The 128,032-nt window shown below is 37.9% G+C and overlaps 3 protein-coding genes across 8 annotated transcripts in view; 2 read left to right on the top strand and 1 right to left on the bottom strand.

The window, feature by feature from the left end:
* ago1 (argonaute RISC component 1) overlaps window positions 1–37,036 on the top strand; it is a 47,130-nt gene extending 10,094 nt beyond the window's left edge. The window contains exons 2-19 of the mRNA XM_067447822.1: window positions 7,509–7,695; window positions 12,905–13,025; window positions 14,046–14,227; window positions 16,519–16,655; window positions 16,750–16,884; window positions 20,393–20,480; window positions 22,788–22,935; window positions 23,013–23,132; window positions 24,864–24,986; window positions 25,900–26,033; window positions 26,117–26,301; window positions 26,379–26,538; window positions 26,851–26,941; window positions 30,677–30,871; window positions 31,310–31,444; window positions 32,589–32,690; window positions 32,771–32,970; window positions 35,737–37,036. Coding sequence (XP_067303923.1) covers window positions 7,509–7,695; window positions 12,905–13,025; window positions 14,046–14,227; window positions 16,519–16,655; window positions 16,750–16,884; window positions 20,393–20,480; window positions 22,788–22,935; window positions 23,013–23,132; window positions 24,864–24,986; window positions 25,900–26,033; window positions 26,117–26,301; window positions 26,379–26,538; window positions 26,851–26,941; window positions 30,677–30,871; window positions 31,310–31,444; window positions 32,589–32,690; window positions 32,771–32,970; window positions 35,737–35,845 — 2,552 coding nt within the window. The 3' untranslated portion in view covers window positions 35,846–37,036. The remainder of the gene's footprint in view (window positions 1–7,508; window positions 7,696–12,904; window positions 13,026–14,045; window positions 14,228–16,518; window positions 16,656–16,749; window positions 16,885–20,392; window positions 20,481–22,787; window positions 22,936–23,012; window positions 23,133–24,863; window positions 24,987–25,899; window positions 26,034–26,116; window positions 26,302–26,378; window positions 26,539–26,850; window positions 26,942–30,676; window positions 30,872–31,309; window positions 31,445–32,588; window positions 32,691–32,770; window positions 32,971–35,736) is intronic.
* A 6,419-nt stretch (window positions 37,037–43,455) lies between these two features.
* Window positions 43,456–99,374, top strand: ago3a (argonaute RISC catalytic component 3a). 5 transcript variants are annotated; one of them, XM_067447817.1, is made up of 19 exons: window positions 43,456–44,303; window positions 65,909–66,080; window positions 66,154–66,274; window positions 67,017–67,225; window positions 68,890–69,026; window positions 70,205–70,339; window positions 71,457–71,544; window positions 72,299–72,446; window positions 72,524–72,643; window positions 78,482–78,604; window positions 84,693–84,850; window positions 86,801–86,985; window positions 87,063–87,222; window positions 88,331–88,421; window positions 88,517–88,711; window positions 88,783–88,917; window positions 90,026–90,127; window positions 92,149–92,348; window positions 93,763–99,374. In XM_067447817.1, the coding sequence occupies exons 1-19, from the start codon at window positions 44,285–44,287 to the stop codon at window positions 93,869–93,871; spliced, it is 2,607 nt and encodes an 868-aa protein (XP_067303918.1). In that variant the 5' UTR covers window positions 43,456–44,284; the 3' UTR covers window positions 93,872–99,374. The 5 variants fall into 5 exon arrangements, with proteins under 5 accessions (XP_067303918.1, XP_067303917.1, XP_067303916.1 ...); XM_067447816.1 differs by having other exon boundaries at window positions 84,690–84,850; XM_067447815.1 differs by having other exon boundaries at window positions 78,482–78,625; window positions 84,690–84,850.
* Window positions 99,375–103,546: 4,172 nt separating this feature from the next.
* si:dkeyp-97a10.2 (leucine-rich repeats and immunoglobulin-like domains protein 1) lies at window positions 103,547–124,251 on the bottom strand. 2 transcript variants are annotated; one of them, XM_067449500.1, is made up of 12 exons: window positions 123,573–123,616; window positions 119,857–119,964; window positions 119,716–119,763; window positions 118,908–119,231; window positions 118,484–118,723; window positions 118,076–118,151; window positions 112,347–113,166; window positions 112,209–112,265; window positions 110,517–110,858; window positions 108,249–108,485; window positions 107,901–108,000; window positions 103,547–104,027 (listed from the first exon to the last, which is right to left on the bottom strand). In XM_067449500.1, exons 7-12 carry the CDS (start codon window positions 112,369–112,371, stop codon window positions 103,964–103,966), a joined length of 825 nt encoding a protein of 274 aa, XP_067305601.1. In that variant the 5' UTR covers window positions 112,372–113,166; window positions 118,076–118,151; window positions 118,484–118,723; window positions 118,908–119,231; window positions 119,716–119,763; window positions 119,857–119,964; window positions 123,573–123,616; the 3' UTR covers window positions 103,547–103,963. The 2 variants fall into 2 exon arrangements, with proteins under 2 accessions (XP_067305601.1, XP_067305602.1); XM_067449501.1 differs by lacking the exons at window positions 103,547–104,027; window positions 107,901–108,000; window positions 108,249–108,485; ... (1 more) ...; window positions 112,209–112,265; window positions 123,573–123,616 and adding an exon at window positions 124,240–124,251 and having other exon boundaries at window positions 112,387–113,166.
* Between the last annotated feature and the right edge of the window lie 3,781 nt (window positions 124,252–128,032).

The following is a 128,032-nucleotide window of genomic DNA, read 5'->3' as shown; positions in this document are numbered from 1 at the left end:
CTGAGTGACTGTCTGAGTGACTGTCTGAGTGACTGACTGATGGAGTGAGTGACTGATGGAGTGAGTGACTGACTGAGTGAGTGACTGACTGAGTGACTGACTGACTGTCTGAGTGACTGACTGACTGACTGTCTGAGTGACTGATTGACTGACTGATTGACTGACTGATTGACTGATTGACTGACTGAGTGACTGTCTGAGTGACTGTCTGAGTGACTGTCTGAGTGACTGTCTGAGTGACTGTCTGAGTGACTGACTGAGTGACTGATTGACTGAATTACTGATTGACTGAGTGACTGATTGACTGAGTGACTGAGAGACTGTTACTGTCTGAGTGACTGTCTGAGTGACTGACTGACTGACTGAGTGACTGACTGACTGAGTGAGAGAGAGAAAGAGAGACGGAGGGAGGAATATGCGTGCGTCTTTTAAATAGTATTAAAAAAATTAATGACAAAGCAATATGTGGCTGCCTGTGTTGACTGCTACTATATCGTTATCTGACTGACTGACTGACTGACTGACTGACTGACTGACTGACTGAGTGAGTGACTGATTGACTGACTGACTGACTGACTGACTGAGAGACTGTTAATGTCTGAGGGACTGTCTGAGGGACTGTCTGAGTGACTGACTGAGTGGCTGTCTGACTGACTGACTGACTGACTGACTGACTGACTGACTGACTGACTGTCTGAGTGACTGTCTGAGTGACTGACTTAGTGACTGACGGAGTGAGTGACTGACGGAGTGAGTGACTGACGGAGTGACTGACTTACAGAGTGACTGACTTACAGAGTGACTGACTTACAGAGAGACTGTCTGAGTGACTGTCTGAGTGACTGCCTGAGTGACTGCCTGAGTGACTGCCTGAGTGACTGAGTGACTGACTGAGTGACTGACTGAGTGACTGTCTGAGTGACTGCCTGAGTGACTGCCTGAGTGACTGCCTGAGTGACTGAGTGACTGACTGAGTGACTGACTGAGTGACTGACTGAGTGACTGACTGAGTGACTGACTGAGTGACTGACTGAGTGACTGTCTGAGTGACTGACTGATGGAGTGAGTGACTGACTGAGTGACTGACTGACTGTCTGAGTGACTGACTGACTGACTGACTGACTGACTGTCTGAGTGACTGATTGACTGACTGATTGACTGTCTGAGTGACTGTCTGAGTGACTGATTGACTGAGTGACTGACTGACTGAGAGACTGTCTGAGGGACTGTCTGAGGGACTGTCTGAGTGACTGACTGAGTGACTGACTGAGTGACTGACTGACTGAGTGAGAGAGAGAAAGAGACACGGAGGGAGGAATATGCGTGCGTCTTTTAAATAGTATTAAAAAAAAATAATGACAAGGCAATATGTGGCTGCCTGTGTTGACTGCTACTATATCGTTATCTGACTGACTGACTGACTGACTGACTGACTGACTGACTGACTGAGAGACTGTTAATGTCTGAGGGACTGTCTGAGGGACTGTCTGAGTGACTGACTTAGTGACTGACTGACTGACTGACTGACTTACTGTCTGAGTGACTGACTTAGTGACTGAGTGAGTGACTGACGGAGTGAGTGACTGACGGAGTGACTGACTGACAGAGTGACTGTCTGAGTGACTGTCTGAGTGACTGTCTGAGTGACTGACTGAGTGACTGACTGAGTGACTGACTGAGTGACTGTCTGAGTGACTGACTGAGTGACTGACTGAGTGACTGACTGAGTGACTGACTGAGTGACTGTCTGAGTGACTGTCTGAGTAACTGACTGACTGTCTGAGTGACTGATTGACTGACTGATTGACTGTCTGAGTGACTGACTGATGGAGTGAGTGACTGTCTGAGTGACTGACTGATGGAGTGAGTGACTGACTGAGTGACTGACTGACTGTCTGAGTGACTGACTGACTGACTGACTGACTGTCTGAGTGACTGTCTGAGTGACTGTCTGAGTGACTGATTGACTGAGTGACTGATTGACTGAGTGACTGACTGACTGAGAGACTGTCTGAGGGACTGACTGACTGAGTGACTGACTGACTGACTGACTGAGTGAGAGAGAGAAAGAGAGACGGAGGGAGGAATATGCGTGCATCTTTTAAATAGTATTAAAAAAATTAATGACAAAGCAATATGTGGCTGCCTGTGTTGATTCTGTGGCGGACCGGCACAAAATGTGTGGGAAACACTGTATTGGTTATCTGCCAATATATTGGTTATCTGCTACTATATCGTTATCTGCCAACATTTTGATTATATGCCACTATATTGGTTATATGCTACTAATTTGGTTATCTGCCACTATATCGGTTATCGACCACTATATCGGTTATCTGCCAATTAATCGGTTATCTGCCACTATATCGGTTATCTGCCATTATTACACGGCTCTGTGAAATACTTGATTCTGATTGGTCAATCGCGCATTCCAGCGGTATGTTATTTCCAGATAATACCCGTTTATACGGGTACTACGAGTTATCTTGACCGGTACTACTTCTATGCTTAACGCTGGCGCCATCTTGTGGCTTAAACAGCCGTGGGTTACAATGGAAGACTTCAAGGCAGGTTTCCTTTATAACGTTTTTAATATATTTAATACACAAACGCATCGATTCGAATCAGAAGGCTCTATTAACCCATAGGAGTCGTGTGGAGTACGTTATTTGACGGACAGCTGCTTTTTTTATGGACTTCAAAGACAACTACAACTAGCCTACTGCTTGGATTAACGTTAGCCTGGACTTTTAAAATATAACTCCGATTGTATTTGTCTGAAAGAAGAATGTCATATGATATACACCTATAAACATGAGGGTGAGTAAATCATAGGCTTGGTTTCATTTTTGGGTGAACTAACCCTTTCAGCATTCATTTTCAACATTTAGCAAGGGCATATGGCAAATCTTCAGCAATAGATTAAGGCTTAAAGCACTGTTTTTCTTCGCGGAAGCTTTGCGTAAGAGCTAATAAAAATTTAATCTCAAGACAATATTTTATGTCTAATAATTATTTATTTGAGACTACAAATAAACATATTGATTATATGCCACTATATTGGTTATCTGCCACTATATTGGTTATATACCACTATATCGGTTATCTGCCAATATATCGGTTATCTACCACTATGGTTATCTGCCAATATATCGGTTATCTGCCACTATATCAGTTATCTACCAATATATTGGTTATCTGCCATTATATTGGTTATCTACCACTATATCGGTTATCTGCCAATATATCGGTTATCTATCACTATGGTTATCTGCCACTATATCGGTTATCTGCCAATATATCGGTTATCTATCACTATGGTTATCTGCCACTATATCGGTTATCTGCCACTATATCGGTTATCTGCCAATATATCGGTTATCTATCACTATGGTTATCTGCCACTATATCGGTTATCTGCCACTATATCGGTTATCTGCCACTATATCGGTTATCTGCCACTATATCGGTTATCTGCCACTATATCGGTTATCTGCCACTATATCGGTTATCTGCCACTATATCGGTTATCTGCCAATATATCGGTTATCTATCACTATGGTTATCTGCCACTATATCGGTTATCTGCCACTATATCAGTTATCTACCAATATATTGGTTATCGGCTTTCAAATATAAAGAATTATCGATGTTTTCCAAAGTCTCAATTTTATCTCAATTTATATCAATTTATCAAAATGGGATAGATTAATGTATCTTAACGTGGAAATAAATCTCTCTCGTCAATTTGAAAATGAAACATTGAAATGCACTTAAGTTATGATGACTGCACAGACCCAACCCAGTGTTGTTACAAAGCTATTAAAAACCCTTTTTGTTTATTGAAATAAAGCTATAGATATTAAATTAAAAACTAAACTTAGAAAATGTTTAAATGGCAATTAATTGACTTTAAATACATTTAAGTTGAATTACTAAAAAAAAGATAAATAGAAAAAATCACAAAACAAAAAAATTAAAATATAAAAGTTAAAGCTATTTCAAAGTATTAATAAATACTGCAATATTATATAAAAGGTAACATTTTGGTTTAGGGTCTAATTCTCACTATTAATTATGCATGCATATTACTAGGATATTGGCTGTTTATTAGTCCTTATAAAGCGCATATTAATGCCTTATTCTGCATGATCATATTCTACATCCCATAATCCTAAATTTAACAACTACTTTACTAACCATTAATAATATCAAGATTATTAATGATATTGGCTGTTTATAAGTTACTCATAAATCCCATATTAATGCATGATCATATTCTACATTCCTTAATCCTATCCAATAACTAAACTTAACAACCTTACTAACTATTAATAAGCAGTAATTGGGAGTTTATTGAGGCAAAAGTGGTCATTAATCATGAGAATTGGACCCTAAACTAAAGTGTGACTATATAAATAATACTAGAATAACACCAGACCCAATAATATTCAAATTATTAAACTGTGTTTATTCTCATTGTAAATGTATTTTCTTTGATCTTTTGTTGATGCTTATGGTTTTTGAGGGTGAGGGCGGGTCAACTGTTGACTGTCCAATTTGACTAGCAAAGTGACAAATACATTTCCCAGCAAAACAAAGTATAGTTTGATTGGACACACAACCTTTGACAACAAATGCTTTCCTTCTCCATTTTAAATGTTGATAAGTATTTCTGGTTGAATGTGTATTACTCTTTTTCTAGGTGTCTTAAAGCACACAGCATCACTGCAGGAGTCACTGTAGTTTATCATTTCACAGGCCCGACTGACGAAACACTGATAGATACACAACTGTTCCAGTGAAGCAGGTTTGCTTTGGGCTTTATTAAACACAAAGCAACTGGAGATTGGAACAGGCTCTTTTTATTAGTGGGTGACTTCACAGAGCTGGGTCCAAAAGTCTGTTTCTGCTTTGCATCGTTTTCTAATGAACAAACACACACTTCGCTACACTGTTTAGCTTACATTGTGCTATATATTTGTGTACCCTACCATTCACCATTGGTACCATTTGTGGTCTGTATGATTTTTGTATAATTTTCTAAAAAGTTTCTAATGTTCACCAATGCTGCATTTATTTAATCCAAAAATACAGTAAAATTCTGAAATATTATAACAATTTAATGTATCCTTCAGAAATCATTCTAATATGAGAATTAGCTGCACATTAATCATTTCTTGTTGTTATTAATATTGAAAATATTTTTATAGAAACTGATAAATGAACAGCCAATAGCCTAGTAATATGGACGATTATAAACGAGTAGTTTATAACAAGTTTAATCTAAAGTGTTACGCATTTTGTGTTTTAATTAAACATTAAAACACTGTTGTGCAGCACAAAATTAATAATTTGAATACATTTTAAAAGGTTAAAGTGTTACCGCTGTTTTTAGGGTTGTAACGATACACTGGTGTCACGATTCGATATGTATCTCGATACTGAATTCACGATTCGATATGTATCTCGATACTGAACTCACGATACGATATGAATCTCGATACTGAACTCACGATACGATATGTATCTCTAGATACTGAACTCACGATACGATATGTATCTCGATACTGAACTCACGATACGATATGTATCTCGATACTGAACTCACGATACGATATGTATCTCTAGATACTGAACTCACGATACGATATGTATCTCGATACTGAACTCACGATTCGATATGTATCTCGATACTGAACTCACGATACGATATGTATCTCGATACTGAACTCACGAAACGATATGTATCTCGATACTGAACTCACGATACGATATGTATCTCGATACTGAACTCACGATTCGATATGTATCTCGATACTGAACTCACGATACGATATGTATCTCGATACTGAACTCACGATACGATATGTATCTCGATACTGAACTCACGATACGATATGTATCTCGATACTGAACTCACGATACGATATGTATCTCGATACTGAACTCACGAAACGATATGTATCTCGATACTGAACTCACGATACGATATGTATCTCGATATTTAAGCCAAAATAAACGTTTTTTCATCACATGAAGCCATTGTGTCTCTTCAGAAGCCTAAAGAATGTTTGGATTAGATACTCGATTAGTTATTTTTACTTGCCTTTATAACATTCTTTGCATCTTTTAAGTTTGAGAGGAATGGACTTTAAAAATGGAGGGACATAAATCCCTCAGGTTTCATAAAGAATATCTTCATTTGTGTTTGGAAGTTAAATGAAAAACGACACAATGGTGAGTACGTGATGACAGTTTACATTTGTGGTAGCCTACATTTGTTAATCCTAACCCTATCGTCATATTTTTATATCACGATATATTGTTACACCCCTAGCTGTTTTTGATAGTAAATTTGTATAAAACATAATTCATTAAAGATTTAAAAAAATAAAAGCATACAATTTTGTGGGGGGGGGGGGGGGGGATATAAAACAGGCCTTAATGTCATGCAACTCAAGTCTATTAAATATGAACAGATACGTAAATGCCGAAAAGAACAAACTATTTTTCATAACATTTTAGTATGGGGAACTTTTGCCTCAATAAACTCCCAATTACTGCTTATTAATAGTTAGTAAGGTAGTTAAGTTTAGGTATTGGGTGGATCATGGGATGTAGAATATGATCATGCAATAATATGTGCTTTACGAGTACTAATAAACAGTCAATATCCTAGTAATATGCATGATAATACACAACTAATTAATAGTGAGAATTGAACCGTAAAATAAAGTGTTACCGATAATGATTTTCAGGAATCTTTGATGAAAAGAAAGTACAAAACATAATTTATAAAATAAAAAAAAGGAACTTTTGATCAATTAAATGCATTCTAATTATAAAAGTGTAATTAAAAAAAAATTTTTTTTGACTGGTTGTATATTTGTGTAAATAAGTGAAACAGAAATAATTTTATTAACCTAAACCATTAGTTTGAATGTTTTGATGTTTCGTAATGTCTTAATATATAAACAATCAGATCTGTTGGTTGCAAATCACATTTGTATTGAAATATAAACCATTTTTGAGTCCGTTTCCAGCAATAAATATATTGTAAATTATATTTATATCCAGATAAATATATTGTGGTATACACTGCTAATGTGATTGATCTTAGAATATATATATATATATATATATAATATGTAACACTGGGCAAGATGTGAAAGTGCGGAAAGGCTTTCTCTTATTATCGAACGAGTAATGATTGTCAAAATTGATGTAGATTGCAGTTCACTCTTAAGTCCTTTTAGCCCCATCCTCCCTACTTTCTTTTATTCGTTTTTTCCTCCTTTTGCCTTTCCACCCCCTTCCCATTTTAGTCACCATCCTCTTTGTTCCTTTTCCTTGCTTTTGTCCCGTTTCCATACACACTCCTGTCACCATATCTCTAGTCCCATAATCCCCCAAACTCCCCCTGAACTCTTCCTTTCAGTGTGTCCCGCTCTTATAACCTTCTATCTGCTTAATGACCTCTGTGTGTGTGTGTCTGTGGTCCGCAGTGCCCGTCGGGCCGTACCCCCCACCCCTGCAGCAGGTGTTCCAGGCGCCCCGCAGGCCGGGCATGGGCACCGTCGGCAAACCCATCAAGCTGCTCGCCAACTACTTTGAGGTGGAGATCCCAAAAATGGATGTGTACCACTATGAAGTGGACATCAAACCTGATAAGTGTCCTCGGCGGGTCAACAGGTAAACATCCCGTCACCTTCAAAGGGCCACTGTCACTCCTAAGGGATTTTCAACATCATTGAATTTTGACTTAATATCAAATGTCATATAAATATAAAATAATTAGTGCTGTCAAATCGATTAATCGTGATGAACCTCATCTAACATAAAAGTTTGAAAATATGTAATATGTGTGTGTACATATACAGTAACGGTCAAATGTTTGGAAACATTACTATTTTTAATGTTTTTGAAATAAGTATTTAATGCTCATAAAGCCTGCTTTAATTTGATCAAAAATACAGAAAAAAAATTATATTCTGATTACAATTTTAAATAATGGTTTTCTATTTTGATATATTTTAAAATGTAATTTATTCCTGTGATCAAAGCTGAATGTTCATTCGAAGCATCATTACTCCAGTCTTCAGTGTCACATGATCCTTCGCAAATCATTCTGATATGAGGATTTATTATCAATGTTGGAAACTGTTGCTTAATATTTTTTATAACCTGATGGTTTTTCAGGATTCATTAATGAATAAAATGTGAAAAAAGAACAGCATTTAAATGGACAGCATTTATATAGCGCTTTTATCCAAAGCGCTTTACATTTTGGCCTCACATTCACCCATTCATACACCGACGGCGATGTCAGCCATGTAAGGCGCCATCCAGCTCGTCGGGAGCAGGTTAGGTGTCTTGCTCATGGACACCTCGACACTTGGTCAGGTGGAACCGGGGATCGAACCACCAACCTTGATGTTTGTAGACAATCTACATGAACCCCTGAGCCACTGCCACCCCCTATAGAAATATTCAAATAGAAATATTTTGTAACAATATACATTACCATTCAAAAGTTCAATTTAATAGATCCTTGCTAAATAAAAGTATAAATTTTTTCTCAAAATCACTGACCCCCGAACATTGATTGATGAACAGAAGAGACTTATTTTAAAAGCATTAGAAAGAGTAGTTTACACACACACACACACACACACACACACACACACACACACACACACACACACACACACACACACACACACACACACACACACACACACACACACACACACACACACACACACACACACACACACACACACACACATGTTGGTCTATGCGGTTTACAGGGACTCTCCATAGGCGTAATGGTTTTTATACCGTACAAACCGTATTTTCTATCCCCTTACACTGCCCCTGCCCCTAAACCTACCCATCACACACACACACACACACACACACACACACACACACACACACACACACACACACACACACACACACACACACACACACGATGCCATTAATTATGATTAATTATTTGACAGCATAAAAAATAATATAATAATATAAATGAATATATAAATATGAAAATAAAAATATAAAATAAAACTTACAAATTAAAATGGAAATTGAAAATATGAAAATAAAAGCTAATTAATAATTGTCCACATTTTCCTTTCCTCAATATGAATTGAGGTAAAGGTTCCCCTATTAAAATGAAATATTATAAGCCATTTCTCTGAAAGCCTTTGGATCAGGAGACTCAAGCCCGCAGATGTGCACGGCTCGGTGTGGCGAGGGCCAAAATATTTCAGTTTCCTCCCTTATGTAAAGCGTGACCTAGAAATAAACCTTCTCACGCTGTTCTCCCCTGGAAAGGTTTTAAGATGAAATGTCCTGGTCGATGTGCAGAGACAACGGCAGACTCCTGTTTATCCTGTAACTGTATTTCAGTTCGGCTTAGCCTTCTGCCTGCTGAGTTAAATACAACTTAAGCCTGGGTTATTCTTGACACGTCTGCACAAGTGTGAGGATGAGTGTGAGAAGTGACGTCTTCATGCCATCACCACTGCATGAGTGTGCATGAGCCAAGATAGTGCCCTTCAATGCTTTTGGACCCTTGAAAATCACATTTTTGAGGCAGAAAAGGATGCAAATAGATCTACGCTTACACAGTGAAATGGCCTGTTAAAGCTCATCAGTTGGTTTTTCTTTAGATTTATAGATGAAGTATTTTCCCACAACTTTTTAACACATTTTTTGTTAACCTAAATGCAATTAGATTTAATTAAAATACTGTAAATGTAAAGTTCATCATCTGGGGGTTTAAAATGTAGGTTTAATAAATCCATTTATAAAGTGTCACTGTCCTGTTGGCGGGATGCTCGGCTCTCTTTTGATCGCCTTTTTTCGTATCATATATTTTAGTAGTCATCATAAATTAGGTATCATTCGAAAGCTTACGAACTCAAAATGAAATGAAATCTGACGTTGCATTACCATGGAAACAGTACTCTACATTTTTCTAGCAGGCTCATCCGCTAGAGGGCGGTGTCATGTTTCATATTACAGAAATTATTTTAACTACTTTAAAATTAAATATTTTCTAATCTTGACAAAACACATATTATTGGAAAGGTCTGGGTTCAAGGTTCCATATTTAGTGAATATTTTGTGATAGTAGTGATATTTAGACAGAAATATTGTATTTGTTACAGGAAAATGCATCACAAAAACATTCAATGAAATGTGGATGACCCCCGGTGGGTATTTCTGGTACAGCGCCTAAACAAAATCCCAAATCCCAACAAAATGGGAACTTTAATTTTTGTGATATCAACTTCAAATTTGGAACATAACTTGTTAAGACATATAGCTTTGATTTTATAGTAATTTTATAGTATTTTTTTGTAAAATCTATATTTTATATAAAAGAAAATATTTAGTACAGTATTTTTTATTTACAGTAAATTCAAACTTCCATAACTTTTTCATACTTTCATCTTTTAAATGGCTTTCACTTCAACAATAATCTGCTGAGTCTCTTCTTTAAAACAAGATCAACTTAGGTTTAATATTACATTAAAAATAATTCTTGAATTACAGCCGTTTAAGTTTGCATAGTCCATTTTCATGTCTGTCCTCAAAAAGGGGGTTACAGTTAACCACTTCAGCTCTGCACCCCCTCTTGGACCCACCGGTGGGTCCAAAATTGCATCATCATAATCTTTTTTAAAAATCTATAACTGACGCACCACAAAACTAGACATATATGGTATCATTTGAAAGATTAGAACCTCAACTTTCTTAATAACCCAACAACTTCTGCATTTATATTACATAGAAGAAAATAATACGGTCTGAATTCGACCCCCCCCCCCCCCCCCCCCCCCCGCAAGGACCACCCCTTGAGAAAATCATGCAAATAATATAAAATTTCATATTTTTATCACACAAACACACCTAAAATACACAAGCCATATATCAAATGAAAGCTATCGGCCTCAGGAATATCGCTGAGTAGTTAATTTCACCAATTCAATAATTTACAGTAAGTTTATTATCAAAAGAATCACAAAGATGGAAATGACTCCTTTGAACAAGCAAACACATGAGTCATATTCCTGTTCGGATCACAAACTCGTTGTAAAGCTACTAGCCTCAACCCTATATCAGCTTGTTCCTTAGGTTGTTTGCTTCAAAATGAGACTATTTGTACATGTCTGTGAGCAAGTATGGCCAAATGACACTGTAAAATGTCACCGATGTCCAGATCAAAACATGTGATGCAGACAAATACTCTTTTTATTGCTAGTTTTGATTGTCGGTGTTAGCCACGATTTTTGATGATGTCATCACATATTGCATCATGCTACAGAAAAGCTGAGAATCTCAGCTCTTTATAAACATGTGGATCATGATTCTAGACCAATCAGAGCCCAAGATCTCCCTTTACAAAGTTGAAGAGGCGGAGCCTTCTTTTCGATTTCCTAGTGGCCAGTTGATGTCAATGGAGATGAGTAGGAGTTGTTAGACACTTTGGTCAGATAAATCTCAATAACTTTTATTTGCAAGGAGATATCAAGAAAATAATTTTTTCCCCTGTTTAGTGCTAAATTATAGAATCAACAGAAACTTCCAAAAAGCTTGGATCCCAAAATGATAAAAAAAAATAAAGATTTTTAAATAACAAATTAATTAAAAATAAATCAAAATATTTATTTTTTTATCTATGTTTATCATAAGATTGTGAATAGATACAATATAATATATGCAATATTCCACCACTGTGTTAAAATTTAGAGTTTTTTCTGTAAAATGAGACCATTTTTTATCAATTTACTCCAATGTATGTGGGTAGGGTGCTCTTTTAAATTCAGATATTCCTAATTCTCAAAAAAATGCAAAATGTGCTGCAGAGCTGAAGTGGTTAAGGGAGAAAATATATTAAAATGTTTTTTTTAATATCTTAATTAAAACACTACAGTTCAAATGTTTGGGGTAAAACCATTTTTAATACTCTTATTCAGCAAGGTCACATTCAATTGATCAAAAGTGACAGTAAAGAGTCAGACATTTATAATATTATAAAATGTATATTTCAAGTAAATGCTGTTCTGTTGAGGAATATACTATGTATATATATATATATATATCAAAAAACAATGTTTCAGTTTCCATAAAAATATGAAGCAGCACAACTGTTTTCAAAACTGATAATAATCATAAATGTTTCTTGAGCATCAAATCCTCATATGAGAATGATTAGTGAAGGATCATGTGACACTGAAGACTGGAGTAATGATGATACATTTATTTCATATAATATTTTCATATTTTATTTATAAATTTAAATTTATTAGGGCTTCTCAAGCCATAGACTCTTTTAAGAAAGAACTAAAAACCTTTCTTTTTAAACAAGCATTTTTTACTTTTTGCTAACTTTTTTTAAAGTGTTCTTTCCGGTTTTTAATTTTGTTTTATTTGTTTTATGTGTAGCACTTTGGGATTGTTTTTAACTATGAAAAGTTGGCTTTAATAAAAAATTTTAATAAAAATTTTTTTTTTAATAAAAATATATTATTATTATTATTATTATTATTATTATTAAATTCAGCTTTGATCACAGGAATAAATTACACTTTACTATATATTCACATAGAAAACACTTATTTTAATTTGTAATAATATTTCACAATATTGCTGTTTTTACTGTATTTTTGAACAAATTAATTCAGCCTTGGTGAGCAGAATATATTAAAAAAATATATTTTTTAAATTGTCCAAAATGTCCATGTATGTATTTATATATTTGCCTGTGGTTGTGTATTGAGTGGGATATTATGTTATACAGCCAGTCTGTCGTCATCACAGAATAATGTTTTGGTCAGGTTTTATAAAGCATGAATAATCACAGTTAAATTGTGACCCTTTACAGGGAGGTTGTGGAATACATGGTCCAACATTTCAAACCGCAGCTCTTTGGTGACCGGAAGCCAGTGTACGATGGGAAGAAGAATATCTACACCGTTTTAGCGTTACCTATAGGCAGCGAAAAGGTATGTAAAGGATTTAATTGAGAAGATGGTGAGGATGTGATTCACAATATATTTATGATGACTGCTGGTGTAATAAATTATGGAAACTTTGCGACTATTTTATGTGATTTTATTTGACTATTAAAGGTACACTGTAACAAATTTAAATAATGAGTCAATATGTCATCAATTCTTAAAGCTGCAGTCCGTAACTTTTTGGGGTTAAAAATGATCCCAAATTGATTTTTGAGCAAGTACATAACCAGCCCGTGTTCAAAACTATCCTTACCAGAGCCCGATTCAGAACAGTAAGATTGTAATAATGTGTTATCATTTGAGTGGTACTGGTGGAGCATGTCTTTGTGTCATTACTTCGTGTCTGTAAACATAAAGGAGTACGGCTAGTAGTCGTATCGCATGTGAGGATGCTGCAGGTGGCGGATCATTTATAACCTTTTCTCACAGCAGCTGGAAAAATTAAACTAGTCATTTTGATTGTGGATAATCCAGAAATGTCCAAATGACAATCATCAGTGACAACTGGAGATTCACCTGTATTCAAAAGCAGAGTACACTGTACAAAAACTGAAATCTACAGGTAACGCTAATACACACTAAATACACAGTCCCGCAAAGCTAATGTTGCTGACATTAACAATTTGACCACAAAGTATAACAATAATAATAATTTGCACGGTTTGATGTGAATTAAAATTCGTGTTTTGCTCATACTTCCAATATGTAGAATCTGTGATTCTGAAGTACAGTCTCCACACTGGTGCGGTGAATGATTAACAGCCACACACACACCTCAAAACATTAGATTCATCCGCGCTGAGGAGCCGTGCCGATGCACAGCCCACGTAAAGATGCAAATTCCACAAATAACTGCAATTGCAGGTTTCAAACAGAGATGGCAATAAAGGTGGAAAACTTATGGACTGCAGCTTTAAATTTCCTATACATTCCTGTCATGTTTTGAATTATAATTCGTGTAATTTCATGCTCATCTCATTCTGGACCTCTTATTTCATGTTGTAGGTTGACTTTGAGGTGACCATCCCTGGAGAGGGGAAAGATCGCATCTTTAAAGTGTCCATTCGTTGGCTGGCCAAGGTGTCGTGGAGGCTGCTGCAGGAGACGCTGGTCAGTGGGCGTCTTCAGGTCCCGCTGGACTCTGTCCAAGCCCTGGATGTGGCCATGAGACATCTGGCCTCCATGAGGTACGCTGGTCATGGCCTTACAGGGCACAGGCATCCTCTGGCCCTATGATTTCCGCGATGCACAAAATGCAGACAGAATCGCGAAATCCAGTCTAGAAAATGCAATTTATTATATAACAAGGAATGTCATGGAATTTGGCAAATTTTGGAGAGTCGAATCGCAATATGGATGTGTCCAGGAATATTGAAGTGCAAAAGATTTGTGTTTAGGCAATTTTGTCTACTATACATACTCAAACCTGCCCATTATTATGAAACTGAAACCCTATTGTAACCATCATTATCATTATTAATAGTAATACCAAATTAAAAATTGTTTTAAGGAATAGCATACATTTTGTCTTCCATTTCAATTACATTTTAAAAGATTAATTAAATAGTATGTTTTTTAATGTCTAGAATACAACTGTGATCCGCACTCAAAATTATAAAATTCAAGTTCGAAAACAAAAATGTCGCTTTATTTAATATTTTTTCGCGTTATTCAAATGGGGGAATGATCAAACAGAGGAAGGCCTGTGAGCCGAAACACAGCCTGTGAGTGTATTACTCCCCTGTGAATGTGGAGAAATATTAAATAAAGTGACTAAAACAATTGTGAATTTTGAGTGCAAATCGCAGCTGTATTCTTAAAGGGTTATTAGTTCACCCAAAAATGAAATTTATGTCATTAATGACTTTGTCTAATGACCCTAATGTCGCTCCTCACCCGTAAGACCTCCGTTCATCTTCACACACAGTTTAAGATATTTTATATTTAGTCCGACAGTGTATGCAAGTGTATGCACACTATACTGTCCATGTCCAGAAAGGGAATAAAAACATCATCAAAGTAGTCCATATGAGACATCAGTGGGTTAATTAGAGTCTCTTGAAGCATCGAAAACGTTTATTTGAGGTTTGAAAACAAACGCAGAAGAGAAGATAATGCTGAATAAAGTCGTAGTTTTTGTTATTTTTGGACCCAAATGTATTTTGGATGCTTCAAGAGATTCTAATTAACCCACTGATGTCTCATATGGACTACTGTGATGATGTTTTTATTCCCTTTCTGGACATGGACAGTATAGTGTGCATACACTTAGATACGCTGTCGGTCTAAATATAAAATATCTTAAACTGTGTGTGAAGATGAACAGAGGTCTTACGAGTGTGGAATGACATTAGGGTGAGGAGTTAATTAAAGTAAAATTAAAGTAATTAAATAGATTTACACATCAGAACAGGATAAGGAGGTATGAGATGAGAGAGCGTGGTGCAGACGTCATTTTTTATTAATACATTTGTGTTAAATCATAAATTCAGAAAAATGTAAACAAAAAAATAAAATCTGGAAAAGTAAAACATTTCATAAGGCCCTATTATTGTCAAACATTTTTTAAAATATCCATATTATGCTATTTTAAAGAGTCCTAATTTTGTTTTGGAGTCTCCTTCAACAAGTATACATGCATCAAAGGTCAAAAAAACGTAAATTTTCTCATTATATATTGCAGAATCAGCTCTTTTCTCACTGTGTCTGAAATGGTTCGATAAAGGATCTGGTCTCTCTAAACTCCTCCTTTCCATGAGCTACTCTGCTCTGATTGGTCGGATGGCCCAGTCTGTCGTTATTGGTCTACTCTGCTCTGATTGGTCGGATGGCCCAGTCTGCCGTGATTGGTCTACTCTGCTCTGATTGGTCGGATGGTCCAGTCTGTTGTGATTAGTCTACTCTACTCTGATTGGTCAGAAGGCCCAGTTTATCATTGGTCGACCGCTTACAGCGCATGACAGCAAACACACATTACCATATCTGAATTTCAGCTGCTGAGGCTTCCTAGGCACTTGGTACACAGTGATATAAACATTAATGAAGGCGTTGGTTTTACCATATCAATTCAAGCCCAAGTTTCATTCTTCAGAAGTGCATCAAAGTAGATTTTCATTGCAGAAAACAGCATTTTTGCAACATGAACAACACAAACCAACTCTTTCAGTCTCAGCTTCAATGACAGTGTTTGAGGGCGGGGCAAAGCAGACGTTGTTCGTGGGCAGCCAATGAGGACCATAGTCTGACGTTATGCAAATTTGCTACAAACCTACGTGGGTGCATACAAGATGAAAGACTGGAATTACTAACGGCTCATTTTTTTAGGCAGAATCTCTTCTTTCTTTTTGGAGAATATAACATTATTTGTTGTGTACTTTGATCTTTAAAATATTGCAGACCTTTTACATTCACAAACAGCTTTATTACACACTTAAGTAAGATTTGGAGCTATTGAACCATCCTTCTTTCTCATTTGCAGGTACACTCCAGTGGGCCGCTCCTTCTTTTCCCCTCCTGAAGGATACTACCATCCTCTGGGTGGAGGCAGGGAGGTGTGGTTCGGCTTCCACCAGTCTGTTCGGCCAGCCATGTGGAAGATGATGCTCAACATTGACGGTACGACGCCACAGCTTTTTTTACTCTTGATTGCTCACTGATTTAATGTCAGTCAATGTTTTATACTTAAATGTACAACATTTTTTGTCTTCAGTATCTGCAACAGCCTTTTATAAAGCTCAGCCTGTCATTGAGTTCATGTGTGAAGTTCTGGACATCCGCAACATCGATGAGCAGCCGAAGACACTTACTGACTCGCAAAGGGTCCGTTTCACAAAGGAGATCAAAGGTGGGTTTATCCTTCATTTTGAAATCCTTAGCAACTGTCTAGCAACAATTTAATAATCATAAAACAGCCTGGCAAACAATCAGAAAATGTAAAGTGTTTTTGTTTTTGGTGTAACGATACACAACAATTATGGTTTGGTATGTACTCCAGTATTGAAGTCACAGTTCGGTATGTTTTTGATAAGGCAAGGGGAAAAACATTTAAAGTGCTTTACTTATGGTTGCAAAATACACTATGTTGCCAAAAGTTTTGGGACACCCCTCCAAATCACTGAATTCAGGTGTTTCAATCACTTCATGACCACAGGTGTATAAATCAAGACGCTTCTACACACATTAGTGAAAGAATGGGTCGCTCTCAGGAGCTCAGTGAACTCAAGCATGGGACCGTGATAGGTCGCCACCTGTGCAATAAGTCCATTCCTGATATTTCCTCAATACTAAATATTCTACACTCAACTGTTAGTGGGATTATAACAAAGTGGAAGCAACTCAGTCATGAAGTGATAGGGCACGTAAAATCAAGTTCAAGAGTTTTATTTGTCACATACACAGTTATACAGAATACAACCGGCAGTTAAATGTAAACCTCGAGAAACAAAAGAGTGTAGAATAATAAATAAAAGCAAAGTCTCAGAGGAGCGACCTGAACGGCGACCGAACACGGCGGCGCCATCTTCCAAAAAAAATAAAATAAAATAAAATAAAATCACAGAGCAGGGTCAGCACATGCTGAGGGTCACAGTGCACAGAAGTCACCAACTTTCTGCAGAGTTAATAGCTACAGAACTTCAAACTTTTGTGTCCTTCAGATGAGCTCAAGAACAGTGTGTAGAGAGCTTCATGGAATGGGTTTTTCCATGGCTGAGCAGTTCATCCAAACCTTACATCACCAGTGGAGTAAAGCAGCCGCCACTGGACTCTAGAGCAGTGAGACGTGTTCTCTGAGCGACCAATCACGCTTCTCTGTCAGACAGTCCAATGGACGAGCCTGGGTTTGGTATTTGCCAGGAGAACGGGACTTCCCTGACTGCATTGTGACTAGTGTAAATTTTGGTGGAGGGAGGGTTATGGTGTGGGGTTGTTTTTCAGGTGTTGGGCTTGGCCCCTTAGTTCCAGTGAAATGAACTCTTAATGCTTCAGTATACAAAGACATGTTGGACAATTACATGCACCTAACTTTGTGGGAACAGTTTGGGGATGGCCCCTTCCTGTCCCAACATGACTGCGCTCCAGTGCACAAAGCATCGGTCCATAAAGACATGGATGAGTGAGTTTGGTGTGGAGGAACTGGCCTGGCCTGCACAGAGTCCTGAGCTCAACCCGATAGAACAGCTTTGGGATGAATTAGAGCGGAGACTGAGAGCCAGGCCTTCTCGTCCAACATCAGTGCCTGACCTCACAAACGCGCTTCTAGAAGAATGGTCAAAAATCCCCATAAACACACTCCTAAACCTTGAGGAAAGCCTTCCCAGAAGAGCTGAAGCTGTTAGAGCTACAAAGGTTGGGCCAACTCCAGATTAAACCCTACAGATTAAGAAAGGAATGTCATTAAGGTTTATGTGCATGGAAAGGCAGGCGTCCCAAAACATTTGCCAATATATTGTATGTTGGCAAAATTTATATTTTAGTCAAAATTATTGTGCTCTGTCTGCTTGACGTGCACTGGTGCTCATTCACTGAAGTTTAACAGAGACTCGCTTGCTGTTAGCCTTAATGCAAAATGGAGATACTCATGTACATTTCTAACACTTACAGATAAAGGATACAACAAAGTTACTCACTGAGGAAAACAAGTGTGTCACCATAAAAATAAAAACAGAAAATTATTCTTTATCTTAAATGGGATTGTGCAGTATTAGTTATAAATAATTTATGCACATCATTATTTTTTTTTATTCATATGCTTCGTAATCTTGAATCAGAATAACTGCCCCTCCCTCTCTCAGCGACATCTCTTTTCAGATAATGAGGGCGGGGCAACCTGTCAATCAAATGAGATCCACCAAAAGCAAACCACAACCATGCAATCAATTCCCCACAGATGCCCCGCCCTACATTTGTTCTTATTCCAGAAGCCGTTTCACTCAGATATACGTCACAAATAAAGAGGAAAAGATTATCACAGCTTCTGTTTCATGCTGACTTAAGCATTAAACAGCGCACACATATGACATGACTCATGAGGGCAAGCCGCTTTAAACTGTATGCTCTTAAGTGAGTTTGAAGCACTTAATATAAAGCACATATCATGTTTAGGATAACTCAGATCATGCACTTCTCACACAGCAGTTCACTCGGTGTCTTTTATTGTTTTGCAGATGCATTCACATCAAAGTTTATCAATATAAACAATATTATCCCATCCAAGGGGGAAACTTGAGAGTATCAAATTTGACTCCGCTCACAAATGCATGCCGAACCAAAAGCCCCGTACCTGAACATTTTCTGTGTGAATTTGTACTTTTGTGAATTTGTACATTTTGAGATAAAGTATCAGGTGAGGTCATTGGATGATCTCAGCATCCTGCCATGGATTTGCCTTAATTTACTTGTTAAATTGAATTAGATGAGTCATTTTGATATTGTGCTTTAATGCAGAAATCAATTTAAAGGGCTCCTATTATGCTTTTTCACGTGTTCTGCTTTCTTCCAAAGCACAAAGTCCTTCCAGCGGGAGTTCTTCTCTATATCAGTGTCAATGTTTCTGAACTTCCTGAAATCCCTCCTTTATAGTCTTGAGTTTTCTTCCAGGAAAATTCCCTGAATTAAATAATTCATATGCAGAATAAAGGGGCAGGTTGAGTTAATTAGTAGTGTGTTGAACTGGCGGTTATGGTAAGGGGCGGGATATTTCCCAAACACGCTGGAAGCGCTTGACCAGTCACAAAACACTGCTCCAGCCGACCAATCAGAGCACATTGTGCTTTTCAGAAGGAGGGGCTTGATAGTGACAGGAACTAAACCGAACGTTACTGACAGATAAGGAAGAGAGGAGCTGCATCAAATTATGAAAAAATTATGAAAAAAACATGTTTAACCATGAAAATCTATTCTAGTAGAGCCCCAAAACAATATCAAGACTTTGAAAAAGGGCATGATAGGTCTTTTATAAATCAGTGATGTAATCCAAAATTCTGACTTGTTTTCATGGATTCCAAAGGGAATTATTGTGGATCAGCTCTTCTTTTTGGTCTTTTACTGAATCCTGTAATTGCTACCCTGCTGTGGCTGTGAGTGCTGCCCAGTTTCTGTACTTCACACTAGTGAAATGGTGCTGGTTCTGGTGCAGGGAACTGCAAAATAAATTGGCTAGAGGAGCAACATGACAAAAACAGAAACGTAGTGTCTGTCAATTAAACCTAATGCTTGAAGAGTAGTCCGATTTGTTGATTTGTAATGCATGCAGTCTAGTTTTGCAGTTTGAGTTGCTAATGTTTTGAAAACTTTAAATAATAATAGCCATAACAACCTATATTTGTGTGTTTTGTTCTGGTGGACATTTCCAGGTCTGAAGGTGGAGGTCACGCACTGTGGTCAAATGAAAAGGAAGTACCGTGTCTGCAACGTCACTCGTCGCCCTGCTAGTCACCAAACGTGAGTATAGTTCTGGGAACGGAACAATACTTTAATTTTCATCCTATAGGAGTTCAAACTAGGCGTTGCACAGACTTTAAAGGGGTACTTCAGCGCTGGGAAGATGAATCTGTATTTAAACTGGGTCATCAATGTAGTAGAAATGTGAAATTATTTTTGAATTTGGTGCCTTCTAGACTGAGAAAAGACAGAAAATGTATTTTTGTCTCATGGGGATGAAAGACTACAAATCCCAGAATGCTTCGCTGCCCTGTGAGGCCATTCCCAAAGCCACCAACTGGATAACTGTGACTGAGTTGGAGAAGACACTACAATTAAAAACTGAACGTGTCTGTTTAATATAATGAGTGAGTCGCCGCGCGAGTATCACAGCACTGAGCACTAACTGTAGGAGTCAGATAAACGAGCTGATGAGCTCTCGTGATGAGAGCTGAGGTTATCGCGACTACACTCGCGGCATACATTCACAACACGAGCTCAGTCTGGCGCGTTTCAGTTCATGCCTTTGCAAGCTTAACTTTTTTACAGAAATTAATTTGAGAAGTTAAAAGACTTACATTGCTCACCATAGCTCCGTTTAAATGAGTGCCTGTAGCTGCCAGCTGAGCTCTGAGTGTGATCTCCATCCCTCAGCGCGGGTTCAAAACATGCGGAAATGGCTCCCTCTGCTGGCTGTAGTCTTTAGCCTTTGGCCAAACATTCCTCCTATGATGCAAATATCGTCAATTTGCATCATAGGAGGAATTTTTCCAGAAATAAAATGCATAAATCTCTTGTCTCGGGGGATATAAGGGGGGAAACCACAATCATTTGAATATACTCCAGGGTTTCTACTGATACAAAGCCATATGCTAATCGCTAAAGTAACCCTTTAATGCTCTGTTATGACACTTTAAGCTTGATGTAAACTAGTTGCTGATCATGGCCTATAAAGGGCGCAACAGGATAAGAAATCTATGAAGTTCACTTTTACACTCCGTTTTCAAACAGTTAAAATGAAAAATAAATGCAATATATATGTTTGATTTTACCATCTGGATGCTCAAAATTGATAATGTGAATGCATGTTTTAAACAGCTTATTGTACGTTAATCGCCGCTCTAAACTAATGCGGCATTGCGTTGTAACACACACACATACAGACAGTAGCTTGCACAGCACATGCAGATGATCAAGTGTGAACAGAAACATTCAGTAGCACAGACAATTACTGTCAACACTGTTCTGTGATTTATCAGTAAAATAAATTAGAAACTGAAAAATTCTAGCATATGTTTCTTAATAATTGAAACCCACAGCTTCACTATTAGTAGAGAGACACTGGCAGGTAGAATTAATTCACACTCTCTCACTAATGCATTCATGTAAATGTAATCTTTACTGGGCTACTTTATCTGTATCTGGTTCAGAACAAGCAGAAATCTGTGAGAACTATAACGACCCAAAGACAAAAGAGCTGATAAAAATAAGCTGTTATGTAGGAAAAATATGTCTCATGCCATAGCATGTCCCTTAAAGACATCTTCAGCGACTAGTCAACTCAACTTTAATCACATAAATGTCGACTTTAAACAATATCGTCGTTCAACCCATAATTCACAATTTTTCATAATGTCCATTCTTTGAGTTAGTTTTGATATTTGACATAGTGATGCCCTGAAATTCCAGCAACTGAAAATATTTGTCAGAAAATAAATTTATGGCTGTGGTCAAAACAGTTTTGGAGGAACTGAAATGGTGTCGTTTAATTAGCTCTTCTCAGATGGTGCATTTTTAACTGCTTTTTATCGGTTTTAACTAACTTTTCTTAACTGTTATCAGTGTTTCTATATATAACTCTAGAGAGGAGCATTATGCTAAACATATGCAGTGTAATTATTATATTTTTACTTTGTCATCTTCATTTATTTAACATTTCTTTTGAATAAATCTGTCATGAAAACTAATTTTTATTATAGCCACTCTTTAATTGTTTCAAAAATGAATTGCAGTAAAAATCGAATTATATAATTTAAAAGTTGATATAAAAATGTACTTTCATGCAATTTAAATGTTTAGTGCAACAGTTTTATGAGCATTGACAAATGAATAGTTTATTTATTTTTTGGTTCTTGGCTAAATTAAATCTTTCATTTAGGTTTCAGTATTTTGGTGCATCACTAATTTCACATTATGCATGGGTAAACCTTAACATCGATGTGTAACTGATATGTGTGTGAAGCACGTCTTTGTTTCCTGCAGTCAAAAAGTTTATAAAACAACTGCCAACTTGGATGTAAATCTTGATCCTGTCAATCGTGTCCCCAGGTTTCCCCTGCAGCTTGAAAGCGGACAGACGGTAGAATGTACCGTAGCTCAATACTTCAAGCAGAAGTACAACCTGCAGCTGAAATACCCCCACCTGCCCTGTCTACAGGTGGGGCAGGAGCAGAAGCACACCTACCTGCCCCTGGAGGTGAGTCCTGTCATCCGCACGACTGTTACGCCGATTGAACACGTTCTCGGTTCTTATACGGTTTGCTGTTCTCGTAGGTGTGCAACATTGTAGCAGGGCAGCGGTGCATCAAGAAACTGACAGATAATCAAACATCCACCATGATCAAAGCCACAGCACGATCAGCACCAGACAGACAGGAGGAGATCAGCAGACTGGTGAGTGAGTGCTGACCTCTAGTGTGCATGAAGGAAACCATGGCCAGGTTTACATATAATGAGCACAAGTGCATTGTTGCCATGGCTACATACCAGAGTATTTTTACCCATAGGATAATATGGGGCTGACATTTTTTTATTTTCAGCCTAATTTTACAGTGGTGGATGTAAGGAGGGGATATTAAAAGGTGATGCAAGGAACAGATATTTGGTTTTAATGACCCTACAAGTTTGATTAAACCATCACAATTTGAGGCAAAAATCTAATATATATTTTTAATATTTTATATGAAGGAAGAACTAAACTTAGTTAAGGTATTCATCTGACAAAATCAATTTAAGCAAAAAAACAAAAACAAAACATAGCTGTAGGTTTTATTTTACCAAGCCAAAAAAAATGCACAGAAAAACATAAAGCATAAATGGACTACAACATAATCTTATTTTTGCAGCCTGGCCAAAAATGATATCGGCACAACATGTTTCATTGCATCATTATCACAAATACAAAAACAAGTTTTCAAGTTATCCAATTGTTTTTTTGGTTTGATTATACAGAGAGTCAAGAAGATAATATATCTTCTCTGATGACTTGCATTTAATCCAGAATCATCCTAATACAAAGGTTTGCTGCTCTCAGATTTGAGTCGTTTGTTTCGGCCGTACGGAGTCAGCTGGGGATCAAGGCTAGGGTTGGGAAGTGAAAATCGATTCCTATTCTGGAATCGGATACTTGTTATTATAAAATTAAAATTATGATTCCTCTTATTGATTCCTTTGTCTGCATTTTAACATGACTTTAAACCAATCAAGCGCAAGAAGATCCGCATGCTATTTTCCGTGCTGCACACACATCCAATGCACGCTCACAGAAAATGTGATTTTAATGAGATTTGAAACCATTTAAGCGCAATAAGACCCGCGCACTGTTTTCTGTGGAGGCGGAGCTTGCATTTTTTCAAGATTGCTTCGTTTAGATTTTTTTTGTTGTAATAAAATAATTTAGTTCAGTTAGAGAACAGACACTACAATTATAAACTGAACATTTCTGTTCAATACAGTGCGAGTCGAACGATAGTCGCAGCACAAACACAGCAGGAGTCAGATTTCATTCATTCATAAATAAATATATATTTATTTATTTATTTATTTATTTATTTATATATATATATATATATATATATATATATATATATATATATATATATATATATATATGAAGATCGCACATGTAATATAAGTTCTGTTGGTATAGCAAAACCAACTATCAGAGACAAAGCTGTAATAACAGATCAACAATATATATATATATATAATATATAAACAGAAAAACTAAATATTGTGATGTTAGTTTTTTCCATTATTCTGCATTAATGTAGACTTTTTCAGAAAAGGTTTACTTTCCCATTTATTTTCTTACTGCATTTTCTTGGTCTGAATTATTTACCGTTTCAGTAATTCCAAATAAAACAGTTTTGTTATCTTTTGTGACAATGTAATAACTTGTCTCGCCTCTGAAATTACATTTCTTTTCTAATATAATATTGTTACACCCAATTTACAAATAATTTCCCGATGGATAAAATTATTAAATTATTTAACTTATTCTCAACTATCCTGTTTCATTCAATAATGCATCACATTACAGAGTAACGTGCTGTGATGCAGGTTCATACTGCCTGTATGAGACATTTTCATTATCTTTTTTTCTTTTCTTTTTTTTTTGCTCAGATGAAAAACGCAAACTTTAATCTGGATCCCTACATTCAAGAGTTTGGAATCAAAGTGAAGGACGACATGGCCGAGGTGACCGGGAGAGTCCTTCCTGCTCCGATCCTGCAGTACGGTGGTCGGGTAAGAGCTCAAGCTGCTTCTGTTCCAGATCTTAAACTGGAGTTCATGGCGCTTGCAACGCCAATGTTATGGGTTCGATTCCCAGTGAATGCATGAATGTACAAAATACACTACCGGTCAAAAGTTTGGAATAACTGTAAGTATGAAAGAAGTGTCTTCTGCTCACCAAGGCTGCATTTATTTGATAAAAAAATTACAGCAAAAACAGTCATTTGGCGGAGGCTTTTTTCCCCCAAAATAACTCACATTGCATTGAATGTTTTATTACATTTATGATTAATATTGCTTTTTGACATTTTTGTGGAAACTTTGATAAGCTACCATTCAAAAGTAATTCAATTAGTACTTTAATTCAGCCAGGATGCACTGAATTTATCAAAACTGATATTTTCTTGTTCATTTTACATCTATAGCAATATTTCTTATTTTGTTTTTATTTAGTATCTTTTATATTTTTTAAATAAATCCTGTTCTTTTGATCTCTCTGTTCATCAAAGGATCCTGAAAAATATGCATCACAGATTCCACAACTGTGTCATTTCACATTTGATAGTAATCAGAAATGTTTCTTGATTTCTGAAGGATCATGTGACACTGAAGACTGGTGTAATGATGCTAAAAATTCAGCTTTGATCACAGGAATAAATTGCATTGTAAAATATATTCAAATAGAAAATGTTTTTTTTTAAACTGTACAAATATTTCACAATAAATTACATTTTACAATATAAAATACAATACATATTAGATTTCAATAATATTTCACATTATTCATTATTTTACTTATTATAATCAAAAACTTTCAATGCAATGTAAGTCACTTTGGTTAAAAGCATCTGTTGACACTTCCAGTGTAGAGAGCTTTGAGTGATGCTGTGAGGTTTCTAAATTCTCTTTATCTTACGGTGAACAGAATCGTGCCATCGCGACTCCCAACCAGGGTGTGTGGGATATGAGAGGAAAGCAGTTCTACAACGGCATTGAGATCAAAGTTTGGGCCATCGCTTGCTTCGCGCCGCAGAAACAGTGTCGGGAAGAAGTGCTCAAGTAAGGACGGCCACATACAGTAAAGAATAATACAGCCACGAGTACTTCAGTGGTAACGTTTGCGACCACGATCTCTTCCTCAGGAACTTCACAGACCAGCTGCGTAAGATCTCAAAGGATGCTGGGATGCCCATCCAGGGTCAGCCGTGTTTCTGTAAGTACGCTCAGGGAGCCGACAGCGTGGAGCCCATGTTCAGACACCTGAAGAACACCTACTCTGGACTGCAGCTCATCATCGTCATCCTGCCGGGAAAAACACCCGTCTACGGTAAGACCGTCACACACAGAGCTGCCCTCCTGCCGAACGCCTTCAGACTAACAAACACACGCGTTTGATTTGTGCAGCGGAAGTGAAGCGTGTTGGAGACACTCTTCTAGGAATGGCCACTCAGTGTGTGCAGGTGAAGAACGTGGTGAAAACCTCGCCTCAGACGCTCTCCAACCTCTGCCTCAAAATCAACGTCAAACTCGGCGGCATCAACAACATCCTGGTCCCGCATCAACGGTTAGTGTGTTACTGAAGTGTTTCTGCCTGGATGTGTTTAGATTTAATATGCAGTCCGTAAGCATGGACACTAGGGCTGAAATATATATGAAATATGGCTGCATTTATCAAATCGCAAAGGATGCGTTTTAATTAAATAAATACAGCATTATGCGCTGTGTGTTTCCGAGTCAAGCGTGGCAATGTAGTTTTTTTGTCAAAATAAAAGTTTTATGTTTTAACGCTTGAAAATGAAGAAATCAAAATTCCCCAAAAAATCCCCTCAAAAAGTCATACAGTGTGAAAAAAATTCTTTCTTTATGCTTTGCACAGGTCTGCAGTGTTCCAGCAGCCAGTGATCTTCCTCGGAGCAGATGTTACTCACCCGCCGGCTGGTGACGGGAAGAAGCCCTCTATTACTGCTGTGAGCATGTCACACACACACACACACACACACACACATACACACTGCGCTTCAACACTGTTCTTCTCAATTCTCGTCAGCAGAGATTTTTAACCCAAGTATTGCTGAGAAGATAATAAACATTTAAACATCACACTCTTTAGAAAGTGCAACCATAATCATGTAGACAAAACAGTTTGTGCTGTTTTTAAGAGCTGCTTAGATGCAGGTTTATCTGAAATAAATCATGCAACAATAATAGTCTGATAAATAAATAGTAATTCAGCAAATGGCAAATAAATGCACATCTCGTCTTTGTGAGTGCAAATAACAAAATATATTTAAAAATCCATAAATCGGCAAAAAATAAAAGCGGTAAGTTCCCCGGCGCTTTCTCTTGAAGACAATACGAAAGTGACTTAAACTGCAATTCTTCGACTGGCCACTAGGGGCAGGCTCCAGAAGGAGCAGAATCTCATTGAGCTCATGTTAAAATGTCCAACTTTACAGCAGAAAAAAACTGGTACAAATTGTAGTTTTGATGATGACTGTGAGGGGGGGGGGTGAATTTTTTTAAAATAACTTATTCGATTACACTATATAAAGTCTTAAAGTTCTGCATAATTAAGGGCTTGGTTACTTTGATTGACAGGTGGATAGCCATTTATCCGCCGTCTATAGTCATTGCGTCACCTAAGCTCCGCCCACATACCGCCTATTTGCCCATTTTCTGTTATCCGGGAGCGACACGCGATGACTTGCTCGCAAGATGGCAACCCCCAGTGCGCCCCTACTTAAAGCTTCAGAACGGGTTTTAGGAATCCTATGGGTGACGTCACGGACACTACGTCCATATTTTTTCACAGTCTATGGTTGAAACTAGCAGTTGTGGTAACTGCGCGGGACATTTCCCAAACACTAACGCTTGACCAATCACAACACACTGCTCGAGCCGACCAATCAGAGCCCAGTGTGCTTTTCAGAAGGAGGGGCTTCATAGAGACAGGAACTAAACAGCATTACTGACAGACATTGCAACAATGGAGAATATCGGGAAAATAATCAACATTCAAGCATGAAAACCTGTTCTAGTAGAGCCAAAACACAAATTCAAGACTTTGATAAAGGTCATAATAAGTCATCATTCAACCAGATTATTTTGTTTTAATTAAGATAAACAAAGCCTGAATTGACCTTACAGGTCATATGACCGGGACATAATGAAGTTATATAAATGTAATGCAACTCTCAGACCCAACCTGAGTTGTAAAGGCACTTCATTTTAGTCTTATATGGAAGGCTATAATTATCCTAAAAAATGAGCCGCCCAGTTTGCTGTGCTTAACGGCACTGACAGCCCTGGATGTGGCTCAGAACACAGGCGGGAGTGAAAGGGAGGATGTACCGGAGGAGGGCAGGACAGGATGGGAGCTTTGAAAAGGAAAAATGGCTCGTCGGTGACTCACAGATGCGGAGGAAATGATGTCAGCTCCCGCCCTGCGCATGCAACCACTTGTAAGCGCGTATTCTTTTGCCCGTTGCCAAGCGATGGTGACAAAGGGCTGAGTCATGCAGTCGGACTCAGGGAACGTTTACAGAGGCTGGATGATGTGGAGGGAGTGTAAGGAGCATGAGGTAAACTGCTGACGACAACCAATTTTGGTTTTCTGCAACTAGGGGCGGCAGATTTCTGTAACCTCTCCGCAGGCCGTCTGCAGACACTCACTCACGTCTGTTTTGCATTATTTGCAGTTTTTTCAGTGTTGCTGACATACACTGCTCTGGTGTATGCAGTTTATATTTTTCACTTTTGGGATTTTTTTTCTATACTTTTTTTGCACTTTTTGTTAGGCGGTTGCTTACTGTACAGAAACATTTGCACTGTCAACCTTTGCCTTTTTTTGTCACAAGTGTACACATGTTAAAATGTTTGTGCAGCTATTGAAATGTAGATTTTTATCTAAGACATGCACTACCATTCAAACGTTTAGGGTCAGTAAGATTTTTTTTTAAAGAAATTAATACCTTTATAACAGCAAAGATACATTAAATTGATTAGAAGGAACCATAAAGACTTTTAAAATGTTACAAAATATTTTGACTTTTAAACTTTCTATTCATCAAAGAATCCTGGGGAAAAAGTATCATGGTTTCCACAAAAATATTACACAATATTTAACATTGATGATAATAATCATAAATGTTTCTTGAACATCCAATCATCATATGAGAATGATTTGTGAAGGATCATGTGACACTGAAGACTGGAGTAATGATCATAAATTCAGCTTTGATCACAAGAATAAATTACACTTTACTATATATTCACATAAAAATAATATTTCAGAATTTGTATTTTTTTTAATCAAATAAATGCAGTTTTTGTGAGCAGAAGAGACTTCTTTAAAAGTCTTTTGACCCTAAAATTCTGAGTGGAAGTGCACCGGGTCACCTGATCAACATCTAAACCAGGGGTTGCAATCTACGGCACGAAAGCTTACTGTTTGTTCTGCTGTATTTTTCTGCTTGGATTTGAGAAAAAAAGTTGAGCTATGCTTTTTGGAAATATTCAACTAAATATATAGAGTCCTGTCAGACACATTGATTGTTATTCAAATCTGTTATTCAAAATCTAAGTACAAAAAAAAAAAAACAGATCTGACAATCGTTTCCGAAATATTTAATGGGCTAGTTCACGCTAAACTGTAAATTCTGTCTTTAATTCATGTCCCTCTTGATGTTCCAAACCCGCAAGACCTTCGCTCATCTTCAAAACACAAATGAAGATATTTTTTATGAAATTCAAAAGATTTCTGAACCACCCATCAGCAGCAACGCCATTGCAAGGCCAAGAAAGGAAGTAAAGATATCTTTAAAATAGTCCATGTGACTCCAGTGGTTTAACCTTAATGTTATGAAAGGGCGAGTCATTTTGGCACAGACGAGAAGAAATTGTTGAATAAAGTCGTTATTTTCACACTCATCGCTTCATTACATTAAGTTTGAACCACTGGAGTCACGTGGACTATTTTAACCATGTCTTTACTTCCTTTCTGGACCTTGAAAGTGTTCGTTAAACTGCTTTCTATGGAGGGTCAGAGAGCTCTCGGGTTTCATCAGAAATATCTTCATTTGTGTTTTGAAGATGAACGGGTCTTATGGGTTTGGAACGACAGGAGGGCGAGGAATTAATGACAGAAATTACATTTTTGGGTGAACTATCCCTTTAAGGTCTTGCACTATTTCTATGTCACTAATCAAACAAGCAAGTTTGTGATTTATCAAGTAATGTTTAATCATCAAAGCTTTTTAAAAATCATCGGGGTTATGGCACAGGGATTAACTAGGAAATCTAATGGTGTGTCACACTTGCCAGGTTTGGTTGGATTCAAACGACCCCTGGTGTGATTGCTCTTAGTGCGGTTTATTTGATAAAAGTGTGAACGCTGCCATCTGAACCCGTGGACACCAAACTAGTGGATTGAGACCAAATACATGTTTTTTCTCATCATAGTTGCCCATCATAGTTCGGTACAGGCGTCAGAACCGCATCTCCTCGCAGCAGATCTTGGTTTGTGTGTGTGACGGAGGGATCCCTTCGTCCGTCACACGTTTTATAAGCTCTTCACAAGTTCTCAGCTGGTACCACCGTGTAGCTACACACAGCGAGCACATTTAGCCCAGAACACAGCATTGTTTGGGATGTCCAGTAAGTTCCTCTAACATATTATATTTTGCCGTAACTGATCTGGGCAGGTGGTTGGCAGTATGGACGCTCATCCCAGCAGGTACTGCGCTACAGTACGAGTACAGCGACCCAGGCAGGAGATTATTGAAGACCTCTCCTACATGGTGCGAGAGCTGCTCATCCAGTTCTACAAGTCAACCCGCTTCAAACCCACCAGAATCATCTTCTACAGGGACGGCGTCCCAGAAGGACAGTTACCACAAGTAAGGCCCTTTTTCTAATGTTTTTGATGTTTACCAATGCATTTATTTGATCAGAAATGAAGTAAAAACAGGAACATTGTGAAATATTATTACAGTTTAAATTTCTACGTGACTATATAGTAAAGGGTAGTTTATTCCTGTGATCAAAGCTGAATTTTCAGCATCATTACTCCAGTCTTCAGTGTCACATGATCCTTCACAAATCATTCGGATGTGAGGATTTGATGCTCAAGAAAAAAATATGATTATTATCAGTGTTGAAAACCTTTAATATTTTGGTGGAAAGCCCGATACATTTGTTCAGGATTCTCTGATGAATAGTAGGTTCAAAAGAACAGTGTTTATTTAAAATATATATATTTTTGTGGCATTTTAAATGCACTTTTGGTCAGTTGAATGCAGTCTCATGATGATTTGTCACGTGTTTTCTCCGTGTAGATCCTGCACTATGAGCTGTTGGCCATCAGAGATGCCTGCATCAAGCTGGAAAAGGACTACCAGCCGGGAATCACATACATAGTAGTGCAAAAACGCCACCACACGCGGCTCTTCTGCGCTGATAAATCAGAACGAGTGAGTTTCTCAAAAACAGCATTTTACAGTCGACATTCCAGAGGCAGTTTTTTATTTGAGTATCATTGCTGTACTATAGTATATCACAGTTTTTGTACATATTTTGAATTTTAATATTATATAAATACTTTAGGGGTGTGTATTGTCACGTCTCACAATTCAACTCGATTACGATTTTCATGTCAACGGTTTAAAGCGATATCACCATGCGTTGAATCTTCAATTTTCAATCTTACTGCACATGACTCCCTTTTTATTTTATCTGCTATTTTATTTGCAATGTAGCAAACATCAAACACAACTTCAATCTGAACACACAGACGACAGGAGCATTTAGAGCTAACAAACACTAAATACTAAAAGTACATGAAAAGTAGTGGAGTTAAGTTACACAAACATTTTAATCATTTTAAGCACGTGCAACACATTTGCAAACACACGCATGCAGCCTCACTCGCACATGCATGCATGCAGTCTCGCACACATACACACTAACACTCAAGAAGCCTTTCACACACTCACTCGCACATGCATTCAGCCTCGCACACACACACACACTCGCACGCACACGCATGCAGCCTTACACAACCGCATGAAGTCTTCTGCACGCATACACACACACAAACTCACACTCATGAAGCCTTGTATGCACACATACATGCTTGCAAGCACACACACACAAATGCACGCACATGCTCACACGCTGCAAAAGTTCAAATAGTGGTTACATTTTTTTAATCACTCACTTTTGTGTTTTGCCTCCCTCCGCCATTTTAAACTAGTGTGAGAAACGCGTACGTGACGAATGATGCCAGATAAACGTCAGTAGGCTATAATCGATTATGGTCTATCACTGCATCGATGCAGAATCGGTAACGTCCGCATCGGCAAGCAACGATTGATGGAGTAGGTCTAGCCTTCCTTTAAAGTGACGGCTATTTAAAACCATGACAGAGAAAGCAGATTTCTGTTAAACTGGTTGAAAAGGCTATTTTAGTCTAAGACTAGGCTCTGTCCGGAAAACATATTCAATTGTACTATTAAAAACTGTTTATTTTAAGTAATGAAAATGTTTTTTATGTTTTTAGTTTGAGTTAATGCTAATAATTCATTAGTTAATTCTAATTCCTGTGATTTTGCTCAGATTGGGAAGAGTGGGAACATTCCAGCAGGAACTACGGTTGACACCAGCATCACGCATCCATTCGAGTTTGATTTCTACCTGTGCAGTCACGCAGGTATTCAGGTAAGCACACAGACTCGGTGCAGACGTTCATGGCTGTGTACTTGTGAATGTGGTTTGATCTTCTGTTGTCCTGGTCTCAGGGCACCAGCCGGCCCTCACACTACTACGTCCTGTGGGACGACAATCGCTTTACGGCTGATGAGCTGCAGATTCTCACCTACCAGCTGTGCCACACCTATGTGCGCTGCACCCGCTCCGTGTCCATCCCAGCGCCTGCGTACTACGCCCGGCTGGTGGCTTTCCGAGCCCGCTACCATCTGGTGGATAAGGAACATGACAGGTGAGATAGAGCATCTGTAGCTTTGATGCCATGAAACTGCATTAGCAATGCGTTTTATTTGGGTGGACCCTCAAAAGTGACGCATGCAGTGATGCATGTCCTCATCATTTCTTTGTATGACAGACGGGCCAAAAATGCAGGCAAATAATCAACTCCAAGCACAACTACACAATATGCAGAAACACTTTATTTTACACTGTCCTTGTTACATATGTTACATGTACTTACCATATAATAACAGTTAATTATGCATATTACTGTACATGCAACTAACCCTCAACCTTAATCCTACCCTAGCCCTATAGTAAGTACATGTAGTTAATTAATATTACTCTGTACTTAAATATATAATTACACTGCAACAATGACACTGTAAAATAAAGTGTAACCCAATATGCTTACAAAATCTTTAATAATATTCTAATAAAGGGTGAAGATATCAATTTTCCACCTTTTTTCACTTTTGGCCACTACTGTACAAATATTGGGAAAAAATGTGTCTATTTTTATTTAGAACTTAAATAGAACAAACTTTCAGTATTGAATGAATAAATGTTTATAATCAACACAAGCAGTTATGCATTTATTTGATTTATTGAGCTTCTTAATAATATTTTTTTTTTTTGCTTGCAGTTTTTCCGAATTTATTTTGTAGTAAGTAACGAAAATGCTTTGGGGAAATGTATCGGAGTAAAAGTAAAAGTTGACAGAAATATAAAAGATTCTCAGATTGTAATGATCATGTTGATAAATAACTGTGTTAGCCTAGAAATCTAGACGCACCCTAGTGGCAGCAAATCTAATCTGCCCGCAAGTGTCGTCTAGCAACTCTCAATACCCTTCTGAGCTGTAAACGCCAAACTCTGGTCAGGCCAATCACATCTTGTATAGAGTCGGTGGGCGCGGCCATAATGACGACGGTCGAGTTGTGTTTGCGTGCTTCTAGTAAACACAGAAACTGTCGAACGGTGGCGGTCTTTCGAATCAGCTTTGACCGCGACTCTGGAAGACTTGGAGTTAAGCTTTTCTCTTAACTCCAAAAGAACAAAGAACGGCACTGAAGTCATTCTTAAGAAGTGAAGATGTGTTCTGAGTTTAGCCGACCGGATACGGTGAATGTTTAATCTGTCAACGAGCTCCGGTTCCCCTTTGTTGCTCTGGTTGGTTGTAGCGCTATCCTATCGCGTGCAGAGGGAGTTTGAAAGACAACCGTTTATCCGCCCCTCGGATTGAGCTGTCAATGGTGAGTTTCCAGACCAAACATCTTGATGTGGGTCTGGCTTGTCAGGCTATAACTGTGTATCCTTAAATATTTTTCTCTTTTTACCACACCGGCAAAGATTGTGTATTCCAGCGCGCATGCAGACAGGGTTGCCAAGTTTTTACCCCAAAACCTGCCAACTACTAACGTAAGGCGTCGTTTTGTTGCTCTGATTGGTTGTAGGTCTATCCAATTGATGTCTTTCCTGGTTCGGTTGAAACACGCCCCATAATCACAGCCCAATGGAGCATCAGACTCATATTCTGACTAGAATTGAGTATGACCACGTCAGGCTAGGTCAGAAGTCATATTAGATAATAATAATAATAATAAGTTTTATTTATATAGCGCCTTTCCAGAGCTCAAGGACACTTTACAATAAACAAACAACAATAAAGCCAATCTACAAACAGAGTAGACAGAACAACAGTAGGCAATTGAGAGTGCAAGTACAATAATAAAGAAATCGGGGTGAAGAAAAAAAAAAAAATAGATCAATAGATATTTGTAAGGTTATTCGAAAGATTGGAGTCGGATGTCGTGTCGATGCGGCATCTACAGGGGGAGTTTAATTGACACACTCTCTGCAGACATTTCAGGGATGTGTGGGTCATGTCCAGACGGATACGCCCAGATCCGGCTGACTGCAGTAAACCTCGGGATAAACAGAGAGACTAACATTAGCGTGCCATTGTTGTTATGATGTAGAGTACATCAGATGTTATAGGAAGTGTTCCTGGTTCCCGCTGACCTAGTTAATGCTAGCCTACTGTAACAGTTTTATTACTTTGTTACATTACACCACTGAGTAACAAAGTATGTATTGGATCGGAGGTGCGCTATAATGTTCCAGTCATTCATCAACTGAAAACAGGATAGACTAATTGATTCTTGGTTTCATAAAAATGAGAATCGATTAAATCTTAAAGGGATACTCCACCGTTTTTTTTCATATAAAATATGAATATAAATTATGTAATAATAATTTTGTTATACTCGGCACACTAAAAAGTCACGTCTGAAAGGATTTTTCAGGTGTGACTTTTTACTGCGCCGAGTCAAAGTACTCTCAGAAGTGCTATTACGCCATACAAAATAGTTCTCCTTTTTTAACCCGCTTCGAAAAGCACCACATTTTATTTTGTGTCACCATACTTGGTTGTTCAACTATTGATGTAACTGTATTTAAATAGGGAAAACGTGGAGGTGTTTGGTCGCTTCTAACTTGATCTCTGTTCGGTACCATAGTGAATGAACTGGGCTTAGTGTGCTAAGCTAAATGCTATTAGATCGTCACCGCGCGTCAGAGCGATTAAGTGCATGCTCTCAGACGAGAGAGGTATGGATCAACTCGTCTTAGTTAAGGGAATAACAGTTTAATATGAAAAAAACGGTGGAGTATCCCTTTAATATTTTTACCCAGCCCTAGTAACAAGGTTTTTGTCACATTCCCAGAAACAATACCAGTTCTTTAATCTTCCTCTGTCTTGTCTCTCCGTCTATAGCGGGGAGGGCAGCCACGTCTCCGGGCAGAGCAACGGCCGGGATCCCCAAGCATTGGCCAAAGCGGTGCAGATTCACCACGACACCCTGAGGACCATGTACTTTGCCTGAGCAAAGCTTCTCTGCCACACCTCATCGGGCCGGAGAGCTTTGGACCGCCACACACCCCTCGAGCCAGTTCACCTGGTGCTACCAGTCCTGTGAAGCCCACAGAACTGAACATGGAGTCTCACTCTTTGCGTTTTGTCGAGTCTGGCTGAACTATGCTCTTTTTTATTTAATTGTGTATTATTGTATACTACCTTCGCACTCCCACATGTACGTATGTATGCAATACGGAGGGAAGGAACGCAGACGAATCTGTCGTTTTGTATGTCACCACAAAGCTGCCTCTTAACCTGTCCGTCTGGGCGATGCCAGAGTTCAGACGCCCCAAGTGGAGGAATTGTTGTTACTTCCTTTGGCATTATTTTTATTGTTGTGTGAAAGTTTCTTTTAAAATGTTTATTTTTGTGAATGACATGGTACATTAGCACTTAGTTTTAGATGAAGAGCACCGCGAGCCGCGTTTCCGTGTTGTCTGTGAAGCGTAGGAAGCGCAGGCAGTGATCAACTGTAGCAGATGCAGGTGTCTCTCCGGCGGATATCACGTTTAGACTCGCCTCGTTAGTTAAAGAGTGGCCGAATTAGCGTAACGATAGATGGACCACTGAGTGCATTCCCTGCACATGCGCTGTCACATCAGCATAACACCGAAACCTGCATTACGCACCAGCCAAACATGATGCCAACTGTTCAAAGAGCCCTCGTCTGCAAGATGTGCGTTTTTATGCACTTGATTTCCTCTATGCTCTTCTGGAAGGGTCCCCCCCCCCCCCCCCCCCCCCTCCAGTGCACATAAATCTTCTTAAACTCACAGGAATAGTTCACCCAACAATGACAATTTCTTTGATCATTTGCTCACCCTCGTGTCATTGCAAACCCTTCATTATTTGCTTTCTTCCATCAAACACAATATGTGCTCTGTTCAATACAACACTAGTAGAAGGTGACGCTCTAAAAAGCATTATGTGTAAGAAAAAGACCCAGATTTGTAACTTTGGTTCATACGTTTCATATGCAAATTTTTAACGGTTGCTTCAAGTGAGATTTAAGAGCTGCAATGAAGATGTTAATCAGTTAGTGAATTAATTTTGTTCTGTTCCTCACATAAATCTATCATGTGAATTCAGAAGACTTGGAATACAGCATGCAAATACAAATGTGTGTGTGTGTATATGCATATATATGTATATATATATATATATATATATATATATATATATATATATATATATATATATATATACATACATACATACGTATTGATGCATGCATGCACGCACACATACACACACACAAATACATACATGCTTGAACACACACATACACACATATACAGCTCTGAAAAAATAATTTCTTCCAGAGCTGTATATACATATACACAGAGATATATAAATATGTGTTATGATGTAAATAATGAGGGTTTGGTATGATATGTTAATGTACATTTTTATTGTTGGGTGAACTTATCTTTTAAAAACATTTCTTCCACTGACCTCTGTAAACGAAGCAATACAAGGTCACTGAGAGCGGTCAGAAAGAAAAACACACGGCACGTTCACAATGCTAGAAGAGTGAGATCCGTTTGTCTCATTTAAGAAACCCAACAATGCAGGAATACCTGTTTGTATATAGCGACCCACTGCTCTCCTGAAGGCTGTTGGGTCACATGACCACCCACTCCCACCCGCCATAGTCGGTAACACTGCCACATTCCCTACCTAACACACACACACACGCACACACATTTGCCAGTATCATTGCACCTTTTACACTCCTCGCCTGTCAACCGTTGGTGCAGTGAGCATGCAGGAGAACGCGGGTTAGGGGAACATTATGCCATGAAATCATGTCATATGGTGGATGTATGAAATGCATGTTTAAACTGAGTTTTTGTTGTAACTGGAGCCTCTTAGTAATCATGTTAAGATTGTGCCCGTACTAACATTTGCCATACTTTCTCATCTGTTGTGAAAGAAATAGTTCAGGCAAAAATGAAAATTCAGTCATTACTCACACTTCCAAATCTGGGTCCACACAATAACAGATCATAGGATGAATAAATAATGACAGAATTTTCTTTTTTGCTGAACTGTCTCTTTAAGGAAACCTAAAAAGTGGCGTCAAATCTCCACAAGGTGGCATTGTTGGAAGACGCCACAGCTCGCCTCAAAGGGTCTGATGAAATTCAAAGGGATTTTTAGATGTAACGCTTGACCATGCTTTATTTTTAACTCATGTTTATGAAATGTATACAAAGACATGCCTTTATATATTAGGTTTTACCAACCCAACGAGGTGATTTTTATTGATCCCCACTGTATAATATTAATCTGGTCTGTCCTAGACTAAATATTCTGATGCAGTACTTGACTCTCAAAAGCCACAGGCACCTCGCGGATGAAGAACAAGATGGAGGTGCCCAACGGGGTAATTGGAGAGTGAACTTCACCCGACCTCAATGTCTAAGCAATATTAAGCCACTGATAAAGAACAGTCCGTATCATAGCACTTCCCAGTAGATTCAGTGAATGGTGACATAAGCAAGTCATTTTGGCTCTGTATGTAATAGTGAGAGGACTTTGTTCGGGATGATTATTTTTTAAAGAAATTAAAAGTTGTTTTTTATTAAACTGTGTTGAGCTTTTCAATATTTACTGCTTTTTACAGTCTTTTGCCCATCACTGGCTGAATCTTGAGCTCTGCATTCTGTAATTCATAGGTTTATCTATTGGAGTAAATGCATTTGCTGGGGGCTTTACTTCCAAAAATGTGACATTTTCAAGAAAAACAAGATATTCAGTGTGAAAAATTATAACAACTGTTTCTTAGGAATAACATGGACTGATGAATCACGCTCATAAAGACCAGGAACGTGAATGTGGTCAAATTTGATTTCATGTTGACTTTATTAGGCCTACTTGCTGTTTTCATGCAACCTTTTCCACCGAGAACTAAGTAAAATCACTCACATCCTCTAATGTGGTTATTATTATTAATTCATGTTATCAGTATTCAAGATCATTTAAAGGGATAGTTTACCCAAAAAGTTTAATTAGCCCATGGTTTACTCACCCTCGAGTCATTCTAGGTGTATGACTTTCTTCTTTCAGACGAATACAATCAGAGTTATATGAACAATGTCCTGGCTAATCCAAGCTTTATAATGGCAGTGAATGCTTCTGTTTTGAAGTTCATAAAGGTGCATCTATCCATCATATACAGTATTGTTCAAAATAATAGCAGTACAATGTGACTAACCAGAATAATAAAGGTTTTTCGTATATTTTTTTATTGCTGCGTGGCAAACAAGTTACCAGTAGGTTCAGTAGATTCTCAGAAAACAAATGAGACCCAGCATTCATGATATGCACGCTCTTAAGGCTGTGCAATTGGGCAATTAGTTGAATTAGTTGAAAGGGGTGTGTTCAAAAAAATAGCAGTGTGGCATTCAATCACTGAGGTCATCAATTTTGTGAAGAAACAGGTGTGAATCAGGTGGCCCCTATTTAAGGATGAAGCCAACACTTGTTGAACATGCATTTGAAAGCTGAGGAAAGCTGTTCAGCTAAAATGATCTCCAATGCCTTAAAATGGAGAGCAAAACCAGAGAGACGTGGAAGAAAATGGAAGACAACCATCAAAATGGATAGAAGAATAACCAGAATGGCAAAGGCTCAGCCAATGATCACCTCCAGGATGATCAAAGACAGTCTGGAGTTACCTGTAAGTACTGTGACAGTTAGAAGACGTCTGTGTGAAGCTAATCTATTTTCAAGAATCCCCCGCAAAGTCCCTCTGTTAAAAAAAAGGCATGTGCAGAAGAGGTTACAATTTGCCAAAGAACACATCAACTGGCCTAAAGAGAAATGGAGGAACATTTTGTGGACTGATGAGAGTAAAATTGTTCTTTTTGGGTCCAAGGGCCACAGGCAGTTTGTGAGACGACCCCCAAACTCTGAATTCAAGCCACAGTACACAGTGAAGACAGTGAAGCATGGAGGTGCAAGCATCATGATATGGGCATGTTTCTCCTACTATGGTGTTGGGCCTATTTATCGCATACCAGGGATCATGGATCAGTTTGCATATGTTAAAATACTTGAAGAGGCCATGTTGCCCTATGCTGAAGAGGACATGCCCTTGAAACGGTTGTTTCAACAAGACAATGACCCAAAACACACTAGTAAACGGGCAAAGTCTTGGTTTCAAACCAACAAAATTAATGTTATGGAGTGGCCAGCCCAATCTCCAGACCTTAATCCAATTGAGAACTTGTGGGGTGATATCAAAAATGCTGTTTCTGAAGCAAAACCAAGAAATGTGAATGAATTGTGGAATGTTGTTAAAGAATCATGGAGTGGAATAACAGCTGAGAGGTGCCACAAGTTGGTTGACTCCATGCCACACAGAAGTCAAGCAGTTTTAAAAACCTGTGGTCATACAACTAAATATTAGTTTAGTGATTCACAGGATTGCTAAATCCCAGGAAAAAAAAAATGTTTGTACAAAATAGTTTTGAGTTTGTACAGTCAAAGGTAGACACTGCTATTTTTTTGAACACACCCCTTTCAACTAATTGCCCAATTGCACAGCCTTAAGAGCGTGCATATCATGAATGCTGGGTCTCATTTGTTTTCTGACAATCTACTGAACCTACTGGTAACTTGTTTGCCACGTAGCAATAAAAAATATACTAAAAACCTTGATTATTCTGGTTAGTCACATTGTACTGCTATTATTTTGAACAATACTGCTCCACATGGCTCTGGGGGTTTAATAAAGGACTTCTTAGCACTTTTTTAACAGTCACAAAGTAAGTTGAAATTCGAATGTAGTACCAACTCGCATTCACAATTTCTGACTCAGCATAGCGTTACCAAAGTCCCTTTGACAAGTCATTTTATTCGGCGGCCATTTTTAAAACGCCTCTCCGGAGCTTCTAACAGCAACTGCAATGACGCGATGACTTACACCTGTGAATCTGGACGGCCCAATCACATCGAGTAGGCTATAGAGTCGGCGGGCGGGGCCATAATGACGACGGCCGAGTTGCGTTTGCGTGCTACTAGTAACACAGTCTTCTAGTAAACACAGAAACTGGCGAACGGCGGCGGTCTTTCGAATCAGCTCTGCCCGCGCCTCCGGAAGACTTGGAGTTAAGCTTTTCTCTGAGAAAAGAACAAAGAGCGGCACTGAAGTCATTCTTAAAAAGGGAAGATGTGTTCGGAGTTTATCCGACCGGATACGGCGAATGTTTAATCAGTCAGCGAGCTCCCCTTCACCGTCGTTGCTCCGGTTGGTGTACCGCTATCCTATCGCGTGCAGAGGGAGTTTGAAAGACAACCGTTTATCCGCCCCTCGGATTGAGCTGTCAATGGTGAGTTTCCAGACCAAACATCTTGATGTGGGTCTGGCTTGTCAGGCTAGGAATAACCAGGATATTTTTAACATAACTCTGACTGTATTCGTCTGAAAGAAGAATGTCATATTCACCTAGGATGACTTGAGGGTGAGTAAATCATGGGCTAATTTTCATTTTTGGGTGAACTATCCTTTTAATTCAATGAGTTTACATTGTAATTCATGTTATCAATGTTTTCATTTAAGAAAATTCATAGTAAAATAAGTGGACAGATGGATAGATTTTAACAAGATGAACTACATGAGTAAAGATCATTGGGGCAAACTAACAAAGCCGTATGAATGTTTGATGAAAGTTTTATAAGCTTTAAATTTAATGAAGTGGAAAGAGAAAGAAAGACATTGCTAGCATTAATTAACATGTTTTAACACCTGGCTAGTATGAATTAGCATGTTGGTAACATACTTTAACATTTTGCTAACACTTAATTATCATATTGCTAGCATCTTTACATTGTTAGCATGGATTTATTATTGTAGCATTCTGTTAGCATGAATTAGCATTTTGCTAGAATAATTAACATTTTGCTTGCATGTTTTCAAGTAAGCATTTTTAACACATTTCTAACATCCATGTTGCTAGTGTGTGAGCATGTTATTAGAATTAATTAACATGTCATTAACATTATTTAGCATGTTGTTAGCATGAATTAACATTTTGCTAGCATGTTTTAACGTGAATTAACATGTTGCTATCTTGTTTTAACTTTAGCGTGAATTCGAACATACTGTGTGGCGTACCGTTTTTTTCTCATATATAGTAGGGAAGTATTCGATTTCAGACGCAGCCTTATTGTTCAAAAGTTTTGACCCCCGGATTGAAAGTCTGACACTGGGTCCGAAATTGAATACTTCAAAAACAGTAGACCAACAGAGTAGTGTGTCCGAATTCATAATATTCAGAAACCAGTAGGCGAAAAGTCCCCATACTTCCGGCGAGATTCTGAAGTGTGCATTCGATAGACACTTTACTATCCTATGAGGCCACGGGAGAGGATTTATGAATGGGATGAAGCGATGCAACTAACTCTGGTAGGTCATATGACAATGATAACATGGCAGCTGTAACACACATTCACATAGCCTAGAAATCTAGACGCACCCTAGCGGCAGAAAATTTAATCTGCCCGCAAGTGTCGTCTAGGAACTCTCAATACCCTTCTGAGCTGTATTCCCCTAACTCTTGCCGGACCAATCACATCGTGTATAGAGTCGGTGGGCGGGGCCATAATGACAACGGCCGAGTTGCGTTTGCGTGCTTCTAGTAAACACAGAAACTGGCGAATGGCGGCGTTCTTTCGAACCAGCTTTGACCGCAATTCTGGAAGACTAGGAGTTAAGCTTTTCTCTGAGAAAAGAACAAAGAGCGGCACTGAAGCCTTTTTAAAAAAAGGGAAGATGTGTTCGGGGTTTTGCTGACCGGATACGGCGAATGTTTAATCTATCAACGAGCTCCGCTTCACCTTCGTTGCTCTGGTTGGTGTAGCGCTATCCTATCGCGTGCAGAGGGAGTTTGAAAGACAACCGTTTATCCCGCCCCTCGGATTGAGCCCTGTCTATGGTGAGTTTCCAGAACAAACATCTTGATGTGGGTCTGGCTTGTCAAGCTAACATTTACACTATATAGAACACACTTTTTTAACGGTCGCAAAGTAAGTTCAAATTCCAATTTAGTCTAGTACCTACAAATAGTACATGATTTCTGAATTAGCTTAGTGTTGTTAAAGTCCCTCTGACAAGTCATTTCACTCGGCGGCCATCTTTCAAACGCCTCCCTGGAACTTGCAACAGCAGCTGCAGTGACGGGATGACTTAATTAATCAACGATTGACTTTTTCATTTAGAAGGCGGAGCTTATTCGCCATATTGGGTGTGGCACTTTCTCCCATTCACAATTAGGCTAATCAGTCTATATAAACTATATAAAACCTACTTTTTAACATTGCGAAGTAAAAATTCAAATGTATTACGTGCTCAGGCAGACGCACCGTGAGACTTTTAGAAGTTTTGACGACAATTGTCAGATAGAAAATACAGCACACCGAGTCAGAACAGTCTGAAGGTCTGACCAAATTTTGGTGGTTTTAGCTTTAAAACTCTAGGAAGAGATACTTCTTAACATTTTGCCAAAGAAAAATAAGCTTAAATACCGTAGTGTTTCTCAAATAAACATAATGAGGCCTAATTAGTTGTTCGCACAAGCTAATGATAATGATGGTTATGATGATGACGGTCACTCGTGGACTCGCGCTTCCCCTCGCAGCCAATCAGCGCGTGGCTCTCGCGCCAGGTCCGTGCGTCGCGCTCGCGGAGGATCAGACGCTCCATATTTAGCTGTAGCGAGTCTCGCAGAGGCTCCGACTGTCAGAGAAACCCTGAGAGAGAGTTCAACTCTCAACTTATTTCCTGTCGCCACTGGCTTAAAACGAAGGGACTAAGCGCTATTGAAAAGCCACTGGCTTCGAGTGTGGAATTCAGTGATGATCGGGGACTTTAAGTGCAGAGAAGACTGCGTTTGACGGGATTTTTGCCCCCTCTCAGATGGGAATGTAGCTTAGCTGGTTACGTTAGCCCGGCCACTAGCAGTAGCAGGCTAGCGCTGTCGAAGAGAGGAGGCGACATAAGTGGACTTTCACTCGCTATAACGTCATAACACCTCAACAAACCGCCTCACTCTTTCCAAAGACGCGTTTGTGAAGGCGTCGCCGTCACAGAAACAGCGTTTCGGGACTGTATTGGGGCAGGCTGAGGGGAACTTTTCCGTTTAGCTGTCTTAGCTAGCTGGCCGTCACGTCAATCTGTCAGCCGAACCTGAAATCCCGACCAGATAGTTCGAGCCAGATACCGGGGCACCGAGCCTCCCACCGTTGATATACGAGCTTCTGGGACGGTGGATTAGGAGCCCGCAACACGGGAGGAGACGCTTGCTTTGGGTTAACGGGTTAGCGGCCGTCGGGATCCGAGTTGAGTTTCTGAAGTTCGTCTACTGCGAGCCGGGGACGGAACCGGACAGAGACCTCATGAATGGAAATCGGAACTACAGGTGTGTATGATGCTGGGCTTTCTGCGCACATCTGGATGTTTTGCTATGACGAGGGATTGAAGGTTATATATAAACCATATGTATGTATGTATGTATGTATGTATGTATGTATGTGTATATATATATATATATATATATATATATATATATATATATATATATATATATATATATGTATATATGTATGTATATATATATATATATATATGTATATGTGTGTGTGTTTATGTATACTGAGCATCGTTATGGTTGAGGAGGTGCTGTTTTGAAAGTCTTAGTGATAGTATAAACCTGCACTGTTAAACCAAGTGACGTCTACAAGAAATTATAACATTTTAATAGGATGTGACGTTCATGACAATAACTTTGAATATGTTTCACTGATGATTGACAGTAAGCAGTAGGCCTATGTTTATTTAAAAGTTTTCTTCTTGACACGTTTTGCTTGAAATATTGTGTCATCATGGAAAATCTGGAGATATCATATCAGGGAATTTTTAAACGTGTGTTCTACTTATGAAACCCTCAATAGGCCGCAGTTTAATTAACACTTTTAAGGTCCAGAAAGGTACTAAAGACATCAATAAAATAGTCCATGTGACTCCAGTGGTTTAACCTTAATTTATTGAAGAGATAAGAATACAAATAAAAATGATTCAGCAATTTCGTTCTGGCCTGTGTCCTTCTCCTACACAGTTTACATTGTAAATACAGTGCAGCTCCTGCATCACCACCACACATGCGGTGCTCACTTGAGCAGGGCATGGAAACTGCTTTAAAGAGAATGACAATGAGATCATTTTCATTTTTGGGTGATCTAATATTGCTCTTTTGTAGATGGCAAGCCATAGTGAGTTCCTTTTTGAGATGTTATTTGATTCGAGGGTTTGGTCAAAAGCTCAAAACGATTGATAAATTGGCCTGGATGGTTCATTAGTAATTTTCTGTGACTTTTGACACAGATAAAGTTATGAAAATTCATTGTTTAAAATATTTAGAGACTCTTTAACCAAGGCTAAGACTGATAATTGGTTTGCTTAACATGACTTAACACAAGAAACAAATTTAATGTTCTTCACCGTTTATTAAATCTCTATCCTTTCTCAAATGATAAATAATTGCTGTAGCTTAAGGCCAATTACTTTGTGGCCAATTAGATTGGAAAGTAACTTTGCATGATTATAATATCATAACAACAATTCTGCTACTAATTCTAGTAATTATCTTATGAATTTTTCTTTTTTTTAAACGTTTTTTTGTACTCCTTATTTAATTATATTGGCAAGATATTTTTTTGTTAAGCTATTATTGTGTTAAAAAGCTATAATCAAATAATTTTAAATTGGTAATGTTTTTGACCGCACTCCTATTGTTCATAAAAAGTCAGTATTCTCGTTTAAGTGTTATAAAAAGATTTTTCCACTTATTGAGTTCTCGTTAGGACTCACGATTGTTCCCTTGGAACACTTTTCTAATATTACTGAGTACTCTTGTTGTAGTGTGGTTGAGATCAGAGCAATTATCTCATTGTGCCTCATCGTGGGCATTTTAAAGGCTGACTGTGAGTCATTTTGTGATGTGAGCAAGCACTGGTCAGACATGATGCAACAAGCTGTAAGTAGAGTCAGGGCAGGTGAGTGACCTCCCATCACCTCATTGACCACAAGGCCAGAAGTTCATTACTGGCAATATTTTGATTTCCCATTTTTAAGTTGTGCATTCCTTTTTGCTTGTGGCTGTTTTCTTGAATGAAACGTGTTCTTGTGTCGATCTGTTAGAAGTCTGGAGGTCCCGTTATCTTGTCACCTGTGGAATACCCCCATTTGAAGGGGCTTGTTGAGCTTGAGTATTGGATTTTCCCTCAAAACACATTCATTTGGTTCCACTAATGGTGAAAAATCATGGTGTGCTTTTGCAACGTAATCGGTAGCCTAAAGAAATGCATGATTGCGAGTCTGGGCATCTGTGCTGATGTGGCCAGTGACCGTGAAGAGACCTAACCTGTGCGGTTTTATTAGGTTTTATGCTAAATATGGCATGGCTGGAGGTGTTTAATTAAACCAGATGTTTCCTGTTGCCAATGTGAAGAGGGCCAAAAGGGAACCCCCGTTGCGTCTCATTTCGAGGTATTGCTACAGGTGGATGGGTACAAAAATGACAAAAGGACGAAATGAATGTCGTTTTCCCACACAGAAAAATGATTTTCAAACCTTTTGAGAACATGAAGTCACGGTTGCTTCAGCACTTAATGATCAAAGTGTCCAGCTTTTGCTTGTCGTTTGCAGTTTGTGCTGCGTTGATGCCGTTTGTTTGATGGCAGTGCCAAAGGAGGGGAAGAGTTACGTCCTTTGCTCTTCATCTAATTCTGAGGGTTTTCAACAATAGCCCCTTTCTCTCCTCCCTTCGCCCATAAGCGGATGACATACTATGGGTGGTTTCTATGGTGAGTGCAGTTTGACTTGCCCTGGTGTTGTGGATGAGGGTGTCACAGACTGCCAGTGTTGAGATGTTTTTTTTTTTTTTTTGTGGGGCCCAGTGTGATGGTAAAATAGTCTGGGTGCTGCCACTGTCACGGGTGATTTTTGAACCATCATTTCAACCTAAAATCTAAGATTTGATTCGATTTAAAGCAATATTGTGCTGTAAATTTCACAACATGTACTCCAATAGTTTTTACGTTTTATTTACTACTTCGAACTGTCAGTGTACTAATTGCATTATGGATAATGTATAACGGTAAGAAGTCAAGTTAACATTAATCAAAGCATGTTTTAAATGTTTTTAATTTAATTACCATTTAGTTATAATTTCTTCAAAGTAATGTAATATGAAAACAGGCTTCTTGTGTTGCTAATTTGATTATGGATAATGTAAAACAGTAAAAAGTGTCTTAAATGTTTTTTTTTTCTTTTTTTCCTGCAAATGAACATTTTAATTCTTTTAAAGTAAAGTAGTATTATAATGGACTTCTTGCATTTATTATTTTACTTTTGCTATCATTCAATGCAGTATCACAAGCTCTTCATCTTCAGATGTTATTGATGAATGATTTTATTGCAATTGTGTGAAGAAGCATAAATAAAAGGTTCGTACAGTATTATTAAAGTGCTTGAATTTGACTTTTTGAAATGAAGTATATATATATATTGGGGAAAATATATAATTGCGATTATTCTGGGTAAAATTTTGATTGCGATTATTGTTATTATTATTTTTTACAAATGAAAAGTGTGTGTGTGTGTGTATATAACATTTTGTTTTTATATTCTCGCAAGACTCGCAGCGGGGAGGGGGCGGGGGCTTTGCATCACGATGGTGTTTCTCCATCGTGATGTCGCACAGCCATCACGATGGACGATGGTATTGTCCATCGGCACAACCCCAGTGCTGATTGACATAGACTGCTATAAAATAACGCATCGTTTGCCTCACTCTGATGAGAAGCCACATCACAGCTGATATTGGCTCACACACACTCGACTGACGATATGAAGTGAGGTAAACATGTTATTAAACGTTGTCTTTTGTTGAACAGGTTTATGAACGCTTCACTAGTTTGTGAAGATGTTTGACTCGTGTTGCTTTTTCAAACGCACGTTATAAACGACTCAAACTCGCAGTCTTTCAGACGGAGCAGCGTTTATCACAGAGCCGCTCTTCGCTAACACACTGGGCATTTATTTATTTAATTTAAATCGCAGCCTTTGAGCTTTCATAATCGCACACAAGCCAAATCGCGATTGCGGTTCCATTTCGATTAATCGTGCAGCCCTAATATGTATGTGTGTGTTAATTATTGAAAGACAATATTATGTAAAATTAGTATTTATTTGTATTGATAAAACGCAATTTTATGTACAGTTAATGCTGCAGCCTGTCTGTTACAGATAAAGAGCTGATTCCCATGGCTATCAGTGATATTTCTCATAAATATCCAAGAATATGATTGAAAAAATTCAGTTTGAATAATATTTGTCATAATATCCTTTTAAGGTACCACTGTCATTGCATGTGCTACACTTTATTGTACTGTTTTATTTGTTTATTTACCTTTTTTAAAATTAGAATAACACTAAATATATTGTTTGATAGGGAAGATCTGTGACTGTTGTCCACAAAAACCAAAAAAGCAGTGACATTTTTTTTTTTTTACAGTATCTATACGAACCCTGTAGAACAACGACAACTGAATAACCAACATTTATTTATTGTTCTCTGTTTATGCTTTTTGCATATTGGTTATTTGGCCATTTAAAAGATCAGTACATCTCTCGTTTTTAGAATGCAATAGCCAAGTAAAAAGCACTTTAAATCATTGAATATTGCTGGGCGTGGGCGATATCCCGGTAGACACAAATTTTGTTGTCCAGTAGAGATTTTGGACTATCATCTCTATCAGGGTTACACTTACGTGATGTTGCCATGCTGCACCCTCACAAAAGCTTATCTTTTGCACGTTTTTAAGCATCACAGTATAAAAACAAGTGATTTTTAAACCGCTGAAGTGCAACTAGCAGCAAACTAATTTTGCTAATATTGTTTCTGACCGTTGTCTGAGAGATGAAGCCGCTTCTCATACTGAACAGTTATTTTTGCTGTCTTATTAGGGTTGAACAGTCAAATACACACACCTATGTGTCAAAATGCTAGTCATTTATATCTTAAGTCTACGGAAGCAGTTGGAAAGGAAAGCACATGCGTATCAGTATATTAGATCAGTGCGTTCACTCTTAAAGTGACAGCTGCCTAATAAATCTGCTCTCTATATTAATCAAACAAAAGACACTCACTGCACCTGAATGAATCATTTTATTACTTTTAATAAGAATACATTTATATTAAATGTACACAGTGAAGAGTACAGTGTTTTTGTACATTTAATTACTATACAATTGATGAAGTATTTATTATTTAGTTTTACAGGTAGGTCTGTCATTTATTTTTCATTTTGTTGAGTAGTTTTGTCCTGTTGCTTGTAATTTTTTTCTTTATTTCATCATGGTTTACTTGTCTTCATTAAGCTTTTTCTTTTACCTAGTTAGGCTAGTATTAGATTTTTGTAATAAAATGGTAACACAATTTTTAATGATATAACAATTTATAGCAAAAGTATATTATCGCAAAATAAAATGACTTGTATCTTGATTTTGGTCATATCGCCTACCACTAGATAGATACTGCATTATTTTATATTGGCCAGCCCTGTTCGCCATGTGCACTGTACAGTCACTATGACCCATCACAGCTCAAGAATGTTATCCCTTTCTTTTTTAGAGACACAGCAACGCATTGTGTTCTGCATCACGGGTGAAATATGCTGCTTTAAAGTGTGTAAATGTAAACCATAAGAAAGGTGGATGAGGAAGAGGTTTTAGGACCCTCTGGAGTGGGTTGTCGGCCTGGGGAATGTTTTCATGGTAGTTACGGATGGGGCTTAGCAATCTCTCTGTGTACATGGGGCCCTCTTTGGCTTTTTGGCCCTTTTTTTCTTTGAAGGTTAGTTGGGGGAAGGCAAAGGGGATCTGTAGAAGGGAATTTAAACTATGAGAGGTAGACATGGGGGAAAGAGGGTCAGAGCTTGACCTAGGTTAGGTCTTCGAGTCCCAGTCTAAACTGACTTTTCAGATGTCTTCTGTCTAATTTTTCTCACTATGCTTGTAACAAATCAGCCTACACAGAGCGCTTTTCACCTAGCTGTGGTGGAGTCTCAACCCAGAATGGATCTTATTCATCGACCCACTCTTGGTGTGGTCAGGGTTCAGGCAGTACTTTGGCAAATGCCGGCCAACCTGTGTCCCTGCAGAACCCGGACCCCCTGTTTTGCCAACCTCCATATACCCTGAGAGGTAAATGTAGATGTTGACTCGTATGAGTCAGTTTTTTGTGTGTGAACCAAATCCATTGTAAAGCACTTGGAGAGGTTACACAGTTAATTTGACTAGTTTGCTGAACTGCAGGTTATTGCTTTTATTCATGTTTGATTTAAAATAGCTGTTACTGTGTTCTCTTAAGGCTTGTGGGATTTCAATCAGTGTAGTAAGTCTCTATTTTTTCCTGTAAGTTTTTCTCAGTTATGTATTATTGGTTTAATAAATGTTATTAATCAAAAAGTATGCCTAATCAGTTGTATTAATAAGACTTAAGTTATTCAATTATCATAAATTATTGAAATAAATAAATAATTATTAGGGCTGTAACGATACACCAAACCCACAATTCGGTTCGTATCACGATTTTTGACCCACGATACGATACAAACCTCGATATGGGGGGGACAAAAGTTTTATTCTGTACAGTATTCTGTAGCCTATTTTGCCGTCAATACCATATATCTGTATGGTCAACAGGCTACTGCCGACGTTTTCTTTGTGGTACCAATAGGCAATATACATTTAACATGAAGTATAGGGCCTCCTGTACATCAATACCAACAGAAGCGCCGCGTCAGACATGCTTCTGGTGTGCAAAGAAAGAGAAAACACCACGCAGCCGCCCCGCGGATGACACGCAACAGAAACGCCACGCTGACACCACGTTGCCAGCCGGTTGGGGAAGCTTCTTGAAACACTTACGGCAAATTGTGTGGGTCTTGTCAACTACACGATTGCCATCCTTGTTCTCCACCGGGTAGCTGAAATGTTGCCATAATGCTGACTTAAAAGTTGGACCTGGACAGGAAGGATAATTCTGGGAGTTGGAAGGGGTGTGTCGCGATTCTGCCTTCTCACATCGCGATACAGGTTCGTGGACCTGCGTATTGCGATTTCGATTTCATATCGCATATCGTTACAGCCCTAATAATTATATTAATGTGTTGTCTGTGTTAATGCGTTTATCGTTAAATGGGGGTAGTCAAATTAATTAATTACTTTACCAATTCAATCAAACACTGCATACTTTTGATTAGAGATGCACCGATGTATTGGCCAATAATCTGTATCATCTGATTAAAAGCTATTCTTTTCACTTTTAAAAAATAAAAACAGCCGATGATTAGGGTAGACGGTATCCTGTCAATCAAAAGGGTGCAGAAAAACGTGTCCGACTGCAACTTATACTCTGTGTGTAAAGAAAATCTTGAATTTAGGGAAAGTTAACGCAACAATAGTGCATTAGCAGTTAAAAAAATAGTTATATAAAAGCGGCTCTATATGACCCTATGAATCACCCGTAGTTCAAGCCAGGGTTGTCAGATCTGCTAGCCTGACGTGGTCATACACAATTCTAGTCAGAATATGAGTCTGATGCTCCATTGGGCTGTGATTATGGGGCGTTTCAACCGAACCAGGAAAGACCTTAATTAGATAGACCTACAACCAATCAGAGCAACAAAGCGATGCATTGTCAAATGTCAACAGAGCTCAACTGCACTCTGTTGCTAAGACTGCGTTTTTTTCCCGCGGGTTTTTTTCTATGTCCGTGATTCATTGGTCATTGGCGATTTCAATTAGATAATTACTCTTCTATGGATCGAAACAGACCGAACTGTCCAACCTACACATTTTTTGGGCGGGGCTAAGTTGGGCTGGCATCCAGGCTACAAATCTGCAGTTTTCACCTACACCTTTCGTCCAATAATGGCAAATAGCACCATGCTTTATGTCTAAAAAGAAACAAAGTGTCATATTTTTTGAAATTCTGTCCATTTTATCATGAAATTTACTATAACTATAAATGGCTTTAAACTATAAATGGTGTTTTGAATATGACGAAAGATCACTGTAGTTCCTCAGTTCAAGCACAGGTAAGTGTTCTCATCCTTCAACAAGTTATATCTCGAAAAACATGCATGAGTATCAAAAGGTATGTTGAAAGGTGCAATACAACTTACCAAAATCCTTATCATAACTCATTTAATCACTTTATCAGGGTTTTATCCACGGAAAACCGTCAGTAAAACAGCTTGTAAACAACATGTTACTTATGATCGTATTTAACGGTACCTCAGGAAAATCATCCGATGTTCACAGTTAGTTAATTAGCAATAAAGAAACACCAGAGAGGAGCTTACTTACTGGTAATTATATGTGTATGCTTGAATAAATCTGTCATGAAGACAAGTGCTTATGAATAATACCTTATATCTGCAGTTGAGTTGTATACAGACATGTCAGTGTTTTATTTGGGTGAAATTAGCCTATTGTATCTTATATCTAATATTATTGTTTACCAAAGAAGTGGGTTGTCTGTATAGTTTGCAGCATTATTTGGGAGAGGTTTCTTTTCTATAAGAAAATCTAATTATCAGTATCGGCTGAGAAATTTAGCATCGGTGCATCTTTACTTTTCATTTATCAATCCAAAATTTGCCAAATTTTGTGACTTTCTACAGCTGTGCAGTTCAGACAGACTGCAGAAAAAGGCTAAATGTTTTGACCATGTCCTTATCTCTGGACTACTGTATCTTTCAAAGGTTACATCTTTACCCTAGCAAGTGTTGAGAGCTGTACCAAGTTACCGTCGACCGGATTGCCAACTGGACACACGCAAAGACATACACACGCTTCCCATCGCCGTTCTGTCACTCAGTGCGTCTGAACCCGGTGCCGTGACTGACGCCATTGTGTCCTGCCGCTGAGCACTCGGCCTGTTCCCACAACCCCAGCCTCTGTGGATTAGGGCCACAACAGCTGTATTGTGTGTGTGTGTGTGTGTGTGTGTGTGTGTGTGTGTGTGTGTTTGCTGTAGTTTGCTAGAGAGGTAGAGAGCTCAGAATACAGTAGTGCATTTATCGCTGGATATCTGGAAACTGACCAGATTGGCTAGTCAGCAGTTAGTGTAGATAGTTGTGAATTTCTCATGGCACTTTTGCTTGGCCTTTTTCACAGTTCACATTTCTCTTTAGTTATTTTAGTGTCATTTATATTCTATTCTTAATTAGTTTGTATTATTTTAAAATAGTTTTAATTTAATATAACTATTTATTTATTTATTTTTTTAAATGTATACATAACTTTTATTTCCGTTTTAATTTTCGTATTTAAACTTTTTTTTTTTTTTCGGTTTAATGCCAGCTTTATTCCAGTTCCACAAAATATTTTTAAATATATTTTGTTTTCATTTTGTTGTTAATTTTGCATGAACGGCTAATATCAATCCGATTGCTGTTACATCTCTTTTAAAGTGCCCCTATTATGGTTTTTCGATTATTCCCTTTCATGCAGTGTGTAAAACAGCTGTTTGTGAATGGAGACGTTCTGCAAAGTTGTAAAGTTGAAAATGCACCATAAAAGTCTCCGAAAAGAAAGAATCGACTTTGAAACACCTAAACGAGTCATTTTTAATTTAAAAGTTATGTTACAGTTCTACATTACTAGAGAAAAAATTGCATAATGCCTGCTTATGTTATTCTTTTCCCACGAACAACTTGACCCGACCACAAACGCGTGATTTTACTGACTACTACTGCTCAAATTTCGGTGTTAAACTCGCTGCTTGCTCTTGATTGGTCAGTTCTCAGTTTATTTAGACCAGCTGCTCCTCACAATCACATGAATAATTATTCATATATATATATTTTCTGCCGGGTGTATTGTGTATGTGTCTGGCTAACTCACATTATTACTGTATTACTGAAATACTTCTGCTAATCATCTGTGGGCCACTATTACCTACTGAGTCTTGTGCAAATTGTCTGTTGTTCTTACTGCTTTGAGTAAAGATGAAGGATGGAGAAAGATTTGTTTCGTTAATGTTCCATCAGTCATTCACGTTAGTGCTCGGCTAACGTACGCGCTGTGATTTAATACAGTTCCCGCATGTGCACTGCTATAAATTAGAAATACACCATGGGTTTGTTGATGGACACACACACTTGTTAATGCTGATAGGGAATTACAGTAGCAACATCTCATAATGAACATCAAAGTGAGTAGTGTATCACTGAGAAATCCTTGCAATGGTTTGTGTTGAATAACTTCTTCTTCCAATGTTTCATCATTGGACTCGTGCTCAGATTGGTATAGTAAAATCAATGCCATCATCGTTACGGTGTGTACAATCGCTAATAATGGGCGGTTTGTTTTATGTGCGCTGTAAGTGGTAGACCAATCACAACTGACTGGGTCATCCGACCAATCAGAATAAAGTAGGCTCGTGGAAAGAGGGATTTAGAGAGACTGATTCATCCAATGAGTCATTTGAGAATAATTGAAAAATGTGGTGATGTCCACATTGACCTTTAAATGCATGTAAACCTGTTGTAGGAGATGCCAAAATAAAAAAATTAGGGCTGAACGATATGGACAATTTCATATCTCGCTTTTCATGCCAGATATCGATACAATACGATATGACTGTGTTCGGTGAAAACCAAGCATTTCTCAGAAAAATAAAAAGATTTAAGCCTACATTTAAAACATGTATTGTGTCAGAAAATGTATTGTTTTTAAGCCTTTCGCACGTACGATCACACAGGTGTAATCAGTCTGTTGAACGTCAATGTTGAATTTAGCCAGAGACGGGCACTTAGAGCTAGCCTGACAAGCCAGACCCACATCAAGATGTTTGGTCTGGAAACTCACCATTGACAGCTCAATCCGAGGGGCGGATAAACGGTTGTCTTTCAAACTCCCTCTGCACGCGATAGGATAGCGCTACACCAACCAGAGCAACGAAGGTGAAGCAGAGCTTGCTGACAGATTAAACATTCGCCGTATCCAGTCGGCTAAACTCCGAACACATCTTCCCTTCTTAAGAATGACTTCAGTGCCGTTCTTTGTTCTTTTCTCAGAGAAAAGCTTAACTCCAAGTCTTCCAGAGTCGCGGTCAAAGCTGGTTCGAAAGACCGCCGCCGTTCGCCAGTTTCTGTGTTTACTAGAAGCACGCAAACGCAACTCGGCAGTCGTCATTATGGCCCCGCCCGCCGACTCTATACACGACTTGATTGGCCCATCCAGATTGTGAGGAATACAGCTCAGAAGGGTATTGAGAGTTCCTAGACGACACTTGCGGGCAGATTAAATTTGCTGCCGCTGGGGTGCGTCTAGATTTCTAGGCTGGCTTAGAGCTGTCATAGATCACAACTTTTCAGTGTTTTCAACCACATACTGTTTATTTTAGGTTTCAAACATATAAATTCACATAAGTACTAAAAAAAACAATACATTTAGAGTTTTAAAATGCACACTGATGTCTATGGAAGAGGTAATAATAATCCATTCCATTATAATTCGACACGTTTTATTCATATCAGATACACACATTGTGTAAGTAACTTCAAAGTTTACTCTATTCTATTCCCAGTTCAACAGCCACTTACTTTTAATTGTTTGGGAGAAATGGATGAATTCACATGTTGTTAAAGCTACACTGTGTGTATATGACCATCCAGTGAATATTAGTTTCTGTTCCTTTCAATTCTAATTTCGTTTTAACTCCTACGGTGGCCGATTTAGTCCAAGAATAACATGGCAATCCCCCTCTTCACATTCGAATGGAAATTAGCTGTAGCTAAATCTGGTGTGAAGCATCTTTTCTCTTGAAAGATTAATGTACTTGCACATGGTCCCTGTCAAATAAATAATAAACAAACAAACAAAAGACACGCTGCCATCGAGTGTTAAAACGTGAAAAGCTTGAATTTACGGATATGTCCCTCTTTGGCTAATGTACTTTCAAGATGGAGGGGCAACATGGCGACCGGCATTCGAACCCCTCACCCGTATGTATTTTCAATGGCATATTCTAAACTTACCAGAATACTTTATTACTTGAAAGAAGTAAATATACATTAATGAGCACATATATTTTTGAAAGAACTAAGTGTTTTTAGCTAAGAATAAACTAAAAAAGTTACACAGTGTAGCTTTAACATGGAGGTTGTAAATCCAACAGATCTGATTCTCTGAACAGTGTCTGCGGCACAAACTAACACGGCGGCGACCATCGCGCATACGGCTCAACTAACACGATCGTTATAAAGGTCTTTAAACAACAATATACTTCCACTTGCATGTATCTGACAATCGGAATAGCTAACACATTTGTGAATATTCTGAATAAAAAAGGAAAAATTACATAAGCAGATCATCATTCATTCAGCGCTGTTTCTGCTGCGGTGTGTCACGTTGGAAATGCCGCCCCCCCCCCCCTCTCCTACGTCCCTGGTAGTGTGTGCGCTGGCTTTAGCGGTGTATTCAAGGGCACTCGTAAAACTGATGTTTGTTGTGACTGCCAGAGTTGTATGCAGGGCGAGCGCGGAGAGAGGAAATCTATATCGTCGATTATTGTTGCTTTTTTCAATAGTAATATCTTGAAAGTTCATATCGAGACATAGATACGATTACGATATATCGTTCAGCCCTACTTTAAAAGAGAATAATAGAGAAACTTTAATGAGCGTTTACTAAAAAGCAAAGATTCACTAATGATATCATTGAATAGTTATGCAGGAAAGTGGTCAGGTTATTATAGAACATTGTCCGCATTGATAGAAGATTGCTTTGTGTTTGAGAACAGTTAACATAACCCATAATGGGATTTTACTTCCAGCTATTTTTTGTAGTTGCTTCGACTTAGTCCTGAAAATTAAGCCTTGAGCTCACCGCTGATTAATCTGGTTATTGGATATTGAGATGACATGTTTCCAAAGCTGATGCACAGGCTGAATCTGAAATTGTCCCCTAAACCCTCAATATTCCCTACGCTATTTCACTAAAACAGTTCACTTGAAGGAGTGAATGAAAACGAGTGAGCGAATTCGTTGAGCGTGCATCGGATGTACCGTCAGCCACAGTGTTCATTTGCAAGCAGCCAGTCGCTGTCGCCATTGCCGCTCACAGTTTTCACCACAGTGTGAAAGAGCTCTTGCATTAATGATTCAGAGGACCGCCTGCACCAGAGCAGCTCGGCTGAATGATGAATTGCTCTTAATTACTCTTATGCTCTCCTTTTTGGGGTATTAATATTTTTCTGTCATTGCTTGTTTGATCGTTGTCCTCTTTAAATTACAGGCTATACCTGATGCTGTACTCGCTGTAAATGTCTGTCTCCATGGTCACCACCTGGTCACTTCTTTTCCGCTTTAGTCCCTATTTATGGGTCACCTGAGGACAGTGAATGTTTTGCCAGCAGTAAGAAGCCGAGATTGGAGTAATCTAATGGCTCTGTGGCCCACCTCTCCCAGGCAGCTATCTCCTCTCTTATTAGGATGTTCTCTTCTGTATTGTTACATCGAGTGTTTTTTGTACATGCAAACAAGGGTCATCAAGGTTTTTGGATTTGTAACATGCCAAACGCAGTCTGTCTCTGGACAAATTTTACAGCCATTTTGATGACAGGATGTAGAAATTTCATTGAAATTACAAGCATAATGATCTGAACAGCAAATGATAACCCTGATGTTATTGTGATAGGCAAATATGTAGGTTAAACTTGTTAGTGGAGATGTAAAAACAATAGCAAATGTTCAAGTAAACATTCAGAAATCAAATTAAATATACAAATGTAATAAAGCTGCATGATTAATCACTAAAATGTTGCAATCTCTATGCAAACACCCATGTGATCTCATTCCTAAATGATAAGGATTCGCCTGTGTCTATTAATCTGCCACTAAGCCAGAGAGAGCAGTATAGGTATCAAACTGCCTCACAAACAGTCTTTTTAACACCACAGTATCCTTATTTCTGTTACAAATTATCACAGAAAAAAAAGGTTGAACACACTAATAAACACAACCCAATCTGATTTGTTTTCAACCCAATGGCTGGGTAAATAAAGGCCTGAACATTGTTGGGTTCATTTTACTCAGCAAATTGGGCTGTTTATTTACCCCAGCATAATGACAGCGGGGAACTTCTATCTTCAGACCACCGCCCTGCGTTTCACTCTTGGCTGAAATATGTTGTGACTGGCTTCATAAGCTGTCCATAAACAATCAGTGTTCATTTCTGATAACATATTTTACTTTTTGAATAAAATCGTACATTTTATGCTAGGCATCAAGCTTTTCCATCATTAAAAAAAATAGACGTGACATTCGTGTAGGTGACTCGCATTGCGACCCTGTATGTTGCTGTGCATAAAAGTAAACGCTATACTGTCTCTATACTGTGCTATACTCTGTATTGCTCTATAATGTGCTATACTCTGTAAAGCACAATAATGAGATTATAGATAAAATAAAATGTTCACAAACCTGACATGCACCAATTTGATGGAGCGGCACTGCTCTCTCTTGAAGAGGGCACAAAAAGCCTACGATAAATACTTCAACCCCTGGGTTATGTTCGACCCAGGATCTGAATAACACAACAACTACCCAAACACTGGGTTGTCACGTCTGATGCAGGATCAGGGTAACAGAAAAACTACCCAAACACTGGATTGTTACGCCTGACCCAGGATCTGGTTTACACTAAAACTACCCAAACGCTGGGCTGTTACACCTGACCCAGGATCTGGGTTACACAAAAACTACTTGAACACTGGGTTGTTACGTCTGACCCAGGATCTGAGTAACACAAAAACTACCCAAATGCTGAAAAAATAACCTGTCCAAAAAATGACCCAAAAGGCTCAATCCAGGAGTTGGGTTGAAGAAAATGACCCTAGATTTTTTTTCTGTGTAGTCTGAATATAAACGATGTCTACTGAAACGGTCAAAAGAGAGTAAATCACCATTAGAAAGTAAGATGCCACTTCAAATAGTGATTGTATCGATTACATCTTTACACCAGTAGGTGGTGACAAGCAACTATAAAAAAAGTATTTATCATTGATTGAATCATTCATTCAAGAGATTCATTCAAAATGGGGATGGCGAAAACTAAACATTTTCTTGACCGACCACCGAGCCTCATTAGCCGGTTGAAACCGGTTAACCGATTAGTTTAAAATATGCTGCGCTATTTGAAATAACAGCCACGAGCCGCGTCTGCAATTTCGCAACTGTCGCATCTCTATGATCTCTCTCCCTCTTGCTCTGACGCGCGCACACACACACACACCCACACACTGTCCCGGCACCGCCGCCTCCCTTCCACTCACGTCACTTTTTTTTAAATCCTCTACAGCGCGAAACAAACGCGGCGCCGAGGAGCTTGTTTGTGATCGGAGGACAAATGGCTCCTTAGTTTCGAAATGGTTTGGATACAAGGTGATCGCGTTGAAAATAAAGGCATTTGTCTAGCGTTATGAGCTCATTTGAAACATTGCTGCAGCTCGTTTAAGAAAATGACAGCTCCGAAGAGACGCCGCTTTAGTTCAAGGTAGTGCTAACAATAATAAAGAAAGATGATGATCAACACCTTACGTGTTACCACTGAAATGTAGATGTAATATATTTCCAAATGTAAGCCCATCTTATGCGAAATGACGCTTCATCCTGTCGTCTGCCCTGACTCTAACCTCCAATGTTTACTTTTTGCAAACCTTGTGAGCGTGCAAACCCAAACACTGCGACCTCGCGGCAAATGTTTTTATTGGTTTATTAAGTACAAACAGGCGAGTTATGAAAAATTGAGTGTTAGGGATTTGTTCACTTAGATTCACACAAAGATTTTGGAATGAGATGGCTAACTGTAGTAGCGTCCACTCTCTATAATAGCCTAATAAAGAGATCACTTTTTTTAATTAATTTTTTTACCGACAACTTTGATTGGTTAACGTTGATACGGTCATCGGTTAACATCGCTAATTCAAAAACGCTGATTCATCCAGTAATGAAACAAGAAGGGATTCTACCATCTAAGCATTCATTCAAATTTTTAAAAGCGCTGCAATTCATTCATTCATTTATTTTAAATAGACTGCAGCAATTAACATTTTGTCAGAACCTTCAGTAAATCACGTTATAATGTTTAGCTGTCTGTTTTGAATCATTGGAGAATTGTGATCTCTGCTTAAAAAAAAATCTCAATTTATCCAGAATCGTGCAGCTCTAAAATGTAACAACAGCTTCAAAATTTAAACAGACCAAAAAACTAAACAAAAAGTCTCAACATCATCTAGTGTATGGGCTTGTTACATCCATCGTGCTCAAAAGCTTATTTGAGTGACGATTTCTAACGGCAGGCCTATTCTGATCTCTACACGTTTCAGTCTTGCTTTCTCTCCCTCCTTTATCTGAGCGGCCTTGGCGCTTGACTATGTTTCCCTCTGAACGGAGATGACGCCGTAGCCCTGTGAGCACGCTCGTGAGTGGGTGGCGGTGGGAAAATAAGCTCTGCCCCAAAACCAGAGTCAAGGAAGTGTGGCTTAATGACTCACTCGTAGAGTACAGTGTGTGGTTGCATGTGCGGAGGATGAAAAGCATCGTCCTTTGGTCTCGCTGCCTCCACTTCCACCCACTCCGAACGTGGCTCAGACATTTCCCAAGATCCCCGTCACTCCCTCGTGCCTCGGTCTGAATCCAAATGTCCGGTAGAGCCTGGCTTCTGCGTAAAATCAAATGGTTATCAGTCTACTGGAGGCAGAGGGTGATTTCCATGACAAAGACACAATGGTCTGGCGTTTCAGACCGCCCTGTTCGTCTGGCTGCGTGTGAAAGGCTGGGGTCCCTCGGAGTGGCCTGTGTCTGCTGTAAGAGGCCCACCAGGTGAAAAAGGGGAACCCGCTTCCTGACAGAGCTCCGTGGAACAGTGAGCGCCGCCTTTTTCAGCTGCCAAGTATTTTTTCCTATTTATGTGCAGTATAACCTATCCAATTAAATCCAAGATGAATCGCAACATTTGATTCAAAGCTTGAAAGTATTTTCTAACAAATACTTTTTTATGAATCAATATTAATTATGTAATTTAACAAAAACAATTGTTCAATATAGACCTATGCATTTAATTTTACAATGTATTAGCGGTGTTAAACGATACACTTTTCACTATGCGATACTGAACTCACTATACAATATTTATTGGGATATTTTAAGCCACAATAAAGAAGAGCGTTTTTTTTTTTGTATTTTTTTTATTTTTATTAACATAATAATATTATTATTATTATCAGGACCCACAAATATTTCCCCATTGCATTATTATACATTTATATTCAATGTGTCATGTAGTAATGTCACTAAAAATATATATTATATATTTTATATGATTAAAGGATCTATTAAATAGTTTTCTGTATTCATTTTATTACCAGAAAATGCAATTTTTAGGGGAAATATTTCATAGAAATTCAGTTTGTATTTATTTAATTAATTAGACATGCTTTTTGATTATTAATGGAATCCAGAAAACTGAAAACAGAATTTGCTAAAAATGAATTATTGAAAGAAAATATTTCATAGGGCCCTAAACATGGAATTTTGTTAAACTTTTAAGAAATTATATAGTAAAGTGTAATTTATTCCTGTGATCAAAGCTGAAGTTTCAGCATCATAATTCAGAAATCATTCTAATATGATGATTTGATGCTCAAGAAACATTTATCAGTGTTGAAAACAGTTATTACAGCTTTGTAATATTTTTGTGGAAACTCTGATATTTAGTATTCTTTAATGAAAAGAACAGCATTTATTTTAAATCTAACATTCTAAAATAATCAATTTAATGCATCCTTGCTGAATAAAAGTATTAATTTCTTTAAAAAACAACAACTATATGACCTCAGTCGTTTAGAGTACATGCATGTTTAGAACATTTAAAGGGGGGGTGAAACACTCAGTTTCAGTCAGTGTCATGTCAATCTTGAGTACCTATAGAGTAGCATTTCATCCTGCATATCTCCGAAAAGTCTTTATTTTTTTAATAATTATATAAGAAAGATGCGCTGTTCCGAGTCTTTCCGAAAAAAGCCGAGCGGGTGGGGGCGTGTCGTGTGAGCGGAGCTAAATAATGACGTGTGCAGCAGCGCGCTGTGTGTTGAGTCGAGCTGCGTCGTAAAGCTGTCTCATCCCTAACAGCGGGAAAAAAACTTTATTCAAAATAAAAATATGGCTTTTAATCAGATACAGCCATACATCTATGATCCGGAATCAGACCCAGAGGCTGCAGTTGAACAGGAGCAGCAGCAAAAACGACTAGAGCAGGACGTCTGTATGTGGTAAGTTACAAGTTATAACGTTACACTAACTATATAATATGCTTAGCGGCTTGTGTTATTTACATATTTATACTTGAATTATATCGTCGTATTTTTGTCTTTGAAGGTGTACATGTGGGAAGTGCAGTTGTGCACGTGTGTTTGTGTGTTTACGCGTGGTTTGTGTAGACAGTAAGCGGACTAAAAAAAACACAGACATTTGAAGCAGTCTCACTCACCCTTCTAACGTTGGGACTGCTCCATCCTTCAGCATTAGGCGATTGGGAAAATTCGGCGTCGAGCTGGGCCTTGTTTATGAAACAGTCGGCACCGAAATGCAGCGAACAGATATAAACATTCGCGCAACTCAGTTGCTGATCCGGAAAAGCAAATTACATCCACTGTTGCCTCAACGCGGGGTTTTTGGCGAATCTGTGCAGGACTGTCTTGGTCTGGCAACCAAAAACCCACTTTTTTGGTGACATTGTTATGTGCTATGTGTAATTGTCACCTGTCCAGCATCCTACAAGCCAGCGTTTTGATGGGCGTAGGCTGTTGCTTTCGCTCTCTCTCACGCGCTTCCGGTAGAATTGTCCGTAAGGCCCATACAAGGAAATTCCGCCCCCACTAACGTCAATGGGGACGCATGATCTCAAAAAACTTGCCGAAACTTATGACTAACCGGAAGTAGTATTTTTGACAAAGAAATACTCCCATCAAACGTCCACCTTAACTTTTGAAACTTTGTCTATGTTTAGTATGGGATTCCAAGTCTTTAACAGTGTAAAAAGATCAGTATGCATGAAACAGCATTTCACCCCCCCTTTAAGGAATATCAAACGGACAGAGCCACATCATAAAGCGAGATGATTAGTGATTATTTTGTAGCAAACCTCTTCATGTTAGGTTTTAAACGTTATCGTTAGAAATACATTTCTCTGTTAGGTTTTTGTCCCAGAAGTCACGGTTGCGCTCTTACACACACCAGCTAATGATTCAGTCTGACCCTTCGCCAGCTTCAGTGAGTGATTCTTGTTTTTCTCGTGTTTTTTTTTTTTTTTAAACATGACTCTGCTCTCTTCAGCTTTGAAGACTGGCCTCTCGAGCAGCGGTTATGAGTCAAACCGGGATGAATCACTCTCAGCCTGACATTCGTTTAGCACAGGCGGATCTCGGAGGCCATTTGATGGGTAATGCCGGACTGAACCTATGGTACACTTCTGCTGTCTCGTTACCAGAATCTTGTTAGACAGTGCTGCAGATGCCAGCCAACTTGTGTTTTGACACATTGGGTTGTCATGTTAAAGGCAGAGTGTGATATTTCTGCGAGTGGTGGTTTCCATTCAGGTTTACCAGAACAAATGACTCCAAATTTACACCATTTGTTGAACCAGAACATGTCGATGCAGTGTTTAATTTTTTATATATATAGGTTTTTATAATCCATTTTATTTTCAATTTACTCTTTATTTTTGTTTTGTTTTTATTGTTGTTCTTTTTTTCTTTGTTCTTATTTTTTGAGCACACTTACAGTACATAAATTACTGTTGTATATGATGTATAAATAAAAATGTCTTGCTTTTTAATTGAGCTTCCATTACTTTTCACTGCTTGACTGTTAGTTTCTATTGCTTTTCAGTGTTAATTTGAAGTTCACACTATGGCTGGGTGTTGACAACTTTTTCTCAGTTTGATTTCGATTCACAAGCTTGCAGATTCGATTTTGATTTAATATCACCAATTCCAAAAGTAGCTCATCCACATTGAAACTTCTGAAAATGCTTTAATCACCTTCCTGTGCATGCGTAAACCTACTAAAAGTTCACAAGATGATACTAAGACAGCAGACATCATAAAGGCATCTGCCTAAACATGACAGAGTACATGCATGTATCAAAATGGATTGGTAAAATGGTCCCGTTACGTGATATGCATATTCAATAGTCTGTTTTGATTTAGTATCTCATCAAACTCGATTTATTGGTATGGCACTTACCTGTCTTTGCACATTGAAGCTGGCAAAGGGAGTAATAAGGTGCACGCATCACCTTTAACTCTCTAAATGAATGAAATCTATCCACTGCCCATGTTTCTGAATCAGACGTATGTGTGGGCCATGAGGATCAGTTTAATACAGCTTGATATTAGAGCACAAAAGTGACTTATGGGTCAGACATCCCATTTCTGAGATGGGCAACATTTGATTCATTGAGCATTGCCATCACTTCTGTATACTGTGTGGGTTTTTTTTCTCCCCTTCCTCTTCCACAAAGTTGCTGAGCTCTGTTTTTCTTCTCACAAGGCCCACGAATAAAAGTTATCTGCCCGATGAATCTGCCCAGGGTGTCTCAGTCAGGCAACCATTAACTGCAGTCACTGTCAAACTCAGTCATGAAACTGGTAGTACATTTTCAGCGTCTCTCTGTAGGCATCAGCCGTTTGTTGAGGGCGATGCCTTGGTCTTTGCCACTTGCACACAGCCTTCAGATCTCGTCTCATTCCCAATTTGTACTGAAATTGTGCCGGTGCTCAGCCAGGGGATCTGTGAAACTCAGAACCATCCTATGTTTCCATTGACTTTAGAGCTGGACGATGATGACTGGCTATAGTCTGGCACATTAATAAACATCATTTATCACTTGTTCATTGTTTTGAGAAGTTATTTTAATATAGAATGTGGTTTAATGCAGCATCTTTTTGCCAATACAAGCTAGCTTTAAAAATGTTGTTTTTATTGTAATAATAATAATAATAATTAATAAAATATTTGAATTATTATTGTTTTTTACTACTAGTACTATTGTTGTTATTATTATTATTATTACTTATTTATATTTATAATAATTGTTTTTAGTTTAGTATTAGTTATTGTAACATTTTGTATTGTAAAAGTTATTGTTAAATGTATTTATTAAATGATTATTAAACCTGTTGTATAATAATAATAATAGTAATAATGATTATTTTGTATTATTATTATTATTATTATTATTATTATTATTATTATTATTATTATTGGTATTAAAATAGTTTAATTGGTATCTTTTTTTACAACTATTACTATTATAGTTTTTAATAATTATCATTGTTTTTAAATTTAAAATAACTAATATTAGTATTATTGTTAAATGTAATTATTGTACAATAACAAATTATGTTTAATAATTATTTTATAATTTTCTATTATTACTATTGTCATTTTTAAATCATAATAATATTATTAATTATATAAAATGTATAATTATTTGTATTATTGTTAAATGTATTTATTATTAAATTATTATTACACTTATTTAAATATAAACAAATACAATTATTTAATTATTTTAATTTAATATGAAAAACAGTCAGTTCATACACATGCTATTTATATTATATTTACATTATTATATTTAATATTTATTTATAATAATTTCTAATGATTTTATTAAAGATAGGCTGAAGTAGCAATGCAAATAGAAACGTTTAAGAAGTGTCCATCAGCTGAATGTGCCCTTGAACTGTTGTTATTTATTTATTATTTAATAGGAGTGAATTCATCTAGATTTATTTTGTGTGGTTGTTTTGAAAGCTGCACTTGACTGAGGATATATCCACCTCGCCCGGCCCCTTGTCTTATTTTGTCCTTCTCACTTCAGGAGCCGTTGGGGCCCAGTCCCTGTTCTCCGTGCCACGGAGGCCCGGCTATGGCACCATGGGGAAACCCATCAAGCTGCTGGCCAACTGCTTCCAGGTGGAGATCCCCAAGATGGATGTCTACCTGTATGAGGTCGACATCAAGCCCGAAAAGTGTCCACGCCGAGTGAACAGGTAGGATGTTTGGAGAAATGCTCAAGGTTTATGACTCCTGTAGACGCCCTCCTGATGAGTGATGTCTCTGCAGGGAGGTTGTGGACTCAATGGTGCAGCACTTTAAAGTCACCATCTTTGGGGATCGAAGGCCAGTTTATGATGGGAAGAAAAGTCTCTACACCGCCAACCCACTGCCTGTGGCGCCCGCTGGGGTAAAGAAACACCCGCTCTATTCAAAAACATAGTGAGCCGCCCACTTAGGCATCATGGGTGCATTCTGATTGGATGGACAGATTATCCAATGACAGCCTGTTGAAAATTTGCACATTAAAATCATCATGATCTAAAATAAGACGATAAATTGTATTCTGTTTTTTATATTTTTAATTTTTTAATTATCTTTACAACTGTTTTAACTATGCTGTTTTAAATTTTTTATTCGTACACATGGTATTCTTTTTTCTCATGCATTTGTTATCACTGTTTTAATTAATTTCTATGTAAAGCACTTTGAATTAGCATTGGGTATAAAATGTGCTATACAAATAAACTTGCCTTGCCTTGATATTCTAGGGCTGCACAATCAAAATAAAACAAAGAAAAAAATGTAATGGTTTAATGTTTGAAAATGAAGAAATTGCCATAAACTCTGATAAATAATTAAGCAATAAATAATAGTATTGTGTATTAGTAATTTTTTTTTATTTTACAGTGAAATTTTACTGTAATTTGGCTTTATTTATACTACTACTGCTGCTAATAATAATTGTTATTTTATGATCATATTGATGTAGAATCACAAAAATATTGGCCAAATTATGCAGTCCTACTAAAAAAATAAGCATAGCAAACCTATTTTTTTTGCTTTTTAAATCACATTTTTAATAAAAACTACTAAAACAATTTAAATGATTCAAAAAATGTGTTGTTGCATCACTACTTATGTGTCCACAGGTGGATCTGGATGTCACGCTGCCAGGGGAAGGGGGCAAAGACCGACCCTTTAAAGTCAGTATTAAGTTTGTGTCCCTGGTGAGCTGGCACCTGTTGCACGAGGTACTAACTGGTCGCAGTATGTCAGAGCCCTTGGAGCTGGACAAGCCAATCAGCACCAACCCAGTTCACGCTGTGGATGTGGTTCTACGCCATCTACCCTCCATGAAGTGAGTGCACTTGCAGCCATTGTATCTCAGAATGTCTCGCATACAAATAAACATTAGCTGGTCATCCTGACATGCCTACATTTATGGTTCAGATCATATATTTTATAGTTAAACTGTGACCCCAGAACTATTTGAACACAGTGTGCATATTTCAATGGATTAGATATCAAAAGTGAAACAAGTAAACTAGTGAACAACAAAAAAGGTGTTATCTGTTTGCCGTCGCTTATAAAGACTTGAGACGTCATAGACGTCAAGTGAACATATCACAGGAAGAGCAGCTAGATTGCAAAGTATATATTCACACATACCGATCAGGCATAATATTATGACCAGTTGATAGGTGAAGTGAAGAACACTGATTATCTCTTCATCACGGCACCTGTTAGTGGGTGGGATATATTAGGCAGCAAGGGAACATTTTGTCCTCAAAGTTGATGTGTTAGAAGCAAGAAAAATGTTAAGGTCACGTAAGGATTTGAGCGAGTTTGACAAGGGCTAAATTGTGACTGCTAGACGACTGGGTCAGGGCATTTCCAAATCTACAGCTCTTGCGGGCAGTTCCTGGTCTGTAGTGGTCAGTATCTATCAAAAGTGCTCCAAGGAAGGAACAGTGGTGAACTGGCCACAGGGTCATGGGCGGCCAAGGCTCATTAATGCATTTGGGGAGCAAAGGCTGGCCTGTGTGGTCCGATCAAACACACGAGCTACTGGAGTTCAAATTGCTCAAGAAGTTAATGCTGGTTCTGATACAGTCCATCGCAGTTTGTTGTGTATGGGGCTACATAGACACAGACCAGTCAGGGTGCCCATGCTGACCCCTATCCATCGCCGAAAGCGCCAACAGTGGCATGTGAGTATCACAACTGGACCACGGAGCAATGGAAGAAAGTGGCCTGGTCTGATGAATCAAATTTTCTTTTACATCACGTGGATGGCCGGGTGTGTGCGCATCCCTTACCTGGGGAACATATGGCACCAGGATGCACTATGGAAAGAAGGCGAGCTGGCGTAGGCAGTGTGATGCTTTGGACAATGTTCTGCTGAGAAACCTTGAGTCCTGCCATCCATGTGGATGTTACTTTGACACGCACCACCTACCTAAGCATTGTGTCAGACCATGTACACCCTTTCATGGAAACGGTATTCCCTGGTGGCTGTGGTGAGGTGAGTTTGAGGTGTTGACTTGGCCTCCAAATTCCCCAGATCTCAATCCAATCATGCATCTGTGGGATTTGCTGAACAAACAAGTCCGATCCATGGAAGCCCCACCTCGCAAATTACAGGACTTAAAAGATCTGATGCTAACATCTTTGCACCTGATACCACAGCACACCTTCAGGGGTCTAGTGGTGTCCATGCCTAGACAGGTCAGGGCTGTTTTGGCAGTAAAAGGGGGACCAACACAGTATTAGGAAAGGCGGTCATAATGTTATCCCTGATCAGTGTATATAAAAAAAATGAATAAATGCATAGATACATTTTGCGTTAAGTAAACAAATAGGGTTAGTTTTGATTTCATGCCCACTCCAATATATTTTCTCATCTTGTTTTTTTTTTTACTTCATCTTGTGTTTTTAACTTATAAATTGGTGGGTTTAGTTCATTCAGGTGTCACTAAATCCCTTATAAAATATGTATGATTCTGTGATTGTTTCTCTCAGGTACACACCAGTGGGCCGCTCATTCTTTTCTGCTCCGGAGGGCTACGACCATCCTCTGGGTGGAGGCAGGGAAGTGTGGTTCGGCTTCCACCAGTCTGTCCGGCCAGCCATGTGGAAGATGATGCTCAACATTGACGGTGCGCACCCTTTGAGTTTCCTGACGAGGCTTAGCATGTGTGTTAGCCCAGAGTGTGGGAACTGTTCACACTGTTGCCCTGGGGATGGAGGGCTGAGAGATGTTGGGTGGGGGTTTGTTTGATTGAAGGGGGGCGTTAAATGAGTCTCTCTCCAAGTTCACCAGTTCTGTGTCTCTCAGTCTGCTTGTTTTCCCGCTCTCTAAGTCTCCCACAAGTCAATTGGCTGCATCGCCTGCTCCTCCCCCTCTTCACTAAAGGGCAGGGAAAAGTCTAACCGTCTGAAATCGTCTCTCCTTTCACTGGCTCATTGTAACACTTATAATGGAGTGAATGGGCTTAGAAAGAGCGCGAAACACCGGCTTTGAGTTCGCATTTACATTTGTGTTTGTTTTCTCACAGGACTAATAAAGAGCAACATCTTAACTGGACAAGACATTTTAGTATGCTGAAAGTTTGGTGAAATCGAATTAGAAATGGGGAAAAAACATAAAGATAACTTTCAGCTAAACCCCCCAATACAGGGGTTTATGCTTAGTTTTTTCCAAAAAAATTGAGTCAAATAATTATATTATAATCAAATAATTTTTATTTCCGCTTACGAGGAGACATTTACAAGCAAAATTATTTAAATATTTTTGCTTCAAATTGTATTTAATTATGGAATTAAGTATTTTAATCATTGAATTAAATGCCAGGTACAATTTATTGTGCAACCAAAATATGAATAATAACCCCAAAAATATTTTTTTATTATAAACAATCTCATAATAAACCAGAACTCTTATCTTGTAATGTCTTTACATCTTCAAACTGCTCAGTCAAAAAGAAGCGGGAGATAAAATATGCAGTCTTGCTGTCATCTAAAACATATTACAGTGCAAGCACCATAAAATAGAGTCATAATTCATGAACAGGAGATCATAAGCAATCGCTTGGCATAAACGTGCAGTATTCATTGATTGCAAACTGCTTTGAAACATCTAATTAAATCAAAACCTTAAGATTTTTTTTATACATATATATTTTCCTGTCCAAAAAGCACCTCAATGCTGCTCCATCACTGATAAATGGTCCTTTTTCACGGCAGAGGATGTTTTGATAGTTGTGTTCCTCACAACCTCTTCTAAATGATGATTTGAACTGATTTTTCATCAGTTTTCATCTCTTGTGTCTCACAGTGTCAGCCACGGCTTTCTACAAAGCACAGCCAGTTATTCAGTTCATGTGTGAGGTACTGGACATCCACAACATCGATGAGCAGCCTCGCCCCCTCACAGACTCCCACAGAGTCAAATTCACCAAAGAAATCAAAGGTATGTGTGCATGTGTGTTCCTGTTTGTTTGTGTGTAGAGGTCGGACAATGAAACTGAAACACCTGGTTTTAGACCACAGCCATTTACTAGTGTTATTTTGTGGCCAACACGGCATCAATTCATATTGGGGATGTCCGATACAAATCCTTCACAGTGGTCAAAGGGATTCCTTTTGAGCCATTCCTCTTCCAGAACAGTGGCCAGGTCACTGTGATGCTGGTGGAGGGTAATGTTTTCTAACTTGCTTCTTCAAAACACCTCAACAATGTTTAGATGTGGAAACTGTTCACTTAAATCTTCATCAAGCCATTCTGTCTCCAGTCTTGCTGTGTGTATTGGTGCATTATCATGCTGATACACAGCACATGGTCCTCCAGAATGGTTCTGTAATCCTTGGCAGTGATGTGTCCATCAAGCACAGTAGGAAATGCCATGATATTACAGCCCAAACCATCACTGATAAACTCTGGGCAGCAACAGTCTGGGTGTTCAGCCTCTTTGGGGCTTCTCCACACTGTATCTCCCACAAATGTGTGAAAGACCATGAAGGTGGACACATCAGACAGCAATACATGCTTCACATTGTCCACTTCCCAAGATTTGAACTGTTGGCACCAATGAAACTGACATTTGGCATTGGCACGGGGGACCGAATCTTTGGCTATAGCAGCCCGACCATGCATGAATTTTGGAGCTGTTTTGATGAAAACGAGTCGAGGTGTGAAATTTAATTAGGCAGTTGTAGTTTAGTTTTTTTTAGTACCTGAACATCAATTTCAGACAGCTTCTTTTGCGCCAACAGTTACTCTTGTTCTATGTGGTATATGCCAACATTATCCAACATTATACTATAGCTCTCAATACACCACAAGCGGGACGCAGACCAACAATTTGTCCTCTTTTGAACTCTCATATGTCTCCCATTATGTTGTGTGGATTGCAATAGTTTATGTACAGCTGTGTTATTGCGCTGCTTATTTAACCGTTACACTTAAATCAGTGAAGAATGGCCTATATACGAGTGACACGTCCAACACCATATGGGCCAGTGTTTCAGTTTCATTGTCCAACCCCTGTTTGTGCTCGTCTCTCTCTCATTGGCTGGTTTATGTGCAGGTCTGAAGGTGGAGGTGACACACTGCGGAACCATGCGGAGGAAGTACCGGGTCTGCAATGTGACCCGCCGCCCTGCCAGCCATCAAACGTTAGTCAAACCGTTTATCTATCCATTTATGCGTCTGTTTTAGTTATTTATTTATATTTTAATTATCTATTTTATTCATTTATTTATATTTTAATTATCTATTTTATTCATTTATTTATTTAAGTTATTCATTTTAGTTATCTGTTTATATTTTAGCTATCTATTTTATTTATTGATTTGCCATCTATTGAAGTTATTTATTTTAGTTATCTATTTATATTTTAGTTATCTATCTATATTTTATTTATTTATTTTAGTATTCCATCTATTTTTTAGGTATCGATTTAATTGAGTTATCTACTTAAATATTATTATATTTTATTTTAATAAATAAAATGAAATCTATTTTTGGGCCTTTTTTTCACAACACTTACATTTTCCCTCATAATTATCATTAAAGCATTTTTTCATTTCCTAATACTTTTAATAATTATGTTTATTATAAAGTAATACTATTATTAGTTATTATAATAATTGAAAGAAAAATAGTGTATGTAAAACTGCATTGTCATGTAGATTTCAAGCAGTACTATAATGCATTGTTGACTTCATCACATTGTATGCAGGATATTTGCACACTTCACACAGTATATGCATAGTATGTACTGTAGAAACAGTAAAAGTAGTATGTTAATAGTTTGAAAAGTAGTATGATGGACCTAATGATTGCACTGAAGGAAGCAGTTTAGCTCTGCTTGTTTGATGCCCTCTAGTGGTGGTTTGTTGTTTGATCAAGTTTCCTGATTTCTTCCAGGTTCCCTTTGCAGTTGGAGAATGGCCAAACTGTAGAACGAACAGTAGCTCAGTATTTCAGAGAAAAGTACAACCTGCAGCTGAAATACCCCCACCTGCCCTGTCTACAGGTGGGGCAGGAGCAGAAGCACACCTACCTTCCCCTGGAGGTGAGTCCTGTCATCCGCACGACTGTTACGCCGATTGAACACGTTCTCGGTTCTTATACGGTTTGCTGTTCTCGTAGGTGTGCAACATTGTAGCAGGGCAGCGGTGCATCAAGAAACTGACAGATAATCAAACATCCACCATGATCAAAGCCACAGCACGATCAGCACCAGACAGACAGGAGGAGATCAGCAGACTGGTGAGTATCATTTATTGGTGCCCATTATAGTTTTTATTATTTTGAATACATTTTTAGGTTGTTTTAGGCTGCGTCTAAAATCGCATACTCTCTTGAGTAGGTACTTATTTTGATTAAGTAATTACTTCACGGCCACTAAAAAAGCATGTTCTATATAGTATGAATGTGTGTGGAACGAATGTAATCTGGACGTACTACGTTTACTACGTATTTGCCATGTGACCTGCCAGCATCAGTTACATCACTTCACCTCAATTCACAAACCCTCTCCCATGGCTTCATGGGATAGTAAATTGTCCATCGTATCCACACTTCAGAATCTCTCTGGAAGTAGTAGGTCATCAGAGTACTTTTTGCGTGCTCTTTTATGAGTGCTGTGAATTCAGACACTTATTTTGTCACATACTGTTTTTCATCTACTATATAGTAGGGAACAGTGATACGCGGGTCAATGTATAAACAACCCGCACCCGACCAACGTTTTCGGCTAACCCGTCCACAACTCGGACCACAAAAAAGAAAATACTGTAACGTTACCCGACCCGCATTTTTGAAAAGTAGTAAATGCTCCCTGGCATAATATCCATTAATCCAGCCTGTGGAGGAAAACGGTTTCAGGCCCTGACGTGCGCTCAGAGGTGCAGCGACGAGAGCAGCAGTTCTTGATGCTTCATTGTCCATTTCGGCTGTCTAGATGCATATTATTGATGAACGCGATGTTTATGTTTCGACCCTGCTTGGAGAATTCATCAGCAGGTGTGAAAGCACTTAGAAGCGCAAAGTCACAAACTGTTCTTTTACTGAATGCTGTATGATATAGCCAAGTATTGTGTGATGAAGGCTTGATTTATTCATTTATTTTTTGTTTCGTTTTCTTAACAATTAGCCTAAGTTGCTGCATGTGTTGATCCAGTCTAATCGAAGTGTGCGTCTCCCCCGACTTTCCCAACAAAATCCCGCCCTGGAATGTTTACGCTAAAATGAGTTTATGCACGTTTTTTCGCGTGCATATGATACACACTTTATGGCGTATTATACACGTGAACCACCCACCACCCCCATCCTACCCAATAGGGCTGTCATTTAAAAAAAAAATCTAATCCGAATGAATATCAAATATCTAGCAATGTATTCGATTATATTTGAATATCTACGACCCACCCCCCATAAAATAAAAAAATAAAAAATAAAAAAACGGACACCGCCTTAACGGAGCCTCAATCACAAATGCATTAACAGTCTGACAGTCATAAACAGGACTTCAGCCTGTATGGAAAAATAAATTGTTAACTTAATGTTTGAAACAGCAGGTTATCAACTTAATCGATATGAAGTGCCACTATGCAATCATCAGACGTCGACGCCGTCCTCTCCAGCAGCTGGAATTTGTTTACGGATGCCATAGCAACTCTCAACGGCCACCAGGACTTATACGGTTTAATAAAAGCTATTTATTTGTTGTAAAGTGTAATAATCATCTCAGAAAAAATAAATTATAATGTCAGGCGCAGTTGAAGTAGTTGATTGTTTGCTTACATGGGTAGGTTTAGGGACAGTGTCATTATGCCAACATTATCTTCATAACTTCTTACTTCATTAGTTAACATGTTAATTCATTATTCACCAAACTGACAATGAAAAATACTTATAAAGAATGAATCATTCTATGTTCATTTCTTAGTTACTGTTTAATAACATTAAAATCAAAATCAAAATAACTTTGTTAATGGACCTAAGATAAAACTAACAATGATCAGTATTTCTTAACTAACATTATTTTCTCTACCAAATGTAGCTGTTGCTCAATCTTAGTTAATGCATTAAATAATGAGACTTTATTGTAATTTGTAAACCTACCTGTTGTTCTTTATAGCCTAATTTTCTTGCAATTTAATCTGTTTGAAAATTGTACTTTTACAGCTCTGAAAAATATCAAGAGACCACTTAACATTGATTTCTCAATGAGGGGTCTCAATTTTTTTCCAGAGCTGTATATATTTTTGGTGCATTATTGTATTTAAACATTCAGTTCTTACAAAATAGTTCTTAAAGCTGTTATGCTATGGCAACACTTTTTTTGCAACTTATTTCAATATCGTGATATCGTATATCGTGATAAAACTGAATCAATTAATCGCAACATGAAAAATTGATATCGGCACATGCCTACCCTGTATAAGGACGCACCATGATGTCTGTGGGACGCACACTCAAAAGTAATCCGCTCAGGTCGTTTACATGATGAAATGTTTTGTTTGATCGATTCATGAAAGGGTTTATCCCACCCAAATTGGACCTTTAAACCGATTACAGTGCTCCATTTAAACGCACCCGATAGTAAAAAATTGCACTACATGGCACTTTAAAAACCGGATAGTTAATTTATAGTTCGATTACGGATATTTCACGTGATGTTCAAATGCATATTTGAATATTGAATAAAAAGTGACAGCCCTACTACCCAAGAGCGTGTCATATAGGCTACACGCCATAACGAGCGTATCATATCCACGTGAAAAACTGTGTATAGCATATGCACGCCAAAACTTGTATACATTCCACTAGATTGCACACTCATACTATTGATACGCATTCCCGTGTGAATGTGATTGTGTTGGACATTACTGAACTAGGCTATATGCTTTAAAAAAAAGGATAGCCTATTAAAATGGTACAATTGCTCAGTTCAACGTGTTGGGAAATCTGGTATTTTGTCCTGCGTCATCTTTATTTCAAACGACCCGACCGACTGCGACCCGAATATCATTAAAAATATTTTTGGATGACTCGTAACCGCAGGCACCCGCTTATTTTGGATCAACCTGCGCATAACTGGTAGGGAAGTATGCGATTTCGGATGCAGCCATTGCCATTGTCATTTTTATTTAGTTTTTTCCATAATATAGTTTTTTTTATATTATATTATGTATATTAAATAGATTTTATAAAAAAAATTTGTTATTTTATTGTACATCAAGTTACAATTCCTACACAGTATAGAAAAGTATAGAATTTTTTGTAGTTTCCAGGTACGGAAAAATAGATGTTTCATGATATTGGCCCTATTTTGTTTTCTAAAATATAGTTTAGTTAACATTTCCACTGTGCGAGTATTTATAGATTAATATTTACAGATTACTGTACTATATACTGATTATCATACTGAAATTAATGCTGTATGGGTGAATACTTTATTGGATGGAGTGATAATGCCTGATAAATATTTTCTGTAGTAATTTTCTTGTGTAGCAATGGCTATTATACTGGATGGCATATCCTGCTATTATTTTTAAAATAATTTTTTAACAAATAAATGTAATCGGTGACAATATTATTTTAAAATGTATAATGTAAAGTTTCAATATTTAAAATATTTTCAGTCTGTGAAAGTGTAGCAAACAGTCCTGTTTTTTACTTTTATAGATTTAAAGTTATCTATAAGTTAATGTGCTCCAAAAACAATTTCCAAAACAAATAACAAAATTTGCATTTAGAAGATATAAGCGGTAAAAGCATAGTCAATGATTTTGATGACATCACTCTGCACTTTAGATCCTCATCAGATTTTCTGTCAAATTAAATGCGCTCTAAATCTGAAGCCCCACCCCCTACATTATAAACAGTTGCTAAAGCTGCGGCTAAAATCGGTCTCTTGTTCACATGTTTACCATTTTCTACATGGTGAAGTGCACAGTGCACTATATAGAGGATAGGGAACAATCGGACAATGTAAATAAGCCTTCCATCGACAGCACAGAGCGGATCATGTGATCAAGTCGACGCAGACCAAAAAAGTATTGGACTGATATAAACTAAATGCTATTGGCTGTTTTAAAAAAAGGGGGAGGGGCTGTTTGATACGTCTGTCTTCCTGTTTCAGTGGAAATTACATCAACACATCGAATAATGCCGCACATTTCAAGGCACTTCAGTGGGACTTTAATAAAATGCTGCAAAAAAATTAAATGTCTGAGTTTTGTGTGGTGTTAATTGATTTGTATCAGCTACACTACCTAAATACAACATTCTCTCAGTTATTTGGCAACATAATAGCATATATAGTCAGAATGTAACATGCGTGTTAATAGTTAAATATGGTCTGAAAAATCCTCAGAGGTGTCTGGAATTTTTAAATGGAAAGCGTGTAGGGACCCTGAAGTTAAACTACATGAAAATGGGAAAAGTTGCCTTGGCAACTAGCTGAAATAAAATACGTTTTTAATTTGTGTCAAGTAATTCTTTTATTTTAGAGTTTTAGTTAACTATAATAATCCAGATGTACACTTGGGAAGATCATGTAAGGTTTTCTAGCAGTATATTAAACCGTCTCCACTCGTGTTCCTGCTGTCTGTGAGGTCGATCTGAACGACCTCAGGTTGCTGTCTGCATTAATGGAGGCCAGTTGTTTCAAAGCACTGACTTTATTGCGAGCTGATTAGCTGCGATCTGAACTCTTTACCTCGCTCCCTGCAGATTTACAGTCTACCATCGGTGTTGAGCTGGTAACGTGTGATTGAAGCACTTCTGCTCTTTATTCCTTTGTTAAAATGACAGCCAATCGGGCGCTGAATCACAGCAGCTGACTGTGTGTTGCTGTGGTTGATTTCTCGTTTAGATCTCCAAATACGAGCGGAGAGGCCGCGTGGGTGGAAAGCAACTGACGAGGCCAATGAAATGTACCAAATGAAAGTCTTGTTTTGAGGCCGAGCTAAAAATACCACGGTTGAGAGTATTTTTACTCTCCGAAGTACAGCAGGATCTGAGCTGGGATATATCAACTTGTGGCAAGAGACGTTTCTGACAAACATCCTGTGTGTTCAATCTCAGACTCAGAAAAGTTTCTTTGTTTATGAAGTCTCTTGTAATCTGATTTCTGGCTAATTAAAGATGCTCATTGTTAAAAAATAAATAAAAATACTGCCTTCAATTTTTAAGTACACTCAACTTGGATGTCCAAGTCATTTAAACTTAAATTACATTAAACTGACTTGTAAAAAAAAAAGTATAACTTATAAGAAAAGGTTGAAAATTGCTTATTTTGATGAGTTCAAGCAAATGTATGTTGCCATAACTTATTGATCATATAATTACATACATTACACTTAAATTTAAATTGTTTCCATATGTCTTGTTTTATTAATTTAATATATTTTTGTTTTAAAACTGACAATTTTTTGCATAAATGGATATTTAGTATTATTTGTCTATCTATTTTATAGTATATTTCAACATTTAAATTTTCATTTTAGTAAGTATGTTTTTTTTTTTGTTCTTTTTATTAGTTTTTTGTATGTCTGTTAAGCTGTATTATAGTAATATAATGCATATAATAGTTTACTTATTTATTGGTGTCTGTTTTACTGTTGTTACCTGGGATGCACTGATATGAACATTTTGGCCGATATGATAGAGGTAATTCTTTATATTTGAAAACCAATAACCGATAAAATAAATCTAAATCCTCTGAAATTTGATTATGCCTTTTGAGAGCCTGATTACAAAAACAAAAGTCTCTCCAATAAAACTATGACCCAAGCTCACAACTATGAAGTTCTTATTATAATTTTATGTAGCCTATATGGCAGACTTGCACTGAACTGTAGTCATTTCTAATCATATTTCAAACAATTCAATATAAAACACATTTTACTTCCACAATTTTGTGTATTTCTAAGTGAAGTTTCATGCGCTCTTTTGTTTCATTGTTTCATGCGTTAAAACAGAATGCACTACATATTTAAAACTAAATATTTGAGACATTTTAATGTATCGACAGGTCTTCTTCTGATGAATGCTCTTGCAGAGTGTGTCAACAGGTGCTCGTCTGTGTATTTCCAGGTGCGCAGTGCTAACTATGAAGCAGACCCTTTCGTACAGGAGTTTCAGTTTAAGGTGCGAGACGAGATGGCCCACGTGACGGGGCGCGTGTTGCCTGCGCCCATGCTGCAGTACGGGGGCAGGGTGAGCACAGAGCACTTTATGGTACCCTTCTTTTCAATCACCCACATCTCTCTGTGTCTGTCTGTCTGAATGAATGAATAGCCTCTCCTGGAGGAACTAACAGCTCCTAATCACTGCTGCTGTGATGTTTGAAGTGTGCAATAACTCCCAAAAAAAAACAAGCTTGCAGTGAATTTTCTTGTTTTTATAGTTATCTTGAGTTAATGAAAGGATGTGTATTGTTGTCTTTGAGTCCGTTTAGTTAGGCTGTCTATATAGTCTGAGAATTAATTATGGTTTTGTGTGATTTTGTATATGCTTTTTAAATGACAGGAGATCGGGGGCAATGGTAACTTATTGTGTAAGAGTGGTTGGAGGCATTTGTAACACTTTTATATAACATTTAGACATTTGGCAGAAAGTTACTTATAATTTAATGCATACCATGGGAATCGTGTTATGATTATATATATATATATATATATATATATATATATATATATATATATATATATATATATATATATATATATATATATATATATATATATATATATATATATATATATATATATATATATATATATAATATATTAGGGCCGGGACTTTAACGCGTTAATTAAGATTAATTAACTACGGGACTTTAACGCGTTAATTAATTACGCAAAATTTTTTTTAAAAAAAAAATTAATCACACTTATTTTTGCCCCGCTCATGAATCACGACAACAACAAACGTGAACATGAACGAAGAAGCTGATGAGACCGCTTTGCTTGGCCCCGTGGATGGGAAATTTTGTTTTAAAAAATGAAAGGATGGAAGCGTCGACAAGAGCATGGTTGTGTGCAAGCTATTCAACAGGGGTGTCCAAAGTCGGTCCTGGAGGGCCACTGTCCTGCAGAGTTTAGCTCCAGCTTGCCTCAACACACTGCTAAAGTGGTACAGGTGTGTTTAATTGGGGTTAGAGCTAAACTCAGCAGAACAGTGGCCCTCCAGGAGCAGGATTGGACACCCCTGCTATACAACAAGAAATTAGCGTATCACCGCAGCACATCGAGCCTCAAATATCACAAATATGCTTTTGCTACACTTAATGGCAAACATTGCACTGGTCTGCTGGACTGAAATAAATAAACAATATTTTGTTGATTAAGCTTATGTATTCAGTCATTATTCAATGGTATACTAAAAATACATGTGAAAAATTACTTCTCATTGTTCCAGGTCAAATATTTATTTGCAATTAAAATGCGATTAATTTCGATTAATTAATTACAAAACCTCTAATTAATTAGATTAATTTTTTTAATCGAGTCCTGGCCCTAATATATATATATATATATATATATATATATATATATATATATATATATATATATATATATATATATATATATATACACACATTTATTTGTACTCGTATGTTTTTTCTTCTCTAAAACATTGCTGTCAAATCTTAAATATCTTTCAATTCAGTCATATTGTTATTTGATAACCAGTGTTACAATTGCTCCTCAGCCATGATAAAATCTTGCACCAGCAACAATATCAGCATCTGTCATTCATGTCTTATTTAATTTTTTGGGAAAAAATCCTAGAGATAAAATGTATTAATTTCAAAAACAACTTTTACATTCGGAGATAGATAAAAATATTGGCCATAAAAAATTATTTATTAGTCTGAAATTATGAAAAGATCAAATTGATTATTTTGGTGCACAATTTGCATTAAGATCCACAACTATTTTATCATTAAGATATATATATATTTTTTTTAAATCTTGTTTACATTTTTAGTTTTCTGAGCTGCAAATATAATTTATTAGAATTACAATTGTATGATATTTTTGGATATTAAAACTAAATAGAGCTTTTCACACTGTGCTTACCTCAGGATTAATGTCGTTCTTAACCCCACTTTTAACCCCAGAATGTTTGACACTTGTAATGTTAGAAGTTGGAGCAGGATTAGAGCCGCTTTTGTGCTGGTAACAGTGCATTACGGTGTACAGTGCGTACAATGTGAAATGATACAATGTTATAATGTTACGACTAGTAACCGACAGCCAATCGCATGCCTGAAGTTCACATGCATTGTGTAGTCACAGAAACACCATGTTATAAATTGCAGCATTTAAGGGGAACAATCTAGCCTAGATACCAGCCGAACTCAGCCCCGCCCACAACATTTGAGCTCGGGCGGTTCGGTCTGGACTCGATCCATAGAGAAGTGATTATGCCTGAACAGAAACTGTTCAGACCAATGAAATCATCAGGGCGGGCTTTAGACGATGATGGACAGATGATCAACAGTAACGTAATCATGCACGTAATCAAAGGGGCTTGGATTATATTTGTTCAAATCCTAAACTGAGAGGTTGTTCATATAAGCATTCACCTTCACCATTTCTCTGAAATGATGATCATGTTGGGTAAGTACTCTGTGTATCATTAAATTCTTTTAATTTTTTTACAAGTCCGGCAAAGATCGTTTATCCCAGCGCGCGTGCAGACAGGGTTGCCAAGTTTTTACAACAAACCGCGCCAACTACTAGCCCTAAACAATAGCTTCTCACGGGGGTTCTCCGGAGAAAAAAAGGCATTTGGGGGGTAAAATGTGTGTTATTTTGGCAAGGTTGCCTGCTAAAATTCGCATTCATGTGTCTATATTAGGGATGTCAACGATTAATCGATGATCGATTAATTGTCGATAAGACATTTGATCGATAAGGCTTATCGATCATCGATTAAGAAGGGTCATGCGCGTGCGTGAGGAAACGGGAGGAAAAATGATGCGAGCGTGCCCGAGTTCTATTTGGGACCATTTTACAGCTGGAGTTACACCTTCATCATGACTGCAAGCTTGCATGTGCATTCGCAGCCTTTTGTTTTGTGCAAATGTAAGTTGTAATATTGTGTTTATTTTGTGCAGGCCTATCTTTAGCTGATTTATCTCATAAGGATGCATTTGGTTAATAATTAACGTTAGAGGCGAGCGGTAAAGCGTGGCGGTGATCAGCTTCAGCTCCAACAGCAATGCACAGCTAATAATGACTATGATTGGGACTGTCATATTACACAACATTAATGAGAACACTATTGTAATAAAACATTGTGATTGTTAATTATTTGGGTTTATTTGCCGTGTGTTTCATTGCGTTGATCCAGGAAGAGCGCGTGCACAACATGAGTCACGTATTCTGACTCGCGCATGTAACTTAGTTCAAGTTCACTTGTGCATTCGCATCAGATTGTGCTGAAGTAATTTGTAATATTACATTTATTTTGTGACGTTATATATGTGATCAATCATATAGGATGCGTTTCTTTCAGCGAAATAAAACGCACTAGCAAATGGCTTCAGTCAGTAATGGCTACCGGTTTTCATTCAGTGCTTCTGCTTTAGCGCATGCAGAGCAATGCATAATAACGATGATTGGGACAGTCATATTCTATAACAGAAATGAGAACACTATTTTAATAAATGGTTGTAAAGTCATTGGGTTTAGGTGCCGTGTTCAGAGCGTTGTTCCTAGAGCGCGTGAACACCACGCGTCTCCCATTCTGAATATGAATATCAGCAACTCAATTCAAGTTCACTTGTCCATTCGCATCATTTTGTGAAGATATATAATTTGTAATATTTTGTTAACTTTATATAAATCTGATTAATCTCATATAGGAAGCTTTTTGTTGAGTTAAATAACGTGCTAGCAAAGTTTCAGTGTAACTTACCAGTGTTGATTCAGCACATCGGCTTCAGCTCGCGCTGTTCAAACAGCAACGCACAACTAATAATAACTATGATTGGGACTGTCTGTCACATTACATAACATTAATGAAAACAATATTTTAATAAATCGTTTTGAATTAACTGGGTTTAGGTGACGTTTCAGCACGTTGCTCTTGCAAGTGCGTCCACAAATTCTGAATAACAGATCAGGCGGCGTTCGTGTTGTATTACATGTTATATTTGGTTATTAAATAAGTAATTAAATTAAATTATAAATAACATCGACTAATTTTACAATCCCATAGCCCTTTGTTTAGATAAAAAAAAAAATCCTCATTCATTTGGTGAAGAACATGGCGTTTTGAGCAGCTTTGCACATAGTCCTACTGTCATGCTGTCGCCTATAAGCCACTGCTGTAGACGCATATTTCAGTATTATGGTTAACGATTAATCGATTAATTGATCGTTAATTTAAACGACGATCGATCATGGGAATTTGTGAAAATTGACATCCCTAGTCTATATATCACATAATAGTCGCGCTTCAACCAGCGGAAAAAATACTAACGTAAGGCGTCGCTTTGTTGCTCTGATTGGTTGTTGGTCTGTCCAATTGAGGTCTTTCCTGGTTCGGTTGAAACGCCCCATAATTACTGCCCAATGGAGCATCAGACTCATATTCTGACTAGAATTGAGTATGACCACGTCAGGCTAGGAACAATCACAAATGGTGACAGAAAACAAGATCATTTCATTTTTACGTTTATAGTCCGACAAGCCCATTCATGATAAACTTGATAGTCGGCAATATATAATATGAGGATGTGCAACGCAAAAGCCTTTAAGTCAGTTGTGGAAACTGACTTAACCAAACTCAGTCCCAGAGGGCCGCTGTCCTGCAGAAGTTTAGCTCCAGCTTGCCTCAGTGCACCTGCTGGAAGTTTCTAGTATGCCTAGTTTGACATTGATTAGCTGGTTCAGCTGTGTTTTATTGGAGTTGGAGCTAAATTCTGCCGGACAGTGGCAGGATTGGACACCCCTGCTTTATGTGAACATCTGCTTTGAAACACACAGTGGTGTGTATAGTATTGATGAATACAAAGTATGTAAATGAACACAAATGCATACAGTGTACATTTGTGTTTAATGCACGTACTTTGTATTCATCAATGTTGAAATTGATTCACATAAAAACAACAGCAAAGAAGCATAGCATGTGGATGTTTATCCGTGTAATATCATCCTTTACATGAGTATTGTGATGTTGAACACATCATATTGCCGGGATGATAATCCTCCGGTTTAAAGTGAACACTATACACATCACCACGTGTTTCAAGCAGATGCAGAAGTGAAGTCCTGTCTCTTCACCTGCACAAATCGCCACCATGCAGGTTCAAAAACATTTTTCTCCCAGGAATCCTGTGGACTCAATGTCCTGACAGGCTGGGCACAGTAATTTACCATGACAATGATAAATGAAAATATGAAAAAAATTAAGAAAGAAAATACACAAACTCATACTAAATACCAACCTATTCTGCACTGAGCCAACGCAGAGCTTGGCAAACGACTCCATCTCGTGACGTAATATGGCGCGATGTTGGAAAAAAAACAAACGTTTTTTGCAAACAGCTAATGAAATGGCCACTTTATCTATTAAATTTGTGCTCTTAAATCCTGCATTACCTTTTCACATAGTATTTTCATATGGTATTTTCATAAGGTGTCATAGAATCATACGGTTATATATTAATTTTGATATTTTTTTACCTGCAATATGCCTTTAAGTATTTAACTTGTGAAAAGCCCTAATGATTCAGTTCAATGTTCAATTTATTTATAAAGCACATACTGATACAACAAAAGTTGACCACAGTGCTGTACAAGGGCCAAATACTACAAAATTATACAATCAAATTCAAATTCAATTTCATTACACCACCATACAAATGAAAAAATAAGGCAGTAAGCACTGATGTAAAAAAAAACTGTGTAAAAATCTGTGGGTGCATTTAATGAAATTGACTACAAACTGCTATACTGCGGCTACAAATCTGAGAATACTGATTGATATAAACTTAACATTTTGATATATGCAGATCATTTGATTTAAAAGGAAATGTATAGAAATCTAGTGATCACGTTCTCAATATGTGTCATCTTACTAGCTTTTGATTGCAAAATTTGTTATAATTGCCCCCGTTCTTCCCTATACAAGCCTGTTTTGTGAATTGTACTTGTAAAGTTCCTTCAGCTCAGTCTAGTAATGATTTTCTCTGGGCTACTTCATGTGTTCCAGTCATGTTGAGTTTCAGTATCAGTGGTGTTTTTGTGTGCCCTGTGTTTTTGCTCACACATGTCCTGTGCAGCAGATCAACCGTGAGCTGTCGTTACAGAATCGCACTGTGGCCACACCCAGTCATGGAGTTTGGGACATGAGAGGAAAACAGTTCCACACCGGGGTGGAGATCAAGATGTGGGCCATCGCCTGCTTCGCCACACAGAGACAGTGCAGAGAAGAGATTCTTAAGTAAGACCCCACGGCATACTGGCTTATTTAATACACACCTTTCCATCAACACTAGGGCTGTGCAATTTGGGGGGGGAAAAATCATATTTTTGCTGATAAAAAATTGCAATGCAAACAGTGATTTCAGGTGTGCTATCCTTGTTTGTAGGGCTGCACAATATGGCTAATATTTTGTGATTTAAATATCAATATGGCTAGAAAATAATAATAATTATTGTTATTTATATATATATATTTTTTAATTGTTATCAATAATTGTATTATAATAATACTAATAATGATATGTAGTAGTAGTAAAAATAATAATAATAATGATAATAATTATTATTATTATAAAATCAGTAAATTAAAAAAAAGTTATTAAATCAGCACTAGGTAACTTTTCAACCTTCATAATATATTTTCAAGACTCTTGTGATGATAAATCGACTTACAATAGGTTGAATGACACGTCTGCCATAGCCTGATGGGGTCTGTATCGTTTTTAATCGTACTTTTAAACTTCGGGTTTCGGGTAGTAACCCGAGAACAAAAAAAACTACAATATTCGACTGCTTTACGGCATATACGTCACTTCCACTAACACCCACACTTCCTTACATTCGGACGTGCGAGCCCAACTTTGTTCGTCGGATAATATAGTCATGTCCGAAGCAGCACAGACAAATAAGAAAGAAAAGGTTTTGTTGGAGGAAAGCATTAAGAGGAAACGAAAAAGTGATGTGATTAAAGGCAGGACGAGGATCAACATGTGACCAGTGTTTGCTCGTCGGCGTGAGCTGAAGGAGGCGTGCCCGGCCGATGCTGTCCTGCTCGTTACGGTGATTACCTACCACTCAAACATTGAACTGAAGGATCATATAGATTCTGTAAAACGGTAACCAATAGACTACTATAATGACGCTGGCTTGTAAACGTGAGCATCGTGATTATTTGGCATTTGAAAAAAATAAAACCCATGAAATTATATTCATATGACACGCTGAAACATGCCACTGACTGTACCTGGGATGAAGACATTTCACACGCGACGCCAGAAGAACACCTGCATGTGAACTCCTCCTGCAGTGTTCAGGGGAACTGTTAGTGCTGCACCGACCCGCGGGACGCTTTTATGAAGTTATTTGGCCCACCGCGGGGTGAAATAACCAATGTATATATTTTTACAACCCGCCCCGCGTCCATTAAATAGACATACGGGGTCCGTGGGTTATGAGACGACCCGCGCATCACTAGTTCAGGGCTATCAGGGCTGTCATGTCAACAAATGCACGTGCGATGGCATCCCCTGTTGTAGGATGACAGATCTTACAACAGTAGTTGAGGACATTATTTTTTCCCAACTGTAGGGGGACCCTGAGAGCAAAAGTGCTGCTTTAAATGCTTGTGGAGCTGCACAATTTGCCAAAATTCAGATTACATATCAATATAGATAAAAAGTAGTAGTAATAATAATAATGATTGAAATTATTATTACATTAAAATAGTAGCATTTCTTTAACAAGACAATTTAGTTTGTAAGAAAAATAATAATAATAATTTTATTTTACATTACAACTTTTTTCATAACAACAATAACTACATTATTATTATGTAGTAGTTTTATGTGTAATTATAGCTATTTGCGAATGTATTGGATAACTGCCTTTTAAAATGTGATTTAAAAACATATTTCAGGCTTGCTGTTTGTTTGTGGAGCTGCACAATTTGCCAAAGAATTGCCTAAAATTATTATTATTAATTAGCAAAATTGTTGCATTTCTATATAAAAGCAAAACAGGAAATATTACAAGTGCTTCACTCTGAAACGTGCATGCATTAGATTTATATTTGATAGACACGCTAGGCCATATGGCGATTTTGGTTTTATTTTGATTAATCATGCAGCCTTAATCACCAGTGCATTATTTACTTTCCATACATGTGTTTGAATTATGTTTGTCCCCACAGGGGTTTCACAGACCAGCTGCGTAAGATCTCAAAGGATGCTGGGATGCCCATCCAGGGTCAGCCGTGTTTCTGTAAGTACGCTCAGGGAGCCGACAGCGTGGAGCCCATGTTCAGACACCTGAAGAACACCTACTCTGGACTGCAGCTCATCATCGTCATCCTGCCGGGAAAAACACCCGTCTACGGTAAGACCGTCACGCACAGAGCCGCCCTCCTGCCGAACGCCTTCGGACTAACAAACACACGCGTTTGATTTGTGCAGCGGAAGTGAAGCGTGTTGGAGACACTCTTCTAGGAATGGCCACTCAGTGTGTGCAGGTGAAGAACGTGGTGAAAACCTCGCCTCAGACGCTCTCCAACCTCTGCCTCAAAATCAACGTCAAACTCGGCGGCATCAACAACATCCTGGTCCCGCATCAACGGTTTGGAACGGTTTTCCTCAGCCCTATTTTGACTAACGCAACATAATCGGCTCCGCTCATTGGCTGTTTTTAAACAAGCTGCTGAATCCGATGATCGTTATTATTTATTGCAGGGATTTCCAAATGGTTTTCTCAGCTGAACCTCTCTGATATCAAATCCAAGTAGTGGTTAATGGTCATATGACATGCAAGTGAACAGATACATATTTAATCTTTTTTTTTAAACAAGTTTAAAAAAAAAATTATTAGTTTAAGATGATTTTCTGTATCTTGGTGAATAAAATATTACAATTATGTTAACAGATGTGTCATAACATAACAACATCAACAATAATTATGCATTATTTATTATTATTAATATTATTATTATTATTATTATCAAACTTTTATTTGTATTATCATCATAACTATTATTATTATCATAACTATTATATAGTAGTGTTATGTGTATTTATAAGAACGTTTAGACATAAACATAGGAAGACAGAAATTACGGTTGCAATTTTGTCAGATATTTCATAACTTATAACAACAGTAATATTAATAATAATACATGTATTATTTTAACTAGTATTATTATTATTATATAGTAGTTTTATGTGTAATTATAAGAAATTAAGACCGAAAATATAGGAAGATAGAATATTTAAAAAAATAATATTTTAACATATTTCATAACTTATAACAACATTATTATTAGTAGTAATAATAATTCATTTATTATTATAACTATTATTGTTATATAGCAAATTTTTTCAGATATTTCATAACTTATAAACAACAATAAATGAAGACAGAAATATCGGCTATTATTGTGGGAAATTATATATATGTGTGTGTGTGTGTTTACACTACAAGTTACTATACTAATATGTATTATGCCTAAAATTCGTAATTTTCAGGTGCTCAAACCCTCAAGCTTTTAACATTTAAGCTTTTATGTTGGTGGAATACTGTTTTACTTCCTTGTCATCAAATCAGGAACCCCTGATTGGGAAACCCAAATGTATTGACTATATTACAAAGTTGATTAGTAGACTCTATCTAATGCAATATTCAGTTTCTGGTGGTGTTAAATATGTTAATGTTTGTGTGTGCTGTTTCTCAGGCCTTCAGTGTTCCAGCAGCCAGTCATCTTTCTGGGGGCGGACGTCACACATCCACCTGCTGGAGATGGGAAGAAACCATCCATTGCAGCAGTCAGTATAGCTTAGAGCTGGATGATGATTACAAATATATTAAATATACTACAAAGTTAGGCAACATCATGACTATAATATGTACTGTGCTGTAGGTTGTGGGCAGTATGGACGCTCATCCCAGCAGGTATTGTGCCACAGTGCGGGTCCAGAGGCCCAGACAGGAAGTGATTCAGGACTTGGCCTCTATGGTGCGAGAGCTGCTCATTCAGTTCTACAAGTCCACTCGCTACAAACCCACCAGAATCATCTTCTACAGGGACGGTGTATCTGAGGGACAGTTTAGACAGGTGTGGATTCGTTTGCCTTGACCTCTCTAGTTTCATGTTCATTTGAAAATCAAACATGTTTCTGCTCACAGGTGTTGTACTACGAGCTGCTGGCCATTCGAGAGGCCTGTATCAGTCTGGAGAAGGAGTACCAGCCCGGCATCACATACATAGTGGTGCAGAAACGGCACCACACGCGCCTCTTCTGTGCCGATCGCAATGAGAGGGTGAGCAATCTCTGAGCAATCTTTTGCGGTCCAGTTCATTAAGTGGTTTGTTCTTACGCTGAACGCACATGGCTTATTGCAGTCTGGGACAGAAACAGCGGCAGACACACAGGACTTATATTTATCAGTGTTATATTAGTATTATATATAAATGTGAAGGGTTTGAAAGTTAACTATTTAAGACATAATTATGGATAATGTCCAAGAGCTTCTTTTTTTCTGTTTTCCATTTTAATTTCAGTTAAAGTCTATTTTACTTTTTTTTTTTTTTGTATGTGTGATTTTTGACATATTATAATTTTTTATGTCTATAGTGTTTATTAATTTTTCTGTTATATTAAGTGTACAATGAGAAATGTTGTATGTCAAGTAACTGAAATAAAACAAGTATTTTAATAATATTTAAGTTCTTACAATTAGAAAACACTACTATATAACAATAATAATTATAATATTCATGTTTTATTGTGTGTGTGTGTGTGTGTGTGTGTGTGTGTGTGTGTGTGTGTGTGTTATGCTATTTATTAATAGTTTAAAATAGCTTTTATTGTTAAGTTTCAGTTTGTTTACTGTTTTTGGTTTTAGAGATTTTGTGCTTTTGTCATTTTTATAATTAAGGTTTTTTTTACTGAGAGACTATTAAAGTTTTTTATTTTATATTTTCTAATTCTATAATTTATATATTCTCATTTCTATTTTACTAATTTTGTTGTGTTTTTGTCAAATGTATTGGTTAGTTTTTATTTTATTTTTGTACATAAAACAAGTTTAAATATTTTATTTTACTTACCTGAGTATAATATCTATAATATCCATTGTTTATCTATAATAACTATTGTTTTTTTATTTAAATTAAAAAAAAATGTTTAGTTCTTAAACTTTAGAAATTAAAAATGTAGCATTGGCAACTAACTTAAAAAACTAAAAAAATACTGTTTTTAATGTAACATTTTATATTTCATTTAGCTTTTTCAATTAACAATTTTTAGTTTTAGTCAACAATAAAAAGGGTACTTGCTTTCAAACAAGAACAGCATTTCTAACTTTTTAGAAAGCATTTTTTTAAAAATGTTTTGTCGTTGATTTGAGTTTTTTATTTCCTGCACAGGTGGGTCGCAGCGGAAACATTCCTGCTGGTACGACAGTAGACACAGATATCACGCACCCCTACGAGTTTGACTTTTACCTCTGCAGTCATGCTGGAATACAGGTACAGACACACACATCCTCAGCATGAAATGTCACCTTCCTCCCGCCTCTTAAGCCGCCCTCTGGTCTGGTGTTGTGTATTATACGGCTCCTTGGTCAATCGAGGAAATGATTTTGCACGCAGATTTGGATTTATCAGTGCTAAGAGCGTATATGTTATCCAGTACGGACTCTTCTGTGTATAAAAGGCTGAATGTCACAATTCTCAGGTCACTCTAAAACATCCTTAGTGCAACAGCCCTAACAATTTAAAGGGATTGTTCACCCAAAAAATGCAAATGTGATGTTTATCACCTGACATCCGGGCATCCAAGATGTAGGTGTGTTTGTTTCTTCAGTTGAACACAAATGAAGATTTTTTAACTCCAACTGTTGCTGTATAATGCATGTCAATGGGGTGTTTTCTATGACATGTCAATATAGAGAGTAAAAAACACACAGACATACGAATAAATATTAAACCCTGTGACTTAAGGCGACACATTGATGTCTTAAGACACGAAACGATTGGTTTCTGCGAGAAACCCAACAGTATTTGTGATTATTTTTTTACCTCATATTAGACGAATCTCATCTAGTGTTCCCAATGCCACATACTTCCGCCTGGAAGAAGTTCAAAACCCAGTGCGATCATAAATATATTTACATAGATGCATCATTCGACCGTTCCGGAAACTCTGATTGATATATATATAGATCTCAGAGTTTCCGCTAGAAAAAAATGGTGCCGGTCAAAGTGACCGGCAGAGGTTTCGTTTTCCGGACATTTTGATGATATGCCGGTCAAAAACTACAAAAAAATGACATAATCAGGCCGTATATGCAACATGTTTATTAGCCTAACTTTCAAATAGACGGAAAAAAAAACATGAACGTCCGATTGGCGTCAATCAACCCATTTTTTTAACTCATAGGCATAATTTGCGGGTGGGACATGTCCCTACCACTTTTTTAAAACATCTTGGTTCACGGATGAACCTAACTAATACGAACAAAACATCTCTGGTTAACTAGAAGAGTATCATTTCATTCGTTTGTTAAATAAGAGGCGATCGCTCGTTGCCGCTGTTATCAGTGGTGCAGATTTCTCTCGCGGCTTGTGCGGTCCTCACACAGACGAGCGCTTTAATCTAACGCTTAACGCCGTTGCAGAGACTTTCTGTTTGTTCCGGTCAGATCACGAAACAAAATGCACAAAAACTGTCCCTGCTCTTGATGTACAACCACTGATGGTATTCGGTATTGATGAGAGAAAAAATAGGCTAAGAGGGTATATTAGAAGTTTGTTTAACAGACTAGACCAGGGATTATAAGCAAAGTGTGCAAATCTATTTGCCTTTATTCACGTGAAAAATCTTGACACAACACTATTGTTTTTAGATGCAATAATTAAATGCAATTAATAAATGTAATTATAAACTCAGTAGGCTGTGTCTCATTTAGTTAGTAACATTTAAATTGGCCACCGTGTGAAATGACTCCTTGTCCTCTGGATACATTTCGCGGAAATCACATTTGAGGACTTTGCAGGCTGTGGAGAATTGCAATCCTCCATAGCCCCGGATCGCTGACATGACAGCGAGGGCATCACGTTGCAGGCTTACAGTATCGATAAGAGGCAGTTTTAATCTGACAATTTGACCGAAAAGATTTCTTTTTGTCGGACATTTAATTTTTTTCCCGGACAATGGAAACCCTGATATATATATATATATATATATATATATATATATATATATATATATATATATATATATATATATATATATATATATATATAATATACATATACATATGATCGCGCTGGGTTTTGAGATGCATTATACGGCAATGGTTGGAGTTAAAAATCTTCATTTGTGTTCTACTAAGAATCAGACACATACATATTGGATCCCCTGGGGGTATGCAGATAAACATCACATTTTCTTTTTTGGGTGAACTATCCCTTTAAAGACTACAGTATTGTACAAGATGTTTTTGAAGGCCTTGCTGAAGTTAGATTTTTTTTGTTCCTCATATCAGGGCACTAGCCGGCCCTCCCACTACCATGTCCTGTGGGACGACAACTGCTTCACTGCTGACGAGTTCCAGCTGCTCACCTACCAGTTGTGCCACACATACGTGCGCTGTACCCGCTCCGTCTCCATCCCTGCGCCAGCCTACTACGCCCACCTGGTGGCCTTCCGTGCCCGCTACCACTTGGTGGACAAAGAACACGACAGGTGTGTGGCATTGTTCCAGGATAGCACGATTACTGGTGATGTAGCTAAAAAATTATGCACTGTATTTTGGTATATTTCTCCAGTCCCACCAAGAATATTTTGGTATTTTTTTGCAATCAAAGAACTGATTTTGTGTCTGTAATTTCCCAAAATTAGCTTGTTTTTTATTTTTTTACATTTACTTTATTATTACATTTAGTTTATGTTGTTGTCAACAAACAATATATTGTTATTACAAATAACAAAGCAGCAAATAGGACAAATACAATAGAACAAAGATGCAAATGAAATAGAGCGCTTTAAGTTTTCGATCAGGTCTGTTTAGTAGCCATGTAAGAAATACTACAGAAACCGAATAATCAAATGTAAAACAAAAGACTGCATAGTCTTCACTGTATGAATGAAATGTATTCAGTCAAGAGCAGTGAGAGATTTTGCTCTAACCGTTGCGCAAAATTAATTTGAGTAAAACTAATTGTAGCCATGTGACTTCAGCATACGATCCACGTAATGATGTGATAATTCTGGCTCCTGCAAAAGCGTTGTAGTCTGCCATTGAGAAAGGTCACACAAGTGAAACGTTTGCCGTCGTTCAGTAAAGCAGTGGCTTTTATCTAACATTTGGTGTCTTTCTTTTTCATTATTACAGTATGTGGGCTTCTTTTAGCATTGTCTAGTAAAATTAATAAGACATTTTTTGATTATAATAAATATGTTTGTTTTGTGTTTCTGCTGGTCTTAAAAAGTCTTAATTCACTCTTACAAACAATTTCAGCCCTAAAAAGTCTTAAATCAGACCAGAAAGTGTTAAATTCATCCAGTCATGGCACTAAATGTTGCATTTATTTTTTTCCCTTTTTCCAATACAAATGTCTAAACATTTACTTGAGATGCAGATGTAAAATTGTAATTTTTCTCACTTCAATTTGGCAGAAAATGCCATCATTTTTTAATCTCTGAAGTGTTGCTTATACAACTCCTTGATCCAGTTTCACAGAGAGGGTTTAGATTAAGCCAGGATTAGGCCTAAGTTCAATTATGGCATTTAAATAGCTTTTATAAACGTTTCTTATATATATTAAAAAAAACATTACTGGTGTGCGTCTTAAAACAAAACAATGGCACTGACATATTTTAAGATATGCATGAGCAAGTAGCTTTCAGTTAAAACAGCTCAAACATGCATTTTTTAAGATCGTAAACCTTGTCTGTGAAACCGGAGGCTTATGTTTCTCCTTAGATGTTTACATTTAGAGAACATGCTGTTCCCTTGTGTTTACTTTTTAAAAAGTCTTACATTTACCTTCATAAAACCTCCAGGAGCCCTTTGCAAATAATGCAGGATTGCAAAAGATGTGTTCATTTTTGTATTGTTTGATCGGCCTTCTGTAACACGGTCTCTCTCTTTTTTCAGTGCCGAGGGCAGCCACGTCTCTGGGCAGAGCAACGGCCGGGATCCCCAAGCGCTGGCTAAAGCTGTGCAGATTCACCACGACACCCTGAGGACCATGTACTTTGCCTAAGCCAGCTCACATCAAGCCCACGTTCGACTAGTCATGCACACGAAACCAACAACCACATACACATGCAGTCACACCTCCCAAAAGCCTGTGCGTCCCGAAGGGTCGATCTCTGTGGCGATGGAAGCACGGCTCAGCCCGACACTGTGCAGCAGGATGAGGAAGGCCTGCTTTAATTCCACACGTGGACCTCGGCGCTATTATGCAATATTAAACCAGCCAACTGAGGCCGTTCTGTCATATCCCCTCCAAACCTTTGACAACAACCAAAAGGGAAGCCCGTCTATATCCCTGCTCCTCTTCCTGTCTGTAGACGTAATGTTTAATTACTTCCCCTGCCCGTCACGCCTTGTACCTCAACGTTTTCTAACAGCACTTTTCCCCCCTATTATCCTCCCCCTTCCCCCAAAATGAGATTCGAAAGGAAGCAGATGGAAAGACTGAGTTGGGAAGAAAGGAAGTTTCGGGGATAGAGGCATCACACGCTCTTACTAGCAATTTTCTCAATGTACTTTTCTCCCGTTCTCAATTATTTTTGTAGCCAATGGTGACTTAACTACGTGTTAAAGTGTCAGTCGTGAAGAACCAATTGTGCGTTAGAGTTTTAAAACAGAAAAACAAGCTTTTATTGTTAGAAAAGTGCCATTGCCGAGCGTAAAGTCCTTTATGACGTTCCCCGCCAGCGGGGCAGAAAGCTGACCGTTGATTTTTAAAGCTAATGTTCCCATTTTACGCTCAGTAAAATCTACCTGGCCTGTGAGCTTTCATGTACTACAATGCAAAGTGATCATGTTTTGATATGCTTTTTCTTTTTTCTTTTTTTAACACCCAAATTCCCTCCAATATTTATGTCTTGATCAACGCAGCTCCTAGCAGATTTGTCTTGTTCACTTCCCTTCTGCACTTTGTCTCAATTTAAAATGCATAGTCCGTGTTGTGACAGATCATAGTTTAGTGCAATAATCCATTCGCGGGATGAGTACCTCCTGTGCAAAGACTCACAGTTCGCTGGAAGTCCGTAGTGGTGAAAAAGGCACTCTTGCTGTTGGTTTTTAAGGTGGAGGTGTGGCACTTTTATAGTTTTCTGAAAGTAGAGGTGATGATTGACCATAGTGTGTTAACAAGTGCCTGCTTGATGTTGGGGAGGTCGAACAGAATTGGATAGATGCTGTGGGAAATAACGAACGCAACTCATCTAGTCCAAACAAGGGCACAGTTGCGAACACATTCGACTGTACGGCCTTAACAAAATCTCTTAACGTTAACGTCTTGGTTTTCACTGCCCTGCCTGTTCAAAGGACTTCGCTGCTATTGTACTTGTTAAAGTCAGACTGGCGGGTTCATGCTTCGGTTTCGCCCAAGCACGAGGGACCGATTGGCAGCTCTGGGCCGTGTGTTTAAGGAGAAGCTCTCACAGCACCTGATGTGTGCTCTTTCACTGGAGGGCCACTAGGGGTCAGTATAGTATTTTACTTGAAGAGTGCATCTCGGTGCAGTGAGCGTTGGGTGCCTTACTGTCTCTGTGCGCCATCTGAAGCATGTCCAGCTGTTTAAAGGTGATAATCTGCACTAAACAATGCGTAATGCATGGTGCTATTAGGTGCGGCCCATGGCGGCATCAGCGATTTGGCGGAGACTTAATGTGTAACGATGGGAACATGGTATGCATAAATGGTGCTGGTTGCATATATTTCTCTCACTCCGAGGGGGAGATTCTCATCAGGACAGACATTTGGTCGTTTTGTGTGTTTGTTGTTTGTTTTGTTGATTTGCATTTGCATTTGATTTTATTGCGTAGAAAGGTACAGTACTGTGGCCAGTCAGAATACGATTACGGTCAATTGCACAAAGAAAGTGGAAGATTTTAATGCATAGCCTAATTATGACTTTTCAATTTCAGCCCTTTTCAAAATCCAGATCTCTTTATGCAATCAGATGTTTGCTTTTTAAATTCTAAAGTATGAATAATCGCCTGTTAAGAATGAAACTAACGCAGTGGGATGTTATATAGAGGGTTTTCTGCAGGGTTTTTAAAAAAAGTGTGCATTAGAGGTCGGACCTGTAGAGGAAGGTACATGTTTTCTGCCCATCAGGCCTATCAAAAGTGGTTTAAGTGAGGCTGTAAGCATCAAAACAGCAGCTACTGAAATTGAGCCCTTTTTTATTTCACCTTCCCTAATAAAACCACTATTGGTGCTTCAGAGCCTTGAAAGTAAAACCGCCTGTGTGCGGATGCCAAACAGCTATCAGTTTAAGAAGCAATCTTGATGAGGTGTCATGCTATTTTATTTTTGTGTAGTTTTAACTTCATATATATATATATTACTAACCCTTGCCTCTTGTTTAGGCAAGAAATGGATAGTTCGGTTATAAGTGATTGTCATTATTTACTCGCCCACATGACTTTTCTATCGCTGAACGTGGTGTACGTGGTGTTTTAAAGAGCGTTTGAGTTGCTGTCCATGCAACAAAAGGCAAGGATATCAGTAAATGATTGTCATTTTGGAGCTTGCTACACTGTAAAAAAAAAGTGTGCTGCCTTAAATTTTAAAGTTGAGTCAACTTAAAAAGTGAAGTTGCACTAAGTGACAACTTGGATATTTGAGTTGACAACTTAATATTTTAAGTAAGCACAAACTTTTCAGTCTATTTTTGTTCAGTCCAAGTCAACAGCTTTAGACAACGTTCTGTGAAATTGCTTCTTATGAAAGAAGTGAATGTTTGAATGACATGAGGGTGAGAAAATGCTTATGTGATTGTCTAATTTTTATCTGAACGATTCTTCAAAGCGACGAACGGTTTTACCCGAAGATCGTACAGAGTGTTAGTGATGTATCGGCTGTGGTAGCAGATGTTGTTGCAGGGGACTCGGTTGGTTCGTAGCAGAGTTTCAGTGCTTGAGTTTGTTGCCTGACGTGGCTTCCGTTATCCGTAAACCTAGAAGTCAAACAGCCACATCCCAGTCAGACAACGTATTTTCTCCTCTCCTCTCTCGTCTTTTAATTTCCAGCTTTTTGGGAGGGTCTTCTTTTAGGGTCTAAAACGTTACACGAGTTCAGAGTTCATAGAAAGTGCCTTTCCTCATGATGGTGCTGAATAATCTGAGACTAAAGTGAGAAATCAAAGAGCATATTAGTCTTATTCTTACCTTGAAGAAGGTGTTGCACACATGCAAACACGCACGAACACATTTTATCTCGATCGGGAGGCTCGGTGCCTCTTTGTATATTCAGATATATTATAGTGACGATGATATATGCCAAGTATACGAGCGAACGGTTCTGTATCATACTGTATTAGGAGTCCGGACCAATGCAATGGAAGCGTTCTTATAGGTGAATGTGCTATCTTTAGATGGGGGCAGAGCGGACACTCATATGACACGGCCTGACCCTGGACAGGAAAGCCTAGCACAGCACTTTAAAGACTGCCACCTAAACAAGGAAACAAAGTCACAGTGCTTTGCTCTCCTTTTCCTTTTCCCCCCATAAACCCTTTTTTCATGTACTCCAGCAAAAGTCTCTAGCTCTTGAAGTCTTTGCTGAGGGAAACTTGAGCGAGATTAATTGAGGTTTACACAAGGCTCCGGTGACGTCTTTTTGGACTTTTTTTTATTGCCGTGACTGATCGATCCCTCTCAATGTGCAATGGCCCGTATAGATCTACATACAGTATATGTTTTAAACATGAGATTGACCCCCATGGCCTGTGTTTTGTCACATGGGTGCCCGTTGGTCCAGGAGGATATACCTCGATGTAGATCTCAAAACACTGCACCTCACTTACCTTGGTATGCTGCAAATGTTATATAGAATGGGTGGATCTCACGAAAATACACATCCTGCTCACGTTTCAAATTATGTTTTGCATGACAAAAAGGAAGGCTATTTTCGTGCATTGCGGCAATTAAACAAATCTCCCCCTCCCCAAATTCTGATGCATTTGTACACCACCGTAATATTGCTTTTCATTTACGCAGATTTAAATGTAATAATGCACATCGTTCTGTTACTATTGAGGTCGATGGGAATTACAAAACTACTCAACTGGGAGAAATTATGAAAATAATGCAACAATTGTATTTGTTGCTATAATATGCTTAATTTTTGTCCGTTATGCTTAATTATATTTTCCATTAGGAAAATTAAGCCTTTTTTGGCATTGTGAATATTTTTGAGACTATTAAATGCATCTCCAAATTCTCATTATGCAAACAAAAATATTAAACTGTATTCATACATCATGGTAGTATTTGTGCATTGCCTTCCATTTATGCTGATTTAATGTAATACAGCAAATATCATTTTATCACCATTGATGGGAACTACAAAACCGCTCAAAACGTTGAGAGAAAAGTGCTTAATTCTCGTGAAAATAATACAACAGATGTATTCGTTGTTATAATATTGCCTTATTTTCATGCAAAATGTCATTTCTAGTGCACGACACACAAATAAGCAATTGTATTTTGCATAAAGAAAATGAAATTACTATTTCTATGATGATTGAATGCATTCCCCCCTCTGCAAATTCTCATTTATGCAAACCAAAATATATATATATAATATTAAAATGTATTCATATATCATGTAGTATTTGTCGCATTGGCTTTCATGTATGCTGATTTAATGTAAGGCAGCAAAAATGAATTACAAAACGCCGTTTGGGAGAAATTCGCTTAATCGTTGTGGAAATAATGCAAGAAATATCGGCATCGTTTTCCCTGTGCAAAATATACTTTTCCTTTGATTTTGGGGTGGATATGTTTTCTTGAGATTCATCCAGAAATTACGTTGATTACAGTATATTGCTTGACTAATGCCTGACAACAATATCCTTAACGATTTTAGAGCAAGAAGTCTAATTGTTAGAAAACAAGTTGTTTTTAAATCATAACACGTATCTTTTTCTTCTTTTATTGAGCCAACTTTTTTTTATTTTGTTGTCCTATTTAAATGTGTTTTGTTTTTTTCTTTTAATATATTGGAAATATATATGGGAAATATTTAACGGTGTATTTATTGAGGGAGTGCTTTCGCGGCTGGAGTCTCCGCATCGTTGGCCAGAGTCACGGGGGGGCGAGTTGGGGGTCGGGGGGTCAGACGCCCTCGACGTCATCCTCTCACAAGCACAACCACAGAGTGGGCGGGGCCGGCACAAGCCTGAAGTGTTGGATGACATCACTTCCTCCTTGCCCTTTTGACTAGATCGTCCACCTCATTCTTCAGCTCTCCAGCGAAGAGGCTCGTCGCATCTCATCTCTTTACGGGACGGAGAACCACACTGACTTTATTCCAAAAAGATAAAAAGCTGATTGTTTTCATCCAGAGCTGCTAAACTCTTAGCCATACACGTTTCCCTGGAAGGATGTTTGATGCGTCCGGTGCTTTAAGTGGAGTCGAGAAGCAGATACTGCTATTTGTCCTTCATCATTTGCTTGAGTTCAATTGTCTTCGTGCCAGAGAGGGGGTCCCATTCCACTCAGAAATATATAAATACATTTTTATATATATATATATATATATATATATATATAATATGAGCCTCAGCCTTAACTGTACTCTTTTGTTTTTCCGATTCGACTTGAGACGTCTGTCAAACGCCTTAGTTCTGCGTAGAGAAGCATACTAACCTCTTATGTGGCATCTCGGTTCTCTTTTAAACCACTAACTGCGGTGACGATGGCGTAATCTCATGGCTTCGAGATTCAGAGTCCGTTCTTCAAACGGTGATGTTGTCATTTTCCAGGAGGACAGAGACACGGAGATCCGGACGAAGTTGCTCTGAAATCGCTGAACGGCGAGTGTTGATTTCCTAAAAAGAAAAGTAAAAAAAATGTTTACAAAACGGTTTACTGCAACGCAAAGCTCCAGCATTCCAAAAAAAAAAGACTGTGAACCATCGGATGCAAACATACGGCGAGTCTGTCCATCCTCCGTCTCTGTCATTTCACGTCTCGTGTGTCTCTCGGTACCAGAGTTCGCCGATTTCCATTGCTTGCGAAAGAGCCAAAGTTCTGCCGTTCCTTTCCGTGCGAGTCGGGATGTGTCTCCGTGGCTCTGTCCTCCCATCTCTCCTCTCTCCGTGTTTGCAAAGAGTCTCTCTAATGTACCAAGGGATCTTTCTTTTACTTTGAAATGTCTTTCTTTGTTTAATAATACTCTCTTTGTAGATCAATGGCCTTTTAGTGTTGCTTTGCTTCAGTTTGGAGTGTATCTTTCACTAATACTTGCAATAAAAAGCTTTGCTTTTGAAACACGTTGGCTTCGTCCATTTCATCCGCTGCATTGGAGATTGAATCGCCACATTAGTTTTTGGATGTAATGTTTGTCGATTTAGGATTATATGAGCTTCACCTCTTCTACATCAACAGAACTGACCAAATGAAACCCATAATGTGCATTAAGACGACCTCAAATGATGTCCACTCAGCTTAGACTTAAACATGACTGTAAAATGTCTTCACTCTTGTCTGTCTGTTCAGAATAGATGCATACTGCACTAAATTCTAGCTTTTGTGTGTTTAATAATGCACATTATGCAACATGTTTTAAAAAATATATAAAGTAGCATGATCTCACATTATCACATGATCTTACTTTGTGCATGTTTTATTCGGCGAGTGTTTCCAGTTAACTTTTGTCCAATTTATCCACTTATCCATGTATTTTTATTTTATTTTATTTAAATAGTATTTATTAATTGTGTATATATAGCTTTAATTTTAGTTTTAGCACTTGCTTGGAAACACTTCTATTTTTTTGTAAGTTTTTCACCTATTATTTATATTCATCTCAGCTTTTTCGATCACTGAAAGCAATTTATAGTTTGTTACAGAGAACAACACTAATATTAACCGTATAAAATAAAACTATTGTGAAATATAAAATGAAAGCTGTATAAATCACTTAAGATACTGAGAAATAGTCTGAATTTAAGCAGCAGGTGGGGCGGGGCTACTTTCCATATTCATAGAACCGAATATACTAATACTGCTGATTTTAAATGTCATTTGGTGATCAAAGATGAGTTTTAAGGGATAAAAGGATTGACTACAGGGACTTTAAAATCCTATTGCAGTGATGAAGAAAGTGAGACGGGTGCTTCTGAAGAAGTGGTGTTCGTTCAGCACGTCATATCTCGCGAGTATCCCTTTAAGGTCAGTGGAGGGCCCGTTATGTGTGATGAATTGCATTGCTCTCTTATCTGTTTTGTGTCGACTGTCGTCCTCTTCATGAGCACCGGAGGAATTTCACTGTGACAGACGGAGCTCCGCTGCGGCCCGCGGCTCCACCCTCATCTCACCACATCCGATTGAAGCGCCTCGGCTGGCAGGGTCAGTGTGTGGAGGCGAAAACTGATTTCTGTATCAGATTCTATAGCGCTAATTGGCTGAACTTCCAGCTGTGTTTGGGAAAGCTTTTGTTTCTCTGGAAGACTCTCAAAGCTGCTCTGGGACTGGTTGACAAGTGCTCTTCATGTTAGTAATACGCTATTGTTTGGTGAATATGAAATATGAAACACCCGTGAATATGCTATTATATACACAACACTGCCAAAAGTATTGGGACACCCCTCCAAATGAGTTCAGGTGTTCAATCACTTCATGGCCACAGGTGTATAAATCAAGCACTAGGCGTGCAGACACTTCTACACACATTAGTGAAAGTATGGGTCGCTCTCAGGAGCTCAGTGAACTCAAGCGTGGGGCCGTGATAGGTTGACACCTGTGCAATAAGTCCATTCCTGATATTTCCTCACTACTAAATATTCCACGCTCAACTGTTTGTGGGATTATAACACAGAGGGGAAACAATTGGGAACACCAGCAACTCAGCCATGAAGTGTTAGGCCACGTAAAAATCACAGAGCGGGGTCAGCACATGCTGAGGGTCACATTGCGCAGAAGTCACCAACTTTCTGCAGAGTCAATAGCTACAGACCTTCAAACTTTTGTGGCCTTCAGATGAGCTCAAGAACAGTGTGTAGAGAGCTTCATGGAATGGGTTTCCATGGCCGAGCAGCTCATCCAAACCTCACATCACCAAGAGCAATGCAGAGCGTGATGCAGTGGAGTAAAGCAGCCGCCACTGGACTCTAGAGCAGTGAGACGTGTTCTCTGAGCGACCAATCACGCTTCTCTGCCTGCCAATCCGATGGACGAGTCTGGGTTTGGCGGTTGCCAGGAGAACGGTACTTGCGTGACTGTATTGTGCCCAGTGTAAAGTTTGGTGGAGGGGGGGGATTATATTGTGGGGTTGTTTTTCAGGGGTTGGGCTTGGCCCCTTAGTTCCAGTAAAAGGAACTCTTAATGCTTCAGTATACCAAGACATTTTGGACAAGTTCATGCTCCTGTCTTTGTGGGAAAAGGTTTGGGGACGGCCCCTTCCTGTCCCAACGTGACTGCGCTCCAGTGCACAAAGCGTCGGTCCATAAAGACATGGATGAGTGAGTTTGGTGTGGAGGAACTTGACCGGCCTGCACAGAGTCCTGAACTCAACCTGATGGAACAGCTTTGGGATGAATTAGAGCGGAGACTGAGAGCCAGGCCTTCTCGTCCAACATCAGTGCCTGACCTCACAAATGCGCTTCTAGAAGAATGGGCAAAAATCCCCATAAACACACTCCTAAACCTTGAGGAAAGCCTTCCCAGAAGAGTTGAAGCTGTTAGAGCTGCAAAGGGTGGGCCAACGCCATATTAAACCCTACGGATTAAGAACTGGATGTCATTAAAGTTCATGTGCATGGAAAGGCAGACGTCCCAAAACTTTTGGCAATATAGTGTATATATATGACTTTCACACAAATTTATATTAAAAATATTCTGGCTCTTCCAAGCTTTATAATGTCATTGAATAGAGCCTGAGATTTTAAAGCTCAAAAAAAGCACATCAATATCCATCATAAAAGTAATCCATATGGCTCAAGGGGGCTAATAAAGGTCTTCTGAAGCAAAGCTATGCTTTTTTTTAAAGAAACATCCATATTTATAACTTTATAAACCATAATCACTGGCTTTTGTCAATGGCTGTACATGAGAGAGCTGTGTGGTTTTCACAAGAGGTGTCTAATCTCACACAAGCTATTTCTTTAAGTGCAGGAATGAGAGAAAGTGGTGATCAAATAATTAAATCGCTAAATAACTTTACACGTCTTTCCCATTTGTAAACTTTTGTAATTTTGACCTCATAATCATGGAATACAAAAGAGCTCATTATGCCTTTGACTTGTTTAAGACAAAGAGTGATCTAACACATCTCATGGACTTTTAGTTTTATATAAAAATATCATACAATTAACTTATATATAACAGAATCCAACCCAAAATGTTAATTTTTTTATTCATCACATTGTCTTTCAAACTATTTATTACGTTTTACCATATTATACAATATTTTTTTAATAAGCTGGACCTTGTATAAAAAGGGTGCATGTTTAGCTATGCATTTTAAGCTTAAAAATATAAAGAGTATAAAAACCAAAACTACAATATATACACTGCACATATAAATAGCGTTCTGGAAAAAAATTAGGTAGGCCACTTAACCTGTATTTCTCAAAGTTAAGTGGTCTCAGAGCACGCTCTATATTACATATATATATATATATATATATATATATATATATATATATATATATATATATATATATATATATATATATATATATATATATATATATATATATATATAAACAAACATATTCCAGTGTTTCATCAATCAGATTGTTTCAGACAAAACATCATCCTCCAGAAAGTGGCATCATTTTGGAGGGAAAGCGTGTCATCAATGGTACTTATGAATTATTTGATGTTTTGGGGGATTAGTTGGTTTGTTTCTCAATTTATTATTATGAGATAATGGCCAATATTATTTAGTGTCCATCATATTAGTGTCAGAATATCACAAGTATTTCCAGTACAGTAAGTATTTCAGAAAAGAGCTTATTAACAAAACCTGGTAATGCTAGGCTAGTTTGGTTATATAAATGTGTCTGTCAATAAATATCTAATATTACACAAAACCATCTCTGAAGCACGGATCAATAATAAAGTATAAAGGGGTATTTTGAGTGTGGTCAGTGTTTGTACGAGTTTCACAGATCCTCTTCATACGGCTCTCTCAGTCGTTCTCTTCTGCTGTGCCCACGCCTGCGCCGTCTGCAATGGAGCAAATGACTGACGTCAAACTCTTGTGCACTTCACGTGCAAAAACTACAAGTGGACATAGTTCTGGCTCTAAATTTGAATTCAAAGGGGTTCAAGCGCTTTAAGGCCTTTGAGCACATGGTAAAAAGGTATTATGTTTTATTTAGCAAGCCTGTAACCACCCAGATCAAAGATGAAAAAGACCATTTATGTGAGAATAAGTAAATATATATTTTAAAGCTTTTTAAAAGTTATCAAGGTTGAGCCATAAACCTAGGACTAATTCGTGAAAATAGTAAAACAAATTAAAATCTCCAATATTTAATGATTGGTTTTATTGACAAAGGCGGTCCTACAAAGTTACTCAGAATGAGGAATTCTATCATGCGGTATGAAAGCCGTGGGCGTGTGAAAAATTGTGTGATATACAATCCTTTACACACGTCAAAAACATTTCCATTCTGATCGGCCTCCGTTAACCTTATCTGACAGCCGCTCGAAATTCGATGACGTTCAATGAAGACACGTGAATATCCTCGTAGACAATTGTGGCACCTTGGACAAAGACACTGCGTGCCAGTTTTCAAGTCAATTAGAAGATGTTTTTTTTTTCTTCCATTTTAAAGCGCCACCAAGTGGCCACTCGCCATGTCCTTTTTCAAGTAACCACAAAGCCCATACGCAGATGAACGGAGTGAATTTCACCGTTTCAGTGAAAGTGGCCACGCCCACTTCAAACATTTCGGTGTCCCATCGTGGATATAAATCGAAATTTCTACTTTTTAAAAATATATTTACAGAGAATTTATCGGGCGAGAAAACTTAGGAAAAGTTTGCAAAAGTAGGTCTTTCGAAAAATCGAAATACCAAAATACCGATCAAATCCGAGACGTGCGTTTTGAGCCAAGGATTCCACTGATTAAAGACATGAGTCTGCGGCAAACGGTTTAGGAGTTTTGAGCCCTTTAGGTACTTTTGATCAGGTCGATTAAAGCAAGCCTTGGTGAGGTTGTAGACGGGATGGGAACCACTATCCCTCAAAGTTTCAAGTCTCTCTCTGACTTACGGTTTGGGGAGAATGCTGATCCTTGGAAACTAACAATTACAATAAGGTTTTTGTGCTATGAGCTTGAACCCCTAGTGATGACATTAATGCTTTATCAAACTCAAGCTGCTTTTAAGCCTCACAGATTCCCACTGTAAGCGTGTTATGCGTTTACATGACTTTATTAATAAACCTGGTTATTTCAGTGACGTCAATAATAATTTCCGTATCTGACTCGGAGTATTCCAAATGTTACGTCAGTTGTGATGTTAAGTAAAGCTTGCAAACGTGCCAGCGAGAACTTTTTCGGCTCATATTATTATCTCATGCAGATCCAGATGCAGCGTTTTGACTGAACCTCTTCTGCTTCTGCTGCATGAGATGAGAACACATCTTTACAATTTTAAAAGAGTCTACGTTTGTGATATATGTCCTTACTTCATGCAAAACGCTCACTGGATGCATTTAAATCTGCTCGAAGGATGAGTTTTGTCACCTATCACACATGCGCACTTCAATAAGGTGGACAAAGTACACAACTGTACTGTGGACAGTGTATGGCACTCAGCCATACCAGAATTAGCTAAATGTTTTAAAATCTAAAATTAATACATATTTTTTATATAAATACGTTTCTTCGTTTTTTAATTAACTATATTGATATTTTGTTTCTGTGATTCATCTTAATTAATTGCCATTAAAACATATATATAATATGTATATTATAGTAGAAACAACATAAAAATTTGTTTATTGGAACCTTTTTATCTTTTTAGGCCAGTATCACTGATAGTAATACAGCTTCTGATGTCTCCATGAAATAATATTTAATTCACACTTAAATGAAATAACACACTAACATTTATTAAGCTTCAAATAATATTACTTTTAATTTAAGTGAATAATAAAAAAAAATCCTCACATTTCATTTGTAGTACCAGTGCTCAAGAAGTTAACAAGTAGGAAAAATACATGTTATCAGTTTGCACTACATACATTATGAATATATATAGATTAATCCTTATTAAAGGTACTAAAGTTATTTAGTCAAGAGCAGAGCATATTTAGTGAGCAATTACTTTTGTTCTTTGCATTGTCATTATAAGTGGTTACTGTCACTTTAAAAGATCTTCCGCTGTCGCATGATGCGTAGCCTATCTCACACACATCTCATTTTCTCACACCTCTTTAAACTCATTTAAGATGTTATTTAACTTTTTAAGGCTGCTCTTACGAAGAAACTTAACAAAACTGGTATATCGGCATAATTGTGTGTGTTATTGTTTGTTAAAGCGCGAAATAGAACTTGAATCTGGGCGTTGTGTGAGTTTTTCATACAGCACATTCTCTTTGTCTTGTCGCTCTTAAATGGTTTAAAAGCATTTGCATGAATAAACTCGTGATCATATAATGTAACAGTCAGGGGACCAGTCTTCTCTCGTTTCTACCATGGTTTCTACTAATGATGCTTGATTCAACTTCCCGCGCCCTGCGCAGATATCAACAGCGCAACTAGGTTGCCAGGTCGAGGCCACAAGGGTTTGAAATTTGTGCGATGTGTCGATTGTATGAGACGCCATTTCATACAAGATCTGGCAACTGAACAACCTTATATTTGAGATTATTAAAAAAACGAGGTTTGGGCCATACAAATTACGGGAGATTTCCAGGAGAAGTTACAAAACGGGAGGGGGCGGGAGATGGGTGTGAAATACGGGAGACTCCCGGCAAAAACGGGAGTGTTGACAGGTATGTTTTAAACTGAAACATACTTTCAAAGTTTGGCTATGGGTGCACACACTGTGCCTAAGAACCATCGTCTTCTATTTTGCTAGGAACTGATCAGTGTTCAAAAAAAGTTGGGGAAATGTATATGACTCTATAAGAGTGATTCCTGACAGACAGTCTGAAACAACAACAACAAAACTTTTAAAGCTCCACTGTGTGATATTTTCCCCCATCTAGCGGTGTAAAGGTATCTGACCATCCAGCAAATATTAGTTTCTGTTCCTCTCAATTCTGATTTCGTTTTAACTCCTACGGTGGCCGATTTAGTCCAAGATTAACATGGCAATCCCCCTCTTCACATTCGACACGGTGCCATCGAGTGTTAAAACGCGAAAGGCGAAGCTTGAATTTACGGGTATGTCCCTCTTTGGCTAATTTACTTTCAAGATGGAGGCGCAACATGGCGACCGGGATTCGAACCCCTCACCCGTATGTATTTTCAATGGCATATTCTAAACTTACCAGAATACTTTATTACTTAAAAGAAGTAAATATACATTAATGAGCACATATATTTTTGAAAGAACTAAGTGTTTTTAGCTAAGAATAAACTAAAAAAGTTACACAGTGTAGCTTTAAAGAAGGAAAAAAAAACATCCACCGACTTTCAGAGCTGCTACAGAAATGACTTTCGACTCTGATAGAAATGTAGTGGAGTAAATAGTACGATATTTGTCTTTCAAATGTAGTGAAGTTAAAGTCATAAGTTTCCAGAAAAAGTAATGCTCAAGTAAAGTACAGATACTCAAAAAGTGTACTTAAGTACAGTACTCGAGTAAATGTACTTAGTTACTGTCCAGCTCTGACGACAGAAAACAGGTTAATGCGTTTACATGCTGCGCGAAATCGGGGTAAGAGGGAAAAAAACGACCTGTGTCGACCGGTTTATGCTTACGCCGGTTATGACATTACTCTGATGTAGAAAACAGGTTATCGCGTTTACATGACTGTTCATTGTCGGCTTATTAGGCATATCAGCTTAAGAATGTGCATGTAAACGCACTCAATGTTTCATAAATAGCAACTAAAACATGACTTGTGTTTAAACGCACCTCCAGAGTAGAAAGGCCAGAGCTGTGGCTACGAGCACCAGCACCAGCAGCAGAAACACAACGACAGCGCTCGTGCTCCTGTTTGTGCTTTCACACGGCTCTGAAACACACACACATTATTCATCAACCTGGGCTTTGGTTGTTCAGAATTACAACCTGGAGATAAAGCATAAAAAATGTACTGAAAATGTTTTGGCTGATGCTCTTTTGAGAGTGTAAAAGAGTTGCCCATCCCTGAATTGTTATTTTATACATAGCCTATATATTTTTTTTCATCACAACATGCTTGTATGGAAAATAATGTGCATATTTCCCTCTCACTCATGACGGTGATGCTGAGCGGCGTACCTGCGGTGTATGTGGCCGAACTGTGTCCCAGTCTGTTGCTCACCACGCAGGTGAAGTGTCCGCAGAAAGGGCCGGAGACGAACAGAGACGCTCCATCTGCCGAGACCTGGCCCACTTTATCAGTCATGGCCACTTTCTCATGCAGCCACGAGAACGAAGGGTCAGTTCCCCAGGCCTCCATACAGTGAAGAACGGCGTGAGACACATTCACCATCACTGACACATGATTCACTGCCACTGACACACACACACAAAACCCAATCAATTACTGAAGAAATAATGGACAAGGACAAAATGAAGAAAGAAATCAGTCACTTGTTATGGAGTTTTCCATCATATTGAGTAACATTAAACTCACAATTCGTGAACATTTGTGACGTATATATTTACATTTTTTTCATATAAAGACATCCTGGTAAAATAATAATAAAAAAATATAATATGAAAACGTTATATATAAAAATTCACATTTTGATTTAATATTGTTAATATTATCTGCATGAAAATTATACATATGCACATCATTATATATTTTAAATATGTATATATTATAAATTAAATAAATGTAATTATGCATCACTTTAATATCAAATGTTTATACAAATAATAAAAAAATGGGAAATTATATATTTTTTTAAATCTTAACTTTTATGTGTGTATATATATATATATATATATATATATATATATATATATATATATATATATATATATATTACATATTTATGTTGTGTTATTATTTTACCAGTACCAGGATGCCTTTCATTTTCTATATATAATTATTTTTAATAATTTGTATAAAAATGTATTATTAAAATGTTTATACAGAATTAAAATTATATATACAGTAATGCTATTATATCCTGATTGGCTTCATCACTCGGTCTCCTCTCCACCATAAGCTGGTGTGTGGTGAGCGTTCTGGCGCAAAATGGCTGCCGTCGCATCATCCAGGTGGATGCTGCACGTTGGTGGTGGTTGAGGAGATTCCCCCTTCTGTAAAGCGCTTTGAGTGTCTAGAAAAGCGCTATATAAATGTAATGAATTATTATTATATATATATATATATATATGGGCCATACGGGCTCTTCTCCCAGTAGGGTGCGCGCGCGTGACTAGAGCGAGAGAGGAAATGCATGCCGGTAAACACTCGCTCAGCTGCAGATCCAGTCGATCCAGGCGCTGCGCTCCACTTTATTCCTATGGGTGACGTCGAGCGACTTCAACGCTTCAGCACAGCATTCCGGGAAGGCAGCGCTGCATTTGAACCGATTTGAACGCAGAAATGACGGGAAGCTTCACAACATCGCTTCAGTCGCGTCGCAAAGTGGATTTCCACGCCACTGCTGTCACAGGACTTCACCAAATCATACCAAAGAAGTGTGTTTTTGACGGAGCGGTCCCAGCGATAAAGGTTCGGTCCTGCTTTGGAAGCAGCCGGTGAGTAAAACTGCTTCAAATGTCTGTGCTGTCGGCTATCGTCGCGTGAGTAAACATCAGTAAACGACACGATCGCGTGCTTCGTCATTCAAATGCGCTTACGGTTACTCTATTGTTGTTCTCTGTATAACGTTACACTAGTCTGATGTGCAAAACCGTTTTGCTTGCTACTGCTAAGGTTTAGTCGCATACAATAGTCCATAAACCGAATCATGTCCTCATACACTGCGAGTAAAGACACACAAATGTTGACAGGCCACTAAATACAGTCCATACCACAGAGACGGACGTCCTGCTGTTGCTGTTTCTCCTGTTCAATTTATTTCAGCCTCCGAATGATTCTGGATCATATATCTATTAGCTGAGATCGATAGCTTTGGGGTTTCTCCACGCTTGAGGACGTCACCGCTTTGCGCGCTCGTCATTCTTTAGCTCCGCCCACACGATACGCCTCCAGGCGCTCGGGTTTTTTCCGGAAAGACTCGGTACAGCCCATATTTCTTTCATAAATATAATAAAACTAAAGACTTTTCGGAGATATGAAGGATGCAATACTACTCTATAGGTACTCAAGATTGAGTGTTTCACCCCCCCTTTAAAAATCTGAAGATGATCATAATGTCCTCCTAACTGAATAGTATAAAAGAGTACTTTTTTTTTTTTTTTTTTGAAATATTGAGTTTCACTTTAATCTTATATTTTTCTTACATTCCTGGAGGTTTTGCTGTCACTTTTTTATAAGAAATGTATTCAGGTGTGCATTCTCTGGTTAAAATAGAATAAAAACCCCAATAGCATGTGAATGAATGAGGCTTTAGCTGATCTTACAGTACTCCTGAACGGTTCGCTGGGCAGAACGTCTCTGTCCTGATTGGTCTGTAACTGTGACGGTATAAACGCCGCCGTCCGCTGCCTGATAACTCCGGATCTTCAGCATGGCTCCCTGGTGCTCCACAGTCACTCTCCCATCAGAGGAAACTCTATGAGGAAACTCAGCTACTGTTCCACTCTCCCCAGAAGGCTTTGCGGTGCGGTCCCATGTCACTTTAGCAACCCGTTCACCATCCAGAAGCTGAATTTGTGCCTGTAGGATCAAGTCCTGGCCTCTGATGACATACACAGACTGCTGGTTTGGGAAGTGGACGGACAAACACTGGCCGCTCCAGAGCCCTGCGGATACAACACACACATGATAAAACATACCAATCTCTCTAAATTATGATTACATGAGCTTTAGTAACTGGGTAATCATAAACAAGTGCCTGCGAGTTATTTACAGTATAAAACGGCAACATCAAAAGCTTTCAATTGCAGAATACTTTTTTAAATATAATAATTATTTAAATAATGTAGTTCATCAATCTAACTGTAGACCATGTTTATGGTTGCCAAAAATGTGAATTATTTAGTTAAATAAATAAATAAAATAATGATTGACTACTAATTTGAATATTAGTCATGTGCTGCACGAGAAATTTAGCATCAATGTTAAAAACTGCTTCATATTTTTGTGGAAACTGATTAAAAATGATGAATTCAATAAAATTGTTTATATAATAATTATTTCAATAATACAGCTCAATAACTGTAGATTGTTTATGAAAAAGGAGTATAAAAAGGAGTAAAATGTTAATTATTTATTTAAATTATATATTGACTAATAATCTGAATATTGGAGGTGTTATGTCTCCCATAATATCAAAAAGAAACATTTCTCGTTATTATCAATTTTGAATAAAGCAGTGCTGATTAATATTTTTGTGGGAAAACCTGATACTGTTTTCTCAATTCTTTTGATTAATAGAAAGTTCACAATAACAGCATTTATTTTTAAATAGAAACAAAAACTAAATTAAAAAAGTTAAAAATAATATATAATAAATAATAATAATAAATAATAATTAAAAAAATAAAATAATAATAATAATATAATAATTATTAAAATAATATAGTTCATTAATTTTACTGTAGACTGTTCATGGCGTTTGTTTATGGCATGAAATGTAAAAAAAGAAAGAAAAAAACAATAATGAACCGATAATTTGCTGCTCAATAAAAATACATTTCTTATTATTATCAATTTTAAATAAAGTTGTGCTGATTAATATTATTTTGGAAACTGTGATCATTTTTTTCAGGAAAGTTCAAAATAACAGCATTTATTTTTCAAATACAAATAAAATCTAAACTTAAAAAGACAAATGTTCAGTAAAAGTTAAATTCTATAATTAGTTCATTAACTGTTTATGGTTTGTTAATGCCAAGAAATGTAAATGTTAAAACAGCAAAAAATGATTGAATATTGGATTTATTACATCCGCCATATATCACTACATCATTTGCTGCTCAATTTATATAGAAATTGGTAATTTTTTCAAGTTATAAAGTACAGCATTTATTTGAAATGGACACAAAAGTAACGTTAGGCCACAGAATGCTGTGGTTGGCCAGTCAGATTCAGGTATTCCAGCGGTGATGTGAAGCACAGATAAACCCATAAAGACATCAGACATAACTCACAGACTTGCAGAAGCAGGACGGTCCGAATGAGCGGCTGTCGTCGTGGCTCCATGTCGCCTGCGTGCAGGAGAGAGGCAGAGACATGTGACCAAAGTTGGGACACATTACAGGCTTTATGAGTGCGATTACAGGACTCACCTCTCATAACTTCCTTCTGGCCCATAGAAACACTAGAGCAGAGCTGCTAGCATGTTAGCGGGCGGGACTGATGTGTCTGCTGTGCGCTCGGCGTCTGGAGTTCACCAAGTCAAAGGTCTTTAGGCGTCACCGTGTTTGCAAAGCGAGCCGTTTCCTTTTTCCCTTTCCTGTGGAGTAAAGCCACTATTCTCTGTTTCACAGAGCAGATCTCCCACACGGTCAAACCCTCCAATCACCGCTCCACTCTCGACATCAGTTCACACACTTTTATTTGCTGTACAAACTTATTCTCAAACAACAAAATATAAGAACATATGAGGTAGATAGCAAATGATTATGAGTAATAATCACCATTTTTTGAAACAAAAGGCATTTTAAGAACTGGCATTTTTAAAGGTTTAGGCAAATGAAAGTATGAGTAATAATTCCTTACAATAAACTCACATTCTTCTGTCATAAATAAATAAAACTTCTCAAATTCGACCAAACAGAAAAACAGCACAGAATCAAGTCAAAACCTTCTCCATGTACCCGTATGTAAACATGCTTTCCCTGAAAACATTTAAACCTGGAAGCTGAGATTAACAATCATTCAAAACTACAGCATAATGCATTTATACATACACTTCTGATACAGGCTCAATATGTTCTGAACAAAAGAAAAAGCATGTGATGTGTACATCAACATGTGTAAAATAAATTAAATCAAAATTGTTTTTAAATGTTTGGAAGAAAATAAATTTAAAAAATGTTTGACCGTGGACTCAATTATCTATAACTGGGTGATGTTTCTCCTCTCCTTTTCTTCATGACAAAGAGCCTAAAAAAGGAAAAAAAAAGATTATGTGAAAAAAAGCCGGGCGTATACTGTACACGGTTTCTGTAGAATGAGCTCACGGGTGTTTTTCCCCAGGAGAAATCGTGTGGAAATTGTTGATGCTAGTATGGTCGTAGCTTACAGTGTGTGAGTACCTATTTTTCAACCGTACGACAATATTTATATTTATTTTTATCATTTTTAGTTACATGCAAATACTATGTATTGTTGGATTTAAATTAAATTGCAATATTCTCATATTGGGGAGAGACTTTTTGAATTTAAAGATCAAGGTAAATTGTACTTAATGTCTTCCGGGAAACGCAAGTATCTTCTGTTGCTTCTGAAGGGAGTACTAAATGAAAAAAAAACAAAAAAAAACTGATATATAAACAAAATAAGAAAACTTTCGGACATCTTCATCCTGTTCAAAAGTTTTCACCCACACAGACACACACACACAGCCATGGATCATCCAGGGAACCACACACACACACACACACACACACACACACACACACACACAGCCATGGATCATCCAGGGAACCACACACACACACACACACACACACACACACACACACACACACACACACACACACACACACACACACAGTCATGGATCATCCAGGGAACCACACACACCCTCACACACAGCTGTGGATCATACAGGGAACCACACACACACAAAGCTGTGAATCATCCAGGGAACCACACACTCACACAGCCGTGGATCATCCAGGGAACACACACACACACACACACACACACACACACACACACACACACACACACACACACACACACACACACACACACACACACACACACACACACACAGCCGTGGACAATACAGGGAAACACACACACACACAGCCGTGGCTCATCCAGGGAAACATACACACACACACACAACCGTGGATCATCCAGGGAAACACACACACACACACACACACACACACACACACAGCGGTGGACAATCCAGGGAAACACACACACAGGATTGAGAATAAGTGGTACGTAACCTTTTGAACAGGGTCATTCTTATAAATTCAGCAATTTTTTGTCTTGTGGGCTTTATGTAAAAACAATTTGTGTAAAATATCTTATTCAGGACAGCACTAAATGAAAAAAAACAAAAAAAAACTGATATATAAACAAAATAAGAAAACTTTTGGACATCTTCATCCTGTTCAAAAGTTTTCACCCACACAGACACACACACACAGCCATGGATCATCCAGGGAACCACACACACACACACACACACACACACACACACACACAGCCATGGATCATCCAGGGAACCACACACACACACACACACACACACACACACACACACACACACACACACACACACACACAGTCATGGATCATCCAGGGAACCACACACACCCTCACACACAGCTGTGGATCATACAGGGAACCACACACACACACAGCTGTGAATCATCCAGGGAACCACACACTCACACAGCCGTGGATCATCCAGGGAAACACACACACACACACACACACACACACACACACACACACACACACACACAGCCGTGGACAATACAGGGAAACACACACACACACAGCCGTGGCTCATCCAGGGAAACATACACACACACACACAACCGTGGATCATCCAGGGAAACACACACACACACACACACACAGCGGTGGACAATCCAGGGAAACACACACACAGGATTGAGAATAAGTGGTACGTAACCTTTTGAACAGGGTCATTCTTATAAATTCAGCAATTTTTTGTCTTGTGGGCTTTATGTAAAAACAATTTGTGTAAAATATCTTATTCAGGACAGCACTAAATAAAAAAATGCATTTTGTATGAGCTCTCATATTTTGTTAAAATTATTTATATTTTCGTAGATTCTGCAAGCAGTTCACACATACTTTCAAGCAGCACTGTATATACATCTGAATTAATGGCTGTAGTCTGAATGTATGTACAGTAGGTATGGAAAGTATTCAGACCCCCTTCAATTTTTCACTCTAATTGTGGGATATTTTGTGCGCAGTGGGATGGTTGGAACTCAACTGGCCTAATTCCTCGGTTAGAAAGAACAGCAGCTACTCCAGAGTGAACATTGACAATAGTAATGTTTATTAGGCCATCCAATTGCAAGGAATAAACAGGTTTGCGTGGGTATACATAAATGTGTGGTTTCTGTGAGAGAACAGAATAAATATGATAAATATACATAATCATGACATGACAGAAGATATACTAATATATTAGTTTACAATAAGAACTGTAACTATACACTCATAAGATTGGTAACGGTAAACCAGAGCTTATTTGTAACATATAACCGCTAAATGCAGCTACATTAAATGGAGCGGGCTACCGCACCCGCTGTTAACAAGCGGTGTCGAATTACAAAGTGTGTGCGCTGCTTCAGCACTGCCGCGCGCTCTTTATTAACAATTGTTAATATGTCAAGCCGACACTGGAAATGTTTTTGTCAACATACATGATGATCAACTATTTCTTACAAACGAATAAACATTGTTAATAACACAATAACTGGATGATTACTCAAATAGGTGAGCATTACACCGATTGAATGTATATTGACCTTATACTAGTTCTGAGGTAATATTAACTGAATTACGCAATGACACACTCTAAAACACATCTAAAGTGATAATAAATATTGTTACTTACGGAGTTATTAACGCACAGTAATACCACACAAAGCAAAAACAGACTTTAAAGGAATAAACAAAGCCAGGAGAACTCCTGCTGAAAACGAAACCTTTTTGCGCATGCACCAGACAAGTCGGAACAAGTTTGACTCGCGCATGCGTGAGACAGGGAATTTTGTACACTAATATATTGCAGCCGTTTGCTAAAATAATTTAAGTTCATTTTTTCTCATTAATGTACACACAGCACCCCATACTGACAGCAAAAAAACACAGAATTGTTGACATTTTTGCAGATTTATTAAAAAAGAAAAACTGAAATATCACATGGTCCTATGTATTCAGACCCTTTGCTGTGACACTCATATATGTAACTCGGGTAGGCTTGGGCGGTATCCAAATTTTGATACCGTCAAACCTCCTCCCTATTTTACCTCGGTATACGGTATTACCGTGAATAATTAAAACATTATGATGTAAGGCTCAGACAGCGTCAACAAACTGTTGGCTTGGCTTATATATATATATATATATATATATATATATATATATATATATATATATATATATATATATATATATATATAGGCCTATATTTTTATTTTATTTTTTACATTTGAGCCCCTGCCCCTGAGAAACTCTCTGCACGTTTTATGCTTACCGTTATGAGACAATTGTCAGACAATTGACATTTTTTTTGTGAGTCCCATGTCCACTTGATTTTTGTGGAGTTCATGCTTATTGCTTACATTGCCAAGCCATTGTGACAAAAGGCTTCGGCAATATTACAGCATAGTCCGAGGGTGCGCTCGGTTTTTCATCCACGCAGCAGTGAGTGGATGGTGGTTTCGGATATGCGCCCTTAGGTTCAAGGTATTTCCATCTCTCGCGGTCATCTTTTTGTTGCACAATTAGCAAATTGCCTCGTCTGTATTTACCGTCAAAACCCAAAATACTTCCAAACTGCAGAAGTTGTGTTCTTTTTCGAGACCGAATAACTCAGTGCCCGACTCGCCGTCTTTTCCCCCCTCTATCTCTCTCTCTCTCTCTCTCTCTCTCATCCACGCTGTCACAACAACGCATACACATATTTAGGCATTTAATAAATAAATAGTATTTAATATGTAAATAGTTTAATTAGTTCAACTTATTAAATATTTAATAATTAATTGTTGATCAGCAATATGTAAGTTGATCTGGGTTTTTTTTGACGGTTTGACGGTATTGAAACTGATACCGTTGCTATTTTTAGATCCCGCGGTATACCATTTTACCGTATTACCGCCCAAGCCTAAACTCGGGTGTTGTCCATTTCTTCTGATCATCCTTGAGATGGTTCTACACCTTCATTTGAGTCCAGCTGTGTTTGATTATACTGACTGGACTTGATTAGGAAAGCCACACACCTGTCTATATAAGACCTTACAGCTCACAGTGCATGTCAGAGCAAATGAGAATCATGAGGTCAAAGGAACTGCCTGGAGAGCTCAGAGACAGAATTGTGGCAAGGCACAGATCTTGCCAAGGCTACAAAAAATGTTTTTGGGGCATGCTGTGGGGGTGTGTTTCAGCTGCAGGGACAGGGCGACTGGTTGCAATCAAGGGAAAGATGAAAGATGCGGCCAAGTACAGGGATATCCTGGACGAAAACCTTCTCCAGAGTGCTCAAGATCTCACACTGGGCCGAAGGTTCACCTTCCAACAAGACGATGACCCGAAGCACACAGCTAAAATAATGAAGGAGTGGCTTCACAACCAACTCCGTGACTGTTCTTGAAGGGCCCAGCCAGAGCCCTGACTTAAACCCAATTGAGCATCTCTGGAGAGACCTGAAAATGGCAGTCCACCAACGTTTACCATCCTGACAGAACTGGAGAAGATCTGCTGGAGGAATGGCAGAGGATCCCCAAATCCAGGTGTGGAAAACGTGTTGCATCTTTCCCAAAAAGACTCATGGCTGTATTAGATCAAAAGGGTGCTTCTACTAAATACTGAGCAAAGGCTCTGAATACTGTTAGGGACGTGATATTTCAGTTTTTCTTTTCAATAAATCTGCAAAAATTTCAACAATTCTGTGTTTTTCTGTCAATATGCGGTGCTGTCTGTACATTAATGAGAAAAAAAGGAACTTAAATGATTTTAGCAAATGGCTGCAATATAACAGAGGAAACATTTAAAGGGTCTGAATACTTTCCCTAACCCACTATATGTATGTATGCAGTAGAAGAAACCGATAAAGAGGTCTTACCCAGCCACACAAAGTAGTGCTGCTATTATTATTACCACTGGAATCAGTCCCATACAACAGGGCCGAGATTCTGATTCTGAGTCAAACACAAAACATTGAAATTAAAACCAGCTGTAGAAAAGTATTCATTCATTCACACAATTATGGGGCCCTAAATTACTGCAATAATTTCAAGTGCACTGCATTGAGCATGGTTGTAAATCAGTGAACAGCAGAACAATGATTTTATGCTAAATAGTGCTGAGGTTATAAGCAATTAGCCCTACTTCTTTAACAAGTACTATGCCCAAATTGTTAAATGTGAATAGTTTGGTATTTTGTTAAGAAATGGTTGAAATGGTAAATGGTTGTGAATTTACCCCTAAATATTCATTATACATTCCATACATTCTTGACATTGAGAAATACCTTTTGGTGCTTCATAATGTGTTGTGTGCGTCCCCAGGCTGCTCTCGGTGACACAGGTGTAGTTAACGCCCTTAACCTCTGAGATATCAAGCCTACTACCACCGCCTAACAGGGCGGTTTGATTATTTACTGGAACGCCGTCAACCAGCCATGAGAACTGAGGACTGTCCCACTGCGTCATGTCATGTTTATCCACTACGCACTCCAGCACACGTGCAATCGATGCCTTTGGAGGTTTCTCTGAAAGGAGAGAAAGTGTGCAACTTGTTCAACTAGTTTTTATGTGCGTGTGTTCTGCATGACATGCTACCTTTGAACTTAAATATAGCTGTGCATGAAAAGAAAATATTCAAAACAGCTGGGCACAGGACAGCCTGATAATAATTTGCATACTTAAACTGAAATTACCCATGGCCATGTTTACCTATCTTTCGCACTTCTAAAGAATCATGCTGCTGATAGCCATTACTGTCCGTAACGGTGACCTTGTAGATCCCAAAGTCTCCTTCTGCTACATCAGTGATCCGCAGAAGTGCATCGTCATTCTCCAAAGATATTCTGCTTCCATGAGCACCTGAGAGTCTGATATTGTCCTTTCCACTCCTTCGATCCCACGTCACCATGTCTATCACGTCATCTGGATTCTTCTTAAATGTGGCTTCCAGCACTAGAGTTCGACCAAGCGCAACATACAGAGGCCGTCCAGTCTTAAAGTGTACTGATATTGCTCCATGAACACACACAGGCACTGGGGACAGTTATTAGAAAATATTAGTTATTAGTATAAGTAATATTTTCTTATTATTAGAAAATATTAGTTATTAGTAGGTTATTGCATACAATAGGGTTTGCAAACTGACTGGTTCCTATGCCTTTTACAGTTTCACCACTTTTTATGAGAAATGCATGGATAATAATTGTATAATTGTATAAGTTTTAGGAGGGAAAACTTCCACTCTTCTAAACATACAAGCATGAAAAAGCCTTATTTACTTAATGTCGAAGCATTTCTCATATAGAAGCTTGGAAAATAATTTAGAAATGTATTCATTATTACTCCACATGACTAAATTGCATTTTAATTTACTATAACAACTTTAATTAGATGTATGCGTGTGTATAAAATTGTTCTTTGCTGCCCAGAAAACAGATATTAGACATGTATTTGAAGTAATATTACACACCAAACTGGTTTTATAGTTAATAATTTCATTTAATAACACCTAACTCACTCAGCATGACTGTGGTGAAGAGAATCCACAAAGATCCCATGAGGACACCTGAAAAACAATTAGAGAGATGAAATTATTGATTCAGATGAGACTGACTGGTTAGATATATTGATTAATAAATTGATTAATAAGCAATCTTACCTCGACTTTCTAAGCTTAAACTCTGTGTTTCCTGCCTTGCTGTTGTATTGAGATCCTATTGCCCTTATTAACTTTAAACAGGCTTGTCTGAAATGCGCCTTGCCTTGTCTGAAATGAAAGCGAGATCAATCAGCAGCCAGCAGGGAGGAGTGAAAAAGTGCAGTGCAACTCGTGCGCTGCGTTGCTGAGAAACTGGATGTAAATTAAGTTTAAATTTTATGAACAACACACCCAAAGTTTTGGTTATTTATTTCCATATCGAAATACGTGTTTATCAATCATTTTTACTATAATTACAAACATGTTTTATATATTTTTATAAATTTGACAACAATCACATAACCTACAGAGAGATCGCACTGCCTGAGAGTTTGGGAATATTCATTCTTAATTTATGCACATAAAAGGGTGATATCAGAGTTTAAAAATCAAACATTTAAAAAAATAACCATGCAATACGTTTTTTTAAACCAATAACCATTAAGCTGTGTTGTCAGTAAGTCGTTCCCCATCGTGCTTTTGATCAACGCAGTCGGTGGAGAGCAACTGCGGTCGACTACAGAATCCGACACATCCGCCTTTAAACACATATAGCTCAGTAATGTCCAACACGATCACATGGTAATGCCTATCAATAGTAGTGTGCAATAATGGTGTGCAATTTTGTGGAATGTATGAGTTTTGGCATGCATATGCTTTACGCAGTTTTTCGCGTGTATACGCACTTTATGTAGCCTAGAAATCTAGACGCACCCTAGTGACAGCAAATCTAATCTGCCGCGAGTGTCATCTAGCAACTTTACACTGCTGAGCTGTAAACGCCAAACTCTGGTCGGGCCAATCACATCGTGTATAAAGTCGGTGGGCGGGGCTTAACATAATGATGGCCGAGTTCCGCTTGCGTGCTTCTAGTAAACACAGAAACTGGCGAATGACGGTCTTTCGAATCAGCTTTGATCGCGACTCTGGACGACTAGGAGTTAAGCTTTTCTCTGAGAAAAGAACAAAGAACGGCACTGAAGTCATTCAGAAGGAAAGATGTGCTCGAGTTTTGCCGACCGGATACGGCGAAAGTTTAATCTGTTAATTATTTTGTTTACATTTTAAGTGTTTTTATGATAAAAATGCAATACCCCACCCATTGGTATTTGGTACGGGGGACCACAAGATGGTTTGTACCCAGGGCCCAAAATTTGGTGCTACACCGCTCACTGTACGAATAGATCGCATGCGATGCAAAGCCAAAGCTCACGATTGATGTGCTCTCACTGTGCGGCGACTTGTCTCCTTAAGATGAGCAATAAAACCCCCGTGCCTTGTGGGGACGATAGACCATGCTGTATTATAGAGATACAGGTCCTTCTCAAAAGATTAGCATATTGTGATAAAGTTCATTATTTTCCATAATGGAATGATAAAAATTAAACTTTCATATATTTTAGATTCATTGGACACCAACTGAAATATTTCAGGTCTTTATTGTTTTAATACTGATGATTTTGGCATACAGCTCATGAAAACCCAAAATTCCTGTCTCAAAAAATTTGCATTTAAAAAATTAAAATTAGCTAAATTAGCATCATGAAAAGGTTCTCTAAACAATCTATTAATCTAATCATCTGAATCAACTAATTAGGAAAAAGTGTGGCAAAAACTGAGATTTTTTGAGATCAAAAAATTGAGATCTGCACAATGAGAAGAGGTGACCGGACCCTGAGGAAGATTGTGGAGAAGGACCGATTCCAGACCTTGGGGGACCTGCGGAAGCAGTGGACTGAGTCTGGAGTAGAAACATCCAGAGCCGCCGTGCACAGGCGTGTGCAGGAAATGGGCTACAGGTGCCGCATTCCCCAGGTCAAGACACTTTGGGCTACAGAGAAGCAGCACTGGACTGTTGCTCAGTGGTCCAAAGTACTTTTTTCGGATGAAAGCAAATTTTGCATGTCATTCGGAAATCAAGGTGCCAGAGTCTGGAGGAAGACTGGGGAGAAGGAAATGCCAACATGCCTGAAGTCCAGTGTCAAGTCCCCACAGTCAGTGATGGTCTGGGGTGCCATGTCAGCTGCTGGTGTTGGTCCACTGTGTTTTATCAAGGGCAGGGTCAATGCAGCTCGCTATCAGGAGATTTTGGAGCACTTCATGCTTCCATCTGCTGAAAAGCTTTATGGAGATGAAGATTTGGTTTCTCAGCACGATCTGGCACCTGCTCACAGTGCCAAAACCACTGGTAAATGGTTTACTGACCATGGTATTATTGTGCTCAACTCTCCTGACCTGAACCCCATAGAGAATCTGTGGGATATTGTGAAGAGAAAGTTGAGAGACGCAAGACCCAACACTCTGGATGAGCTTAAGGCCGCTATCGAAGCATCCTGGGCCTCCAGAACACCTCAGCAGCGCCACAGGCTGATCGCCTCCATGCCACGCCGCATTGAAGCAGTCATTTCTGCAAAAGGATTCCCGACCAAGTATTGAGTGCATAACTGAACATAATTATTTAAAGGTTGACTTTTTTTGTATTAAAAACACTTTTCTTTTATTGGTCGGATAAAATATGCTAATTTTTTGAGAAAGACCTGAAATATTTCAGTTGGTGTGCAATTAATTTAAAATATATGAAAGTTTAATTTTTATCATTACATTATGGAAAATAATTAACTTTATCACAATATGCTAATTTTTGAGAAGTACCTGTAGCCTATCAAATGCATCACCTATCGATATCAAGAGAATTTAGAATTTATGTATAAATATGTATATAAATATTTCTATTATTAGACTAGCCTAGACCTACTTTTATTACTAAATTGATGACATCAATTTGCACCCCCCCCAACAATTCCATAATGCATAATCGACACACTGCATAATAAAATAATAGATTGATTACTCCTCACAATTTAAAAACATTTAGCCCGATTAAACAAGGAATTATAGGTCTATAATTAAATGATTATCAGTCTATAATGTCAGAAAACTGCAATAATGTCAGTTTCAATGAAAAGTAAGAGAATATTTATCTAAAAACAACTTGTTTAACACGAAATGGGCCTACTTCTCTTCTATTTTTTCTCAGAATATGGACCAAAAGAAAAATATTAAGAAAATAAATTAAGACAATAGGCTACGTTATCATCATGTTGAATTAGATTCATCTCTCGTTGTCTGAGAATATGCGCCAAAGTTGCTTGCCAGATTTTACTTTCACTTTCGCTAGGGAATAATTGACTGCGTTTGCACATTAATGATATCCACTGATTCGCATTCATGAAAAGGTTCCCACTTCCCGTCATAATAAGATTAAGTAGGCTAAATATTAAATACTATTAAATACAAGTAAATAAATAAATAAAGTGTGAAAGTAAAAGTAGACTAAAGTAAAACTGTAATGGTTAAACTTTTGCTTTCGCGCAGGCGCAGTGAGGGGAAATAGGGCAACTGTTCGTGGTTTTGCTTCAGCTGTGCGATAACCTCACGAGGGCCGAGCAGAATTTCTGACACGCCAGAAATACATCCGACCATCCGATTCCCGATCGGGAGAGGTTTGTTGCCTCTCGTTCTCGTTTCCCCCTATACACTGCACGAACACTTCACGACAAACGACCCACGATAAACCTGAAAATCGGCGCGACCCAAAAAAAAAAAGAGTCGCACATTCGGCTCGAAATCGAAAAAAAATCGCACATTGTAGCCTATGCCCAACTTAAGCCACCTACTGGATCACCTTCCCAATGCGACCGCGTTCATTTTCATAAAATCAGTTCAGTTAGAGAAAAGACACTACAATTAAAAACTGAACGTGTCTGTTCAATATGTGATTACCCGCTGTAGGCTGCAGGCAGCTGTGAGCAATAATATCGGTCTGCATCCCCCATGTCCAAGTTGAAACATGCGGAAATGGCTCCCTCTACTGGCTGTATAGTCTTTAGCCTCAAATTGACGATATTTGCGTGATGAGCACGATCATTTGAATATACGCCAGGGTTTCTACTGATACAAAGCCATATGCTAATCACTGAAGTAACCCTTTAATAGTTTTCAGCCATACATCCTATTGTAGCCTAAAGCTAACGTTACTTTTACCACATTATCTAGATCAGCTTGCTCAATATTCTGGAATGATGGTCAACTACAAGCGATTTTCGATGTGTTTAAAATACACAATATGCTTCAAATGGTTAATGTAAATATATATTACTTTAACGACAAGAAAATGAAACTGTTGAATAATAAAACACCTTTCACAGTAGAATTCGTGTCTCATCCGCCATTTTTAACGGTTAGCCTATGCCACGCCCATCTGGGGAACTTGGGTATCAAAATTATTTCCGAACTTCCCAGTGGTAAACACAACATCAGAGGGCGTTAATGTGCAATTTTTACCTCGGAAACTCGTATACGTTAATTCCGATAGCACGTGAAGGCAGCATGATAAAATAGCCTGCTAGAGCCCTGTGGCAGATATAGCAGATAGAGTAAAAAATAAAAACAATTTTGACGTAAGAAATTAACTTTTTTTTACTTGGTTTATTTTTGTTACAGGAACTGTTTTGTAGTTAAACTCATCAAATTTAAATTATGTTTATTGCGTGTCTGTGTAGATATTTTTCATGCAAGCTCAAATTGTTAGTACTATGTTTTAGTTGTTAGCTGTAAGGTGAGCTAGTAACAACAAGACTCGGGTGACCAAATGTCCTGTTTTACCAGGACATGTCCTGTTTTCAAGTCCTGTCCTGGCCCTAGTATAGTTTTCTATCCATACAGAGGGGGCATACATTTTAAAAACTCCAATTAATAAAATGTTGGAAGAGCAAAAAAATATATGTTGAACTAATTTTCTAAATAGATTTTTCTTTGTGCTGTTGAAATGGGCTGTTAGAAACATTTGATAAAATAGCCATATCAGAACAATATTTGTGAAATTATATGTTACATTTTCGATGTTTTGTTTATTATGTTAGGCCCTATCTGCATTATAATGAGAAGATGGATCCTACAACACTTACATATTGCATATTTAATAAACATATACTTCATGAACATATGTAGTTAATTTTGGCATTTAATCTGCCTAATTTTAATGAATACGTACAACAGCTTGTTTGACTACGCGAAAGGATCTGTATTGCTCGTTTGATTTCGCGGAAGCATCTCTGGAGTACTTTGATCCGCGGAAGGATACAGATCAAAGGACTTCGCGAGGTTCACCCAAGCCTGCAGTCTCCCTCTCATTTACTGAAGCTTTCGCGCCTCGATCGCCCCCCGGTGACCGGTCCCAGTATAGCCGCCCCTCTGTGATTTCTAATGGACGCGAGGCAAACTAAATAATAAAATTACACTTCAAAAAATTTCCCCCAAAGTTAGTTTATGTCACTGAAGGCAGTTATCATCACGATGATTTCATTTCAGGTGTTCGTTTTAAAAATAAGTTTAGTTTGAGTTAGTTATTTGATGCTATAAAAACGGGGGGTGTGACGTCATGATTGACAGCTGAGACTGAAGGCTTCTCTGAGTGAAGTTGTCACTGAGGCACTAACGGACTTTTTTTAAATTTTTTGGGAGCAGATTAGATCTTTAGCTTTAATTTCTACATTTCCATAACTGTTTATTTCACACCAACATAATTAATTGTTCTGCATCTGCGAGAGTGTGGGCGGGCTTTTGATATCGCGACTGTACTTCCTGCTCTACTTTCTGCGCTCTACTGCGCAGACTCGGTCCCGAAATCGCTACTGCGCAGACTCGGTCCCAAGATGTCAGCGCCGTGCAAGGCCATAGTGCAAGGCTGCCTGAAAGCTTCAAATATGGCAAGCGGAAACGGATGATGTCGAGTCGTCCATATTTTTTTACGGTCTATGGGTTCACCAGAGAGGCAGCAGCAGCTATTTTGAGGATGCAGTTCACGCGTCAGGTAAGTGTTAATGATTAAACTGCGGACAAATATGTCGAACATATTAGGCTTGTGTGGATATTTAACGTTAGAAGTGAAGTAAGAAGTAAATTAGAAGTAAATATATCCAAGGGAAATAGGGATTATTTAGGCCTAAGTGATGTCTACATCAAGTTCACTCCTCATCGAATAAATTATTTAACGTTACGTTAATGTGGTCTTTAACCATGTTTAAGTAATAATACATAATTTTGTTTTAAACTATAATACTATATAATGTATTCTAGATTTAATCTCAGCGAGTTGTGTGCTATTTTTGTGTCAGACAAACTTTCTCTCATTAGCTATAGGCCAAGGTGCTGTGGTGATTTTTATGTGCAAATTTTCTGAAACGTGTAACTTAATGTAGGCCAAATAATGTACGCTATTTAGGGTTACGTGGTTGTGTTGAACGTGATTTTTTTCGCGTTCCAACTTTTGAAAGTGTCCCGTAAATTAAGGGAACAACATAACCATGAATACTATGATAAAATGGCGCTCATTTCATCGTCCTCACAAGTGGGATGAATTCTAAACTTTAGTTTAGTCACACATGGAAGTAAATTCTTAATATTCATGAAATGCATAAAGAATATAATTTATTTTTAATTTTTTTATTATTATTAATTTTTCTCTTTCTTTCTCCAACAGGGTGTGACCAAGATATCCATTGATACTGACTCATTGCAAAGTTTCTCATCCAAGCCAGTCAGTTCTTCTTAAAGGGATAGTTAACCCAAAAATGAACATTCTGTCATTTACCCTCATGTTGTTCCAAACCTGTATGAGTTTCTTTGTTCGGCTGAACACAAAATAAGATATTTGGAAGAATGTTTGTAACCAAGCAGATGGAGCAACCATTCACTGCCATAGTAGGGGGAAAAATACTATGGTAGTAAATGGTTGCTCTATCTGCTTTGTTACAAACATTCTTCCAAATATCTTATTTTGTGTTCAGCAGAACAAAGGGTGAATAAATGAGGACAGAATTTTCATTTTTGGTGAACTATCCCTTTTCCAGCTGAAACACTGACAAGTAGCAAGAATGCTCCACTGTATCTACTTTGACTGTGTGTGTATTTTCCAAACTAAAGGTGCATTAAAGACATTATAGAAAAGTGACACGGGCTTTGGTCTTTTTTTTTTTATTTAAAGAAATTTGAAATTAATGTTTATGAAAATGTATTGTTTGTATGCCAAATGTTATAAATGCAGATGATACAATGTGCTTTAATTTGTTTTTATCCTCACTATAACATGTTGTAACTAGTTCCACCACTGCAATTTCTAGTAACAATTAAAACCATTTAAAAATGAAACCCCTAATTAAAATGTTTTAGTTGAATTAATTATAAAAACAGGTTGAGTAAACAAACATTTTAAAGTTGAAGTCAAGTTTGAGCCAACTAAAAATTATTAATTCAATTAACTTTAAAAATAATTGAGCAAACGTACATTTTAATGTTGAAGTCAAGTTTGAGCCAATTAAAAAATATTAATTCAGGTAACAATTTCTAGAACGAAATTGAGTGAACGTAAAATATCTGTGGAACTAGTTACTAAATAATAATTCGTTGAAAGCACTAGAATTTTTTACAGTGTACTTTAAATGTATTGAAATTAATAAGGAATCTTTGCGTAAACCTATTGAATCACTTGAGCATCTCATTGCCAGGCCAAGTCCTGGTTTTCGGTAATCAAAATATGGTGTCGTCCCCCACACAAACACACACGTTCACAAATATTCAATTTCAATATTTTACTATGGCCAATGCTATGACTGACAGTAACAAACAAGCTTACACACAATGTTTATGTTCAAGTTTAATGTATTATTTTGCATCAATCCTACTATGACTGAGAGTGACACACACATCAGTTAAATATTAAAAAGTCAGTGCTGAATAAAAATGTTTCAGAAAAATCAGTCTTTTTTTGAGTCATAATCCCTATTTCATTATGTTACATATCACCCCGGTGGATATCACATACCCCGGGGTATGTTTAACTAACCCAGGCTATGTGGTGAATTGTAACATTTCACTCCTCGTGTTTGAAACTAAACCGTGCATTTTCTCTTTGTATTGCAAATATAATAGTTATCTCATTTGATAGCAGACACTTGTAACTAGTTTGAATCACATTTTGAACACACTGGCTTAAAAGTAGGATAGACAGAAAGGTAAAAATTGCTACAACCATCCCAGTCTCCCCTAAGTTTAAATATTTAATATAATATATTGAATA

Source organism: Pseudorasbora parva, chromosome 7 (assembly GCF_024679245.1).
Source record: "Pseudorasbora parva isolate DD20220531a chromosome 7, ASM2467924v1, whole genome shotgun sequence".
NCBI lineage: Eukaryota > Metazoa > Chordata > Actinopteri > Cypriniformes > Gobionidae > Pseudorasbora > Pseudorasbora parva.
This window is presented reverse-complemented; position numbering and strand designations above follow the sequence as displayed.

Excerpts from the sequence above, each read along its gene's own strand:
- ago3a (XM_067447815.1), top strand. Across the intron at positions 88,422-88,516 it reads AGAAACCATCCATTGCAGCA|GTTGTGGGCAGTATGGACGC; the intron begins GTCAGTATAGCT and ends ACTGTGCTGTAG. Across the intron at positions 88,918-90,025 it reads GTGCCGATCGCAATGAGAGG|GTGGGTCGCAGCGGAAACAT; the intron begins GTGAGCAATCTC and ends TTTCCTGCACAG.
- si:dkeyp-97a10.2 (XM_067449500.1), bottom strand. The coding sequence starts at position 112,371 with ATGGGCCAGAAGGAAGTTATGAGAG. Across the intron at positions 112,266-112,346 it reads CCAGAAGGAAGTTATGAGAG|GCGACATGGAGCCACGACGA; the intron begins GTGAGTCCTGTA and ends TCCTGCACGCAG. Across the intron at positions 104,028-107,900 it reads CTGGCCTTTCTACTCTGGAG|ACGGCGCAGGCGTGGGCACA; the intron begins GTGCGTTTAAAC and ends GCTCCATTGCAG.